The sequence below is a fragment of the Ursus americanus genome, chromosome 13 (genome assembly GCF_024610735.1).
Source record: "Ursus americanus isolate L20-20 chromosome 13, mUrsAme1.1.p, whole genome shotgun sequence".
Lineage (NCBI taxonomy): Eukaryota > Metazoa > Chordata > Mammalia > Carnivora > Ursidae > Ursus > Ursus americanus.
Window position 1 is genome coordinate 62,040,932 of NC_142139.1, and position 144,179 is coordinate 62,185,110.

General features: G+C 39.5%; 1 protein-coding gene across 2 annotated transcripts; it reads left to right on the forward strand.

Moving 5' to 3' along the window:
• Positions 1-30,638: 30,638 nt before the first annotated feature.
• On the forward strand, positions 30,639-121,669 carry XKR6 (XK related 6). Of its 2 annotated transcripts, XR_015726538.1 has the most exons (3): positions 30,639-31,920; positions 114,763-114,875; positions 116,888-121,669. XR_015726538.1 is itself a non-coding variant. In XM_087866596.1 (2 exons), exons 1-2 carry the CDS (start codon positions 31,157-31,159, stop codon positions 116,934-116,936), a joined length of 813 nt encoding a protein of 270 aa, XP_087722722.1. In that variant the 5' UTR covers positions 30,639-31,156; the 3' UTR covers positions 116,937-121,669. The 2 variants fall into 2 exon arrangements, 1 of the variants encoding a protein (XP_087722722.1); XM_087866596.1 differs by lacking the exon at positions 114,763-114,875.
• The last annotated feature ends 22,510 nt before the right edge of the window (positions 121,670-144,179 follow it).

A 144,179-nucleotide genomic window follows, 5' to 3' on the forward strand; every position in this document is an offset into this window, starting at 1 on the left:
TCACCTTTGTTGTATTTCAGGTGACTATATATATATATATATATATATATGAGCTTATTTCTGGATTCACTATTTTTTTCTAGTGGTCTGCTTGTCTATCCTTGCACCAGTACCACATTGTCTTAACTATTACAGATTTCAACAGGTGTTAATACTGGTAGTGTATGTCCTCCAGCTTTTTTTAAAACTTTCCCCCCACCAAATGAGGAACAAGTTGAGATTATCCACTATCATTGCTTCCACTCAACATTGTCCTGGCAGTCTTAAGCTATTTAATATGACGAAGGGGGGAAAGGGCATAAGAATTAGAAAAGAAGAAAGAAAACTGTCAGGGTGCCTAGCTGATTCAGTTGATAGAGATGAGACTCTTGATCTTGGGGTTGTGAGTTTGAGTCCCATGTTGGGTGTAGAGATTATTTTAAAAAATCTTCCTCTGTCCTTCTCCCCTGCTCATGCACACACACTCTCTCTCTCAAATAAATAAATAAATAAAATCTTAAAACAAAATCTTTTTTTAAAACTTAAATTCAATTAGCTCACATATAGTACATCATTAGTTTAAAACAAAATCTTTTCAAAAAAAGAAAGAAAACTGTCATTATTTGCAGACAACATGATTTCAGTATAAGTAAATTTAACAAGGCTACTGAATAGGGGATCAATATATAAAAATCAACTGTATTCTATATGTTAGCAACAAACAAGAAAATAAAAATTTCTTGTTTTACAAAGATTTTATTTATTTATTTGAAACAGAGAGAGTGCACACATGCACAAGCAAGGAAGAAGGTCTGAGGGAGGAGAAGCAGACTCCTCAGTGAGCAGGGAGCCCGATGCGGGGTTCAATCCTAGGACCCTGGGATCACAACCTGAGCCCAAGGCAGATGCTTAACTGACTGAGCCACCCAGGGGTCCCTCAAAATTTCTAAATATTACCACCAGTGGTATCAGAAACTATCAACAAATGAGCAGACCTCTACACAAAAACTACAGAAATTTATTGAGAAATTATAAAAATACCTAAGTAAATGCAAGGATGTGCTATGTTGTTGGAAAGATTTAACATTTAATGTAGTCCCAATTAAAAGTCCAGCAAGATGTGTGTGTAAAACTTAATAAACAGATTTTTAAATTTATGTGAAAATGCAACAGGCCAAAAATAGAAACATCTTGAAGCAGAAGGATGTGTGTATATGTTTGAGTCATTCAGAGAGCTCTCTAAACAGTAGACAGAAACATAGGAGAACATTGCCCCCCTCCCCACAAAAAAAAAAAAGAAAAGGAAAGAGCTGGCATTGGAGAACATTGTATAGAAACGAAAGAGTTGACATAACATCATGGAGGTTAGAAGGTACATAGCATATTCTAGGAACTTAAATAACTTGAGGTGGTTGAAGCTTAGGTTGAAGAGAGTAGAATGAGAGATGAGGTAGGAAATGTAGATTGACAACATAAATGCTAAGGTTCTGAATGTCATGAAGAATTCTAATTAAAGTGTGAACTTTATCTAATTCCATAAATTGCTTACGTGGTCTTTTTAAGTAATGGAATAAGATACTTTGCACGTGGTAATTCATAGTCCTCAGGACAATCCCAAAAGGTAGGCACTATTATTATTCACATTTAAAAGATGGAGAATCTAAGGCAAGAGAGGTTAAATACTTACCCAACCCAAAGACACAGCTCATAGAAAGGGAGACTTAGAATTTGCACCCAGAACTCTCTTGCACTGCTAGTGGGAAGGCAAACTAGTACAGCCACTGTGGAAAACAGTATGGAGATTCCTCAAAGAGGTAAAAATAGAACTATCCTACCATCCAGCAATTGCACTACTAGGTATTTACCCAAAGAATAGGAAAATACTAATTTGAAGAATATGTGCACTCCGTTATTTATAGCAGTATTATCTATGATAGCTACATCATGGAAAGAGCTCAAGTGTCCATCAATTGATAAATGGATAAAGAAGATGTGGTGTATATATACAATGCAATATTACTCAGTCATCAAAAAGAATGAAATCTTGTCATTTGCAACAATGTGGATGGGGCTAGAGTGTATTATGCTAAGTGAAATAAGTCAGTCAGAGAAAGACAAATACCATACGATCTCACTCATGTGGAATTTAAGAAACAAAACAAACCAGCAAGGGGAAGAGAGAGAGAGAGAGAGAGAGGCAAATCAAGAAACAGATTCTTAACTACAGAAAACAAACTAATGGTTAGCAGAAAGGAGGTGGGTGAGGGGATGGGTGAAATAAGAGATGGCGGGATTAAGGAGTGCACTTGTGATGAGCACTGGGTGATGTACGGAAGTGTTGAATCACTATATTGTACACCTGAAACTACTATTACACTCTATGTTAATTAACTGGAATTTAAATTAAAACTTTAGAAATAAAAAATAATAATATAAAATAGAAGAATTTGCTCCCAGGAAGTCTGGCTTTAGAGTATATATACTTTCAGTTTCCCTGTTATGCCGTTTCTCACCATTAATGTTTCATTAGAAAGTTAACTTCAGCAGCAGTAGGAGGGCTGGCTTGATCCTGTGATGGGAGAAATTTCAGAAAAAAGATAAGCTCAGAAGTGATCAGTGGGAAAAGTTTTGAAATAGAGTGATAGCAATGGGAATGGAGAAGAAGGGACGGGTTTGACCAACATCACCAAACTAAGAAGACAAGTGGATTTGGCAATTCACTCAACTGAGAGTTGGATGAGAGGAGGAGGAAGAAAAGGAAGTCAATGAACAAACCCTGCATAAAGGTCATACCACTTTCCTATACAGTTCTTTGTTGGGGAAAGGATGCAAATATACTTGCACTTAATACTGCAGACATAGAACCCCTTGCTGTGGGCTTGGGAAGACTGGGCGTTAAAGATAGAGGAATGCAAATAAGTTGAAATCCAAGTTTATGTAGTCCAGTTCCCCAAAAGTCCCTAAGTTATTTCCAAACCATGGGTTGCAGCCTCCCTCTCTATTTCTCTGTAGCTCAGCCCACTCTTCTTACTTTCTTTTTCTCTTAATCATTTTAAATTCAGAAACGTTCAGGAATTTCTTTTTCTGGCCTTAGCAAGGCTGACCCATGCCACAGTGTCTAGTGCCAACAGACTTATCAACAGACTTATCAATGAGAGTTCCCTCTCCAAGAGGAATTCAGACGCCAGGCATTAAGATAACACATTTGTTACTCTATTATAGAATGTATGGTCTTTCATTATATCATAAATTTGGCTCTAGAAAGGTTCACCCTGAAGTCTGATGTCCTCAACTATGAACTGTTCATGTATTGACTCTGAATTTTTAATTTGTAAACTGAAACCTTAATATAGAGCTCTTAAACATTAGCATGGGTTGACAATCACTTCGGGAACTTATAGAAATTCAGGGTTCTAGGCTTCACGCCTAAAGATTCCTTTTTGGTAGGTTTGAAGTAGGGCCAAGAAATCTCCCTTTCTGATGCCTTTAAATACTCAGCCCTGTCCCAGATGGTTTGGAGGAAGGTGGTTTTGACCTCACACTGAGAAGCAATGCTGTAGTGGGTGATGGAAATACTATTCTATTCCACCCCCAGCGCAGCAAGTCCTTTCTACCACCTGTGAGTAACTGGCCCCCAATACATACTTGATACACTTGATACGTGATTCTCCCAACAACTTTATGTAATAGGTACTCTTATTATCCCCATTTCACAGGTGAGGAAACTAAGGCTCAGAATGAATCATTTGCTCCAGTTTTCAAAACTAGTACTTAGCCACGAACTGACTTAATCATTAACACACCACTATATGCTAGGCACTATTATAGGTGCCAATAGGCAGCAGAGCAAGGGTATGAACTCACGACTTTGAGGCTATGTTCTTCATCACAATGATATAATGTCTTCCCAAAACATTGTTGAGACAGCATCATAGATCATGGTAGCTGTATAATAGGCAGAGAGGACCCAGGAAGGAGGAGGCTCCATCACGCTGGGCCGGTACCTGGCTCCTAGAGCATGCACATGGGGCCTGTTGACCTGCAGCGGCATTCTGCAGGTTTGGAGGCATGCAGCAAGGGCCACCCCTGGAGTGGCAGGAACGACTCTGGCCAGACTTGGAAGTGCTGAGACTGGAAGAGGGAGGGGAGCTAATGTTCAGATCCATCTACCTTCCCCAAACTCCTCTTTCTTTTCCTTCTCTTCCTCCTTCCTGACGCCTCCCTCCATTTCATCTCTCTTCTTCCTTCTTCAGCGACCTTGGTTTTCTCTTTTCTGCCTCTTTTGCTAACTGCCCTGGGAGGTCTGGGTTGCTGTGAACATAGCTGCCTTCCAGAGGGTTCCCCGCCCCTGTGAGGGCTCTGTAGACCCTTCATGGAGTCAGTCTATCCCTGGGTCCCAGGACCAGTTGTGACAGAAGGCAATACAGTATTGCTTGGCTAACCCTCACCTGAGTTCCACCCGAGTGTTCAAGGGACCATGCAGGGGGCTACAAGAGTCTGGGGGGAAATAGGGTCTCTGCTCCCAAGACGCTTAGGTACACAAAGCAGGGGATAAGACATAGTGGAAAGTGGGAAAATGTAATGAGAGAGGTACAAAGGGATTCCACCCACATATCTTCTGAACGCCTTTTCTGCATTCTTACCACCATTGCCTTGGTCCATTGTTCACCTGGATCTTTATTCACCTTGTTTACTGCAGTGGCCTCTTTTACATCTTGAGCGTGCATCAGTCTTACCTAGAGGGCTCGCTAAAACTTGCACGGCTGCCCCCCTGCCGCCCCTGAGTTTCTGATTCACCAGTTCAGGGAAGTGGCATTTCTAGCAAGCTCTAGGAGACCCTGCTGGTCCAAGCACCACACTTAGAGAATTACTATTTTCATTGATCTTTGCTCATACCCTCCAAGTCCTTCAATTGCAACCAGTATGCGTTGTTTTTTTTAATAGAATCTGTTCATATTTCTCTCCCGCTTAAAATCAGTTAGCATTTTTATCTTTGCTTTTGGGGCCACATAAGTCCTCACATTTAGCAGCACTACTCGCCGATCTGCTCTCTGCTGCCTCTTAGGCTCTGATCATGCTGTTGTTTCTCCCTAGGATGCCCTTTCCCCTCTGTCTGGCTAGCTCCCAGTAGTCTTCAAGACCCCTGTAGGCTCCACATCCTGGGTGACCCTTCCTACTCTCCCCCTCACCCATGCACCCTGGGCACCCACTGCCTGTTGCTGTTCATTGCTTACTGCACTGCACATCTTCCTTGCCTTTCTGTTCTGCCTCCCCCACACTAGACTTTCAGTCCAGTAGGGTCAGGGAGGAGCCCAGAACCGTGTCTTGGAGTGAGCACCTCATGCATGTGCTTGGATTACCCCTTCTCAGTCCCATTTTTCTCTCTAGGCTTCCACATGGTGTGTGTTCTTGGGTTTATCTGTTTATTCATGGCACTTGGTGTTGAAAACTTACACAGCTGGGGACTCTCCTCCTGAAGTATCAGCTTCGAGCTATTTTTGGTCCAGTTTCACCATGACACAGGCCTAGTGTCTAAGCCCCAGCCTTCATGTGAGTTCCCCTTCCAGCTTCCTGTTTATCCTCACCTGCCTGGCACTGAAGACCCCTTCTAGAACGTACCACACAGATGTCTTAGAATGTGCTACCGTGCTGATGTGGCAACATTCTAAAGCAGAGTGTTTGAGCCTAGTGAGCCCTCTCCATCAGTCCAGGTGAACTCAGTCCTGTGGTCCCTTTTGAGAATGAGAATTTCAGAGAAAAAGGGGAGAGAGGTGAGCTGCATATCTTTAAAAAAAAAAGGCAAATATTTTTTTCTGAGCATTTTCAGCAGCACAATAGCAGCAGGCACTATTTTAAACTCTCAGATAATTTGATCTTAATTATATGGTATGTAGAGCACTAATAAGTTTACAAAGCTGCCAGCAACACTAAACACAAATGTCTTAGAAAATGGTACCCTTTTCCTTGCTTATTGTAAGACCGGGAACTTCAGTAATTGTCAGCAATTAAGAGGGAGTGACCAAATGGTGATTCAGAGAAATCCTCCAGAGACAATAACGTCAGTGAAAGCAGTGAGTCTGGGCTGGTGGGCGAGGGGCATCTGGAGGTAGGGGAGTTATCCTGGAACCCCAAACTGTGGGATTGATCCATCACAGCTGAATGTGATCCAGAAAAGTATGTCAGGAGAGCCAAAAAATTACTCATTCTTACCACAAATGGGTACCAAGAGGCCCAGCCATGTCTGCAAAGAACACCATGTGGCAAACACAAGATTCTGCTCCCAGTGCCTTGTGCCATGTGGAGTAGAACTGGCTTGGGCTTTGGGGTCCAACAGTCTGCACCCTTCTACCTTGAGTCCGTCACTCACCAGCTGAATGCCACTGTGCAAGTGATTGTGGTGTTCCTGGGCTTGCTCACTGTGGAACAGGGAACACCTGCCTTGTGGGAGTCATGTCAGAATTGACACAGCACAGGTGCAACCTCAAGCAGATGTGCTGGCACACAGTAGGTGTGCAATTTATATTCATTCATTTCCTTCCTTGCCTCCTTTCTTTGGAAGAGGACAAAACACTTTTACTAAGGTCACCTATGATTGATACATTTCCTAGCCTGTATGAGGTATTTCATCAAAGAAGGAACAAATAGTCAACACACACTGTTTCTTACTAAATCAAGAAATGAAAGCACCAGAAAGGCTGAGTAACTTGGCAAAAGCACACAGCAAGTAGATGGTAAACTGGCCTTTAGTCATAACATGGGGTCCAAATTCAGCACAATGAAATTCAATATGATAGAACCATCTTGTATGGGGTTCTATTCCTTCATCTTTATTCTGAAGTTGCAATATTTGACTCTGGAAAACAGTGTGGAGGTCCTTTAAAAAGTTAAAAATTGAGCTACCCTATGACCCAGCCATTGCACTACTGGGTATTTACCCCAAAGATACAGACGTAGTGAAGAGAAGGGCCATATGCACACCAATGTTCATAGCAGCAATGTCCACAATAGCTAATTCGTGGAAGGAACCAAGATGCCCTTCAACAGATGACTGGATTAAGAAGTTGTGGTCCATATATACAATGGAATATTACTCAGCTATCAGAAAGAACGAGTTCTCAACATTTGCTACAACATGGACGGCACTGGAGGAGATAATGCTAAGTGAAATAAGTCAAGCAGAGAAAGACCATTATCATATGATTTCTCTCATCTATGGTGCATAAGAACTAGGAAGATCGGTAGGAGAAGAAAGGGATAAAGAAAGGGGAGGTAATCAGAAGGGGGAATGAAGCATGAGAGACTATGGACTCTGAGAAACAAACTGAGGGCTTCAGAGGGGAAGGGGTAGGGGAACGGGATAGGCTGATGATGGGTAGTAAGGAGGGCACGTATTGCATGGTGCACTGGGTGTTATATGCAACTAATGAATCATGGAACTTTACATCAAAAACTAGGGATGTACTGTATGGTGACTAACATAATATAATAAAAAAAAGTAAAAAATATGTAAATTAAAGCAATTGCAAAAATTTGAAAGAAAAAAAAATACAAGAATGTTTATTTCAAAGAGGATAACAAGAAACACCCAAAAAAGACGAACGAGTGTGAATGTCTGATTACAGACTTCTTTGGATAAAATAGAAAGTTTGCTTCTGTGGTATGTGTGTTTAGGCAGATTAAATTCTTATTTGATTACAAACCCCAGGATAGCAGCAAAATAAATATGTTCATGAACAGTAGGAATTCCCAAAGGGAGGAAAAGAAACAAAAAAGATTAGTTAATACTCTATTGGGGGCTGTCTCTAGGAGAGTCTAGATTGATCTCCCATAGCATCCCTGTGCTCAGAGATCCTCTATGGGCGGCTCCCCATCTCCCCAGAATACCACACTTCCAAGTATGCTGCTCATGACCCTCCTGTTCTGTGTGAATCCAACACATTTTCTGGTGTCATCTCTTCAGCCTTCCTCTCCTGCACCTTTGCCTAAACCACACAGCAGAGGGCTTATGGTGCCCTGAACGCCCTCTGAGCTTTATTGGCTGAGGGTCTTTACCCCTGACACACACACCTTCCCTCCCCGTTCTTTACCTCCTAGGAAATACTTATCAATCTTTGAAGTCTTTAATTGAAGTCGTTAAAATATTTTTTTAAAAGATTTTATTTATTTGAGAGAGAGAGAGCACAAGGGGGAGGGGCAGAGGGAGAGAGAGAATCTGAAGCAGTCTCTATGCCCAGCACGAAGCCCAATGTGGGGCTCAATCGCACAACCCTGAGATCATGTAAAGTCTTTAGTCTTTAAACGAAACGGATAAATCCCCTCCGAGTCCTTCCACAGTGCCTTGATAGGAAATAATTGCTTTCTCTGTAGTTCCAAAGTGCTTGGTATTTTTCTTGTTCCATCCATCTGAATCTGCCTTTTTTTCGCAATGACATTTATTTCCGAATGTGTCTGACTTCCCCTCTGAATCTGTAAATACCCTCTTGGTCCCCCACCTACAGTGCTCTGCATGTGATAAGTGTTCAAAGGATATTAATTGATGAAAAATGATTTAGATGTCCCCAAACAGAGGCCTCAATGGATAAAGTATGGTAGTCATGCAGTGGGGTTTTATGCGACCATTAATAATGTAATATGTGTATTTATAGGACACAGAAGTATAACTATTGACATTTACATTTCTACTACCCTGGCATGACCACAGCTACTCACGATACATTCCATCTATTTTCACGCATCTCCCTGTCCCATTGCAGGGAATTAGATGTGGCCATATGAGTATATAGCTGGTGAATATGGTAAGTGATTCTACTAAAGCAATGAAGACCCTGTGCATAACTCCAGGCTTTCTTCTGCTGTGGTGGCTGAGAGGACCCTAGGATCCAGATAGTGCAGTCACAAAATGGCAGTGCCTCCATCAACTGGATGCCTGAATGACCATGTGGAGAAGAGGTGTGATTGATATGCTTTGAAAGTGAGAAGTAAACCCTTGTTGTGTTAACCCACTGAGATTTTGGTGAGTGAAATGCAATGCAAACCAGGGATATGAACATCTCCTTTCTGGGCTATTGTGACAATGAAATGATATTATATTACTTGACACAGTGCTTGGCATGTAGTAGCTACTTGGAAATGCTAGTTTCTATCCCCCCTTCATTCTGCCATGTGGTGAACTTTAAACTGTCTATTAGTAAATCCATTTATTTAGCAGAGTAAACATTGTGATGGAGGATTCAGAAAAAGCCCAGAACATGTGCATTGCACTTACTCTAAGTGTGGCCCAGAATCAGTTGTCATGGAGGAAATTCTGGGAAGAGCAGTGTGAAGGCTCTGGGCCTCCAGCATGGATGCAGAAATGGGTACTTGGACTTCCTGTTTGCCGTCTCTTATGTTATGGAAGCAATTTATCCTTGCCCGGGTGGGACAGGAGGCTGAAGGAGACAGGAGTTTCTAGCTGTCCGCCATCACGGTGAAGGCAGAGATGAAGAGGGCTGTGGTGAGGATAAAAGGTTGTGTAAAAGGGCGAGGCTTAGGAGGCTGCCAGAGAAAGAGAAGCGTCACGTTTAATCCTATTTGTCCTATGGGAGTTTTCCAAAGCCAGACAAAGGACATCGTATCTAATGCCTGGTCTCACACACAGATGTCTGGGACAGTCTTTATGTTCTTTTTAAACTCTGCACACACTTGGCTGCACAGATTTTAAGAAGGACAAAGGTTGTTTTAATAGTGTTAATGGGGGGTGATGGGCGAATCATAATCTTATAACCAAAATGGTTCACTCATTTGTGTCAGCTATTGAAAGCAAAGACTCTTTGGTAGGTATAGAAGAAAAGGATTTGAAATTGCTTGCCACCCACCTCCTCCACAGGAGTGCTGTGTGCATTAATGAGGGAATGTATTAGTGCTGTGAACGCCCTGGAAAGAAGTTGCTTTGCCAAATCCAAATATTATTGTGACTTGCTTAAGGCAGAGCTGAAGGAATGATGGGGGTGGGAGGCTGGCTACTGCATGTGGTGTTTTTCTTTTGGGGCTCCTAAGTTGCTTCAGAAACAGAACTGCTGCTGGGAAAGAGCCCAAAGAGAATGGAGCACATATTCTGGATTCTTATTCCCACAATGCACTTGTCTTTCTGAGAGACCCTGCCCTACGTCTGGTGCCTTGCTGTGGCTTCATGTGGTTTCCACTAACTTTTAAACTTAGTTTCAGAAGGACATATAAAGAGCCTGCAAATAACTTAAAGCTTGTTGGAAACGTGGAACTAAATAAACATCATTAGAATAATAATGAAAAGAAGGTAGAGCATAAACATTTTGTATCCTCTTTCCTGCAAAATAGCTTAACATGCTTCCAAGGAAGGATTTCATTGGTATAGAGCTGTGTGCAGAACTATTGCAGTGAAGTTAGTTGACAGAAAATAATAATGGCATTGACTGTCTTGCATTTAGAAGCCAGTTTAGAACCCACAGAGCATATTCCATGGGCTTTATCTTCTGTGGTCCTTCAGCACTGAGCTCAGGTAAGCTGGAGAAAGTTACAGTGATTGTCTCCGTTCCATGGGTAGGATCAATGAGGCTCTCCCCACCCCCCCACCCCCGGTGAAAGTTCTGAGAAAAATAGCGAGGAAAGCCTCCGGTTTCACATCTTTATTTGTTCCACTGAACAAAAACAGAAACAAACCAAAATAAAATGTAAAATACACCAAGAAAAATAACAAGATGCATACTCAGTGATTACCAAAAAACAGACAGACCCATAGCAATGTTAGAAGTAGTAAGGAGAAGCTTTACAGAAGCTTAAGCAGTGATTTTTAAACAAATTTTGTTTTGTTGTTTTTTTGCTTAAAAAACCTGTGCTGTGGTTTGGTGGATAGGAAAGGAAAGCAGTCTTTTTTCTTTTTTTGTGGAAAAATGAAATATGGAGAGCTGTAGGGGCAGGAGGGAGAATGGTATTTTGCTAATTTGAGGGTACAATAAGCCCCGGGGTGGTGGAAGGAGAGAGGACTCTTGGGTAAGTTAGTGGAAAACATCAAAGCCCATGATTAGTTTAAATTTGACTCAAGAAGCAATTAGAAGCCCCTGCAAGTTTCTGACAAGGGGTGTGGCAAGAGCAAACACTTGAGAGAGATGATTCTTATGGCATATCAAGCCCTGAAAACAGGGGAATGGTGTGCTGTTGGGAGCCATTCTGGAAAAAGGATAGGACTTCATGGCAGAAAGAACTCCAAGGAAGACAGAAAGGAGTCACACTTGTTTTTAGAGTAGTAGCTGGGATGGGGGGGAATGTGTTGGAGGCTGAAAATCAGAGTCACTGAAGAATTCATTGAAATGACAAAAACCCCATCCTCACATCCACCCTGCTCTCATACCTACCTCTCAAGATTTCAGGCAGATGTTCCAGGGGTTGGGTGTGTATTGGGAAAACCTCTCCCTCTGATTCTTACACGGCATACCAAGGATGAAAAATGATCCCAGTTCCAGTAAAGCTCAGGTCTAACGTGAGTAAAATAGCAAACCAGAACTGCAACATGTTGTGCTATGTGGTACGGTGGAGATATGTAGAGAAAGCTCTGGAAACTCATGTGAAGGAATGGTTCAGTCTACATAGAGAAGAGGGTCACAAAAAGGAAGAAATGAGTTGTTCTCATCCCTGGTTACACATTTCAAGCAGCCAATTAAATCAGGGTCTCTGGGGGGTAGGGCCCAGGCATTATTTTTTAAATTTTCTCAGATGGTTCTAGGGTTGAGAATAGCTGTTCAAGATTGAAGATACACCAGCTTTTGAAGAAAGTGTAGACATTTTCTAGACAAAAAGAAGAATGGAACTGACAAAGGCACAGAGACATGTAAGTAATATGTTTGGAGACTGGGGAAGAGTCTAAGGTGGCTAGGACTTCGGTACTGAGAAGAAGACCCTGGAAAGGTAAGCTGGGGTTGCACTGTGAAGGTGATGGTAATGGTGAAGAGGAAAAGAAGAATAAGGAGGAAGGTAAGGGGGTGGAAGAAAAGAAGAGGAAGAAGAAGGAGAAGAGGAGAGGGGCGGGAGAAGGAGCAGGAGAAAGAGGAGATGGGGAGGAGGAAGGGGAAGGGAGAGGAAAGGGGAGCAGAATGACAGGTTCCAGCAGGAGGGGGAAGGGAAGAAGGAGGGGATCACCCTGAAAACATCTGGACAGGTTTTTTTTAGAGGCATGAAAACAGATACCTATGTTTTACAATAATTCTGGAGGATGAGGATGGATAAAAAGAGATGTGAGGATATCCAAGCTTTGGCTCAATTTCTTTGGGCTGTGGGGCCCATTTTTGCCTGTAATTGCCATAATGCAATGGTCAAAGTGAGTCTTTGAGAGTAACATGCTTGATAGCCACAAAGATGATTGTCTTAATTCTCCATGAAATATATATTTCCCTTCCGACACATAAAGTTGTTTCCCTCCCCCACCCCCATTGAAAATTAGCGGAAGTGATTTTGAGTTTTGCTTCCGAGTTAGAAACTTAAAACCTCCGCCCCAACTCTAACAATTTCACGCGATGCATACATATCTTATACATTTAAAGGCAGACACTATAAAGGCAATTTTAGCAATTGAGGTCCATCTTTGCTTCTTGGGAGATGGGAGCACTACCTCGGGGCTTTGTATCCTTCCTTTTCTTTGTCCTGTCCTTTTCTTTCCCTGTCTTCTTTAAGTGGTTGTAATATTAAACTGAAGTTTATTTTAATTGTTCATTGCTTTTACTGAATAATTTTATTTCTGTTTTGAAATTAAAAGATGGACGAAGAAAAGTTCGTATTAACCGCTTTTAAAACCTTCAAATTAAGTTGATTTTTACAGATGTGTTCTTGGATTGTACTTTTTTTCTTCTCCTCTGTGAATCCATAGCCATAATACAAAGTTCACCAACACAAACACTGTTTCCAGATAGTAGTAAAAGCTTAATGGTGGGTAGGAATGCTGAGGACCTGAGGTTTACAGTTGCTTGATTTTATTTTTAGATTCCTCAGATGGATTTCCTTCAACACACCCTTCAACCATTCACTGCACACACATGGAATACCCACTGCAGGCCAGGCCCCTTATGGGGGAGGGTGCAGAGATGAATAAGGTGGTCCTTGATCTCACCTCATCTTCCTAAAAACTTTAAGATATATGTAGGGGGCAAGATTATTTTTATCTAATGAAACTGGGTCCCAGAGGGTTAAGGGCATGGATCAAGGCTAAACAAAATTGGATCCATAATGATTCTATCCTTGGAGTGATTTGGAGAAACCAAATCAAATCCTGACATTATATGACACATTTTAATAGTACCTGCATTGCTGAGGAAACAGTGACAACTGGTAACTTACGTCACCATAATGGAAAATTTGACATTTCCATTATGTACCATTGTTCTGAGAATTTAATCATGAACCGAAGAAATGATAGAACCTGGTAAAGCAGTTATTTAACATATAGAATGAAATACGTCATCTCTTGAAAATCTAAATGTGAGACAGGAAACCATCAAAATCCTAGAGGAGAACAAAGGCAGAAACCTCTTTGACCTTGACTATAACACCTTCTTACCAGACACGTTGCCAGAAGGAAGGGAAACAAAAGCAAAAACGAACTATTGGGACTTTATCAAGACAAAAAGCCTCTGCACAGTAAAGAAAACAATCAACAAAACTAAAAGGCAGCCTATGGAATGGAAGAAGATATTTGCAAATGACATATCTGATAAAAGGTTAGTAGCCAAAAGTCTATAAAGAACTTACCAAACTCAGCACCCCAAAAACAAATCATCCAGTTAAAAAATGGGCAGAAGACACAAATAGACACTTTTCCAAATAAGACAACCAGATTGCTAACAGACATGTGAAAAGATGCTCAACATCACTCATCACCAGGGAAATACCAATCAAAACCATGATGAGATAACACCTCACACCTGTCAGAATGGCTAAAATTAACAACACAAGAAACAACAGATGTTGGTGAGGATGTGAGGAAGGACTGTTGGGGGGAATGCAAACAGGTGCAGCCAATCCAGAAAATAGAATGGAGGTTCTTCAAAAAGTTAAAAGTAGAACTACCCTATGATCCAGCAATTGCACTACTAAGTATTTCCCTAAAGGATACAAAAATACAGATTCAAAAGGGTACATGCACCCCGATGTTTATAACAGTATTACCAATAATAGCCAAACTGTAGAGACAATCCAAATGTCCATTGACTGATGACTGGATAAAGAAGATGTGAGATAGATAGATAGATAGATAGATAGATAGATAGATATACATCTTATATATCACTTGTATACAAGTACTGCATCTTAAAAATATATATATATATATATAATACACACACACATATGTATGTGATACACACACACAATGGAATATTACTCAGCCATCAAAAAACAATGAAATCTTGCCATTTTCAGCAATGTGAATGGAGCTAGAATGTGTTATGAAAAGTGAAATAAGTCAGTCAGAGAAAGACAAATACCATATGATCTCACTCACATGTGGAATATAAGAAAGAAAACAGATGAACATATGGTAAAGGGGAAAAGAAAAAAAGGAGAGAGGGAAATAAGCCATAAGTGACTCTCAACTACAGAGAACAAACTGAGGGGTGATGGAGGGAGGTGGGCGGGGAATGGGCTAGATGGGTGATGGGCATTTGTTGTGATGAGCACTGGGTGTTGAATGAAAGTGATGAGCCCCTGAATTCTACTCCAGAAACCAATATTGAACTGTATGTTAACTAAGTAATTTTTTTAAAAAAAGAAATATTTCATCCTTAACTATTTCCTGTTAAAGAACAGAATGTTTAATAATGTTAAACATTATTAGATGTTTTACTAAAATGTTTAAATGGTTAACATTAAAAATGTTTTAATAAATATTTTTCCTCAAAATCCTTTTATAATTACAAATGCTTAAAAAGTTTTAATTAAGCCTGGGACTATTAAGTTCCATATGATTTGTACTTCTATTTTAAAATTTTAAGTAAGAGCACCGATCACAGTGATAATGATTATATATTTTCACATAACTGTCCTAAAACTTTGAAGTACCTTGAAAATATTAAACCATAAGCACTAAAATCCTAAACTACAAGGAATTCTTCTGGCTTAACCAAAACTGGCATTTTATATGTTAAACAACTCTTACCATATCCTTAAGTGATCTCATAATTGTTTGTATCTCCGTTCACTCCTGAGCTTCATTTAAAAAAAAAAGCAACAGCAAAATTTCTGAGCTATTGAATAGATGCATAAATATATCTTTCTCTTTTACTCACTCTTACGTTCTTTTCTTCCTCCATGAAATAAGTCTTCCCTTTTCCATTGGATAGTAACTTCCTTAAATTAATCTAAGTAGCTAAAGTATAATCCACTAACTTCCTATTTTAGGTTTTCTTTCTTTTTTTTAAGATTTTATTTATTTATTTGACAGAGAGAGAGACAGCCAGTGAGAGAGGGAACACAAGCAGGGGGAGTGGGAGAGGAAGAAGCAGGCTCCCAGCGGAGCAGGGAGCCTGATGTGGGGCTCGATCCCTGAAAGCTGGGATCATGCCCTGAGCCAAGGGCAGACGCTTAACCACTGAGCCACTCAGGAGCCCCTATTTTAGGTTTTCTAAGATAAAAGTTTATGCAGGATGGTACTAAGGACTCCACCCCATTTCCTACCCAACTCTGACTCTTGTTATCTTACTTTGCCTACTGAGTATACAATAAAGAGCATGAACCCCTGCAGCCAACTTTCAGATGAACCTGAATTAAAATCCCAGCACAGCACTCACTGGCTGTTAACTTGGGGAAATCACTTCAACTTTTCACCATCTCGGTTTTCTCCTGGGCAAAACGGGGATAATTTCTGGTCTTCCGGAGGGTGGTAAAAATTAAATAATAATGCATGTTAAGCTCCTGGCCCAATGCCTGGTACAGTCAGTTCCTAATTGAGGTGAGTTTTCCTGTCTTTGCTTCAAGTAAGCAAATAAATAAAGAGGCAGAATTTACCCTGGCACTTCCCTTCCTAGCTCCTATTTGTTTTAGGCCACTTAGACTCTTCATCCGGAATCAGACATTTTCAAATGTACGTGCCACGAGAGCTGATTCTTATTTCTGTTCTCTAGAAAAAGAGCACCTATATTACCCCTCCTCTTCTTTGAGAAATCTAGTTTTCACTTCAGAAATCAGAATCTTAGGAGTTTGAAATGAACATTTTAAAAGTCATCTGCATTGCAATTTTAAGCAGATTTAAGTAAGAGTGTATTTTATTATTTCTTTTTATAATAGTGAATAATAAAAATGGAGGTTCTTATCAGTTGGGCAATGAGCCATGGGTATAAATGTTAAATCTCTTTGTTCTGGACTTTTAAGGGAGTTTCTGCCCAGCCTCCTCCTTCTCTTGGGAACCCAATCTCCCCAGAACCTATCCTGTGATGTTCTTACCTGACTCACTCTGCCCTCCACCCAACCGTGACCCATCTATTGGCCTGGGAGATGGCACCCGGAAGCAGAGCCCAAGTTCTTTCTCTAGGGTTTTTGGCCTCAAGGTGAGAGAGGTCAATAGCGTTTCTCTGGTGGCACAAACTATGAAGTGTGAAACTTGCAAACAACAGTGGACACAATTCCTGCTACCTGGAGAAATCTGGTGCAACAAGTAGAGAGGAGAGACAGAGAGTGAGTGCTGCTGGCTGTGCACCCATTCCTGTGTGAGTTTGGAATTCTCCAGCAGTTAGCACACCTTGGGGGACTGCTAAGGTCCCAAGAGAAAGCATTTGAGTGTGGAGGTGGGAGAGGGAAAAAAGAGGAAGGGAAACGAAGTCCTCTCTCCTTTTGGAAAGTCTTCTCTGGAGGTAATTGGTTTTAAATCAATCTATTCATGTTAGAATGAAGCAATCAACACAGGTTAACATTCAAGCCTTTGCAGACTACGGCCTGCAGTCAACTATTTATGGGGTTGTCTGCCTCCTTTTTGTCAAATAAATGGCCCATTCCATTAATAATATAATCATTTGGGGTGAGGATCAGAAGACAAAAAGCGTGTGTTTGTGCATGTGTGTGTGTTTTAGAACACGTGGGGCACAATTTTTCAGAATTAAAATAAAATAATAGCTAATAGTTACTGTGTGCCTACTGTGTGCCATGCACTGTTCTAAGAGTTTATGTGTACTAACTCATTTAATTCTTATAGCAATCTATGTTGAGGTAGTTGTCATCCCCAGAAGATACTGTGGCACAGAGAGGCTTGGTAAAACACAGGTAAAACGCAGGGGTAGAATCGGGATTCAAACCCTGGCAGCCTGGTTCTGAAGTCCATGCTCTTACTGTCCATGGCACCTGTTTTTATTGTTTTTGTTTTTTTAATGACTGAATGCAAGGTATGATGCTTCATAGCTGTGTTTCTCCAGCCCCATGGGATAACTGGACTCCTCTCGGGGAGGGAAGGTTGTTTCAGATCCGCTGCCATTATCTGCCCATGGTGGGTCATGGATTCAAGTATTGTTCAATCACCAATATCTGGCTCTTGTTGAAACAGCCTAAGTTCGGCTCCAAAGGGCATTAGCTTACTCTGTTGATAAGAAATGCTGCATTTAGGGAGTTATCAAAAGCACAAGGATTTCCTTACATATAGCAAACATCAATACATAATTGATGAATAAACAAGTGAGCAACAGCTATTTATAAAAATTGTTTAAATGTACACTAGGGATCTAAAATGTAATGGGTCTTTCTGGTGGTAAGATTACAGATGACTTTCACTTTATTTTTTTCAAGTTTTTAGCCAAGAACATGTATCTCATTTTTTTAAATCAGAAAAAAAAGATTTGCTTAAAAAGAGAGATATTTGGATGTGATTATTATCATGTGTTGGTTTTTGTTTCATTTTTGTGTTTTATACCCCAAAGTCAAGAAATATTTCATGGGTCCGCAGTGTAAAGTTTAATGTAGGTACTCAGCAAATACTTGTCATGATATTTGATAGTAATACATTCCATTTCTATAAGACCCTGTCATTCTTAAATGAAACCATAAAAATTATACAATTATAAAATACAAAATGGAACTCAAAACACTGGGATTAGAAAAAGTATAAACACTCATGGATACATATAAATCACATTGTAACTAAATAGTACTTTGAGGTCCTAAACTTTTCTACATTTTTTTGTTTCTTTCAATTCAAGCAGATGCTTCATCACCTTAGGGAAGTCAGTGGCAGGCAGGAAGTAGAAAGAGTCCACCAGATCTCTAGGCTTCTGTTTCAAAAAGTCAAATTCATCAAGGTTGATAAGGCCTGAGGTAGAGAATGTCTTCCTGAAACCAAAAAGAAAAATTTCTCATTTGGATGGCAGAAGCAAAAACTGGGGGTGTTGGAATAGCAGAGACCTCTCTGTCGTTACCCTGAGGTGCAGGGTGATAGCGGCAGGGCTCTCTCATGGTACAAAATGTGCTCCAGGATCCTACCCCTTGCACCCATTCTTATACCCCAACCCTGCTTGAAAGCTGCAGAAAGTAATTGGCCTGAATAGACCTGGAACCTCAGGGCCAGAGATTAGACTCTTATCTCTGTGTGAAAGACTGGCTAATGGCCAGGAGTTACCCCATTCTAGGCTATTATGGGCTGAGCTGTGCTCTCCCCCACTCCTCACCCCCACCCCCAAATTCATATATTGAAACCCAACCCGAAAAACCTCGGTCTATAACTGTATTTGGAGACAAGGTCTTTGAAAAGGTAATTAAGATAAAATGAGGTCATATGAGTGGGCCTTAATCCAATCCTACTGATGTCCCTATGAGAAGAGATTAGGACACAGACACAAAAAGAGGGAAATCCTGGGTAGTCGAAGGGGGAAGATGGCCATCTAAAAGTCAAGGAGAGAGGTCCTCAGAAGAAACTAACCTTCTTGGCACCTGAACCTCAGAGTTCTAGCCTCCAGAACTGGGAAAAACAATTATTTTGTTGTTGAAGCCACAGTCTGTCGCATTTGGTTGTGGCAGCCCAAGCAAACTCGTATACAGGCATTACCCCTAGGTGAGACTTCAGAACCTAATCATGTCCTAGACAGGACCACTCCTGTCTAGATGACCGAGGCTGCAAGTTTGTCAATTTAGAAGTTTAGAGCTTGGAATAGAAATTCAATTGTTTAATGGAGAACAAAACAATGTCTTATTTCTTCCACACCTAAATTTAAGCTCTATGATTCAAAGTTACTACCTATGCTGTTTTGTTTCATGTTGATTTTGTTGCATTATATTCTGAGGGTTCTGTTTTTATTTCTGCTGTTTGTTATTCATTCTTTTTTTTATTCTTTTTTTTTTTTAAAGATTTTATTTATTTATTTGACAGAGATAGAGACAGCCAGCGACAGCGGGAACACAAGCAGGGGGAGTGGGAGAGGAAGAAGCAGGGTCCCAGCGGAGGAGCCTGATGTGGGGCTCGATCGCATAATGCCGGGATCACGCCCTGAGCCGAAGGCAGACGCTTAACCGCTGTGCCACCCAGGCGCCCCTCATTCTTTTTTTTTTTAATGTATCTCTCTTAGAACTCATTATTTTATGACCCATTGTGAAGTTGTTCGAAATCGCCTAGTACTTTTCTCACTTTATTCTTTCCAGGAAGCTTGGTTGTCCTGATTTTTGTGTTAAGTGTTCAAAATTCCACTATAGAGAAGAAACTCGGGAGGAGGAAATGGAAACCCAATCTCCCAGTTTGCAGCTGATTCAACCAACAATAAACAATGATGAGAGCAATGGAAAAAACTTTTGTGATTTTATTAGCCGATGGCTAGTGTAATTTAATGTAGACAAACTAATAATTAATCAGGGAGCAAGGAGGCCAGCCCAGTGATGTGTCTAGGCAGAAAATAATCTTCTAACATAGAGATCAAGAAAAGGATTTAGGGATTATTCTTGAAAAATTATTAGTTTTTAATGTTAGCAAAGAGTAAGCACAGAAACTGGAGGTGCACCTGTTAGCTTGAAAAGGACTTGTTTGATCTTGTCAGGAATATCATCGTGTTAACCATTGTGATGCAAGAAGATGATAGAAAAATGATAAAAACCCAAGCATCAAATGTATCCACTTATCCAAGAAGAATGCAAGATCAAATGCCTTCAAGGACCAAGCAGGTAGGTAAATGTGTGAGCTGTTATAGTAAGACTTTTGGGAATGGTGGGAAATGGATCAGACAGGATGGAGGGTGCTTAAAGCCTTCTAGATTCACACACACACACACACACACACACACACACACACGTTGTAGCGATCCCACAAAACACATCTGCCTGCCTAATTCAGCTCTTTGGTCACCAGTGTGGAACCCTGACTTAGAAAGTTTTGTTTTGTGCCTGTCTTCCAATTCCTCTCTAATCTGAGGGTCCCTCGAGGGTAGAGCGGCACTCTTACTCCATCTTGCATCCTGCCTGGCGTCCCGCAGAATACTTTACTCCATGAGGACTGCCTGAAAATGTCGCAACAAAGAAGGAGCTCTGTGCTGTATGGAGCAGAAAATGATGCTGACAATTGCTGGGCCTCTTACTTGGTGGCTGCTGTGTCTCAAGTTGCATGTCTAAAAGAGCTCTCGAGTGGGCCCAAAAGCCCACTCCGTGCTTGACTCAGCCTCACAGTACCTAATTTGCATGTGGTGCGTAAATTATTTCTGTCTCTGTTCTGCATAATGTTGCGTGTTCTCTCTTCTGCCTGTTCCTCTCACCAAGCATGGCCTTTCTTCATCCCAGATCTTTGTCTTCCCTTCTTTAGTGATATAAAAAGGACTTTCTCCATTGGTTTTTCCTTTTCTGTCCTCTCATCCTGGTTTGTTTTGCATCTCACCTTTTCCTTTTTCTCATTATACCTGTGCTACAAAAGATCGAGACAAAAACAATCTCAATGAATTATATCCTCCAGAAGCGTGATATTCTGGTTAGCAGAGTTTATGTTTAAGGGACATTCCACTTCTTCAAATAGCACAATCCTTTTCTGGTAGGTAATAGAAATAGATTAGTAATTAAGGAATACATTGCAGTGAGCATAGCATCACGTATAGAGAAGTTGAATCACTGTGTTGTATACCTGAGACTCGTGTAATATTGTGTGTCAATTATACTCAAATTAAAAAAAATTGGGGGACATCTGGGTGGCTCAGTCAGTTTGAGCATCTGATTCTTGATTTTGGCTGATGGTCATGATCTCAGGGTCTTGGGATTAAGCCCTGTGTTGGGCTCTGGGCTCGGCAGGGAGTCTGCTTGGGATTCTCTCTCTCCCTCTGCCCCTCCTCCCCAATCTCTCTCAAATAAATAAATAAATCTTTAAAAAATAAACCATTTAAAATGAGAGGTTAGATGAAATAATGGTTTCTTTTGGCTCTAAATTTTTTAAAAAAGTCATCACAAGAACTAAGAGAATGGAAGACTGCTTATAAATAAATGTGTAGTACAAATTCTAAATACTATGAGATTTCAGAGAGCAATAAAGTATGGTTCTGTGTAGGCATAGTCAAGGACATTTTTGCTGAAGAAAGTGGGATTTGAAACAGGTATTAAAAAATGTGGGGCCGGGATCACGCCCTGAGCTGAAGGCAGATGCTTAACGACTTAACGACTGCGCTACCCAGGCGCCCCGGCCTTACGTGTTCTTACAATAGTATTTGAGGTTTATTAGTCTGATGGTGGTAAGTAGGCTGGGTAAGGAAAAAGAAGAGAATAAAGAAAGTCAGGGAGATGAGGCAGGAGGCCTCAACTTGGATAAAAATAGTTCCATATATTTTTGCATGTCCTTATGTTTTAGAAAGCATCCAATAAAACCACAAACGAGGTACTCACAGCAAGCCTTGGAGGAAGGTAGGGCAGATATTCATATTTTTATTCTACATGAGAACCGAGATTCAGTCTACATTTGTCCAAAGTCATAAAGTTGGTAAATGGTGTTGTTGGAACTCAGACCTACTTTTTGCCTTTTTAATCTCTAAGCCCAGCATTCCTGTCATTAAGAAATAGAGATGAAAGAGATTTCAAATACTGAAAATGAATAATCCATGCAATTTTATGAGGTGTATGAATCAGCATAATTCACATTATGTAGTAGTAAAAGTGCTGGCCTGAATATCAAGAAATGTAAATCCTAATCCTTGAGTTAATGCGATCCAGTGTGACCTTAAGTAAATGCCTTCTATTGTCAGCTTCTTCCCAATCTGTAACATGGGGGTTGTACACAAAATTCTCTTTAAATTCATTCTGGCTCACTGGTCTTAGAGTTGGTGAGTGAATCATCAGTTAGCCATCGGGATGACCTAGTGAAGTTGGTATCATAGCGATTAAGAAAATTGGCAAACAGGGCACCTGGGTGGCTCAGTTGGTTAGGTGACTGCCTTCGGCTCAGGTCGTGATCCCGGGATCCTGGGATGGAGTCCCACATTGGACTCCCCCTGTTCTGCAGGAAGGCTGCTTCTCCCTCTCCCTCTGCCTGCCGCTCCCCCTGCTTGTGCTCTCTCTTTCTCTCTGTCAAATAAATAAATGAAATCTTACAAAAAAAAAAAACCTAGACCAAACAAAAGAAAAAAGAAAAGAAAAGAAAAGAAAAGAAAAGAAAAGAAAAGAAAAGTTGGCAAACAGAGTCAGCTTGAGGACCAGGAACGATGAGCTCAGGTTTACTTATCAGAGAAAAGTTAAAGGGAGTGGTAGGCAGAGTAACAGCTCCCTCAATGTGGCCACATTCTAATCCCCGGAAACCATGAATGTCCTTTCACATGGCAAAAGAAACTCCAGATAAAATGAAAGTAAGTATGTTGACATAGAGATTATCCTGGATTATGTGGGTGGGTCCTTATAAGTGAAAGAAGGAGGAAGAAGAGTCAGAAAAGATGTGGTCACAAAAGCTGAGGTGAGACAATTGTTGGCATTGAAGATGGAAGAGGGACATGAGCCAAGATCTTCCCAGATCTAGAAAAGGCAGGGAAATGACTCTCTCCTCGAGCCTCCCTAAGGAGCACAGCCTTGCAGACAACCTGACAGCTGCTGAGACCCATTTTGGACTTCTGACCTCCAGAATTGCAGCATAATAAGTTTGTGTTGCCTTAAGCCACTTAATTTGTGGTAATCTGTTACAGCAACAATAAGAAACAAGTACGGAAAGTTAGTAGGGAGGGATGACTAATATTTATTTAGTACTTTTTGTATATTGGGCATTGATACCACAGTAAGTGTGTTGGGGAAACAGCATGCTATTTTACACACCAGGAAAATAAATCTGAGAACTGAAGTAACTTGCCCAGGGAAGGGGCTGAGCTGGGGATTCAGACTCAGGGCTGTGTGACCACTTGTTCCATCATACAATTTCCAGTATGAAAGGCAAAGTGTGCACAAAGCCTACACAGTTACTTAATCACGTAGTGCTGGAAAATCAGGAAAAAATGTGATATAAATCAATGAACCAAGGTCCTGGGAACAGGGAAGACCTTCATAAGGATCTGGCAACATGAGTCAGGGAAGGGCCAGCACTGACCACCTATTCAGAAGCAGGTACTTTTTATACACATTATTTCATTAAACCACCACAAATAATACCCTGAAACAAATTTTATTCTCCCTATTCTTGTGGTTGAGGAACTGAGGCATAAATAAGAAAGAACATAGCCCCCAAATGCTGTAACTAGTTAATGACAAAGCTGAGATTTAACTACAGAGCTTACTTCCTGTGAATACAAAAGTAAAAACTTTATACTTTTTTTTTTTTAAAGAGGAAGATCCAGAGAAGGGCATGACATCATCATCACTTGAAAATATATGATCCCCATGCTCCCAAACATGCACAGAAGATTGTAATTGGCTTGAGGTCACAGACATTTATAGGATTGTTTGTCCTCTGGGGTGCTTAGAACAGTCTTGAGTATATATAAGCACTCAATGTATACTCATTGGAAATCAGTCAGTGGGATAGAGGGACTTCTGTATAAGGTTAAGTAAGAAGTCCGGAATGCCTCTGTCTGGAAGGATGAAGGTAGAGATCTGATGGGACCCAAATGTAACATGGTATCCCCTTCCCACTTAAAGATTTCCCCCTTGACTCCAGCCATCACTAACTTCCTCTTTCTCCTTCCTAGCTGCCCCTAGTGTATGCATAAGCCCCAAGCACTCGGGTACTTGATCACTCAGTTTCAAATTTTACTTCATCCTCCTGCATTGATGGCAAAGGCTGCACTGCCTTCAGCATCAAGCCTAACTTTTGGTTTCCACCTCTCCCTCCCTCATCTTTCCTCTCCAGCCTTACTACTGTGCATGCAAAACCGTATCTCTGGTTGGCCTGATCCCCTGCCTGGAGCCATGGAATCCCTGCCTCCCACCAACCACTCCCTCATATATAGATCCTTCTTGCTCATTCTGCCAATGTTTTTGATTAATTCTCTCCTCCCCACGAATGCCTTCTTTAATTCTTCTTTCCCACCTTCTCTAATTCTTTTGTTATTATTGCCTGTACCCATGTAATTTATACTTCAAATAAAATAAGAATTCCTTAGCATGGTGCACATGCTTTTTTCTTCACTCTCACAGTTAATTTTTTCCTCCAATTTTTTTATTGTGGTAAAATACACGTAACATAAAATGTACCATCTTAGCCATTTTAAAGTTCAATGGTATGAAGTACACTCACATTTTTGCGTAACCATTGCCATCATCCAGCTCTAGGATTCATCTTGCAAAACTGAATCTCTATATCATAGTCTTCCTTTAGTCCACTCTCCCCGTTGTCCAGTAGATGCTTACACACTGGCCTCTTGTCAGGTTCTCGAACAGGCTGAGCAGTTCATAGCTCAGGCCCTGACATAGGTAATTTTCTCCATCTGGAAAGCATTTCTGATATTATTCCCACTTCCACCCCATGGTCAGCCAAGACTGGTCCCTCCTCATCTTTTGGTCTCAACTTAAATGTCACTTTCTCATTGGCTTCCTGATTTCTCATACTTCAGCAGATTCCCTACTTAAAAACCAATCAACCAACTAACCAACAAAACATCTCTTGGGTATTTTAAAAAGATTTTATAAATACTTTCTTGTTTTCATTTTTACAATTGTTTACTTGTTCACTATCTGTCACTGCGACTCAACTGTAAGCTTCATGGGGACCACAGCCATGTCTCTTTTATTCTCTAGTAGGGTGCCTGACATGTAGTAGGCACTTAGATATTTATTGATGAATGAACATCCTATGTTATACTCTCTACTCTCTAATTGTTCTTTGAATTTTAGCATCACTTCAGGACTTATTTATAACGCTGTTTTGTTAACTGCTATTTGTAGGTGTCTCTTTTCTGCCTTCAATGGGGCTGTGGTTTGTAGAAACTATATTTCATATTTCTTTGCAACAAAGGTAGTTGGATAGATTTTCAATAAACACTTGCTGAATTAAATTAGACTTAATTTAATTTGGTGTCTGTCACAGTCTGGAATACTATACCAGGAAACATGTCTAAAATGTGAAGGAGACAACACTAGAGATTTCATATGATTTGGGGTACCAGTGGTAATGGTTAGGGTCTGAAGTCAGCACTGAACATAAGAGCTGTGTATGCTCAAAATTTTCCTCGTTTTGAAGACATCATATCAGTTTGCCAAAAGACCAACTCAGCAAGCTTTTCCTCTAGCATTAGACCAAATCTTGTATCTTTGGCTGAAGATCAGAGAAAGGACTTGGCTTGAATTTGGTGGCCATATTGTAGGACAAATACAAATCTTTAAATTCTAAAATCACACTTGACCTGACAAGACAATCATGTGAGAAACTAAGGAACCAAGATCTACTGTGGAAATAGCGTATTTCCTTTACCCATCTCACACTCTATGTGGAGGCATGTACCCTTTCTCTGAAGTGGCCTATATGATTTGATTTATTATTGCGTGCTCCTCATTTTCTTTTGGTTGAGCATGAATAGTTGATTTCGCATAAGTGTATGTATGATGAACTTGTGCTGTACTCCGCTCATTGGCAAGTTAACTCATGGATCTCATTATCCTTCCTTAGATAACATAGTGGATCAAAGTATAAGAACAAGGAGGGTTTAAGTCAATTCACACATATCAGAATTCTTAAGAGACAGACACCTTTACAAAATACTTCTCAGTGGTGTTACTGCCCAGAAGAAATACAGATGTGCCTACTCCTTCACTCCCACATATTTCCGCAACCCCACCTATGTACCTATGTGTGCACATTCCTCACCCCGCCAAAGACTCCTGTGAACATTTATTGTTTTTTTCTCATTCCTGTCCCTGTTCACACCATTCTCCCCACAGCTGTCATCTCCGTGTAGGTAATCGCTTGAACTAGTTTCTTTGCTATCTTTCTTGAACTGATTTATGCAAATACAGGAAAATAGGAATAGATAACCTTCTGTTTCCCCTTTTTCACAGAAAATGTAGCATATTTTATAGTTTTGCACCTTACTCTTTTTGTATAACACGGTGTCCTGTAACTCTTTCTATATCATTAAAAAGAAAACCATAAATTTTCAATATCACTGCGTAGTATTTTGTCATATGTGGATGTGCCACAATTTATTTAACTAGTATTCCTTTGGACTGATACTTGGTCTTTTTCCTCCTCATTTTTCTTCCTATTATGAACAATAAACAATGCTACATGTATAACCTTGTCCACATGTCATTTCTGACATGTGCATATTTATCTGTAGGATAAATTCCCATAAGAGGGTCTGCTGTCTCCGAGGATGATTGCATTTGTAACTTCGATAGATTGTGCCATATTCCCTTCCATAGATATGTACCATTTTGTAACACCAGCATGAATGTATGAAAATGCTTGCTCGAATTGCAATTCTTAAAATCAAATATAGAAATGGAGCTTTTAGGGATAATGGGTTCCACGAGCTCACTCCACTGTGCTCAGAAAAGTCCTATTTCTATAAAGACGATAGACACAAGGAATAAAATTGATAAAGATGACATCTACCTACTGGCTTTGAGGCTTTATCCAGGCTCAAATTAGGAAAACCTGGTGACGAATGTATGAGGAAGCCCCTTCATTATGCTTTCATAGGGGGCAAACCCCCATGCTGTAATTCAAGTATCCTGTCTCCTTAACATGTATCAGCATCATAAACAGGGCCCCTCTAGTGACTAGAACAATAAGACTGACTTCATTTCAAGAGGCCAATAGCTGCCTGGCCCAGGACAATGGAAGGGTAAGTGGTTTAGGCTTTGGAATTAGACCCGCTTAGATTCTAATTCATAGCTACCTTACCTCCTGTGGGTAAGTCATTTCGGAGACTGGAGGCTGTTTTCCAGGCATTAAAATGGGGATACTAATTCCCATGCCTTTTTGGACTGTTGTAAGATTAACTGGAATGATATTTGGGATAGTGTCTAATATATAATAACATTTAACACTGAATTTCCCTTTTGCCTTTCTGAAAGTAGCAGAGAATTGGGAAGAAAAACCCCCAAAGGTCTCTCTCAACCTGAAACTGTGTGCCCCAATTTCCATATATTAAATCTCTCTTACCTTACTCATAGAAGAGGCTCTAAAAATCTATTTACTATTATAGTGCATGTAATTCCAACATGCTTTGTGGTTTGACTTCCCAGCCTATGTCAAAGTTGTTACCTGACTGAACTACAAAAAGCAGAGATTTTTAAAAAAATGTTATTTAGAAACAACAAGAACAAAAGTATCCAGTAGGCCTGGGGTGGCTCCTTAGTAGGCTCATGGATAGACAGAGCCTCTTAGCATAAGGCTACCTTAAGGTCAGGTCATTAAGAAAAGGTTAACTGGTGTGCTCTTCAGAAAGCAGACCTGTGGTCAATGAATTTCTTTTTATTTATTTCTTCCCTATTTACTAAAGAATAAAGAATCAATACATTTTACAACATCAAATGTAAAATACAATTTTGGGGGGGCATTTGAAAGGGTAAATTTCAGTTATCTCAAAAATCAATTCACTTACTTAATCAAAATTTATTGAGTGCTCACTATGTGTTCAGCATATTGCTAAGCTCTGGACTTACTTGACATGCCTAATTTCTCCAAAATTCTGGGTAAAAAAAAAGTATTATTCATAGCACAGTCCAAATTTATGTTAACCTTTCAATGAGTCTTCATGATAGTTTTATTATCATTGTAACTGATCTTAATTTTAGAACCTTCTGGGTTCTACAATGCAACCCTTCCACAGAAGTGAGAATGATAAAATTGAAATAGCAAATGTAAAGTGGAAATCACTAGTTAGTCTGCAAATCTTATATATCTACTTGAAATTTCAATTGTGATAAACCCTTTTGATTCAGTCTCATTTGTCAGCTTTATACAGTGAATGTAATTTACTTAGCTAATTTCACTATTAGATTATGTTCTTTCAGGGCACAGAGAAATAGGAATCATAAATATGCCATTGCTGCCTGCTTTTGTATCTCATTTCATAGCCTCACAGGCTTAAACAGAGAAAATATACTTGAAACCACAAATTAATTGTACCTGTTTCCTAGAAGTTTTTTTCAAAATGCCTTCATTGGAGTTACCAAATCTACTGAATGACAGAATTTAAGTAACTGTATGTTGGTACTATACAAACATAATCATGATAGCAATAATAATAAAAATAGCAGTTATCATTTATTTAGTACTTACTACTTATCAGGTATCATGTTGAGAGTTTCAGATGGATTACCACTTTGAATCTACCCAACAACTTTTTGGAGAAGGCTCTGTTATTATTTCCATCATACAACAGAGGAAACTGAGGTTTAAGGAGGTTATCTTGCTCACCTTATTCATGTTAAAGAACAAAAATTCGACCATGTAAATGCAAAGATCTAATTGGTTTTATTAAATGATTCATGAATTCAGCAGCATCCCATCTAGCAAGTAGAGGGGAGCTCCAAGGAGTTCCACAGAATGGAAGGTTTTTATAGGAAGGAGGGTGGGCAAGAAAGTTACTAGCAAAAGAAAAGAGTTTTACCAGGCAAGGTCACTTTGCCCTAGCTGCAAGGGCAGGGGTTCTTATTAGGTAGATTACCTCATTTTCCTTTGGGGAAAGAGAGGGTCCATGTGACAAATTACTTCATTGGTGCTGCTCAGAAAATTTCTGACTGGTTAAGACTACATTTCTGGGGGCGGTTGAAACTGCAGTGAGATATTAAGCTCTGGTTTGGTGACTTGGCTTGAGTGACACCATTTTGGGCCTGTGGTTTCCCTTTTACCATTCACATTATTATTTTAGTGGAACTGGGATCCAGACCCAGGCAGTCATAATCTATACTTAATCTGTCTTTCTAAGATGTTATTAATACAAATTTGGTAAAGAAATAGAATGCCATCTATATGAGGAAGTATCCTTACCTGTTGGCTATAAGTTTGACTACCATAGGAACAAAGAGGCTTAAATCATAAAATGAAATAAAAGGACAGTTATGTGAATTGTTTTCAAAAGTAGATTTTGGAATTACTTCTTCCCCCTTTCCCCTTACCTCCCTCCCCAATGGCCAGGGTAAAAATTCTCTATGAGTACTTCCTGTAAAGTCTTTATAGGATTTACCTTAACATAAATACTCATGAAAAGTTGTGTCCTAAAATACAGAATCCTTGTTTTCCCTGCCATCCCCAAATAACTAGGTGCTATAGTGTTAAATACCATACACCTCAAAATAATCCTGAAAATATCAAAGGCAGGGCAGAACTTCAGTGCAAATATTACCTAATTTGTCCTCAGCACTCCAAAGAAAGTGATGGTATTCTTAGGTTTCACTGAAGAGAAGTAGACAGAATCAGAAAAATAAGTACAAAAATCTGGTGCGGTCAAAGAGAGAATTCAGGGTTTAAAACATTTTTTTAAAACTTTCAAATGTTTCTTTCACTTGATCAGTAACAACTGTAACCATGTAGTTTGCTTTGTCTGACTTCAAACATACTTTCACTAGAAGATCATTGTAATTCAAATCCACTCAGTGGTGCTTCACTTTTGTAATTTGTTAAGATTAAGTAGTGTACCTTGCACCTGTTTTAATGATATCTCACATTGATAACATTTTCACTCATTTAAAGCCATGTTTACTGATAGAGCTTTAGCACCAAAAAAAATTCTAAAAGGCAGTCTTTACACATCCAAATAGCTTGAACAAGTAATTGATACAGCTTAAACCCTGGCTAGTTCTGAATTTTATAAATTAAGGTCACATAATTTTAAAATCACATACTTAAAAAAAAGTTGATAGAAATGCATTTCAATGATGAAGAAAATATTCAAGGTCACTAACGCCAATTCAATCTTTGCTCTGACGTTCAAGAGGCAATAGGCTGACTTTTAACTGGACTTTGTTGTTTTCTTAAGGAAATGATGGAAACTTTATTACTAGAGATGGTAAAGTTGTTAGTGACAAGAAAATCGGGGTCAACAGAGGAAAGAGGTGTCCAAATACAAGTGAGAATCAGTAAGTTGTATGTGGGAAACTAAACTGACTTATGTAATTTCTCAAGACCCCCAAATAAGAAAAAAGTAAGACAGAATTTTGAGAGGAAAAAAAAACCCAAAACAACCAAAGAGGTGAGACACAGCCATTTTGATGGGGGGGAGCCTAACAACTCAATGAGGTCATCCTATCTCCCGGAAGTGACACGTAATCACCTGCTTTGCACTAGCTCCGCCCCTTCCCTCAGAGGTCCCGCCCCTCCACCAGCAGCCGGGAGGGTGTTAGGGGGCGTTTCTCCAGGAGGAAAGCTGTGAGCTGCGACGCTGAGGAAGGGGACCCCAAAACGTCTGGCACTGCCCCCTCCAGGGATCACTTTGGACCGCATCACTCGGCCCAGCGGGATTCAGAAACGCCGAGGGGTCAACCTGATGGGTTTCGGGGTCAACGGAAGAGGGGAAGGGGAGCCCTGGCGGGGAGAACCCCCCGGTCCCCCGCCCAGCAGCTGAGGCACAGGAGGGCGGCCATCTTGGCCGGGAGGGTAGGGCTGGGGAGCTGCGGGCGCCGTGCGATTGGGGGGCTCGCCCGGAAGTGACGCCAACTACCCGGAAGCGGAGGGGGTTCCCTGGCCCACTCCCCCCTCGTTCGTTTGCTCCCCCGCTTCCTCCCCGCCCCCCTTCCTCTCCATTCGTTTCCCCCCTCCCCGTTCCCTGCCTTCTTCCCCCCCCCCACCCGTCCCTCCCCCCCAACCTCCGGAGCTGGGAAGAGAGTCAAGATGGCGGCGAAATCCGATGGCGGTGGCGTGGGGGTGGGCTTCGCCCAGCTGCACAACCTGGACGAGGCGGTGGGCAGCGGCGGCGAGGAGGACGGGGAGCCCGGGGGAGGCGGCTGCGGCGGCGGCGGCGACGGCAGCGAGCCCGGCGAAAGCAGCTCGCTGCACATCTGCCACTGCTGCAACACCTCCTCGTGCTACTGGGGCTGCCGCTCTGCCTGCCTGCGCTCCCTCCTGGGCAGGAAGCCGCGCCGCAGCGCCGCCGCCGCCGACGGGGGGGACCAGCCGCTGCAGCCGCCCGCTGCCGCCGGCGCAGACCACCCCCCCCCGACGCCTGCCACTCGGCCGCAACCACCGCCGCCGCAGGTGGAGCGGCCGTGGCTCGACTGCCTGTGGATCGTGCTGGCGCTGCTGGTCTTCTTCGGGGACGTGGGCACCGACCTGTGGCTGGCCCTCGACTACTACCGCAAGGGGGACTACGGCTTCTTCGGGCTGACTCTCTTCTTCGTGCTGGTGCCGTCGCTGCTGGTGCAGAGCCTGAGCTTCCGCTGGTTCGTGCAGGACTACACGGGCGGCGGGCTGGGCGCCGTGGAGGGGCTCAGCAGCCGGGGCCCCCCCATGATGGGGGCCGGCTACGGCCACGGCGCGGCCCGCGGCGGCCCGGGCGTGGGGGTCTCGGCCACTCCGGGGGCGCAGCGCCTGTGCCGCCTCTCCGTGTGGATCTGGCAGTCGGTCATCCACCTGCTGCAGATGGGGCAGGTGTGGAGGTAAGAGCACTGCGGGGGTGGGGGTGGGGGCCTGGGCAGTCGGCCCTGCGGAGGGCCCCGCGGGCGAGGCCAGAGCCCTCCGAGCGCGTTCCACCCTCGAGGTGCCTCGCAGTTGGGCCCCTCGGACGGGTCCGGCCGGAGGTCTTGAAGGAGGGGTTTGCCGCGCACTTCCCCTGTCGTCTCAAAAAGACCATCGTTTGATCTGGATTCCTGGCCACGCCTTTTGGCCCTGGGAGGCCCCAGTCCCGCTGTTTGTCTGTCTGCTTCCCGGGTTCGCACTTCCCGATACCCTGCCTCATCCTTTCCTTCCCTCACATCTCTGTAGACCTTTGTATTCCCGATGTCCCTTTCCCCTGTATCCCAAGGTAACCAGCCGTTAGCGCTTTTTATCTGCACCCCAGCTCGTCTCCTGGGGGGAACCTTCCTTCTTCCAGCCGGTTTTGCACTCGGTTTCGTCCCCCGGTGAGACATCTTCCCTCTTCCCCCGTCTTCTCTCCGCAGTGGCCTGTGTGGGGCCCTGCCTCTCCTTTTAGCACTCCTTTATTCCACGCTCCCTCCCCCCTTCCTGCAATCCCATCCCCTGCAAATGATTCCAAACCTCTCCCCTCCTTGAAGGAAAAACGACTTTTTCCCCCCTGTATTAGACGTGCCCTTTTCTTGGTGACAGGTAAAATTGTGTAGTATATGGTAGGTGTAAGCGTTTGTTTTTAACTCTCACCTCCAGAAAGTCAATTAGCCACCTGGATACCTATTTGGAGGAACATTGTTTTCTATAGCCAGGCCACAGTGCGTAGGTGATTTATGTTTACACAAGCCCCAAGCGTGGCCCTGCGGCCCTTTTCTCTTTTGTAAATTTCCCCTGTGCCTGGTAAGTCCTCAAAAACCACTTGCAGATGTTCTTTTGGCTACTAACCTTAACTGGCTCAACTAAGGAAATGATCCCGTTAAAATCTTGATAAATCAGTGCCCTCCAACTTAAATCAGCTTGAGTGTATTCTGGAAACTGAGTTTGTAGGTAAACATTTGCAAGAGAAACAATCTTAACTGAAGATAAATTACACAGAGCTCTTCGGGTACATTGCTTCTGTGAGAAGACATTTTGCCTAGACTGCCCAACTTCGTAGGGGATGTTAGGTACTCTGTATTTCAGTTAGCCGGAATGTACTTAGGTTAACTGAGGTGAAAATTGTCTTTTGAATTGTTTGTCCAGATCTCTCTTCAGAGTTTTAAATATAAACGTTTCAGAAAGCATGGGATTGAATTACATCAAATCATGAGAATGAATGCAAGAACTTTGTCCTATAGAATTTATATGCAAATTCAGGATGGGGTTCTTGATTTTCCTGGTGCTCCCAGGCTTGTTTATTGGTCTTCCTAGATTGAACCAAGCAGCCTTTTTTCTTTTTCCCTAGCTGTATTTGTCTGCAAATAATTGGTTTTCTGCTGGTAACTTTATAAGAAGGGGGAAGGGGGAAGGGGGATAAAATAGGGGAAAAATGATTAACTTTTGGCAATTTTGAGTGTAGCTTGGGGTCAAGTAAAATTTTGAAACATGTTTTGAACTTGAAATCTAAATCTAAAAACATCTCTGAACACCCAAATCCATATTGAATCAAATGTAGTGTGTTTGATACTGGGGATACTTTTTTTGATTTCTTGTAGGTTGGTAAGATGCAAAAGAATGAAGGGGCAGAGGGAAAAGAAGAATGGGGAGGAGAAGGGTTTTGAAATGCTAGTAAAATTTAACAGCATGTATTTAGTAACTAGGTTTCTTCTAAAGAAGCCAAAGTCCCCTGTCTCTCCCTGTCTTTGACTCCTAAGTGTAGGCAGTCAGAATCTTGGTGTCAGTTAAAGTTCCTGAGAGATTTAATGTAATCCATCCTAGATATTTATTAGCAGTTAAGCTTTTTGGACATAATGAAATAGAGTTCAGTTTAACGAATTTTTTAGGCAGAACAATTTCCCTCCACTGACTTCAATCTTAATTGTATTTGGGCAAAGTAAGAAGTCCAGATTTTGGAACAAACTGAAAAGTACATTTTAAGTGTAAATTTAGGTTTTATAGTTGTTTGAAATAGGGTAGTGTATTTCTTTCCTGGATCTTTATTGAACTTTCAAGATTGGTAGTGGCATATGAATACATTTTAAAAAGATGCCTGTGATTTTACTATGTTTAATTTTTTTTTTCAAGATTAGCATCTATGTCTAAATATTTCATGAAGTTTTGAAAGTATAAAGTATTCAAAGGTATGTGAATTCAGTTGTTATTCCAACATAGCTATACTTCAGAAGAAATATTTGCTGAAGAAGGATTTTATTTATTTCCATTTTTTTCGGAAACCTGGTTTTGCTTGAAATACTTGAGGAGTAGGGTCTGTTCTTAACTACCTGCTAGGCATGTGGCCTGTATTGCAGATCATTCATACGAAATGCTTTAGAGAATGGTTTTTATCTTTGTTTTGGTTTTAATTTCTTGGTAAACAGTTATTTATCAGTGTGTATAACCGTACATCATCTGAGTTTCATCTGCAGATTTTTGGGGGTTACAGTTGTTCCCTTAATTATGTTTGCTACTAAAATTTTGCTATTTCATGTGGTCATATGACAGAAAGGTTAAGGCCTACGAATTATATCACTGATTTGGGCCACATTTCTAAGAAAAAAAGGTTGGGAAAGTTGTATTATGTTAAAACTGATTCCACTAAACCATAAATACTGTCTCTTCACATGCCTTTTTTTTTAAGCGTAAAGTTATCTGACTCTTGCCAGGACAAATCCCAGTGCTTATTTAAGAGAATTTAGTTTTCCTTGATAGTAAGGTGGTGAACTTCTGGGTGATGCCTTGCCTGTCGAGATGGAGCATATTTGATAGTTGTATCACCAAATGAGTTTAAAGAATATAAGAAAATATTTTTGGCTAGGCCAGAATTGGAGCATGGAAGAATAGTTGTCTGTAGGATGATTTGGTTTCGTGAACCTCCTTTTGCAGAGTGTTAGTGTGTGATTAAGGTCTATTTAATGCATGCTCTACCCTCACTGATTACTTAGCATGTAGCTTACAGTGTAGCTTTATGTGCTCTATTTTTCAGGTGCTTTTCCCAGGGATAGAAGGTATATGAGTCACTCATAACAGGAATATGAGTCACACCAGGCTTCAGTTTAGTGAAAGTGTTGTTATTAGAAAGTGTGATCATTTTCTTGGAGGGTTAGACCTTAGAAACAGTTTGATTTAGTTTGCATATTTGCACTGTTGTATGTAAGTTTTTTCCTTCGGTGTATTGGCCTTTGCTTTTGTGCTACCACCACCCTACTCTTGGTGGTGAGGGTGGTGAATGTGTTGGCAGTTCTCTGCAGTCGTGAAGCAACAGTTCTCTGACCGAAATTTCATCTCATGTCATGATACTGCAGCCAGATCATTAATCTCTCTGTTTATTTTCAGGATGTGTTTACACCCTTCTATTTCACAAAGTAAAAGAGGAATTTATGTAAAATCTTAATAGTATTAGCTCTTTTTAAAGTGAATATCAGCTGTCCTTTCTTTTGGGAGATGGTGTGGGGTGGAGGGTTTTCTCCCTTCAAGGGAGAAAAAAGAAAAAGGCGTTTCACATATAATGACTCAATCAAATCTGTGAACCGTCAAAAACTTTGTTTTCCCCAAATTTTTATTTTCTTCAAGATTTATTATTTGAGAGCGAGGGGGTGGGTAGTGAGGGAGCATGGGGAGGGGCACGGAGAGAGAAACTTTACTAAAGTCGTTACTGAGTGTGGCGCCCTACACAGGGCCCCATCTCACAATGCTGATATCATGACTTGAGCCAAAATCAAGAGTTGGATGGTTAAGTGACTGTGCCACCCATGCCCCCCCCCCAACTTTTTCTGTTTTAAGACTGGCATAATGTAGGCATAGAGCTCTCTGAATCAGCATCAAATGTTGCTAGGCTGGTGAAAATGCTTTTTCATTACTCCTTCACCCCCGACCCCGCAAGATACAGGGATACTAGACATATTAAGGGCCTTTGTTCTTGTTGAATCTTTTGGAATAGTGGTTCTTAACTCTGGTTGAGAATACAACCTACTATAGCTCTAAAAAAAGAAGAAGAACATACTGAAGGTCCCAGGGTGGGACCCACACAAGCTTATTTTTGGAAGCTCCACAGGTGATTACATGGGCAGCCAGGCCTGAGAAACACTTTTAGAATTGTTTCAGCTTATTCCATTTGAAGATTGTGGTTGGATTTGTGTTCTTAATAAATATGGTGGAACAATTGGGAATGGAATGATGTGGTACTATGAAGTTTGGTTTCTGGACACACTGTAACAAAAAAGATTTATCTTGGGAAGTGAGTGAAAAAGTACTTGGAGCTGTTGCAAGTGTATGTACTTAATGGTACTCTGTTTTTTTTTTTTTTTCTTTGAGCTGAGTATGGATCTTATTCTAAAGGATTCCTAAATTGAAAGTAAATGTAGCCCACTTCTTTGCCTTGTGTGTGATCCAGGTAGTACTTTTATGATTATGTTGCATGTAAAAGGTATATTAATTTTAATTTTGAAATGATTCGCAAGTAGGCTTGAGGTACACATAACTGGACTTAACAAGAGGTGTTGGACTAAGTGATCCATAATGTTTCTCTAGCTCTAAGATTTTGTGATGTAGGAAAGGAAATGTTACCTTACAAACTAGGAAATTTTATTTGTATGGAGCCAGAGTACCAGTCACAGTCAAATGAAGATTGTATACATGTATTTGTATGCGTGTGTGTGTGTTGGTAGCTTTATATATCTGCTTATTACTAGATGGCATCTCAGTATTTTTAAAATAATTTTTTTCATTTTATCTATACATTTAATGGATTTCTGGTTCAAAAGAAACCCAGTGGGGTTTTTTTTGACGGTAAACTTAAGAAAAATTGATCTGAGAAAAGTAAATGTATTTGTGTAATCAAAAAATCCTGTGGAAAAATGTTGAGACTTATCAGAAAAATCAGAAAATGGGTGTGCTATAAAGTGTCAATAATTAGAACAATGTGTGGCTGGCAGAGGAATTAGGCACATAGGTAGAGAAGCAGAATAAAGAGTGAAGTGAATAGGCAGGTTTGTGGGAATTAAGCAGATAGATAATGAAGCATTTCTAATCCATGAATGGAAAAGAGGTTATTTAACAAATTATATTGGGGCAAACAACTACCCAAATGGGGGAAGAATTGATCTCTACCTTATATAACAAAAATTCTAAAAGAATTAAAGATGTAAACAGAAGATATTAAACCTAAAGGAAAATGTAGGATAATAATTTTTTAATTTTGCAGTGGGCAAGACCCTTTGATACCATCCAAGAAAAAAAAAAGGACATATAACAGCATAAGGTTGTCTTATCTAGTTATCCTTTCCCCTTCCCACCACCTGAAAAATCATAGAAATACATGATGAGGGGGAGTTATGTATTTATAGATAAAGAACCACTTCCTGAAGGAGAGTTGGCTATGAAGAGAGCCATCTCTGAAGAGTATTTCTCATTTTTGAGAGATTAGAAACAGTAAAACTTGACATTTATTGTGAATTTCCAAGGGAAGGTGGTGAAAAAAATGGCATACTTTGAGTAACATTGCAACTAGTGATGAAGGATAGGATTTCCAGAATGATCCAGAAACAAAAAGCATCAGACTCTGTAGGACAGAAGTCTAGCATTCTGGAAATCTAATAGGCAGAAGTCTTGTGTCAGAAGTCACAAGTAGTTCACTTCTGTCTTTTAACATTATTTACTTTGATTTTGCAAACTTTATCCAAAGTTAGGCTTATATAACTGATAAATTCTGGACTATTGCAAAGATTCTGTGGAATGCACAATAAACTGTGCCTTACATGTTGCCATTTTCACCCTGAGCTGGTTGCTTTTACAGTGTTCTCTCTGCAAACAAGTTTATGGCTAACAATTTATTCCCCATGATGTTGTATTTACTCATTCTCTTCTAGTTAGAATTCTGGATTTCTTATTTGTCTCGGAAAGTTAAAATCTAAAAAAATGTCCTGAGCATATAGCCTCATTTTAAAAGTTCAGTGACTTTTGGTATTTGATTAAAGACAATCCACTATTTATTGCTGTTGGAGATTTTTTTTTTTTTAAGGTCAAGACATACGTAGCATGGTATAAAGGGAACACTGGAGTTAAGAAATCATGGTTCATCATTCTGCAAGTTAAAAAAGTCTCTGACCTTCATTTTCTCATATTTATCAAATGAGGAGTTGAAGGTAGTGATCTTTAAGGTCTCTTCTATTTTAAAAAGTTTATTATACCAGAGATATTAGCACTCTGAAGTTTTAAAGGAAAAATTTCATGCTGTAGTTGGAATAAATAAAAATTTAAAAATGTATAGGTTTCCCAGGAACTGCTTTGAAATTTTACTATGTGTTACTTTGGTGTACGAAACACATTCTCATTATTTTCAATAACTTTGCTACCTGTAGAGGCATTTTATATCTTCAGTTAATGTTAAAATTTATCGAAGTTTAGACTTTCTGAGGAATATGTTAATGCTGGTTTATTAGCTAATTTTGTGAATTTACAATTTCAGCTAAAATTAGTCTTTTAAAGTGCTCATTTTTGGTAATCTTCTGTTTTAAATTTTTTACTGTTAGATTAAGCTAAAGCAATGCATATATCTAAGTTACATATTTTGGAGGTTTTCTGAATTGTTTACTAAGATTAATTTTTTTATTGGGGAAGAACCTCTTATTTGATATGTATTCTCTAACTTTGAAAAGTTAGTGTTTGTAAATTTTTTTTTTTTTTTTAATGATAGCTTCCATGTCAGTTGGGAGCTGTTTTAGGAAATAATTCCAAGTGAATTTTGGTTTTGTTTTTCTTAGATTAAGGTATAGGTACTTATTGGTTCCAGATGTATTTCTGGGTTTTGCTTGGAGGACTCACTGAATATTGTTACGATGACACTGATACATTTCTACATAAGATTTAACTTTAGATTTTTCTGTATGTCTAATGTGGGTAGATCTTGGTATATTACATTATTTTAACACATCTTAAAACAAACCACTATATCCTAAGGTATTTTGCATATTGCTAACAAAGTTTCCTGTATATCACTTTTATTTTGAAATACCAGTTTTTAAAATAACTTTTATCAAAGAATAATTGACATACAGTGTTTCACTAGTTTCAGGTATACAACAGAGTAATTTGATATTTCTGCTGTACATTACATTTCTCTGTCACATGTTTTTATAACCGGAAGATTGCACTTAATCCTCTTCACCTACATTGTCCATCTCTGTTCTCTGTATCTGAGCCTTTTTCTCTTTTGTTTTTTAGATTCCACATATATAAGTGAAATAATTGACTGACTTCTTAGCATAATGCCTTATAGGTCCATCCATGTTGTCGCAAATGGCAAGATTTCATTTTTTATGGTTGCGTAATACACTACATCTTGTCTATCCATTCATCTATTGATGGATACTTAGGTTGCTTCCATATCTTGGCTATTGTAAATAATCCTTTAATGAACATAGGGATGCGTATGTCTTTTGAAGGTGTTTTTGTTTCATAGTGTTTTTGTTTTCTTTGGATGCATACCTAGAACTGGAATTGCTGGATTGTATGGTAATTCTGTTTTTAATTTTTTAAGGAACCTGCATACTGTTTTCCACAGTAGTTGCACCAATTTACATTCCTACCAACAGTGCTTGAGGGTTCCCTTGTCTCCACATCCTCACCAACACTTGTTTTTTTCTTCTCTATTTGATAATAACCATTCTAACAGGAGTGAGGTGATATCTCATTGTGGTTAATTTGCATTTCCCTGATGATTAGTGAAATTGATCATCTTTTTGTGTGTCTGTTGACTATGTGTGTGTATTTGGAAAAAATGTCTATTCGGGTCCTCTGTCCATTTTTTAATTGGAGTTTATATCTTTTTTGCTGTCGAGTTGTAAGAGTTCTTTATATATTTTAGATGTTAACACCTTATTGGATATATCATTTGTGACTGTCTTCTCCCACTGTTTTTTCATTTTGTTTGTGGTTTCCATTGCTATGTAAAAGCCTTTTTTAGTTTGATGTAGTCCTATTTGTACAAAAGCTTTTTAGTTTGTTGTGATCAAAGCTTTTGAGATATTTTGGTCTTTTTTTTTTTTAATTGTGAGGACGCTATTTCTGTTTTATTTTGGTTTTCAATTTATAGAGCATGGACTATATGCTCATTACCCATTTCTAGGAAGAAATTTGAATATTCAGTTCACAGAAAGGTAAGCAAGTTTTCTTTATAGCACTCTTGGAAGGAAAGTAGAGTTGATTATTATTGTTTACCTTGGGGAGATGCTCTCAAGGAATCATATGTACATGAAATAGAAACTTTCTCTTTTAACCATTATGCCCCTTTTCAGTCCATCTGAAATACACTGGACACATGAAGAAAGATGGCAAAGGTGAGGAAGATACCAAATCCATGGCTTGGGAAGCCTGCCAATAAAATAGAGCTGGCGGGGAATTAAGAACCCAAGCCCTTCCAGACAGCAGACACACTCTACTTTCTTCTTTAACTGTGTTTCTTAGAGTGGTCAGAGAACATCTTGTATTGTAGGATAGGCCCAGGGCTAGTCGAAATGCAGATTTGTGGGCTTACTACACTACATGCTTAAGGAATTAAAGTCTTAGGGAGTTGGGCCAGGGAATGTGTATTTTTTCTTGTTTTCATTAGGGAAACTTTTTTTTTTTTTTAAAGATTTTATTTATTTATTCGACAGAGATAGAGACAGCCAGTGAGAGAGGGAACACAAGCAGGGGGAGTGGAGGAGGAAGAAGCAGGCTCATAGCAGAAGTGGGGCTCAATCCTATAACGCCGGGATCACGCCCTGAGCCAAAGGCAGACGCTTAACCACTGTGCCACCCAGGCGCCCCTCATTAGGGAAACTTTTAAGCATACAGAGAAGTAGAAAGGATAGTATATTGAACACCTGTTACCATCTACCTGGTTTCAGTAATTAACATAGATATCTGTCAGCGTGTGTTTGTGTTGTAACATATGAGGTTTCACCATTCTATACTTCAAATACTAAATAATAGAATATTTCTACATAGCTGTAATACCATTATCCCATCTAAGAAAATTAACAATAATTCAATAATTATTCCATAATTTTATAGAATCATGTAGTAGCTGCTTCATATTCACATTTGCCCATTTGTCCCCAACAATTTCTTTTATAGGTTTTCTCCCCTCCGAACAGGGATTTAGTAAAAATTCACACATTACTTTTGTTTCTGTAACTCTAGAACAATTCTTTTAATTTTGTTTTTTTCCCTCATGACATTGACTTTGCAAAGTCTAGGCCAGTTTTCTTATGTTCTGTATTTTGGATTGCTTAATTGTTTTTCCAAGTGTTGTCTGACTTACGTGTTTTCTGGGTAAACTTGAAGGTGTATCTAGGTGCTTGGTTTTATTCAGGCTACGTATTTGTGCCCAAAATACTGCTTCCTACTTCTTATTTGCATTGTATCAGTAGGCACATGGTACCTGGTTTGTTGCACTATAAGTGGTGCTAAATTTTATCTCCTAATTAAGATCCTGACTGCCAGATTTTTCTGTATAAAGGTACATTTTCCCCTTTGCAATCAGTAATCTGTGAGGTCATAGTTTGGCAACGCGTCAGTGTTTTGTTTCCTAGCAACCTTTTACCTACTGGCATTAGCCATTGAGAATCCTTGCCTGTTATCAATTATGAAATTGTTGGTGCGAGGTGGGATTTGTATTTTAAACAAGCTCCCTAGGAATTCTTAACTGTCTTTATTTGTTTATTTTTTAAAATATTTTATTTATTTATTTGAGAGAGAGCTGCATCCAAAAACACAAGCAGAGGGAGAAGCAGACTCTCCGCTGAGCAGGGAGCTTGATGTCATGGGGCTTCATCCCAGGACTCCGAGATCATGACCTGAGCTGAAGTTAGACACTTAATCCACCTAGGCACCCAGGCAACCCTCTTACCTTCTTTAAAGTTTGAGAGCCATTACTCTAGTGGAGTAAAAATTTTTTACCTGAGAGTAAAAAATACCAAAAGTCTGTCCTGAAGAAGTTAGTATGAATCTAGGCCCTGATGGGTTTTCGATGGGTTGTCAGTAGATGGAGTTTAAGCATCATGCTAGTTTTGGAGGAACAAAATTCAAGTATGTCTCATGTGTTTCTCATATGTAATAGCAATCAATTGAGGTAAGGACTAACAGATATGTATAAACTATTTGTATGACTAAAATTAAAGGAAGGTGGATGAGGGTTATAAAGATTACTAAGGAGGAAAGGAAACGATTGAAAATTCTGTTTTTACAAATACTGTCTCATTTAAATTTTAATGAGTTTTTGAGCCCTTTTTACAGATCAGTAAATGGGTTTAGAGAGGTTAAGTAATCTGATATTACTGGTAACTAACTGGAGAAAGGTTTTGAAGGCAGATCTCACTGATGGCAAAAATATGTGCAGTTGTCTTCATCAGACTTCTCTTGTAATGATCAGAAGTCTCTTCTCGCTAATTACTTTGCTTTACTTTGGGACTTTGCTGTTTGGCTTATTGAAAGTGGAGAAATCATATTCTTGAACCATTGGGGCCTCTTGATGTAAAGCTAAGGTCTTCTGAGACTTGTGATTTCTAGTCTAACGTATTAAGCTCTGCAGAGAGTGGGGTAGGCAGTTAGTTGATTGTAACTGCTAATGTGATTCGAGCAGCTGAGTAGTACTGTTAGGTCTATATCCTTAGGAAATTATTTTCTGTACTTTACCGTAATATCTTTCTCAGGGTAGATGCACTTTCCATCCCTGTGATTTCCACATCACAGAAAGGACTGTGCAGGGTTGGCCACACCCTTTTGGCCCCTCTTTATCCTTGCAGGTCCCAGTTTAATACTGCACCCATATGTTGGTTCTTTGGTGACCTGTTGGTCACTGAGAGCAGCAGCTCTTAAGATCCCTAAGGTTATAAAGCAGTTGTTTCCAAACTTTGGCTGTGCATGGAATCACCTGGGAGTTGGATATTTGAGTACCACCATTACAGATTATGATGCAGTAGGGTGGCAGGGCCTTGGAATCTCTATATTTTAAAAGCCTGTGTGTTCACAAAGTTCCTCCAGCAGTGCACAGAGATGAGAACCACAGTTGTATAGGCTGCCTTTTACCAGTATTTGCAGTGGTAGTTTGCAAGGGGAAGAAGTTTCTTTTAGAATCACTTGGGGAGTTTGTTATAAACTTAAGCACTGGGCATACTAGGTCTAGAGAGGTGGAAGCTGTGATGATGATTTTAATGGATCATACCAGTATTTAAACAATCTCTGATTGGACTTTACTCTTAGTTGGAATGGGTTGGTAAAAGTGTGTATTAATCAGATAGTAGCTAGATTTGCCACATATTATGGCATATGGATTGCCATATACTAAAGATTTAGAATATTGTAAATACATTTAACTTTAAAACTGTATGACATATAATTGAATATTCTGTTGATTCAGAAGCTTCTTTGAAGTTTGAAGTATTTCAGGATCGTTATTAGTGTGAATTACCATTGCTGATGTTCCAGAAGTGACAGGTTAGAGTGGTGGAGATTGATAGTCAATTCAGAGTGAATTTCATGTCTTGAATTTTCAGAAATGTTCTATTTGTTGAAATCCGTGCCAGAGATAGGATTCCTAAAAAGAAACTGGTGAATGAAAGGGGGGAAGTGACCTAAAAGGTATTAAAGGAGTGTCATTAGAGACAGGAATAAAGGAAGCAGAGAAGAAAAATGACTTAACTACATTTTGCTTGATAGATTTGTGGGCAGAGGGTGGATAACTAGAGGAAGGGATGGGAAGGGGTCATCCAGTGTTTTCCTCTGTTACTCCATGTTGGTAGGATATCAGTACAGTGGATCAGCAAGGATCCCTAAAATTTGCACATACCCAAATAACATCCCTTTGGGCTCCATCTGGGAATGCACCGTGGCAGTGGTGAGAAAACTCAGGCTCCTTGTAACTGGGAAGCTTGGGGTCAGAAGTCCTAGGGGAGGCAATGGCTGGCAGAAATGGGACACAGAGTATATGGGCAAGTACGGTGTAGACCGGATTCGATCCGGGATCAAAATGAGCAAAACTCCCAAGTCTGTCATTTTGTTTGGTTATAAAGAATGCAGCTTGGAGTATTCAACTAAATAGTAGTTCTAAAGAGCCTTGTCTATGTAGGATGCTGCCATTAGGCAGTTTTCATCAAAGCTGACTCTGAAGGGAATGATTATGCCTTCTAAAAAGGAAGTTATATTTTCAAAATTTAAGCAATTTTAATTGGTTTTGCTTAGACCTAGTAGGTGATGGTGTACCTTTGGATTGGAAGAAAAGAGAAGCTACCTGAAGGATTTATTACTCTGCAGATTAAACAAAATTATTAAAATGAAGCTGAAGTAAAAGCGATTACATTGTAAATTTGGAAGACTAGAGTTGGAATATGTTTGTAGCATTTGTGGACTATATTTATGGTTTTCACTGTTTGATAGGGCCCACAGGATTTTTAGGTAGTATTTTAGATGTAGCAGTCTAGGATTAAATGAGATGGTGTTTGTCAGACATGTTAAAGGATTTTGAATGGGGGCTCCGTGAAGTTGGATTGTGTCATTTTGCCTGTTTGCATGGCATGTGCAGTTCACTATCTTGGTTAGTGGGATACACTCATACCTAATGTGATATATACGTTTCTGAAAAACCTCTTATTCTGCAAAAATTCATGCACTAAAACTAACAGCTGTGGAAAAAAATAGGATTAAAGCTAGACTACTTAAAACTATGGAAGTCTGTAACCAGAGCACTAACAAAAACAATGACAATCCAGATAAAAACACCAGTACAGTAGTATGGGTGACATTTGTACTCCACACCAAGATGATTCTCAGCCTTGGGATATGTTTTTCTTTGATAGTAGATTCTTGTAGCTTCTGGCTTCTATTGGAGGCCAGTTTTACCATAATTAAAGCTCTGATGTAAGGTGTAACCTTCTCGTGTGTCCACCACATCACAAGGTAGTGGTAAGCATGGTGGGTACTGAAGCCGCTAAAGCAACCACCACTATTTGTACCAAAGGAACGTAAGACTTGGTAAGATTCTCACCAGTTTTCTTGGAGTCTTCATTCTGTTTTTCCTTCCACGTTTTTCCCATTATTTGTGAAATATCTTGCCCTTGATAGCTTCAAAACCTTCCCTCGCTGGGAGGAATCACTCATGAGCCAACACTACTTTCCCATTACGCTGTTGTCACTCCCATTTTGCCAGTCAGGTGTGACGGAATCCATGTTACAGAAGCATACATTTTGCCATAACTGACGTATTTCTGAGTCTGCGACGGTGTCAAGATGTAGCTCTTGAAAATACCAAGGTTCTACTGTTTTGGAAATTCCTAGTTTTGGAGATACCAGTGTTTCAAGGTTAAGTGAAATTTACTACTCTTCTCGTGCTTCGTTGGCCCTTACATACAATAGAGAAGTAAAGAGGGGCTATTTTAACGCATTTTAAAATTTCTGCTTCTGTAATGTAGTCATTGGATGGAATGTGGTAATGTCTCAATGCCGCATCATTTGAGCTACACATGTGGAGCAGGAATGATTTTAAATTTTGGTTCATTTGAGATGTGGTTATAGTGAGCTTTTAAATTAAAATTCATCTGAGCATACAGTAAACAGAAAAAGGAGCAACAGTAGCCAGTTGTCAAGGAAAAGACTGATGGCTAGAATAAACAGACTGCTTTCAGCAATATAAACATTCTGTTTTCATAGAGTTTTTTTTTTTTTTAAAGGATGATTGGGAGCATTTCCAAATTAAGTAGAAGTTAGTTAAATGTGGAAGACAGCAAATATACAACATTTATGTTAGTGACTGTTACAGCTTGTTTCCTCAGTTTAACTGTAGTAACAAAAATTTCTGTGGCTTAACACATTAGAGATGTATTGTTTCCTTTGGGTGGTCCTGACTGATAGTGGCTTTGACAGCCTTTAGGGACTCAACCGTCTCAGCATTCAGCCAGTGAAAGGAAAGAGAATATGGAGAAAGCATAATTCCTTCCTAAAAGTCCTGCCTTGAAGTGACACACATCACTTGTACTGACAGTCCGTTGTGAAGAACTAGCCCTGAGACTGTAACCAGATCAGGGGAGGCTGGGAAATGTAGTCCTGCCCAGGCAACAGCTTTGTACCCCAGAAAAGGAAGCTTACATTTGGATGGACAGATGCAGAAAGAAAGAACTTTATGGTTAGACCAGGTATCCTTCTGATTAATTGTGTGTGTGTGTGTGTGTGTGAGAGAGAGAGAGATGTAAATTGCTATTGATTAAACTATAGAAGAGACAGTTTCTTTTTAGAACTTTGATTTATGTTTTAATTCAATATTTTAGGATTTGTGAGCCAAGTCAGGCCTCTGACTCATTGCACCCTTTAAAAATGTAAAAACTATCCTTAGCCTGAGGGTCATATAAAAACAGGCCAACCCCTACTTTAATTGGTCAGGTAAAATAAGTAACTATTTAAATTAACCTTTAAAAATAACTAAGTTCAGACATTTTAAGTGTGATCCATAATAGATAAACTAAATTGAGATATAATGAAATAATATAACTAGAGTTTTAAATAATGTTTTTTCAGGTGAGGCAAAAGTGGCCCTCATAAACTAAATAAAAAATGTTGTGGCCCTGTATCTAACCCTTGTCAGTATTTCAAATTTTAAAAAGTAGTTCATCTGATTTAGGACAGTTTGGGATCTTGGTACGTGAGCACAGCTGATAAAACTTGAACAAAGCCATGTCCTGCCAGTTTGGGGACCTTGTTGGGTGCTGTTCCCCTATAAGTACCCCTGAAAGTCACTTGTTTTTCATCTGTTAATTGTAGAGACCTCTAAATATATGTGTAAAATTCATACTTAAATTTGCAGTTTTATGCTAAGCGTTTATATTGCTAAAATTCCAGATTCTGTTTGTTAATAACCACTGGGATGGATTAAAATTATCTAAAAATTCCTTACAAAGTTGTTGAAGCATCTGAATATGATGTTGAAGCATCTAAATATGTTTTCATTGAAGCATGTCAGTATGTTTCATAAGTTCTTATTGAAATCCACAAAGTATTTTAAAGATAGAACCTATTACTCTAGTATTGAAGGTTTAATAGTCAACCGTTTTAAGATACTTATTGTATTAATTCCAAATATTATTTAGGTTACATTTTCTGGTATTCTTTCTTTCTTTTTTTTTTTTTAAGATTTTATTTATTTATTTGACAGAGATAGAGACAGCCAACGAGAGAGGGAACACAAGCAGGGGGAGTGGGAGAGGAAGAAGCAGGTTCATAGCGGAGGAGCCTGATGTGGGGCTCGATCCCAGAACGCCGGGATCAGCCCTGAGCCGAAGGCAGATGCTTAACCGCTGTGCCACCCAGGCGCCCCTTCTTTCTTTTTTAAAAAGATTTATTTATTTATTTTAGAGAGTGTGAAAAGGGGGAGGTGCAGAAGGAGAGGGAGACACAATCCCAAACTCCACGCTAAGTGCAGAGCCTGACGCAGGGATCCCAGGACCCTGAGATCATGACCTGAGGCAAAATCTAGAGTCGGCCTCTTAAACGGCTGAGGCACCTAGAAGCCCCTCTGGTATTCTGCTTTTAAAAATTAGGTTACTAAAACATTAAAATAATAAATGTGTGTGTTATTTAGAGTCTATTTAATAAAATTCCTCTACATAATATCACCACCTGTTGAGACTGTATGAGGAGTCTAGATGAAGTACCTTGTTTCTTCTGCAAAGCCAGAATCTGCTCTGACCTGTATGGCTAATAAGTAATTAATATCTTCTCAGACTATTATACTTGAGTGACAAAACTGCAAATTAGAATAAAAACTATACACTAAAACATTTAACAGAAGCTATATGGTGTTATAGGTCAACAGCACATTATGTGAGATAAAACTTTTGTCTCATTGATCTTATTAATATAATTTTAATACTTTCAGTATATATATTTGTATTATCTGGAGTTGGCTTAGTCTTTTCCTCCCACTTTTCCATCTATTGTGGTTAGGTGATATTACCCAGACTACAAACAGACCTGACTCCCCAGTATTGTATAAAAGCCCCTGGGTGACCCTGTCTGAGCTTGATCAAAATAAAGTACTGTTACGTCCATACATTCCAGAATGTAATACTGTTGCAGATGTTACAATGCTTACATTGGGTTTAAAAGCTTATTCATAAGCCTTTTCAGTTTTTAATTCATAAGTTTACTTTTGGGTGGACTCTGTAAAATTATACTTAGTGGCATTATAGTAATGTTAACACAGATCTTAGGGATCTCTTGTCAAGGCTGAATAAACAATGAATTGTAATACTCTCGATTGACACAGATATAATCTTGAATAATAATTTTTAAAAAATTGCAAAGAATGCCTCACACCCATTAGAATAGCTACAGTAAAAAAACCAAAAACCAATAAAACCAATAAAAACCAATAAAAACAACAACCACCCAAATGACAGAACTTGGACCTTTGTGTGCTGTTGGGAATGTAAAATAGTGCAGCCATGTGGAAAACAGTATGGTGGTTCCTCAGAAAATTAAATGTAGATTTATATGTGATCGAACAATTCCATTTCTGATTATATACCCAAAAGAACTGAAAACAGGGACTTGAAGAGATATTTGTACACCTGTGTTCATAGCAGCATTATTTGTAATAGCCAAAATGTGGAAGCAGTCCCAGTGTCCATGAATAGATGAATGGATAAACAAAATGTAGCATGTACGTAGAATATTACTCAGCCTGACAAAGGAAATTCTGACACGGGCTACAACATGGATGAACCTTGAGGACATTATCCTAAGTGATGTTAGCCAGTAACAAAAGGACAGATACTGTCTGATTCCACTTCTTTGAGGTACCTAGAATAGTACAGTTCATAGAGACAAGGTAAAGTGGTGGTTGCCAGAGGCTGGGGGGAGGGAGGAGTAGGAAATTAGGTACAGTTACAGTTTGGGAAGATGAAGGGAGTTCTGTGGCTGGATGCTGGTGGTGGTTGCACAGCACCATGAATATATTTCACACCACTGTACACTTAAAAATGGTTAAGATGGTCAATTTTACGTTAAGTGTATTTTACCATAGTTAAGAAAAATCAACAAACCCTTCAGATATTTTCACTTCTTTCTAGGCTTACAACTTAAAACATGCAAACAAATGAACAAACGAACAAAATCTGTTTCTCTTCCTTGCCCAGGACTGTTGCCAGTTTAAAAAGAAAAGCAGTACTAATACTGTCCTCCTAGCCAAGCCATTCAGCTGATGGCATACCTCTTCCTAGTGTTTTAGCCAGACTGTTCAGCTGGTGACTAGGTTCACTTGTGTTACCTAAAAATACTTAAAAATTGGTCACTTCCGTAACACAGTGTGATCGTTGTTAGGTAAAAAGTTAGTCCATCCATAACTGTGTGGATGTTATCATCCACAATGACACCTGTAGTGTCAGATTTGAAAAAGAGTACCCCAGCATTATTAAATCTGATATTATTCCGGTAAAAAATGGATACTGTGCTCTCCCAAATTCTCCTCCTATGGCATGACCTGTGGTCATGAGGCTCAGCACTGCCTAATGAGGGCTGAGGGAGCCGGTAAGACTGGGCCTTTAGAGCATGCCTTCTGGAGCCCGAGTGATTGGTCCCAGTCTTGCCTCAGACCGGTTGTTAACTTGGGCAAATTATTTAATCTCTCTGTTTTTGAGTTCCCTCCTAGGTAAAGTGCTGCTTATTTTGGGTACAAAGATCAGGAACAGCTTTATGGAGGAGGATGTTACTACCTTACGTGGTTGTTTGAGAATTAGTAGTTAATACATGTGAAATCTGAGAATAGCACTTGATATATGGTAAGTGTTCAGTAAATAAGTGTTTGATATTAACAGCTTTTTCCATCTGGCCCAGAGTATTGAGGAATGTACTTGGCATTCATAAGGTTCTACCTGGCCAAATTTTCCTCCTCTATCGGTTATCCAACCCTCTTTCTATACATATCAAAGTACCTTGCTTAGGTGTTCAAAGTAGATTCTCCAAATAAAGATGTAATAATGCTAAAGAAGTTATAAATATGTATGTGTTAAATGCCTGTTTTTATTGTAAGTGAAACCAAGGAGAAAACTATAGTTACTTCATAATTTATTTACCTTTGATAAATGCTGGTATAAAAATTGGGTTATGTATATTCAGGAATAAAATTAGGCAGGCATGTTTTCTGATATAAAAGTCGAAAACATCTAGCACCAAAAAATCTAAATTGTGAGCTTTTTTTTAAAGAAAAAATGTTGTAGCGCCTGGCTGGCTCAGTCACTGGAGCATGTGACTCTTGATTTGGGGTTGTAGGTTCGAGCCCCACGCTGGGTGTAGAGATTACTTAAAAATAAAGTCTTAAAAAAAAAAAAAAGAAAAAAGTTACTGTAAAATATTATCATGCATGTATAAACTTTTGATGGAAAAAGAGCTCACCACCCTTTAGTTGATAAGGAGAGTATTGTGCATAAATGGTTTAACTGTGCCACAACCCTTTAAAATCCTCTCAGCAAGGAAGGGTGTTAATCAGCCATTTTACAACCTTTCCAAACAACATTATTGACCCATGTTACTTCTCTGAACCTGCTACCGCTGGATCAGAGACCTTCAGTGGCCCCTCTTCAGTCACAGAACATACCCCAAACTTTCAAATAGTATATTGGAGACGTTTTGGTCGTCACAGCTGGCGAGTGCTGCTGGCATCTAGTGGGTTGAAGCAAGGGATGCTGCTAAACATTCTGCAGTGCGCGGGACCGTTCTCTGCAACAAAGAATTCTGTATGCACGTCTGAAACATAACCCCCACCTGGTCAGCCCTTTGTGTCTTTCTGTTCAAATTCTAACAACTTTGTATGACCTCTTTTTAATTGTTATCTCTTCCGTGAAAGTGGGTTCAGGTCTGTCCATTCAAATAATCACTCTTGACCATGAACTTTGTTAGGGAAAGTACTTTTGGTACTTAGAATTTTAATTTTTTAATCTTATTTATAATTTGTTCTTCTCTCCCTTCCTCCTGTTAAGAGTAGGTTCTATGTCTGATTCATATTAATTTTTTACAAAGAAATTTGTATGTAGTAGGATGTGCTACTTGTTTGAAAGAATGAACAAACGTGGCATTAAAGCATTGCATGGTGTTGACACAGGGCAACTAAGCCACATGCAACTGAATGGTAGACATTGAGTACATCGGAAGATGGGTGTAAAGGGGAGTCTCTGAACGTGCAGCCTGAGTTTGGGCTTCAGTGAGGGGTAGGACTTCAACACCAGATAATGCAAATATAAGTCTAAATGCACACACGTACACACACACACACACACTAAATATTTTCATTCTAATGCTGCCACCTTCGGGTTGCTTGTGACAGTTCCCCAAGGTCTGGTTGGCTCAGGTGGTGGTTTGAATCGCCTACCTTTGAAATCTTAAATGAACTGGAAGTATGTAGTGGCTTATTTTAATCTGTTTTCTGTGTTTGGTGGCTAAAGTCTAGGTGTCCAGTAGAGATTGTAAGCTAATAATCAGTTATTTGCTTTTTACAAAGGAGGCATCTGTCAACTAGTAGCCCTGTCAACCTTGGTTGGGTTTTCTCCAGCTAGATACCTGTTCTTTGGGCTACTAGACTCCTGTGGGCTCAGACAGAACCAAAGCCAGTCAGAAAATGGAGACTTAAAGAAGGAAGCATTCATCTGTACTTTAGCAGTTGTCTTTTAAGGGCTTTGTCTCAATTTTATTTATAGCCCAAGTTACGGTAAAACTAAAAGTTTTCTATTTGATCCAAGCTCTTCTCTCATTTCTTACTTTTTTTAATCTTTCAGGTGTTTGTACTTAAAAATTCATTTTTGGGGCGCCTAGGTGGCTCAGTTGGTTACGTGTCTGCCTTCGGCTCAGGTCATGATCCCAGGGTCCTGGGTCTGAGTCCCGTGTCCAGCTCCCTGCTCAGCGGGGAGCCTGCTTCTCCCTCTCCCTCTGTAGCTCCCTCTGCTGTTTCCCTGCTTGTGTGCGTGCTCTCTCTGTGTCAAATAAATAAATAAAATCTTTAAAAAATATTCTTTTTTTTTTTTTTTAGTGATTTCTTTGTGGTTGGGAAATTTTTGTATCCTTTTTTCCTCCCCCAAGTTTAATGTGTATGTAGTAAAAGTTTCTTTTCGGTTGTACTCTTTCATAACTGCCTGATGACCACCTGAAGTCATGGAAGTAAGACTATTTAATGAAGTAATCTATTTTTAATACATTAATTTTTTTGGCCCATTTGTAATTTTCCAAGGTTCGTAATATTATTATTGATGTTGCTGCAGGTCAGTCCCAGAGCTGATAAACTTTCAAAAGATTATACTAGAGTAGACAGATTCATTATTGAACATGTGAAATTATTGATTTGACCAGAATACATGTTGTGGCCTGTTTTCAGTCATTTTGCCAGTAATAGTGTCAATTAGGTTAACCTCTTTCTTCATAGGATGGTTTCCTGCTGCTTCTTGTTGGTTGGAACACCTGGCTCCCACCCAGCCTCTGTGGCCTGGTACCCTGCTGTCTGTGCTGTACCCTAATCTCTTGCCTCTGTTATAAAATGAAGATTGATGGGATCAGTTCTTTATAGTTCACAGTGCGGAAGGACCGTAGACTTCAGGTTTTCTATGTCAGAGAGGCCTCCTTCGGGGCAGTATCTTGAAATGTATGTTAGACCGTTATATGAGTTTCTTCCTAAGGCTGCTGTGACAAAGTATCACACACAGACTGGGTGGCTTAAAACAATAGAAATTTATTCTCTCACCTTTGTGGAGACAAGTTTGAAACCAAGGTGTCAAAAGGGCCACGATCCTTCTGAGACTGGCGAGAATGGGTCCTTGTCCATTCCTAGCTCCTGGTGGTGCCTGCCAGTCCTTGGCCTGCAGCTGCATAACTTTGTTATCTGCGTCCATTGTCACATGGCATTCTTCCTTCTGTATCTGGGTCCAGATTTTCCTTTCCTGATAAGGACCTCAGTGATATTGGGTTAGGGCCCAGCCTGTTCTAGTATGACTGCATCTTCGCGTTATTACATTTGCAACTTCCCTATTTCCAAATAAGGTCATATTCTGAGATACTGGTGGTTAGGACTCTTATATATCTTTTTTAGTACACAGTTCAACCTGTGACACCCAGGACTTCTGCATAGTGGGGTTTAAAATTCTTTCACCATCAGTCTGACTAAAAATGAAGGCCATGTGGGTATAGGTCTTCCGATAAGGGAGTTAGGTGTTATGACAATATGCTGTAATGAAGGCTATGAAGTAGGTAAATCTGTAGCTTTGCTGTGTGATAACCAGGCGTCTTCGTGGCTGGACTATCATGTGTGATGTTCTATAACTTTCTTCGCCTTACTTAATACTGTAACCAGAGGAAGTCTGGTAGGGCTTCGTTACGCATTACTTTAATCCTGCAGCTACCTTTCTCTCAGTTTCTGTCGTGCCATAGGCTTAGGGTTTGGAACAGAGTACGGGGTTCTCAGAGCCTTAGTTTGCCCACTGGTGGAATGAGAACTCTACCTCCCTGGTAGGGTTATTCAGGGTTTGGATGAGATGATATTGGCATCGTATCTGGCACACGTGGCATGTTTGCTCTGTGGGAGTTGCCCTCTCCTCCTCTCCATCTTCTCTTATCCTTGGCCATGCTGAAAGTGGCTGTCAGCGGAGCAGCTGGAGTCCGTCGCGCTGCCAGCAGTAACATCTTGCTGCCAGTGGTGCCAGACTTTGCCCAGTGTTGAACTGCCTAAAAATAGTAACCAGGAAGATGGCCAGAGGAGGTCTCTCACTCCGATTTAGAGGCTTTATGGGGGTTTTTCTTTGAGAGAGAGGCTCACACCTTACCAAGATGCACTGATTGCTTGTGGATCTTGGTCCCAGTGAGTGCAGTGCTGTGGGGCACCATGACACCCTGTGTACCCCAGGGGTAGACCTTGTCTGCCTTCTCAGCCAGGTTTTTAAATAGTCTTGGATTTTGGGATGGCAGGGAGTTTTGTGGGACAGTACCTGAATGTTTCAGAAAAGACTTTGATAAGAAATTTGGCATGATATAACTTTTTAAAAAGTATATGCATTTACTTAATCACTACAGGGGTAATATAGTAAAACCGCCAGTTCACCAGCATATTTGAAACCATTTCTTACCCTTCAAAGTATCAGTATCATGCTTAAGTTTTCTTTTGGGGGAATTTAGTCTTGACGTAGTAAATATACCATATGCTTGCTTATGATCTGTTGTGTTATGCCAATTTACTCAGCTCACCCTCAGTTTCTGATTCTGTAAATTGGAAATGATAGTACCTATTTTATTAGTCTTTTTTTTTTTAAGATTTTATTTATTTATTTGAAAGAGAGAGGGCACAAATGGGAAGGAGGGTCAGAGGGAGAGGGAGAAGCAGAATCCTCACTGAGCGGGGAGTCCGATGTGGGGCTCAATCCCAGGGCCCTGGGATTATGACCCGAGCCGAAGACAGATGCCTAATTGACTGAGCCATCCAGGCGCCTCAGTTAGAAGCATCAGAACAGGATTTAGACACGTTGGTCAGTTGGATTTAGATCATTTCTCATGTTTATTTCAGTTATGAGATTCTTCAATTTTTTGAAATCAGATAGCTTGTAAAAGTGCTTTAAAGAAGCTAAGTATGTAGAGCAGTGATAAGGTCAGTTTGGAAACACTGGGCACACAAGTTGGAAACCTTGTAAAATGAGTTTTACGAGGTTGGTGGTTTTACACCCAGGGAATAGTGCATGATGCAGCCCATCTCTGGGGGGTCAGAAATTAGTGTCAGGCTTTAAATGCAAACAGCTCTTTTCTAATTTTTTGAGAAGGACAGAGTTGCAAACCTGTATTTTTGTAGTGACGTGATGTAGTTTCAGCAGTCAAAAAAGATCATGAAAAATGCTGACGAGCACCACTGATACTGTTGACAGACTGCTGAAGGTACAGTGATTATGTTGAGGTGTCGTTGGTCTGGTAGGCAAGGAAAACATACTGGACAAGGTTTTAAACATCTTGTATTGCTTTCAAAATGAAATAACGATCTTCAGGTAGATAGTCCAAAGTTCAAAAAAAATGTTTTGAGACTCTACTACAAAGGGATCTGAGGACTAGGTCTTGCAAGCAAATTCTATTTCCTTTTTTCCCTTCTGTATTTTTGTAAAATCAATTGCCACTCAGTTTAGAAAGGAGGAAGGGGATCCTAATTCTTTAAATTACTTTAACCAGTAGAACTTTGGTTAAATATTCTCCTCTCTAGAATGTGGCTTCGGGGTGTTTGAGAGGTGAAAAGAGCCTTTGGTAGTTCTTTCTCTTTTGCCTCACTGGAGAGTGGGAAACGAGCTGATGGAGAGAGCTGCAGGATTTGCTCAGGTGAGAGCGGGAATTGGATGAAGGCTAAGGGCAGGGTCTCTTCTCTGTAAGTCAGTGTAACCTCTGAATGGATTAATAAGCAACCAAACGAAGGCACTTGGTGTTCTCAGCCATAGTCACAGTCACTTTGTTCCTTGAATCAAAGGAAGGAACAGAATGTCTAATTATAATAATCTTCTAATAATTACAATATTTTGCATTCATTTTCTTTTAAAAATCTATTTGAGTAACTACTAGCCTTCAGAAGATGTTGGAAAATAGTATTTAGGCAGCAGCTGGCAGCTACCAGTGTTGGAGTCTGTGCAGTGCGCAGCTCGTAAAAGATTTCATTAGTTGGACATACACTTTGATTTCCTTATTGCAGCACGAGTACATTCTCTTGAGCAGCTGCTTTGGGGAGAAATGTACAATAAACATTTCTACACTTGTTTTAAATATGTGGGTTTTGTTGGGAGTGTCACTTGCCATCTGGTAGAGAGAGGAATGACTTACTGCTAGAGAGGAAGTGATTGGAATCCCTGCACGCGTTCCTAATGCGAGCTCAGGTTCCCTCTTCATTTCTCATCCACCGAGAGGAAAATTGGCAGCTGTAATTATTTTGTTCCATCAGATCCTTAGGAAGAACTACATGTAGGATAGGATTTATAGAAATATGTTTTGAACTGTACCTGGTTAGTAGTTGCTTTAATTTGAAAGCAAATGTTTTTCGTACATATTTATTGAAACTTAACATTTTTAAACAAAAAAAATATAAACAGGTCAGGCAAAAATATTGATACATATTTTAAAAAAGTGGAAGTCCTCTTCTTATCTCAAATCACCATCAGCAGGAAGGTACTGCATTCATTCCCTCCCCCCACTTCTTTTTTTTCCTATGTGCTATCAACTTACTAGATAGGTTGTAATTTTTTTCCCCATGTGCTATCAACTTACTAGATAGGAGTAATTCTTCTAGTAGGGACTATGATTGCATCATAACCAGGTTGAGTGCTCTTCATAATGGCGATCGCGCATTAGTTCTCTGGAGGCCGCGGGGGCATTAAAGGACTAATGGGGGTTGGCTGAGTAAAGGAAGAACCTGCTTCATCAAAAAGTGGCCAGGAAGGGTCATTGTCCTCAATTGGTACTTACTCATAATTGGAAAAACCGCCATCATGATGACCGACTTACATGGAGGGCCTCTCAAGTGCAGGGCATTAAGTGCTTTACGTGTGTATTACTTAAGCCTCACAGCAACCCTGTGAGGTAAGTCCTGTTATCCCCGTTTTAGAGATGTGGAAACTGAAGCCCCAAGAAGTGAGTAGCTTGCCCAGGGTCATAGAGCTTAGTAAGAGATTCAGATTTAGCCGGTCTGGCTCCAGAATCACAGTCTCACAAATGTGCCATCTTTTGGAAACACACCTGTGTTCTCTGGAAGCTGTTATATTTTTAAAGCCTACCTTTGGCCCAGGAATTAGGTGAATGGAAATTACAGATATGTTAATAACTTAAATACCAGAGAAGAAATTCTCTATAATTAATTAAATATATGACTTGAAATAATTCTGTTGCCAGACTGCTTGCAGGAATCCTCCTTCTGGTTTTGCTTTGTTAAAGTAAACGCTTCCCCCCATGAGTCTTCTGTAGTGTTTTATTCTGGATATTTTTCTTTGGAGCCTGCCTGCATTCTGGCTTTTGCTCCTGCTGAGTAAGCAAACATATCTGGAGACAGCCATGGAGTAAAGGAAAAGAAAAGCTTTGCAATTTAAAATTGATTTATGTGGAAGCTTTTTCTGTGGTTCAAAAAAAAGATAAAGAAAACCCCTTCTGTCCTTTCTATCTTGTCATCCCCAGCTACAGTCAGCTGAACCCATTTCATTTGGGAGGTAGGCACGAGTGTGTAGAAAGCACTCAGAACAGGAGGTGAATGCCCCGGTGATAATCAGGTGACTTCCATGAGAAGCTCTGTTGTTGAGAAAGTGTACTTGGGTGAAAGTAAAATGTGGAGGAGAAAGCTCATAAAGGTGGCCAGACCGACCTAAAGTATGTGCCTTAACTTCTGGTAAGTTGTAGTGAAACAGGTAGAATGTCCTAGACCGATCCTCCCACCCCCAAACCATCTTTTGAATTAGCTCTCTGTATGTGCCTGTGCATACTGTGTGTGTGTGTGTGTGCGTGCGCGCGTGCGTGTGTGCGCACGTGCGTGCGAGCGTAGCCTTAATTCTAGCACTAGCCAAATTCTTAATGGCAGCTTTTGTTCTGAGGTGCCCTTTGTGCAGTTAACCTCCACAATGGCCCACACTCCAGCAAATCCTTTCTTCCTCATGCTCTTCTGTGTGCACAAGGCGTGTGACATTTATAATATAGACTTCAGGAACTCAAGAATAACGTATATAAAGAGTTCACAGTATTTTCTCAGTTTTTCCTTAGAATATCTAAACTACTAAGAGTCAAGAATTCAAGGTTGCTAACCTAACCCTTAAGTTGGAAAAGCCACTGTGAAGGGTGATGGAACAGAATATTACTATTCTCTTGTCACAGTAGAAGTTAGTATGTGATGTTGCTCTGTAAATTATTCAAATGTAAGAGTATTTTCCAACATTGCAGAGACTTAAAATACAAACAAGTGTTCTGAGAATGCGTTGTGTATACAGACGCTATTGTTTTTCCCCACTGAGACTTTGCTTCAGCACCTGAGATACGAGGATCAGAACGTCAAAGAGCAGCATTTATTTTTAGCAGTTTAAGATGTAATTGGCAATCATAAAATTTCCCCACTTAAAGTGTATAATTCCATGTTTTTAGTATATTCACAGAGTGGTGCAACCATCACCACTATCTAATTTTAGAACGTTTTCATCCCTCCAAAAAGAAACCCTGTGCCCATTGTCAGTTACTTCCCACTCCCTTTTCCCCAGCCCCTGGGAACCGTGAAGCTATTACCTGTCTCTGTGGAGTTCTGGACATTTCATATGGATAGAATCCTACAATACTTAGAATATATTGTCTTATCTGACTGGCTTCTTTCACTTCTGCATAGTGTTTCAAGGATCATCTGTGGTGTAGCCGGTATCAGTAGTCCCTTCTGTTTATGGCTGAATAATAGTCCATTGTGTGGATTGTCTACATTTTGTTTATCCATTTATCAGTTGATGGACATTTGGGTTGTTTCCACTCTTTGTTACGAATAGTATTAGTTTTTGTATGGACTGTATTTTTATTTCTGTTGGTCTGTCACCTAGGAGTGTACTTGCTGGGCCTGTGCTAATTCTGTGTGTGACATTTGGAAGGACTGCGTACAGTAGTAGTGTGCTAGCACTATAATTCATTCTTTGTTCAGTACAAGCATTATCTAAGGACCAGGAGCTTGGTTAAGTCACCCTTGTTTCAGACTACCCTGGGATACAAGTCACTAACCCAGATCTAACATCATATCCAACTAGAAATTGCAGACTGTTTTCATGCCTCTACAGGAGAAATTTTATTTTATACATCTGTGAGATCATATTCTGTTCTCTTGCTCTGCTTTTACCTTAAAAAAGTTATTGTGGTAAAATATATTAACTTAAAATCTATATTAACCATTTAAGATTTTTATCATTGTGGTAAATATGCATAATATAAATTACCATTGTAACCCTATATATTTTTTTATTGTGGTAAAATATGTGTAACAAATTTTACCATTTACCATTTTTAAAGTGTACAGTTCATTGGCATTAAGTACATCCAGAATGTTGTGTAATCATCACCACCGTCCATCTCCAGAACTTTTTTATCATGCCAAACAGAACCTCTGTATCTATTCAACAGTAAATCCCCAGTGCTCCCTTTCCCTAGCCCCTGGTTACCTCTCTTCTACTTCTTGTCTTTATGTGTTGGTCTGTTCTAGGTACCTCATATAAGTCAAATCATACGTTTGTCCTTTTGTGTCTGGCTTATTTCACTTAGCATATTTTTTAAGGTTCTTCTGTCTTACAGCATGTGTCAGAATTGCATTCCTTCTCAAAACGGAAGAATAATCCACTGTACAGACGTATATTACCGTTGTATTTATCTGTTCATCAGTTGATGGACATTTGGGTGGTTTCTACCTTTTGGCTTTTGTGGATAATGCTGTTGTGACGCTGGTGTACAAATACCTGTTTGGGTTCTTGCTGTCACTGCTTTTGGATACATACCTTGGTGTAGAATTGCTGGATCGTACGGTTGATTCTGTTTAACTTTTTGAGTAAGTGCCAAACTGTGTTCCTCAGTAGTTACACTATTTTACATTGGAATTAAGTACATTCTCACCAACAATGTACGAGTCTTCTGATTTCTCCACATCCTCACCAAAACTTATTTTCCATTTTTTTCGTTATAGTCAACCTAGTAGATATGAAGGTATCCCATTGTGGTTTTTACTTGCACTTCCCTAATGAGTAATTTCCCTAATGCACTTGTTAGCCATTTAAATACCTTCTTCGTGGGAAATATCTATTCAGATCCTTTACCCATTTCACTGGCTTGTCTTTTTGTTGTTTAATTGTAGGAGTTCTTTATATATTTTGATATCAGTCCCATAATGATATATGATTTGGAAATAATTTCTCCCATTCTATAGGTAGTTCTTTCACTTTCTTCATATAGTGAATGATCTTTACATTCCAGAAAAAATCCCAATAAGTCCTGGTGGATAAAATTTTTAAAATATATTGTTGGATTTGGTTTGTTAGTATTTTGTTGAGGGTTTTGTGTATATGTTCGTTAGGCATGTGTTGGTTTTTAATTTTCTTGTGATGCCTTTTTCTGGCTTTGGTATTAGTGTATTGCAGCCTCATAGAATGAGTTGAGAAGTGTTCCCTTGTCTTCTGCTCTTTGGAAGAGTTTGAAGAGGATTAGTGTTCATTCTTTAAAATGTGGTAGAATTCACCAGTGAAGTCATCTGGTCCTGGACTTCTTTGGGAGATTTTTGATTGCTAATCCAATCTTTTTACTTGTTATAGGTTTGTTGCAATTTTTCTGTTTCTTCTCGAGTCAGTTTATATAATTTGTGTGTTTCCAGAAATTTGTCCATTTCATTTAGGTTAACTAATTCGATGTGTAGTTCATAGAGTTCTTTTATAATTCTTTTTATTTCTGCAGGGTCAGTAGCATGTCTCCATTTTCATTTCTGATTTAGGTTAATGTGTCTTACCTCTTTATTCTCTGTAAGCTAGCTACAGGTTTGTCAATTTTGCTCATCTTTTCAAAGAAGCCACTTTGGTTTTCATTGATTTTCTTTATTGTTTTTCTCTATGTCATTGATCTCCTTCTGATATTCATTATTATTTTCCTTCTGCTAGCTTTTGTTTTAGTTTTCTTTTTTGTTATGGTATGAAGTTAGGTCATTGATTTGAGATCATTCATCCTTTTTAATGCAGGCATCACAGCTATAAATTTCCTTCTGAGCACTGCTTTTGCTGTTTCCCATAAGTTCTGGTATGTTTTATTTTTGTTTTTGCTTTGATTTGTCTCAGGGTATTTCCAATATCAGGCTTTCTCAGGGACTTTTTCTGTCATCTTATTTTGTTTCTTTGAATGGACCGTATCTTCTGTTTTCTTTTCATGCCTTGTGATCTTTCTAATTGAAAAGTGGACATTTGAATTTGATGTTTATAATATTGTATTTCTGGAAATCAGATTCTCCGCCTTCCCTGGTTTTTTGATTGTTGAAGGCAGTAGTATTTCTTGTATCTAGTGACTTTTAACAAATATTTTTACAGGGGCCGTATTCCCTGTCCTGTATGGTCATTGAAGTCTCTTTTTCTTAACGTGTTCAGCTAGTGTTTTCATAGAGATTTCCTTGAATGCCAGAAGCTAAAAAACAAGCAAACCTCTCCAGTTCTTTGCAGTTTGGCTCTGTGCTGGTGCCTATTTTCATAAGTTAGCCAGACTTGGAACTAGCCTAGTATTCAGCGTGAGGTGAAAGCTTAAGGTTTTCTCTGAGCATGCATCCTACCCGGGGCATACCTGCAGCTTTCTCAATTTCCTCAGATACAGGGGTACTTTTGACTGCCCTAATTTCCCAAAGAAGCTCTCTTCTTGAATTTTCCTTCTGGACCTTGGGTAGTCTATTTTATGTTTCAACTATAATCTTTTACTTCAGGTGTCTGCGGATTGTTCTTCCATCTTACCACGTTTTGAGCAGTGCCAGCCACTTCTCCAGCCTGGGTGACTTTGAGTTAGTGAAACCAAGACTATACCTTGTGTCAGTCCTTCAAGTGGCCCCCAGATAGGTTATAACAGAACTGTTGACTTTTCTTTCATTCAGTGTTCAGCTGATTGCTGTAAGTCTTTGTTTTCCAGAGTTCTGGTAAAGTTGGTTCTGATAATTGGTGTGTGTTTTTCGATGTCATGGTACTGTAGGGAGTTGTAGATGGGAGCATGGAGCTGTTTACTCTGCCATTTTGCTGTCGTCACCCTCACCTTGTCAGACTTGGACACCTTCCGGTAGTCATCTCAGCTTTCATGGAAAGCATTTTATTCTCTACCCTCTACAGATTCTGCAGATAAGAGGTGTTTCATTGCTTGTTAGAGCCTCTTTTTATATATCCCTGGCAATTACTACAGTTTCTGTTAACACTGTTTTTCCAGATTATTTTTGACTGAGCAGTGGTGTTAATATTTTCTTCTGACTAATCTTTAGATTAAATAAATATTAAATACTAAATATAAAAATTTTTAAAAAGTTTTATGCCTTATGATCTTTATATCTTAAGGCCATGTCTTTGGGTATTTTTTCCCCCTGTGCAAATGCACGTTGGAAAGAACCTGAGACAATGGTATGATTTATATAGTTTTGATTTATATACAGTTTTATAGTTATGCATTTACTGGCAAAACTGAAATATAGCTAAAATGGTCTTCTATCTATTTGGTGGATAGTATACATTTATAATCATTTTGCAAATATGGAAAGTTGGCATTGTTTGGCAGAACATCAGACAATGACCACTGCATGTGGCTTTTGATGACCTTACTGCCCTCTTCTGTAACATGAGAATAGTGTAAGAGTGTATTCAGGAGGTGAATTCTAGCACTGTACACAGACTAGAAATGACCACTTGCATAAGAATTTGAGAATTTTGGATGTAAGAATGTATGATGTCTTTCTGATGTTCTTTGGCTACTTTTGTTGTTGATCAATCATTTTGATATTGGATGGGGATCACTGTTAATTTTTCAAGAGTTCGACCTAGGAGCTAACATATCACATTTACTCTGAAGACTGAGTTGGGGAAAAAATAGACAAACAATTGGTAATAAGTTGTTTATATGAAGTCAACCCAAGGCTGCTGTAACCCTACGCTGAATGCCATTTTCCCAGTTGTCCCTTATTGCCCCTCACCTTGATTGCCCAGTTACAATTCTCCATAAAGGCATAGGAGTTAGTAGATCTGCACTTCTCTGCTTAAAATAGTTATTTTTATAGGGAAAGGTTGGATTACTTAGTACTGACATGTTGCTTCAGGGGATGTTTTGGATTGTTGGTACCTCTAATTCTTTGTGGTGTCCTAAACATTATCACCTTTGAACCCTCAATTGTGGAGGTAAGAGGAGGTGGGATTGCCTTTATTTTACAGATTAATAAACAAAACTTCAGTGACATTATTTCTTAAGTAAGTGATGGTGGTATTCTAGAAGCCGGGTCTCAGATGTCTAAGGCTAATGTTCTTTCTAATATTTCACATCTGACAAGTGGATTTTGAGAAATAGTTCATTACATGGTGAGAGAAGAACAGCATAGTTAGAAATTAGTGTATGGAAAAGCAAAGGGGGATGCTAGGAATCAAAGACCCTTACTATTAGTGGCATATGTGTGTTGTGTGTTTATTATATTGTGGCCATATTCATTGTAGTTTAATGATTAGTTCTTTTGAAATGAACAAAACCATAAATCTGTTAAAATAATGACTTAAGGGGCACCTGGGTAGCTCAGTTGGTTAAGCATCTATCTTCAGCTCAGTTCATGATCTCGGGATCCTGGGATTGAGCCTGCTCAGTGGGAAGTCTGCTTCTTCCTCTCCCTCTCCCTCCCCCCCCAGTCAATGCTTGCTCGCTCACTCTCTCTCTCTCAAATAAATTAAAAAATCTTGAAAAAAAGTAACTTAATACAAGAACCTCTTGAATTTTCATTTAATTTAATATATATTTTACTTTTCTCCTTTTAGACCTTTCATTTTCCCCATAAGAATCCACAGGGAAGAGGACTTAGAATAACATAAACGTAGGGGCAGTAAAACCAAGGGGAAAAGGCTAACAACAGTTCTGAGCAAGTGCTGGGAAGAGCCTGAACACCAGGGGTGGAGAAAAGGGAAAAGTCTAGTGAGTGCCTGCAGTAATTGACCTCATTCTAGCATGGCTGCTAGGACACACAATTGCAGAGTTTGATACTGTAAAGGATCAGAGAACTGTTGGCTCTGCTTGAGGCACTTTCAAACCTCACTACTCTACCTGAATTGAAGCAGAAGCCTGCAGGAGGATTGGCTTTCTGGCCATGAATAGGCTGATCAGTAGGAAGCAGTGCTGGCTTGGTCATGTTCATTCTTCCTCATTATAGACAGGGGTCCTCATTATGTAGATGGGGGAGAAAGTAAGGGTGGAGCTAAGAATGACTCTTCCAGAAACTTACTTTCACATTACCGCTCAGAAGCACATGTCTATAACTTACCAGGACGGCTGGGTTGAGGAATGGTTATCCTTTTGATGCCTGTTTATCTTTTTATTTTGCCTGAATTTTACAGCAGAGAAGATTTAGAAAGAAGTGAAATGTAAACCATTCAACTCTGTGATCTTGGCTACCTTGGATACGTTCCTGAGCTCTCTCTGCCTCACTTCCTCAACTGTGAAATGAGGTACCAAGAGGTAGAAGGGAGTTTATGTATCTAAAGTGCCGAGGCAGTGCCTAGCACAAAATAAGTGCTATCTAAGTGTTATTGTCAGAAACTGAAAAAATGAGGAACAGACAATGCAGACAGCAAAATGGATATGTAATCTGTCCCACCTGAACAAGTGCTTCTACCAAATTCAGTATGTATTTTTGCCATTAGGCTTTATTAATGAGACTGAATTTTATCACGGATGCCTATCTCCAGTAGATACAGGACATAGTCAGTTACGTGACCATGAAAAGACACGGTACGTGCAGATTTAGGTGGATTTTGTGAGCTTCTTACAGTGTGTTAGAACCTGGAAAATGATATTGGCAACAAAAGACACAAAGACTCTGGTGCGCTGGTCACATTTTTCCTGCAATAGAGTTAAGTGCTTATGGAAATAGAGTTGGTAATACATTATCCTGGGTAATAAATGCTGGGCAGTGCTTATACTTTACACAAAACTGTATTTTTAAAACCTCCTTGTATTTGAAAAAAATGGTAATTATTAGGACTGACCCTCACAGAGTGTGGTTTGATATTTTCGAACGATTTTGTATTATTAAATTTGTTGATTTTTGATCATCTTTAAGTGGCCCTGATTTTATTAAAAAGTAATTTTCAGTTATGATCACTTGTTTTTGGTATGTTATTATATTAGTGAAGGGTTCTGTTATCTCTGTTTTCATGTAGAGGGAAAACAAATTGGAGAAAATAAATTCTTTCTCTTTAAGGATGAGCTGTTTTCTTTTTCCTGAAACGGTATTTTTGGAGGCTCGTGGTTTAAACAGATTAGCCGGGCTGAGAATGAGATTAAGTGATGAATGCATAAAAATGCAGGGTCCGAAACGCTTATACTGGGTAGTTCAGCTAGGACTCAGCCCTTGGATATGTCTTTGCTGTTTATGTGTAAGGGCTTAAAGAGCTGAACTCACTGTGGTTCATTACAAAGTTCTTTTCCTGGCTCCCCAGTGTCAGTCAGACAGACCGTCTTAAAACTTTGAGGTTCAGTGCCTGACTGCGTTAACCACTAGGCCTTTCGTAATAATGTTCTCAAAATTTTTAGAAAGTGAGAAGTCATACTTTTATATAAGCCAAAACAACAACAAAAAGGTAAAGTTCCTCTTTCATAATTAGGAGAGTAGAGTATGTTCTATAACTTTTTACTGTCAGTGTCAGTATAAAACCATTTTAAATTCCAGCTTAGCTGCCTTTAAATGAAATTTGAAATAAAACCACTTAATACCTATTATAGTAAAAAGTTAGGATTTTTTTTCCCCTTTCTGCATTGGATCAGGACCACTCTAAAGTTGTGACCTTGTGAATCTTAGGTCACCATTTGGAAAACTAAGGTCATTAAGCTTCAGAGTTGGGGATGTCTGAGGATAGCTCCTGTGGAATAAGAGAAGGTGACGGAAAAGGAGACTTTTCTGGGTTTACTATGTAGTAGGCATATTTATTCCTGTTTAATTTAATACAGCCATGTGTACCGTCTGCTTCTCCCTCCTTTCCCTTTAGCTTCTTGTACCCCTAATTTTAGATTCATTTCTCTGTTCATTCTTTTAAAAATTTCTGGAAGCTTTCTTTTTTAGCTTCTTTTTATAATTAGGTAGTTTCCTGTCTCAGAAATAAAAAGGGAACTTCTTTATCTTGGGGATATTACTCACAGTTTTTCTGGATCACTGTTTTTATATATAAAATGGAGTCAGATTACTATTCCAGATATGACTTTCTGTGAAGTAGTATAAGATGAGATTGATCCTTCCATAAACGTTCTTGTTTTCATTTTCTGTCGTTTTACTCAGCACCATGTATTGGCTAGGACCCAGACAACTAAGTACAGTTCCTTTTTGCAAAGGCAGACTAATCCTTTATTCTTTTGTTTCTTCTTTGTTAGTTAAGCCAACCAAAATTTTGAATTGCAAACTTGGTGATATAGTTTAATAAATATTTTACCATTATAAGGGTGCCTGACTGGCTCAATCAGAAGAGCATGGGACTCTTGATATTGGGATTTTAAGTTCAAGCCCCACTTTGGGTGTAGAGATGACTTAAAAATAAAATCTTTGGGGCACCTGGGGGGCTCAGTCAGTTAAGCATATGACTTTGGCTTAGGTCATGATCCCAGGGTGCTGGGATCAAGTCCCGCATCAGGCTCCCTACTTAACCAGGATTCTGCTTGTACCTCTCCCTCTGCTCCTCCCCTGGCTCGTGCTCTCTTTGTGTCTCTCTCTCTCAAATAAATAAATAAAATCTTTGAAAAAAATAAATTCTTTAAAAAATTTTTACCATTATATAAACATATTAAATACTAACTTCTGACTTAGAAAGACTTGTGATAGCTTCTGAAGTGATCAGTTAATCAAAAAGGAATGCTCCTAACATTGTAAAGAATTGTAGGAACATGTTTATATTATTATTAGATAAATAAAAATATCTGAAAGAAAGAACAGTCGGGTGCTTAATCTTGCTCTGTTGTGTCAGTATAATCCCAGTATAGAGAATGATGTGTTCATTATGGTCGTTATTGGCAGTTGCTGGGAAAAGAATCATGAATCCATCCTAATCATGGGGCTGGGTGTTTGGTTGCACTTTTCAATGTTTGCAAATTCCAGGTGGGCAGAAAGTGTTAGTGACATGCCAGTTGTGTAGGAAACATCGTGAGCAAAGGTAATTGACAGAAATTAGGCTGGGGTGGGGAGAGAGGAGGGTTATGGATAGCCTTGGTATATAGACACCGAGTAGATTCCTTAAGAAGTGGAAGGTGTATCAAGGTAGGTAGTGGTGGTGGAGAGAGAACTTTAAATCCCAGGCAGGGGAATTTAGATTAGAGGTAAGTAGATACTCGGAAGTCCTTGTTTATTTTTAGATATGACCAGGAAGAAAGGACTTTCTCTCTTCTAGCTTTCAGATATTATTGGTTGTTGACTTGATGCTTAGAGCTGCTGTGGCCATCTTATAACCCTGTGAGTATTGTTAATTCCATCCCATATCCTTGATTTCTTGAATTTAATTTCTCCTAGGTACCGTACCTAGATCAGGTCCCATTGACAGTGTGATTTGATTGTATGTTTTAATAACTCTTTGTTGTACTCTTAATCTGCTCATAATATTTTAGAGTTTTAAAATTAAAAGGGTCCTTGGAGGTAATCTGATCCACCTATCAACTAGTACAGGAATTATACCCTTAGTTTTTGTATTTCTGCTAGAATGCATGAACTATTTTTTAAGAAAACTCTTGCCATTGGTATATTTCATTCCTTAAGTTAAAATATGCCTTTCCTAGTCCTTTCTGGAGCTGTACAAAGTCTAATCTTTTTTCAGTATTCCAGCCCTTCCAGATATTTGAGGACATTTATGATGCCCTCTTCTAAATATTCTTTTCTCAGTGTAAATATTTTACTTTCTCTTACTTTATATTTCAAGATTCCCCACCATTATTCTTACCCATCTTTTGTGTATTCTGGTCCTATTGAAGACCCAGAATTAAACATATCCTTTTAAAAAATCAGGATATTTTTAGCAGCAGGCAACAGAAAACCCCTTCACATTTGGCTCAAAGAATAAGGAGTCTACTCTTTTCAATTCAGAAGTTTACATTTTCTTCATAAATGAATGTTCCTGAAATCGAGACATTTTGAACATTTATGTGACTAGCATGTCAATTTTAGTTGACAGCATTCCCCCCTTGATGATTTGTAAAATAATGATGCAACCTACCATTGAAATGTCTTATATTTGATGAAATGTGATGATATCTCAATTATCAGGAGAGCTCATGAATACAGTGGATCCATGCTTTTTTTTTTTTCTTTTGGCCTTAATTATATCAGTGACCCAATGTGGCAGATAAATTTTGGCTTGCCCTCTTATGGCTGCAAGATGGCTGCTGCAGCTCTAAGCATCAGACTTCCCATCAACAACATCTGAAGGCCAGAAGAGGGAAGGTCCCTTTTTTGTGTTCATTTTTAAAAAGCAAAATTTCCAGAAGTAGACTCTCTTTGGTCAGAATTGTTGTATGCTTGTTCCTCAACCAGTTACTGATAGGAGATAGGGATTTCCATTTTGAACTCATTGGTTCTCAATCAGTGGTTCTCAGACTTGTGTGCACCAGAATGACCTGGAGAACTTGTTAAAACACAGATTTCTGGACCCCACTCCCAGAGTTTCTGATTTAGAAAGTTTAGATTGGGGACTGAGATTTTGGATTTCTCGCAAGTTCCTGGGTGATACTGATGCTGTTGATCCAGGGAATGGATATGGGTCAGTCTCCCTTAAAATGTGTGGCCAACTGATATCCAAACAAAACCAGGATTTTATTATCAAGTGAGATGGGCAATGAGAGAGGTAGGCAACTGTCCATTTCTGTAATAGTCTAGATCATATTTCTTCTAGGTGTTGTAACACACTGAAAAGTGTGATTGCTATTGTGGGTTGTAGAGAATATATTATTAGGAATAAAGTAAGCTTTGAAAATGATTTACTTATACAGAGTAGATCAAGTAGATTTGAGATAATGTTTGTTACTTTCTGGTATGCTTTCTTGAGGGGGAGAAAAGAGGGTAGCTGTTCAGTGAGGGTACAGGAAATGTGTGGAAGTATAGAGTAGATATTAATGATAGCTGGTATATGTTAGGTCATTTAAACATCAAACTATATCTGTGAAATAGGTACTGATAATATTCATATTTCCCAAAGGAGGAAACTGAGGCCCAAAGAGGTGAAATAATTTGCCCAGTGTAGTACAGCTGGCAGGTGGTAGAGTTGGGTTTCAGAGCCATGCAGTTTGGCCTCACCACCTCTACTTTTAAGCATGTGTTCTCCTGTCAAGTGGGTCCTCTGTTGCATGAATGGTAAGGCTGAGCAGTTCATTTTAGACGTGTGGTGGGATTAGCATTCTGCTAATTATTCCCCCCTTCCCTCCCTCCCTCCCTTTCCTCCCTGGTTCATCACTACTTATATTTAGTGTTATTGATACATTTGAACATAAGTGTAGAACTTAAAACATTATGTTAGCAATATGTGCCAGCTTTTTGCCATTTTACGCATTTTATAAACCTGCCTTCCGTGTTTTTTTACACATACTAGGGGCAAAGAAAATTGTGTAGATAGGATTGAGAATAGAGACTGCGGATAAAACATTTGTTTTTGTTGTTGTTGAATGTTATGGTGTGGAGGCTAATTATCTTTTTAAGAGGCATTGTGTGGGTCTGTCTTTATGGCAAGTAAACTAACACAAAGGTTTTTAGTTGTTCCAGAATTATTGGGAAAGGTAAAGAAACTCTAGGCCAGACTTCTAAGGCATGACTCCCAAAAGCAGACTGTAAAACTGGGCTGCTGCATTTCTTGCCATGCCCTGCTTAGCACTTAATCTGTAGCCGCACTGAACCACTGGCTGTGGTCTCTCACTTTGTGCAGGCTCTCGCCTTTGCCTGATGTACTCAATCCTCTTTTCTTGACTAATGCTTCTTACCCTTCAGGTCTCATTCTAAATTTTCCTTAAAAAATTTTACTGATCCTTCCATCTTAATCTCCGACAGTCCCGAGAGTCCAGAGAGCTCCTGCTCTGTGCTCCCGTTGCACTCTATCCCACTGCCCTAGTACCTAACCATTTATTATTGCTTATTGGTCTTTTTTCCCCCATTCCACATTGCGTCCTAGTGCCTAGTGCAGTAGGGTGCTTGGATGTAGAGAGTTGAGTGGTTCAGATTTAAAAGTCACTAATTACACATTTGAAACTTCATTATCAAGAAATAGATGCCAATCACTAACCTCTAAGTTGTAATTTATAATTCTCATAATTATAATTGACTTGATAGATTTTTGCATTGGTTTGACTATAGCACCCTTTCTAAAGCATGTCTAATGTAACTTACTGGAGATTGGACATCTGATCTGTTTGCTACGAATTCTTTGCAAGTTTGGAAACTGGGAATCTGAGAAGTTTGTGACTACATGAAAATAGACTCAAAAAAGAAACCTTTTATTTTTTGAATAATTGTAGGTTTCCAGAAAAGTGAAGCACAGAGAGTTCCTGCATACTCTCCACCGGGTTTCCCCCATTGTTACCATCTTAAATTACCATGGTACCTTTGTCCAAATGAAGAAACCACCATTGGGACACTACCATTAACTAAACTCCAGAGTTTTTGGATTTCACCAGTTTCTCCATTTGTGTCTTCTTTCTGTATCAGAATCCAGTCCAAGACACCAGATTGCATTATGTCGTCCTGTCTCCTTAGTTTCTTCTGGGCTGTGAGAGTTTCTGTGTTTCCTTGTTTTTTGTGTCCCTCACAGTTAGGAAGTACTGGTCAGACATTTTGTAGAATGTCCCTCAATTTGGGTTGGTCTGAAGTTTTTTGTTTTTGTTTTTGTTTCCCCATGATTACACAGAAGTTACAAATTTTTGGAAAGAATATTACAGGGGTGGAGTAGTTTCTTGATACATCAAATCAAGGAATGCATGTTACCTGTATGACATCATGGGTGAGGTCAGCCTTCAGTTAAGTTGTTAGTCCCTTGCTTAAGGTGGTGTTTTCAGGTTTCTCCACTGTAAAGTTCCTATTTTTCTCATTTCCCACTCAGTTCTTTTGAAGCACGTTACTAAGTAGCACACCCTCAAGGGATTGTGGGGGTGGGCAGGAAGTTAAGCTCCACCTCCTGGAGAGGGCAGTGTGTGCATATGTTATTTAGAATTCCGTAAAGGAGATTTGCTTTTTCTTTCCCCCCAAATAAATAGATTTATCCCTGTGCAGTCACTTTGGATGTATTGATGACAATTTAGAGACCCACTTAATGGGTCTCTACTATGTGACACATACTGTGCTAATTTAGGGACAGTAATTTTTAACTTTTTTGGGGTCATATGCCTCTTTGAGAAACTGATAGCTGCTATAGCCTTTCTGTCCAAAACCATAAGATGTATAAAATGTTGCTTCTAATTTAAGGGGTTTCATGGATCTTTGAAACTCTTAGAACTTCAATTAAGACAGTCTACTCTGGGGCGCCTGGGTGGCATAGCGGTTAAACGTCTGCCTTCGGCTCAGGGCGTGATCCCGGCGTTATGGGATCGAGTCCCACATCAGGCTCCTCCGCTATGAGCCTGCTTCTTCCTCTCCCACTCCCCCTGCTTGTGTTCCCTCTCTCACTGGCTGTCTCTATCTCTGTTGAATAAATAAATAAAATCTTTAAAAAAAAAAAAAAAAAAAAAGACAGTCTACTCTGTCTTCTAGTAATTTAGGACAGCGGAAGAGACAGGTTAAAAAAATTGAATAGGATGTGTTGCACGCTATGAGGGAAATTTGAGTAAAGTACTATGGGAATACAGTTAAGGGAGTAGTTTTACTTTGGGTGTGGGGAAAGCTACAGAGAAGAGGTACCATTTGAATTTGGCACTGAAGAATGAGAAAAAGTTTAATCATCAAAAGATTGGAAAAGCATTCTAAGCAGAAGGAACAGAGCCAGTGAAGACCTGAGCAAAAATGCATGCTTGAGGAGCTACATCTTGCCATGGTATAGATGAGGTGGGCGGTGGGTTGGATATGAAAGAGACTTGGATAAGTTTCTCTGTTCCTGAATTTTGAAATGCTTAAATGACTAGATTATGATTTTGTATGCAGATTATTTTCATCTTTAGTTTTATGGCTCAGTAATGTACTTCACCTGCATCATGCATTGTATGAGTTAAGAAGTGACTAGGTGATGGAGAAATGCAGACCTCTTTCTCAAGAAGCTTGGATATGAAAGAGCTTGGTGAGACAGACAGCTAGAAGAGATTGTGGGGTCCATAGGAGTTTTAAGTTGGGAGAGACTTGAGTATGTTTAAATGAAAGGAGGGAGCCAGTAGAGAAGGAATGTGGGTAATTGAAATAAGGTCCTGAAAAGGAGGAATGGTTGATCTAACACAGAATAGATAGTTGCATTAGGAAATAATCCAGTTTGTACTTAATTGGTTTTGTATATTGTATTTAGAATGATCAGATTTACATATAAGAGTTAACATTTGGCTTATAGGTAAATTCAGGCTGTGGCCTGACCTTCCACCTTGCTGTTACTGTATTCAATGTGCTTATTTAATTTTTTGTGTTAATATACTTAAGTCTTTGCTAAGTTCTGGTGAAGGAGAAAGTATCAGGCAGTCCATAGCCTTCGCGAACTTGGTAGAGGTAATTAGGATATAGACAGATATAGAAAAGGATCAAAAATAAATCTATTATGTGAAATTCTACAATTCTTTCTCATGCTTTGGGCTTCAGCCCAAAGTGATTGGGCCAGAGTAGTCACTCTATCTTCTTGTTTGTTTTTCGGGGTGCTGGAGAAAACGAGGTTAGGATTTGTGGTAGTTTTGTCTTGTTCTAAATAGTTTCTCAATTAGAAGTGAATTCAGCTGGTTCTGCACTTAGAGAACCTTTGCTTGATATTTTTCTTTTCCTTTTAGATAATTTTAACTCTGAGCTATGAAGAAGACTAATTTTTAGGGTGACCTCTTTTCTTCCCTTTCTTTTAACTTAGGCCACAATGTTAATCGCTAGTTTCTAATCTGATAGATACTATTTATAAAGGAATTGAACCTCTCATGAAGGAAATTATTCCTAAATAAAGCATTAAAATATAGCACATGTTTGAACATAGATTTGACCCTATGCTTCACAAAAGGAGGTTTTTGGTTGTGGTTATAATGCCCTTTGGGCATGGTATTAATTGACTTTGGAAATTAATTTAAAATGAAACTTCATTAGGCAGCCAGTAATCTTGCATTTATATTCTTTCTGCTTTAAATCCTTAGTGAAAACATATGCTCTTTACTCTAAATACTCAAAAAGTGTACCAGTTTTATTGTTGAAAACTCTGTAGTATTGTAATGGTAAATAAACAACTTCCACTTTTAAAGGAGCGTTTTCCTTTTGTGATGGATTTTTGAAAAGAAATTTTAACAAAATTGCATAATTTGTACCAACAATTGACTTTGAAACCTTTAAAGTCAGTATATTTTATGCTTCTGGACTCATGCATTTAGCAAATATGTGCACAAGCATGGTTTGATACAGCAGTAAGAAAGACTTGGATCCTGTTCTTAAGCTTCCAGTCTAGTGGAGACAAATGGAACGGGAGTTGTTAGGTCTGCGAAAGATAGGGTGTCTGATGTGAGCCTATGAGGGGGAGCTTCTCTCTTTTTCGGGAAGGCATCAGCAAAGATGTCTTTGGTAATGTGACATCTGCAACCTTAGGTATGAGTAGAATCTGAGGCAGAGTATGGGGCAGAGTGAACAGTTACAAGGGAGGGAGGGAGTGTGCTTGGGGAGGGTGGGGGTCCTTTGCAAGATGACCTAGGAGGCTGAAGTGTCCACATGCAGGGAGAGCAGGACATAGTGAGGGTCTTGTAAGGATTTTGGCTTTATCCCCAAGGCTTCAGAAAGCCATTGATGGGAGATCAGATTTGTGTTTTGAGTAAGATCACTGCAGCAGAGTGTAGTGGCCTGAGGTTGGAATGGAAAATGTACGGGAGGTCTGAACAAATGTAGGGAGGCCAGTTATCCTTCAGTAGTCGTCTCTGCTAGGGCTGACGTTGGGAGTTTTCTGAGAGACCGCTGAAGTAGTCAGGTGAAAACTGTGTATGTATATTGAACAAACAGCATATGCCTCTTTTAAGAAGTGTAAAGCTTTGTGTAGTGCATATAGTTCTCAAATTTCAATTAAGGATCCATATCCTCTAGATAATGTATAACTATTGTGAAATCTTTGATAATTTTTTCTTTGGGGGGGTGTCCTGTGTTTATTTTATAAAATGAAAGTTTAATATTCAGATGATAAAGTCTTTGGTCATACCGATATAAAAACAGATTTTTCTTTTCAGTTTTAAACGTATTCGATTACTGCTCTGGAACACTTGACCCTTAATTAACTAAGAAGGCAGGGAATTTGTTCTGCCCAAATGTTAAATAATGTTGTTTAACGTTTGGAAGCCTGAAGCAAGACAAGGCAGTGGTGACCATAGCCAAGCCGAGAGGATTCTTTTTGAGTAATAAAGTAAGCTTGTAAAATGTGTACTGTTCTGGAGAGTATGTCATAGCAAGACTGGACAAATAGGCGCCATGAAACCATGGGCCTGGTCAGAAGATTCTCACAGTTCTCATCTCGAATGCAGCTCAAATAAATATGAGGTGGCTGTGCTGGTAGAAAATCTTTGTATTTTCTATTTGTCTTTCTCTTCCAGGAGGAGTAGAAACTTTACATAGCAGATTTATGAGAATATGATGAGAAAATGTTAGAATTCACTTTTGAGTCCGTAAAGTAGGGTGGACTAGTGAGAAGATTTGAAGAGAAGGTCTGAAGCAGTCAGTGGAGAGAAAAGAGAAGGGAGAGCAGGATACTTTTCTCTTGAAGAATGGGAGGGTAGACCATATTTATAGGCAGATAAGGAAGCAACAGAAAAAAGAAGAAAAGAATTCTAGAACCTCTATTAATTTGCAAGAAAACTACAAAAACACACTGATACCTTCCTGGAGTTAACTATACTACGAGGTTTGTGGGTGCAGGCCCCAAGACTGTCTTGACTCCTGACACCAACTCCAAGTTCAGGGAGTTCCCCAAATCACCCTGAGGTTCCATAATTTGTTAGGACTTGCAGAACTCACTGAGAGCAATTATTCTTACAGTTGTGGTTTATTACAGGGAAAGGATACAGATCAAAATTAGCCATACGAAGAGACCCCTAGGGCAGGGTCTTAGAGAATTCTGTATGTGTAGCTTCTGTTCTCTTCTCCCATGGAGTCAGGACAGTTACCCTCTTGGTATCCATGTGTACATGATGTTTGACCCTATACACGGAGTATTGCTAACCAGGGAACTCAACTCAGGCTTTGGTTCCAGAGTTTTTAATGGGGCTTCATTATGTAAGCATGATTAGTTGATTGTCCATGGAGTTGAACTCAGTCTATAGGTTTGTTGATTCTGTGTGACCTGAAGCCTCCACACAATATGGCAATTACGGGTACCAGCCACTGTGTGGTTGAAAATCTGTGTGTAACTTTTGACACCTCAGAACTTAAGCACTAAGCTTATTATTGACCGGAAGCCTTATTGATAACATAATTAATTAACACATATTTTGTATGTTATATGTATTGTATACTGTATTCTTACAATAACGTAAACTAAAGAAAAAGAGAATGTTATTAAGAAAATCATGGGGGGGAGAAAATACATTTACAGTACTGTGGTGTATTTATAAAAAAAGTCCTGCATACAGGTGGATCCACGCATTTCAAACTTGTCTTGTTCAGGAGTCAACTGTATTCTGTTTAAAAGCAAGTTGAGGATCAAATTGTCATTTCTTGGTTTTCTGCTCTGTTAGTTCTCTGGGCCACTAACTTAATTCTGTTCATTTGTCTTAGAAAGCAAATAGATTCGTGAAATAGAACAGACTAGTGTTACTAATGTTAGAATAGAGAATGAGAACCTTTGGTCACATGTATACTTTATTAGGAAAAAAAATTCAATTAAAGTTCTTCAGGTGCAAGAAATGTCATCCTGGTGGTGGCCAATCATTCTTAAGTGGTGGAGTGCATTGACTTTTCCTCCCTCCTTTCTTCCTTCCATCTCTCCCATCCTCCCACCATTTGTCCTTCTGTCCTTCCCACAATTTATTATATATCTAGATTCAAAGCTTAAAAAATTAGTATATTAGCCTAGCTTTAAAACAAATGTGTCAAGCCTTGAATGATGTAGATAAGTAAGGCCAGCAGTATGCCTAGTATGTTACGGTATCAGAGCTAAGGACCTTCCCCAGAATGTTTCAGAGAGGACCACTGTAGTCAGAGCAAGGAAGCAGTGCTGTTATTTCATGTGTTCAGAAGACTCCCCCACAGCTACAACCACACCACTGATACCATTGATTTATTCCAATGTTTTTAACTGCCTTTTGCTGGGAAATTTTTCTTAAGATATCATTTGAATTCAGTTGACTTACAGTAAGTCTATCTGTATGCTCTAATTGTAAATTGGGAATTAAAAAAGGCCTCTTTCTTATGGTAATTTGTTAATAAGTTTGGTTACCATCATCTTCCTTTCTCTTCTGATCTTGTCTCTAAGTGGCGTTCAACCTTCAGTTTACTATCCTGTTGAACAGGACTGTTCTTTTCTTCCCAGCCAGTTATGAGAATGATGCCATTACTTCCTTTTATAGAGCCAAAATGATACATTAGTCCAGGCTTATTAATACTTATTTCCCTTGGTGATGGGAGCTGTTAGTCACTTCTAAAGACAGATTTATAATGGTATTTTTAAAGTGGGAGAAAACGTGAGGCAAAAAGGAATGTGAATTGATGTGTTGAAAAGATTGAGAGAAATAGAAATAAAATACTTGCTGAGAGATTATCAAATGGATCTTGGGTCTACGTTTTCTGAAACTAGGACTTAGTTTTGTCTGATCTGAATTCATGATGCTTTCCAGACTACTCTGTTGTTTCTGCTATTAATGCTGTAGTTTTTAACATGGGATTTTAGGAAATAGGACATCTTGTTTACATGGGTGGAATTAGATGACATTGTTCTGTTACAGGAGGTAGACAGAAGAAAAGGGAAGGGGAAAAATAAAGGATTTCAAGGTTGGAAGGAATTTTAAGTGATCATTTTGTTCAGCTCGCCTTTTTTTCAGATAGATAATATTGCAATTTAAGAAGTGAGATGGGAATCAGAAAATAACCCAAACTGGAGGGTAGGGGTGGAGGACGTCCTATCTATTCAAATTACTTTCACCTTGTGTTTTCTACAAATGGTTTTATATAAAGGGTAATACAGCAGTGGGTTTTTTAAAAGATTTAAAGCGTAGACGTGCTTGAAATATTATCATCTTATTAATTTTTTTTCAGATTACAAAAGCCTGATACATGCTTATTTCAAGCATAGAAACCATTCCAAATGTGAATGTAGAGAGCAAAGATTCCCCGTAACTTTACCCTCACAGAAATAACCACTATTAAAAGTTTGTTGCATAATCATTATTTTTATTCACTTTTATAAGAATGGGGGAGTATATTATATATATTATTTTACAAATTGGTATTTTTAGTTAACATCTTGCATGCCTTTCTATATCCGTTTGTATAGTTCTGCTAATGTTAAATGTATACATAGATTCCATTGTGTTGTACATTCCTTTTTGCCATAATTTGTTAAAACAGTTTTTTATTGAAAATATTTAGTTGGTTTCTAATTTTTTTATGACTACAGAGAGTATATGTAGAAATGCAAAAAGTTCTTCAGTCAACTTTGTGATATATAGTTATTATTTATCTTTTGTACTTGTATTAGTACTTAGTAGGATAAATATTTCTGGATCTAGAATGCAAACATAAAAAATACTCAAAATGGGTACGAATTTGTATTTCTCTTAAGGAACTATTGTCATTGTTTTATTTATTTATTTTTAAGATTTTATTTATTTATTTGAGAGAGAGAGCACAAGCAGGGGGAGCAACATAGGGAGAGGGAGAAGCAGACTCCCCGCTGAGCAAGGAGCCAGATGCAGGGCTCGATCCCAGGAGGATCATGATCCAAGCCAAAGGCGGACGCCTAACCGACCGAGCCACCCAGGCACCCCTGTTGTCAGTGTTTTAATCTGATAGCCAAAACGTGTTTATTAGTTTGTAGTCCTTAGTTTGTGTCTTTTTTAGTTTTAGCTCAGTGAATTTTGACAAAATGAATACTGCCATGTGACCAGCACCAAGATTAAGAAACCAGGTCCACAGAAATACTCTGAAGAGTCCACAGTGACTGTAAAACTATTCTTCCTACCTGCCCGCCACCCCCACCCCAAGGGTGAACATTGATCTTGACTTCTAACACCATTGAAGAGTTTTACCTGTGTGAATTTTATATCAGTGGTATCATTGAGAATCATACAAATCTCTGGTGTCTGACTTCTTTAATTCAGTATTGATTTTGAGATTCTACCATGTTGTGTGTACTAATTGTAAACTGTTCTTTCTCATTGCTGTATGGTGTTCCATTGTCTAAGGGTACAGGTTACTTATCTGTGCTAATATTGATGGACACTTGGGTTGTCCTAGGTTTTGGACATTCGGAATTATGCTGCTACAAAACATGTTTGCATTTGTCTTTTGATAAACAGGTGTATGCACTTCTGTTGGGAGTAGAATTGCTATGTTATAGTTTTGTTTGTTTTAACGTATCTTTGGTCCACTTTGATGTTTTTACGTTTGGTTTAGCTCTCATGTTATTCTCTTATATTTTTATTTGGTGTTTTCTTTCTTCTTGTTCTCTTTGCATATTGTCTTATGATCACTTGTAGGCACTGACAAAGTTTTGTATAAAGTGGCTGTTTCCGTTTGCACTCTCTCTAGCTGTTTGCTTCACATCCTTGCTAATATCTACTATTGTTTTATTTTCTCATTCAGTTGGGTATGTAAAACTCCATACCATGTTAATATAACCTGTATGTTTGAATTGATATCTGGTACTTTTTATTTCAGAATTTCCTTGTCATTCTTCTTTATTTGTTAAAGTGAACTTTAGGATGATTTTGAAGTTTACAAAATAAATATTTTGAAATTTTTATTTTAACTTTATAATTTATAATTTTTAAAGTTTATAATTTTATTGATTTGTAAATTACATTGATGTGAATTGTCAACTTGTTGTATTGAGTCTTCCAGTTCAGAGAAAGAAATGATTTTCCAGTTAATCTGACATTTCTTTTACTTCCCCCAGTTGAGTTATAGTTTCTTCTAGAAATCATCCACATTTCTTACTTCATTGTTTTATGCTTGTAAAAGTGTAAATATATATATTTTTTAATTTTCTAATTGATATAAAAATCCTGATAAAAGTATATTATTTCTTCAGTGTTTGCTGTGTTCTTTCTATTGGATATTATTTTCAGTATTCCTCAGTTTTCATACGTGAGATTAACATGTCTTTCTGTGTGTGGATTTTATGCATTTCATTATTCCTAGTCTCCTTTCTAAAAGGAGTTGGCACATTTTCTTTTATCAGATTGCAGGAACAATTTGAATAGCTTTAGAACAACTTACTCTTTGTATAAAAGATCACAGATGAAATATTTGGGCTTGATTTTTGGAATGTAGCTTTTTGCTTTCTCAATTCCATATGAGGAACTAAATATTACCTATTTAAGTTTACTGTTCCCTGATTTAGTTTTGCTGACTGTTTATTCTTGGACTTTATTCTCAGATTTATGAGCATTGAGTTAAGAAAATAGTCTCCTATAATTCTCTGTTTACTTTCCTGTTTTTTTTTTCTACTTTCAGTTTTGATAAAGTTTCTCCCTAAATTTTGAGTAGGCTGATTAGTGATTGATAGGTTATATTGAATTTAATTTTTTTAAAGATTTTATTTATTTATTTGAGAGAGAGAGACAGAGATAGCGACAGAGATAGAGAGCAGGGAAGAGAGGGAGAAGCGGGCTCCCTGGGAGCCCAACTCCCGTCCTGATCCCAGAACCCTGAGCCAGGTCCCAGGGACCTGAGCCAAAGGCAGTCGCTTAACCAAGTGAGCCACCCAGGCACCCATCATAGGTTATATTGAATTTTTTTTTTTAAGATTTTATTTATTTATTCGACAGAGATAGAGATAGCCAGTGAGAGAGGGAACACAAGCAGGGGGAGTGGGAGAGGAAGAGGCAGGCTCATAGCGGAGGAGCCTGATGTGGGGCTCGATCCCATAACGCTGGGATCACGCCCTGAGCTGAAGGCAGACGCTTAACCGCTGTGCCATTCAGGCGCCCCAGGTTATATTGAATTTTAATCAGAGATAATAGTGTTTGTTCTCTTATGTGGATTTCAGTTGATATTGTTATTTATTCCTCTTCTCTGATTTCCTAGATTCATGTTACTCTTTCTCTGACTTCTTTACGTTATATGCTTATTAATTTATTTTCATTCTTAATAACATAGATATTTAAACTATGAGCTTTCTTATGTTAACAGATTCAATAGTGGCCCACAGATTTTGACATGGTTTTCATTTTAATTATAATTTTCTAGATAATTTATAATTATATCTTTGATTTCCCCTTTGGCCTAATATTAATCTATGAGAGTATTTTAAATTCTAATAGATTAGTGAATTTTGGGTTGTTATTTTATTGTCATAAATCTCTAGTTTTGTTGCATTGTAATTAGAATGTTTTGTTAAGATATTCTCTACTAGTCTAATAATATGTGTTCACTTTTTGTGTAGCGTTGTGAATTCTTGAATGAGTGTAATTCTTTTCACGACGTAGAGTTAGATGTGTGAGTATGCACTTGCGTGTTCTAACTTAATATTCTCTGTATTTTTAGTTTTTTACCTACTCTGTTCAAGGCCTGAAAGAAGTTTATTAGAAACCTTTTTTGACAGATGATTTTCTGTCAGTTTCTCCTTTGTAGTTTCAAATGTGTGCTATTTAAATTTTTTAACAGTTTTGTTGAAATACAGTTGACTTACAGAAAACTACGAACATTTGAAGTATATAATTGGTAATGTTTTGAAATACATATCCCCACTCATGAGATCCACTATCAAGAAAACCAAAATATTCTGAAAGGGCCTATGTCCATCCACTCATGAATGGATAAAGAGGATGTGGTATATATGTATATACAGTGGAATATTACTCAGCCACCAAAAGGAATGAAATCTTGCCATTTGCAGCAACATGGATAGAGCTAGAGTGTATTATGCTAAGTCAGAAAAAGACAAATACCATAAGATTTCACTCATGTGCAATTCAGGAAACCAAACAGATGAATGTGTGGGAAGGGGGAAAAAAAGAGAAGAGAGGGGGGGAGGCAATCTATAAGAGACTTGATAGAGAACAAACTGAGAGTTGATGGAGGGAGTGGGTGGGGGTTGGCTGAAATGGGTGAGTGGGATTAAGGAGGGCACTTGTTAGGATGAACATTGGGTGTTCTATGTAAGTGACGAATCACTAAATTCTATTCCTGAAACCAATATTATACTATATGTTAACTAACTAGAATTTAAATAAAAATTTGGAAGAAAAAAAAATTTTTTAAACCCAAAATATTCATCACCCCCCAAAGTTTTCTTGTGCATCTTTATAACCCCTCATTGTTTTCCCTCCCTGTCCTCAGGGACCCCCTGATCTGCTATCTTTCACTGTAGTTTACCTTTTCTAGAATTTTATTTTAATGAAATTATGCACTATGGATTTTTTTTCTGTTTGGTATATTTTACTCAGTATAATTATTTTTAGATCCACCTATGTTGTTATGTGTAGTAATAGTTCATTCCTTTTTATTGCCCAGAAGTATTCCATTGTATGGAAACACTAGTTTGTCTATCCATTCATCTGTTAATAGATACTTGGGTTATTTCTAGTTTGGGACTATTACACCTAAATATGCTATAAACATTTGTGTATAAATCTTTGTGTGGACATATGTGTATTTTTTGCCTTTCTTTTGGGTAAACACCCAAGAGTGGAATGGTTAGATCATATGGTAGGTATATGTTTATGGTTTTAAGGTACGGTTACTGATTTCCAAAGCAGTTATACCATTTGACATTTCCATCAGTAGTATGAAAATTATAGTTGCTTCATTTCTTTGCTGTATCAGTTTGCTAGGGGTGCCATAACAAGATACCACCCACTGGGTGGCTTAAACAACAGGAATTTATTTTCTCATAGTTCTGGAGTGTAAGATCAAGGTGTGGGCAGAGTTGGGTTCACCTGAGTCTTTTCTCCTTCGCTTGTAGATGGCTGCTCTCTTGCTGCTTCTTCACATTCTTTTTTCTTAGGTCCAAATTTCCTCCTAAGGACACCAGTCAGATTGGATTAGGGCTCACCCTAACTGCATTTTAATTTAATTGTCTCTTTAAAGGCCCTATCTCCAAATATGGCTACCTTCCAAGGTATTGGGGGATTAGAGTTTCAATATATGAAATTTGGGGGTGGGGCAGTTAAGCCCATAACACTTGCCAACACTTGGTATGATAAGGTGTATAATTTTAGCCTTTCTAATAGGTGTACAATGGTATTTCATTGGGGTTTCAGTTTGCATTTTCCTATTGACTAATGATGTTGGATGTATTTTCATGGGCTTATTGCCATCCATATATCTTTGGCAAAGTGTGTGTTCACATTTCATGCCCATTTTAAAGTTGGGTTGTTTGGTTTCTTATTGAGAAATCTTTATTTTGGATATAAGGTCTTTATTGGGTGCATGCTTTGAAAATATTTTCTCCCAATCTTTGACTTGTCTTTTCATTCTTCTAACAGCATCTTCTGGTGAGGGAGTTTTTAATTTTGATGAAATGGCATTTTATTAACTTTTTCTTTAATGAATTGTGCTTTTGATGTCCTATTTTAGAAATCTTTGCCAAACCGAAGAACACAAAGATTCTCTCCTTTGTTTTCTTCTAGAAGTTTTATAGTTTTTGGTTTTACATTTAGGTCTATGATCTGTTTTAAGTTACTTTTTGTATGTGATATGAAGTATTTATCAGTTCTTTTTTTCCACATCTGAATATCCAGTTGTTCTAGTACCATTTGTTGAAAAGGTTATTCTTTTTTTACTGACTTTCCTTTGCACTTCTGTTGAAAATCAGTTGACCATAAAAGTATGAGTCTATTTCTGAGCTCTGTTCTGTTCCAAGGATTTTTCTGTGTGTATCTTGATGCCAATACCACAGTCTTGATTAGTGTAATTTTTTAAAAAATTTAATTCCAGTATAATCATGATTATTATAACTTTTAAAATTAATCCTGAAGTCAAGTTCTCAAATATTGTAAGGCCTGAAAGGAAAAATTTTCAAAGTTGTTTTTGGCTCTTCATGGTTCTTTACATTTTCATATGCATTTTAGAGTCCAGTTCCCAAATTTCTACAAAACAGCGTGTGAGGATTTTGATTGAGATTGTATTGAATTTCTAGATCAGTTTGGGAGGAATTGAAATCTTAACAATATTGAACCTTCTGATCCATGAACATGGCACATCTCCCCATTTATTTAGGAATCTTTAATTTCTCTCAGCATTTTTTGTAGCTTTCAGTGTAAAGTTCTTGTGTGTCTTTTGTCAGATTTATCCTGAAGTGGTTCATATTTTCTTACACTATTGTTAATGGTATTGTGTTCTTAATTTCAATTTCTGATTGTTCATTGTTGGTTTATAGAAATACAGTTGATTATTTTATATTGACCTATTAGTTTTAGTGGCCTTTTCGGTAGATTTGATGGGAGTTTCTTTGTAGATGATCATGTCCTCTACAAATTTCATACCAGTGTACCTTAATGTGGATCTTCTCATCCTTTGTTCTGGTTCATGGCCTTTTTAGCAAAGAAACTCATCTTTAGTTTGGGAAACTTTACTGGTACTATTTTTTGTTTTCTTTTTTCTTTCTCCCCATCTTTCTAGTATGAAACCTAGCTGTCAGTATTCTAGTGTATGAATAAGAAAGGGCTCTAGAGATACGGACTTTTATTTCTCTTGTAGAATCAAAATAGAACATAGTTGTTTTTTTGTTTTCTTATTTTTTATTTTTTTGCATATACTCTCCCCATTCTTCCAATTGTTTCTAATAGTTGTATTGTGTCAATATATTCTAAAGCCATTTAATATTATAATCCCTCTCTTTTAACTAATCTTTGTTTTTCAAGTAACTATATAGTTAGCTTATATCAGTCTTCATAAATGACTTTGTAATCATTTTAATATTCTGAACTTATTCTCTAGTAGATTCCTCAGAAGTTGAGAACAGCTTATCTAGGGTTATTGCATAGTGTCACATTGATACTTTTTTTTTAATGTTTTTTTATTATATTATGTTAGTCACCATACAACATTGATACTTTAAGGTTACTTTTGCTGGATCTTGCATTTTCTTTCTAAGTATCTTACATACATTTCTTTGTTTTCTTCTGGCACAAAATATTGCTGGCAATGTCCAATGATATTTAACTCTGTAAATCACATTTCTTTTGCCTAGAAGTCCAAAGGACTTTTTCTTTAGAGTCTAATAATTTTTTTTAGAATATGTCTAGGGTTGGTTATCAATATTGGAAGTCTCAAATATATGGTATGTTCTTTAAGTATGTAGCTTCACATTTTTTATTTCAAGAAAATGTTTTCACATTTATTTTCAGTATTCAGTTCAATTGCATTTTGTTTTTAGTCAGAGACTCCTCTATTTTCTGTTAGGTATCTTGCCCATCTTTAATATTTGTTATTTTCTATTGTATCCTTTTTATCCCTTCATTTCCTTTTATTTAAAAAATTTTCTCCTCTTATCTATTTCTCTTAAAGCATGTTTGTGTTTATTTGCTCTCCTCTTCTAAAATAATCTTCATTTCTTTTTTAAAAATTATTTATTTGATTTATTTTTAAGTAATCTCTGTACGCAGCATGGGGGCTTGAACTCAAGACTCCAAGATCGAGAGTCTCGTACTCTTCCAACTGAGCCAAGCGGCGCTTCACAATAATGTTCTTTCCTAAACTGGTGTTTTCTTTTGTTATTTTAACTTGAGTTTTACCAACTCTTTTCTGAATTAAAAAAAAATTCCGACTTACATTCTTTCATGTCTCGTCTCATCTTAATATCTTTTATCTGGATTTAATTAATTATGCGTGCTTTCATTGTGGAGTATTTGCTGTTTAACATCTTTTCCTTATAATTTTGTGTGGGATCTGATTTCAGTATTTTATGTTGCTCATTTTTCTGTGAAGTTAGTTTTTTCCAACCCTTAAGAGTGAAGATTAGTTTAGATTGTTTTTCCCCTCACAGTGCTCCTTTTTGTGTTTTTTGTGCAGATGATTCGCATTTTCAATTTAACCATATTTTTAGTTTACAGTGGGTTTATCAGGAGATAATACCATTGTAAGCCGAGGAAGGACCCATATATTCAAATAGCCTTCCTAGAAAATTGTACCAATTTGCATTCACACTCACAGTGAAAAGGACCATGGAATCCTCTTCTCAAAAAATATAAAAATATTCCAGGTGCGGGGCACCTGGGTGACTCAGTGGGTTAAGCGGTTAAGCATCTGCCTTCAGCTCAGGTCGTGATCCCAGAACCCTGGGATTGAGCCCCAGAGCAGGTTCCCTGATGAGCGGGGAATCTGCTTGTCCCTTTCCCTCTGCCCCTCCCACCCCAGTCTTGTTCTTGAAACCCCCCCCCTTAGTGCTCTCTCTCTCAAATAAATAAATAAAATCTTAAAAAAAAAAATATCTCCGGGGCGCCTGGGTGGCACAGCGGTTAAGCGTCTGCCTTCGGCTCAGGGCGTGATCCCGGCGTTCTGGGATCGAGCCCCACATCAGGCTCCTCTGCTATGGGCCTGCTTCTTCCTCTCCCACTCCCCCTGCTTGTGTTCCCTCTCTCGCTGGCTGTCTCTATCTCTGTCAAATAAATAAATAAAATCTTAAAAAAAAAAAATATCTCAGGTGCAAATTCTCTGTTTTAACTCCATAAAAATCTGACAAATGAAAACATTAGTAGCTAGGATATTATTCCACACAGACCCACAGTGCACATTGAATGCCTGCTATTGTGCCTGGGATACAGAAATGGGTTAAATGGGTGTATATTTTTTTCACTGACAATAGTTGTTGCCAAATTGTCTAACAGTATCTGAGGCTACCCATTTTTCTTTATCATTACTTGTATTTAATAGTTGCAGATGGCTTAATTTTTGCTTATGTTGGCCAAGATAAGACAAAAATCCTTTCTTCAGGACACTTAAGATATTGGCAGTGGGGAAGGTGCAGGACAGGGGTAAATCCGGGAAAACTATAACACACATTGTGGCAAGCTCTATGAAAGAAGTGTGGGGTACTTCGGAAAGTCAGCATCCCTAGCACCTAGTTCTCCAGGTTACTCCTGGTTGAAGAAGGACCAGCCCACCTTCACCCTCCGACAAGTTGGAGTAATATGTGGGTGTCTCTTAAAAGACTCTGAGATAAAATTTGGGAGGAGTATGAGCAGATCCTTAGTACCCAACTAGCTGAGCAATCTGAATCTTTTGTGAAATTCACGCATGATCAGAATATGTGACAATATGGGACAAGGCAAGCAAGGTACATGTCCTGAAACTTTCTTGCATATCTGGGTACTAGGTTTGACTTGGAGGTATGGCTCCTGTATGCTTTCTGCAGCTGGACTGATACCACATTTCAGCTCCAACTTTGTATCCTGAGAACACTTAAAATGTTTCTGCAGGTCCATTTTATATGATTTGAAAGACCTTATAACTTTCTGGTTGCCACAAGTGTATCTTTTCTGCTCATCTGTTTTGAGGAGGTAGAAGTTAAGTATACATTTGTTTTTCACATATTGTTTGTTCAGGACCACATTTTACAGAATGCCTTATTTCCTTTATTGTTTCTGGAAAGGAAAGTTCTATGAAAATTGTTTTTGTTTGAATATAGAATAGTTTTATTATTTAGAGCTTATTTTGAAATATTCTGAGTTTAATTCAGATGTATGCCAGTACCTTCTACAGTAAGGTAATAGAGACAGGTGTTCTGATCAGATGGCTTAGAGAAATTTCTAGAAGATTCATATTCAGAGATTCCTTATTAATTAATGTCTTTGACTTAAATCTAACCAAAAACCGCAGCATTATTCTTTGTACATATTCATTAGATAGTGTAAACAAACTTAGTTACAAACAATATACTTAGGCTATTTGAAAAAAAATAAAAGCATGGGGAAGGTGCTTGGGGACACTTGAGCCATCTCAGGGCTGGTGGATAAGGAAGGCATCATAAAGGAAGAACTGCTTGCCTGTTTTGAGTGTTGGGTGTAAGTTCTTACCCTTACACTCAGGAACTGGGGGAGTGGTGATGAAGGACGTTTATATAGAACAGTAGATTGTGCAGAGGTACAGAGGTATGAGCCTAAAGGATGCTTTTGGGGAAGTACAGGTGATTTGAGAATGAGGATTTTTGATAGATGATCAGGGCAAAAAGGTGGGAGGCCAGATCATTAATGGCCACATAGGGAAAGTCCAAGTAATTAGATTTTGTTCTGTCAGTGAGGGGAAGTCATTGCTAGATTTTAAAATGGAAGATGACGTGATCTGACAAGGTATATGATGTGAGGTAAGGCATAGAGTTAACTGTGTTTTGGGTGCAGGACAATTGTGAGACCTGACATTTCTGTGGGAAATAACTTTGATTTTAAAAGGAATCAGACTACTGAGGACTGGAAGGGCTTGGGCAAAGGGTATCTCAGCTCCCTCCCTATTTACACAAAGGAGAGCCATAGCCCTATCGGTAATGCTTTTCCCATTGAAGGTTGGGCCATTCTTAGGCACACAGTTCTTCCAGGACTCGAGCCTACACTGAATCTTAGCCTGTAATGTATTAGCATTTGTTCCTCTTTACTCCCTGGAGAGTTCTAAGGGAAGCTCCATTCCCTCCTGCTCAGGGTCAGTTCTCAGCCTTGTACTTTCCCAAAACATCCTCAGTTTTTGCCCTTTCTCCAGGAAGGGAATCTTAGGGATAATGGTCACGTTGGTCCAAGGGTCTGAGTTTAGGTCCAGAGTTCAGAATCATGATTGATTACTCCAGTCCACCACCAGCTTGCCTCACAGAGAGGTGCTCTGTATGAAGCTGGCACCATATTTTTATAATCTGTCAGAATGTGGTCCTACCGGGTTACAAACATAGCAATGATAATACTTTATTCTGATGCCTAAAAGCAATAAAGCTTTTAATAAATACGCATTTAAATTTCAATTCCTGGTACTTGTTTGCACACTCTCCCTCGTGTGCTTATTTTTAAAGCCAATTATATGTTTCCAATATAACTTGCAGTTCAGTATTTCCCTTCATTATAACATTAGATGTCAAAGGAATTTCTTTTCCTCATTTTCCTTACAGAGGTTTTTTATCTCAAAAATGTGTAAATTTACTTCTAACCCTTCTTTTTAACTTGAATCTCTTTAATCTGACTCAAGCAGACTTTTTGTCCTCAGGGCATTTAATTCTGGCATTTCCATTGGAAGGCTCCCCCCCCCCCCCTTATACATCACATGACAGAGAAGTTTAAGTGGCAGAGACTAATAGAAGTCTACCAGGAAGTATATATAGGAAAGGAAAACAGCATAAAGGCAAAGTTGAAGACTGGGTGATTAGCAGGTATGACAGAGAGGTTTGAATAAGAGGTTTAGTTGAGAGGAAATTATTATAGACTGTAGAAAGCTTAGACAGTAGCTCCGGAACCACCACTTGGGCTATGATACATTGACTTTGACTTTGAAGATATCTAGTGTCCATAGTAGATTACTGGGTTATGTTAAGATCAGTGCTTTCCAAAGTGTGGTCCTGGCACTAGCAGTATCCCATCACCTGGATGCTTGTTAGATACGCAGATTCTGGGGCCTTACCTCAGACCTACTGACCCAGAATCTCTGGAGGTGGGGCCCAGCAGTTTTGAATTTCAAGAGTCACTGTATTAGTTAGAATGTAGAGAAGATAGGGCTTACTAGATCAACAGTGCTAGGAAATAATGCTCGTTCTCTAACAGAGTACCCTTTTGGAGATTCTTTCTCCCAGAGACTTCTTTTCTGCTGTCATAATCCTTGTTGGTAGCTATAATTTCAATTTTAAAAGAATTCCAAAGACTTGACATTGTATTGAATTGAGTATTTATGTGATCTTGTTTTACTCCGTGTCTTTCATTTTCTATAGCTTTCTTTGTGTTTGTTACACAGACAGTACAACTATTCCCTCTTTCTGTTTCTTTTAGGCTCTTAATCCAGATTATACCTCTTTAGATTTCTATGTGGAAATGGTGTGCATGGATTGAGGAATTGAAATTTACTTGAAAGATGTAAATAAGATATAAGGAAGAGAGTGGTCGTTGGAATAGAAGGCATGATGGAAAACATTGAGTTTTCTTTTAAATTTATGATATGGAAAGGCAAAATTGCTTAGAAACATAGTTAAATTTTATGATCTAACTAAAGCTAATATTTAAAAATTAGCTCCTTATTAAGACCTCTTTGACATGGGTCTTGGCTATAAGTTTTTGAATCTTGACACCAAAAGTAAAAGCAAAAATAAACAAGTGGGGCTACATCAAACTTAAAAGCTTCTGGACAGCAAAGGAAACCATCAATAGAGTGAAAAGGCAACCTATTGGATGGGAAGAAGTATTTGCAAATCATATATCTGATATATCCAAAACATATAAAGAACTACGTAGCAAAACAAACAATCCTATTTTAAAAATGGACAAAAGATCTGAATCGACATTTTTCCAAAGAAAACATACAGATGGCCAACAAATGCTTGAAAAGATGCTCAACATCACTAATCATCAGGGAAATGCAAATCAAAACCACAGTGAGATGCTACCTTAACACCTGTTAGAATGGCTATTATTAAAAAGTCAAGAGAATAACTGGTGCTGACACAGATGTATAGAAAAGGGAACTCTTGTGCACTGTTGGTAGGAATGTAAATCGACGCAGCCACTGTGGAAAACAGTATGGAGATTTTCCTCTAAAAATTAAATATGGAACTTGTCATTTGTAACAAGATGTATGAAGCTCGAGGGCATAATGCTAAGTGAAATAAGACCGACAAAGACAGATACCATATGATCTCTATTATATGTGGAATCTTAAAAAAAAAAAAGAAACACAAATTAAACATTACAGCCTACTCACAGATAACAGATTCATGGTTGCTAAAGGTGATGGGGTGGGGGTGTGAGGGAGAACTGGGTGCAGGGAGTCAAAAGGGAAAAAAAAAAACCCAAAAGAACTTAATAAAATGAAAATATGGAGTCTTTTAGGAAATGTTAACCTAAATGTTTTTGAACTAGTGTTAAGAAAATAAGAGAGACATTATAATGGACAACACTGAGTTTTTCTTTTAAATCTGTGTTATGTAAAGGGAAAATTCCTTAGAAACATAGTTACATTTCTTGAGCTAACTAAAGCTAATATTTGAAAGTTAGTTTTGAATGGTTTAATAACATAAAATTTAAAAGTAAACAAGGATATACAGTAAAAAGTTTTCCTGAGGTACCCAGTGTTGTTTACCTGTCCTTTTATACACACACACACACGTTTATGTTACAAATAGTCGCATACTACTATACCTTTTATAATAGCCAATTACATTTCTTTTTTTTAATAATATTTATTTTGTTATATTAGTCACCATACAGTACATCCCCAGTTCTTGATGCAATGTTCCATGATTCATTACTTGCGTATAACACCCAGTGCACCATGCAATATGTGCCCTCCTTAATACCCATCACTGGCCTATCCCAATCCCCCACCCCCCTCCCCTCTGAAGCCCTCAGTTTGTTTCCCAGAGTCCACAGTCTCTCATGGTTCATTCCCCCTTCTGTTTACCCCCCCTTCATTCTTCCCTTCCTTCTCCTACCGATCTTCCTATTTCTTATGTTCCATAAATGAGTGAAACCATATGATAATTGTCTTTCTCTGCTTATTTCACTTAGCATAATCTCCTCCATTACATTTCTTAAAATCTTTTGCCATCATTGCTGTGGTACTGTGTGTATGGATGCCACACACGCATACATCTACACAGACATATCTGCTCTTCCCAAACGTGTTAGTATAGCTATAGAATAAATTTCGAGATGTTTATTGGATGTATCAAAGAGTATGTGCATGTGCACTTTTGACAGATATTGGCAAATCGCCCTCCATATTGGCTGGAGCAGTTTGGACTCCCATCAGCAATGTTAGTAGGTACTTTTTTCTCCATAAGCTCACCAACAAAAAGTTATTGAATTTTTGCCAGTTTGGTTGATGAAAAATACTTTCTCAGTGTAGTTTCAGTTACGATAGTGCTGATATTTTTATTTGGTTGTATTCTTTTCCCATGAAGTACTGATAGTTTTTGAATATTTTTTGAGGAATTTCTCTCCTCCGGCTTTGGAGATACCTGTGGGCTTGAGAGATACCAAAATGAAAAAGTCGCTGTGAGGTTAGTTTTTGTTTTTGTTTGTAATTAAGATGGAAGACACTTTGAAATGAAATATGTTGAAGAAGATAAGCTAGGAGAAGAGGGTGTGCTTCTGAAAATAAATGAACCAAAGTGACTGTAGAGGATTTAGGGAACCAGGAAATAACCTGTTTAATCAGAGATACTTATATAGTGTGTGGTATCATGACATCATTTCTTGGTTTTCTGCTCAGAATTCAGGTAGCTTGACTACCGAATTTACTTTTTGGGAATATATTTGTTTTTCCACAAGATTTGTGTTAACATTGCCACAGTAAAGTGAAATATAAAAAAGGACTGAAATTTTGGTGTTATTTTGGTTTTAGTAGGTATGCCTGTATGTGGATCCAGTGTTCTTTATGAAAGCCCCCTAACTTTACTTCTCATTTCCACATTACTTCCAAGTTACTCCTCACTTTGTCTGGATGACCCATGGCTTCAGATGCAAGGTCCGCAATCTGTGCCTTAGTCTGAAGAAGGAGATAGGTGTAGTTTGTTAATACAAGATTCTCAGTGACCCAGCCTATAGGTAGAGCAGAGTTCGGTTGGAAGCAGATGTCAAGTGGGTAGGAATGAAAACCAATTGCAGAGTAGTCAATGTAAGTTATTTTGTTGTTGTTATTTATTTATTTTAGAGAGAGAGCGCGCGCATGCGCAAAACCAGGGCTACATCCCAGGTCCCTAGGATCACAACCTGAGCTGAAGGCAGACGTTTAACCGACTGAGCCACCCAGGCGCCCCAAAAGATTTTGTTTTAAAAGCCGAGTGTTAGCCATAATTGGGAACCCCCTACCCCTTATCGTAAAGAAGTCCAAAGAGACCACACCACTTGTGCATCACCACTCTCAGTGAACCCTTCCTTTTTTATATCTGTGCCCTGGCACTGTCCCTATGTAACATACGTGCCCTGGTTCTTGCCCAAGATCTTGATGAGTCCAAGAAGAGTGGGTGAGTGCGAGGAGGAGAGAAGAGGGGAACTCGGAATTTCCCTGTAAAGACCTACCATACTACTACGTTGCTGTGGTGTAAATACCATTATAAGATACTTGTTCTTTGGAATTTGAAAACTTCAAACTTGGATCTTGATAAGAAAGTGAAGAGGAAATGAGTTTTAATTACTTGTTGAGAAATATATCATTTTGGAAGCATTTAAAAAAGTTAAACTGTAAACTGAGAGTGAACAGTTTAACAGCAATCCAAAAATAAATAAATAAATGAAACCAGCCACTCAGTAGTTTTACTTTATCTTAAATGTTAAATGCTGGTTTGGTTCTAGAACTGAAAGAGCTTTCTAAAAGCGTATGTGTTGAATATATAATGACATTGCTTCTTCTGTGGCTCTGAAGAACTGATTTCGCTATGTAAGAAATATGAACAGGGATTTCCCATGCAATCGAGAACCGGAATTTTCAGATTGACACTTGAGCTTTCTACCTCAAATTTCCCTTCCCCTTCTCTGCTGTTGTCTATTAAATAGGTGAGATTTTTTAAAGTGAAAATTGAATTGTTTTCTCATGTTTATTGTTAACTGGCAGAAAAATGGAAAGGATCATTTAAGACAGTTGACTTGGCTAGATAGAAAATATTCCTGTCTTGTTTCCCTGTCTTCCTTTTCACCTCGATTTAAAAAATTAGACCCAAGTATGAAATCCGAAACTCCTAGATTTAGGATAAATTAAAATTTAGGTAGAATTAAAGTATTGTGACTTACTTATATAGCCTTGGACACCAAATATGTGTAATCTTTGAAAAATGTTATTTTATGTTTGGCCTTGGGCCATGAGTATTCTCATTAAATTCTAGAGTCAGGTATTCACTCTTGAAGAAGAGATGGTTTGAACAGCTAGTGTTTTTCCTTTGGAAGTGGAAGGGCAGAGCTCTGTACATTTGATACCATTTAAAGACAAGGAGGAACCACTCCAGAAATGTTTGGTAAGAGTTTTGTAAAAGTTCCATCAGTGGAACAATGAAAAATCACTGTTTTTACTTGATTTTGAAAACATGACTGCAGTGATAAACCTTTTAACTTTGAACACTAGGAGTATTTTCCACAGAAAGAAGAGTGTGCTGCCCCCCTCCCACACCCCCAGTCCATCCTACTAAATTGAGAAGTCACTTGGCAAATGAAAAGCAATTACCCTTTGAAGGCGGAAATTTATCTTATTCTTGCTTTTGAATTGTGGTTTCCGTTTTAAAGCGCACAGTACAATAGGAAGTATTCATTAGGGTGATTGTCATTAAGAAAAGGTTAATGCGTGCACTCTGTCCTAGAGCAGTGAAGGTGCGCCACACAAAAGCTGGCCTTCAAAATAGGTTAGCAGAAGTTTCTGCAGGTAGAATGATTTAATTCTGAAAGGGAGAAGAGACCTCAGAGATAATCTTATTTAGCCTGTCCTTCTCATTTTGTAGCCTCAGAAACTGAGACTCGAGCAGTTAGCTAGCTGCAAAGCCAGCGTTGGAGCCAGAGCTCCTTACTTACAGTAGCTCCTCACTGTACAGTGCTCATAAGCCACAGTCCCCCAGATGTCTACCTATGTGCAGTGCAGCTGGTCACTCTGCATTACAACCTCACAAATCAAAGAGCAGTGCTGGAAGGAATAGAAATTTTAGGTAATAGTAGTATTTTTGAATGACATGATGTGTTCACTGTAGTGTGAACTCCTGAGAGGTACCTGCACTTGGCTTTGACTACATTCCACAGTCTTTGGTCTGTCATCATCTTTGCGCTGTTTATTTCTAATTAAAAGTACTAGTTCATTTCTAATTTCTAATTAAAAATTCTAGGTCCTTTCTAGTTTAAAATACTCCATTTTATATCCTCTTGAATTCAGAAGGGGTGTTTTACATTTCCAAGTAAATAGCTGTCTTTGACTAGCCTTTTGTTGTGAATTTCCAGTTCCCCGCCTTGTGCTGGTTTTTCTTTTAGAATATGTTGGGATTTTCTTCACAGTGGTCAAGTCTGATGACAGGGCCTTCAGAGAGGCTGGGATGTATGACGGTAGAAAGAAAAGAAGTGGCATTGAGAGCAGCAAGATACAGATTCCCCCAAAGGGCTCAGGTATCTGGCATGTGGGAGGAACACAGCCTTCACTCCTGAGGACTGCAGGAGAAGCTGTGTTGTCAGGTGCAGGTGGCAGGAAGGTGTTCACAAGAGAAAGACTTATGGGTGTTGGACTCCCTGTGATCCTTCGTGTTTCAGACCGTGTGTGGCCCTTAGCTTCGAATGAGCTCTTGAAAAAGAGGTTCTAACATTCTTGGGTCATACTTTTCTTTTCCTCAAAACTAGATAGAGATTTGCTCCTTTGATGTGTCACATGGAACGTTGCTATGGAAAATTCTGAGGCCAGCTTGATTTCTTTTCCTCTCTTGAGGGGCTTGCTTTTTCTGCGTACATGTTTGAAGAAGTCTTTATACCCCATCTTTTCCTTTCTTTTGAATTGACAGTAATGGATGGGGGGGGGGAGACAAAATGGCAGCTACATAGATTACTGACTTGTGAGCCCTATTAACTAAACCTTGAAGTGATGAGAACTTTGGTGTTTCTGTATATTTATTCCTTTACTTGTGTGAGGCCCATGGGTGTCTGCAGAGATGCAAAGAATTGTTCTAGGTGTGGGCTCTGTCATTGCAATCTTCTGAGGTGATTTAGCCCTTCCAGGCTTCCCTTTGGACAGGCTCTAATTGTGACCTGAGGGTCCAGACTAGTCCAGAACCAACAACTATACCTCCAACAGTTACAAACAGCATGAGTCCGTTTTAGAATTAATCCCTTCTGTCTAATTAGTGCTCCCCAATGTTCAGAATCTGATTTATCTTGAATAGTAAGACCTTTAGTTCATCGTACACCTCCTGAAGTTGTATCCAATAGAGATTAGAACCCTAGGAATTAGGACTTTAGACTTTTTTCTGGGGGCTGTGAGAGGCAGCAGGGTATAGTGGATGGATCATGGGCTTCAAAGTCAGCCTCACCCCATGTCAAGTCCCAGAGTTGCCTCTAATTGCCTGTGGCCCTCTCAGTGTGAGCATATCCCCTACCTGGTACTAATTAAAGATAGTTATTTTTTTATACACAGCACTTTACAATGTGTTTTCATCGTCATTATCTCACAGTCATTGAAGTTTCTTCATTTTGCATATGAAAAACCCTCAAAGTCTCTAGAGTTGGAAAGACTTACTCCAGACCGCATGCTTTATTGAAATAACCCAACCCACATGTATGGTGGTGTTGACACTGGATTTTGTGTTATTCTAAATTGTCTGAATGCTGTTCTATTTCAAAAAATAAATTCTGGGGGCGCCTGGGTGGCACAGAGGTTGGCGTCTGCCTTCGGCTCAGGGCGTGATCCTGGCGTTGCAGGATCGAGCCCCACATCAGGCTCCTCTGCTGTGAGCCTGCTTCTTCCTCTCCCACTCCCCCTGCTTGTGTTCCCTCTCTCGCTGGCTGTCTTTCTCTCTGTCAAATGAATAAAATCTTTTAAAATAAATAAATAAATAAATTCTGTGTGGGTTTTATTTATTTATTTGAGGTGAAATGTACATAACCATTTCAAAGTGTACAGTTCAGCAAGATCTGCATTTACCGTATTGAGCAAAAACCATCACCTCTGTCGAGTTCCAAAACATTTTTGTCACCCTGAAAGACAATTCTAGCTGTTGTATTGTCTTTGTCCATTCATGCTGCTGTAACAAAATACCACAGACTGGGTAGCTTATAAACAACAGAAATTTATTTCTCAGAGTTTTGGAGGTTGGAAGTCTGAGATCAGGGTGCTGGCATGGTTATGTTTTGGTGAGGGCCCTCTCCCTGGTTTAAAGCAGGCACCTGGGGCGTCTGGCTGGCTGTCAGTGGAGCATGCAACTATTGATCTGGGTGTTGTGGGTTTGAGCCCTGCGTTGGGTGTACAGATTACTTAAAAAAAAGTCTGGTGCACCTGGGTGGCTCATTGGCTAAGTGTCCAACTCTTGACTTTAGCTCAGGTCATGATCTCAGGGTTGTGAGGTCGAGCCCCGTGTCGGGCTCTTCACTGGGCATGGAGGCTGCTGAAGGTTCTTTCTCTCCCTCTCCCTCTCCTGCTTACCCCCCTCCCTCTCCAAAAAACATTTTTTTTAAATCTTAAAAAAAATAGAGTAGGCACTTTTTTGCTATGTGCTCACATGGCAGAAAGGGTGCAGGAATTCTGTGGAGTGTTTTTTGTAAGAGCACTAATCCCATTCATGAAGGTTCCAGCCTCATGACCTAATCACCCTCCAAATGTCTGACATAATACTGTTATCTTTGGGGGTTAGGATTTCAACATAATGAATTCTGGGGGGACACAAGCATTCAGAATAGCATGGGGGGCGCTTGGCTGGGTCAGTTGGTAGAGCATGTGACTCTTGATCTCAGGGTCATGAGTTCAAGACCCAGCAAGGGCATGGAACCTACTTAAAAAAAAAAAAAAGAAACAGCATGTATTAAATATTTTATTTTATTTTTTTAAAGATCTCTTTATTTTAGAGAGAGTGCTAGTGGGGGAGGGGGAGGGGCAGAGGGATAGGGAGACAAGCAGACTTCCTTCTAAGTGAGGAGCCCAACTTGGGGCTCGATCCCAGGATCCTGAGATCATAAAGACCTGAGCCGAAGTCAAGAGTTGGGTGCTTAACCAACTGAGCCACCCAGGCACCCCAGCATGTATTAAACAAGGGGAGCAAGAGTGGAAGCAGATTGTTGCAGTAACCTAAGAGATGATGATGGCTTGGCTCAAGATGTTAACAGTGGTAAGAAGTGATCAGATTCTGGATATATTTTGAAGGGAGAGCTAATTTGGTCTCCCGGTGTGATATGGTGGTGGATGTGAAGGAAAGAAAGTTTTCAAGGATGACAACTAAGGTTTTTGATGAGATGGAGTTCCCATATACTCAGCTGAGAAAGACTGTGAGGAGCAGGTCTGGAATTCTCAGGAAGTTGGTTTGGGATACACAGAGATGCCTGTTTGATATCTAAGAGAACCTGTTGAGGGACCTACTTGTCTTATAGGAGGCTGGAGACAGGGATCTGAGTTGTCCTGAGACTAAAAACTTCCCCAAGAGAGTGAATGTAGACAGTGAGGCCTGGGACACTAACTTTTAGGGGTTAGGGAGTTGAGAAGAATCTAACAGAGGGGAATGAGAAGGCCTGGCCAGTGGGTAGAAGGAAAACCGGAAGGGTGTGGTGTTTTGGAAGTGAAATGTGAAAAATGTTTCATAGGAGAGAGATTGATGGTCAAGTATTATGGAGACAGAGTATTATGGAGACATTAAATTTAGCCATGTAAAGATTCTTGATGACCTCGATAAGAAGTTTTTGCTGCATGTTGAGGGTGAGCACTTGGTGTGTGGGCTCAGGAGAAGGTGGGAGGGAGGTGGTTGGAGGCGGTGAGTATAATGGGAAGAATCACAGCCTGTTTGTATGCTTATAGAAATGATCTACAAGAGAGGAAAACTTTGATGAAGCAGGAGAGAGGTGAGGACTGCTGGGGCTGCAGCCTCGAGTTTGTAAGAGAAGGGGAGATCAGAGGTAGAGTGAAGCAATTGGCAATCAATCCAGACAAACAGGAGGGAAGGGAGAGTATAAGGGTATGCTGTAAGTCAGTGGGAAGATGATGAGATAGGATCTGATGGAAGTTCTCTGTGCTGAGTGAAATAGGAAGCAGCTGAGAGTAAGGGTGGGGAAGAAGGAAGTACAGGGTTTCAGAGAGAGGATGGATTAAGGAAACGTAGTTTGATTAGAGGACAGCTTTAGGTAAAGGGCCCATTTGAGATGAGTGATGGAGATTTTCTCCTACCATGTTAGATTGTCCTGGGGCTGGCATGAAGTGGACAGAAAGTTGTATAGAGGAGTGTTGGGTTTTTGCTAGCCAAGGACCATGAGATGAGAGAGGAGAGTGATTATTAACAATGGACTATGAGACCTAAGCTAGGGTGTGAGGATGAGAGTGGAATAGGGAGAATGAAAAGGTGGTAGGATCCCTGATTTGAAGGATCCCTTGAGGTTGAGGAATTGTTGGAGCTGGCATTTACATACTGACTTCATTCTGGCTTATTTCTTAGTAGTTTAATTTTCTCATATTAATTGATATAGCTTTGAGGGTTTTAATGATTGCCTGACTCTTATATTTTCTTTTCTTCTCCATCGATGAATCAAACAACTGCCATTTTGTGTTTGAAAACTGAAATAGAAAATGCAGCCTAATTTTAGTATGAACTGTGCATGGAAATAGCTGTGTCCTCCCTAGTTAACAGTATTGAAGTTTCAAGATAAAATGGAATATCTTCACCAATTTAAACCAGTTAACATAAAATCAGTGGTTAGAACTATAGTACAACAGCTTTGTGGTGGGCAGAATCATGATCCTCCAATGATGTCACATCCTAATCCCCAGAAACTATAAATATGTTACCTCACATTCCAGAAGAGACTTTGCAGATGTGATTAAGTTAAGGATTTGGAGATGCAGTCATTATCCTGGATTATCTAGGTGGGCCTAATGTAATCACACGGGGGCCTTGTAAGTAAAAGAGGGAGCCTGAAGAATCAGAGAGAGATCTGAAGATATTACACTGCCAGTGATGTTTGCTTTGAAGGTGGAAGAAGGGGCCTTGAGCCCATGAGTGCATGTGATCTCTGGAAGCTGGAAGAGGCAAGGGATTCTCCCTTAGAGTTACCAGAAGGAGGAGTTGGCTTTGAACTCAACCATTTGACTCCCAGGCCTTAAGACAGGCTAACCTCCAGGTCATCTGCATTTGATCATAGCTTGGTGGAGTTGTAGTGCATCTAATTAAGAAGTAGGACTGTGAGGAAAAAGTTTCTTTAAGTAACCAAGGCATATTTTAACATCCAAGTACCAGCCACAGTACCCTGTTTAATACTTTGTTATACTTAGAGTAATAACTCTAGGCCAAGAATGATATATGAGATTATTACCCTGGTATTGTTGAATAGATGTTAGAAACTGATTCTTTTGCTTTGATTTCTGTGCTCACTAAATAAACATTTGATTATAATTTGACTTCCTGTGTGGCATGTCTGCGTGGAAAGAATTCATTGAGCAAATGATTCAATTATCTGTATATTTTGATTGTATATTGATTTCCACCATGGTTTGTCTGTGGACGGGGTGGGTAGGTGGGAATGCATTGGCCAGAGGACTCTAATTTCTCTTGGTTCCTTGGCTGATCTAATTTCACTTAACATTTTTGAATTGACATTCTGGTTTTAGTTAGTCCACTGAAAGTCCATCCATCCCTGGGAAATGGCTCTTTTCAATACACCTAATAGATTATTTTGCTGACCTTGTGAGGATTAGTCTCTGGAATCTTGGAAATTCAACAAGTTAGTACAATCCCAGAAGCCTTCTTGTGAGAATAAAACGTTTTCCCCAAGTGACATAGCCCTGCTTCTGCAAAGCTGTGAAATAAACATCAGTGAGTTTTTCTTAAGTTTAAATTTCTGTAATTGAAAACTAGGAAAGTGGCAGACATTAGTTTTTAGAATTAAAATAATTTTAACACCTGCTTAGGTTGGAAAGATAGGCCAAAAATAAGGTGAAGTATAGCATAGTTAAGTGTAGAGTTTTGGACTATATCATTTTTCACAAATACACAGTGTAGGTTATAGAAAACAGAGGTTTATAGTTTCCATCAAGTTTATTGGAAGTCAGGAGGAGAGTCCCAGGGAAGCAGCAGAGTGTCAGACGGCATTGATAAAACATGGGAGTTAATTACTGGTACTAAACATTTTAAGAGGGTCCTGGGCATCTTGTGAGGGACGTTGGTAACTGAAGAGTGGTCAAGGTGGTAAAAATATGTAGATAAAGTCATTTATGTAGTGCAGTACACTGAAATGGGACTATTTAACCTGAAGAGGAGTTTAGGATTGAGGAGGGGAGCACAGTAGTTGTTTGCATGGATAGAATGTATAGTGCTGTTAAGACACACGGATTTCTCCAATTAGATTAGAACTACTGACAGTAGGTAGAAATTGATGAAAGACAAGATTTTGAGGCCATGTACCCATAGCAGATGTTGGATCACCTATACATCTCTCTGCCCTTTCCCCCTCCCTTCCTCCAAGGGAATTTTGACTTTAAGTAATGTGCCCTTTCTGCCTAGCTTTATTTGTCAAGAGAGGCAAAACCCAGCTCCAAGGGGACAAATGATCATTCTCAATCAATCATGATGGACTCATTTCCTTGCTAGTGATTGGCCAGGTACAATTCTGGCCAATAAGATGTGTGCCAGGGGTCTTAAGACACAGAAATTCTTCTCTGATAAAATGATTCAGAAGGGGAAGAAATGATCTTTTTTACATTGGACATTATTATATCTGCATGTGAAGCCTGGAATGATGGGAGCCATCTTGAAATCATAAGGAGAGCTAAACCAGCGTGCTAATGGCAGAGTGAAAACAAGTAAAGGATCCTAGGCCTTTGATGTTGAATGACCAGAATAACAAACCACTGGAGATTTGTGACCTTGGAATTTATTATTGAACGATGAAAAACAACAATGAGTTGGCCTTTACTTGAAGTAATTAATGTAATGTTTTTGATTTTTCCTAAATTGTATAGGACCAAAATGATTTCCAACAGAGCTGCTCTGAAATGGAAAAAAGATTTTCCAAAGAAGCAGCCTTTTTGTCCTCTGAAATGTTTAAGCAAATACTGAATAAACACTTAATAGACTTGGGTTTCCAGCATTGGTGAAAGTCTGGACTAGATGACCTTAGATTCTTTCTGACTAAAAGATTCAGGCTTTCCCATTCTAAAAACAATTGAGCAATCCACAATTGAAACAAGATGTCGGGATCCACTTAGCTTGTCCATTTTGTGCCTTCTTTGCTCTCCTAGGATCACTGTTTTGAGGGATGAATGTGGAGCATTGTTTCTCATCACCTTACAGAGCCTATTTTCCTTCTTCCAAATATGTCGCCTGCTGCTTTATAGTTTCCAGAGGGAAGGAGGTAGGACATAATTGTGCTTTAGCATAAAAGACATTTTTGTTGGTTAGGTGGACTGATTTACGGAGAGAAGAAAGTGTTTTAGAGTAGATGTCAGAAGTTTTGTTTTACTCTAGTAAAGAATCTTAATCTTAATTTTAAGTTTTTTTCTTAATGTTAAGAATCTTAATCTTTTTAGTTCAGTTTTTTGCCTTTTGGAAAATGAACCAAATATTCTAGTCTTATTAATAGAGGATGTTGTAGAGACACATTGGAATGACAGCTTTGGAAAGTAATAGTAGTGGTAGGTATTTATTAGAAATATTTTGTACTATTTGAGTTCCTAAGTTGGAAATGCATTATTTGAGATCAAAATAAGTAGTTCATTATTAAGTTGATGTCTCTCTACGCTTTGAATTTCAAGATGATAATAAGCTAAAATAATTTGAAAAACAAAAATGAGATAGAAGTGAATCTACCTTTATACATTGTGGACATTACCAGAAACATCAGATTTAACCATTTGCAGTGTTTAATTGGGTTGTCTTAGATCAGAAATAAAGGCAAAAAAAGGTTTAAATTCAGATTTGAATTCCTAACATGACGCAAAGTGGCAAAGAAAGAGGGACTGTCCACATGTTACTATGAAGCTTCTTTTTTTCTTTCTTTTTAGTTTTTCTTTTCTCATGAAGCATTTTGGCTTAATCTGTCAGGATATCAGGAAAATGAATTAACATACACGGTTTAAAAAAAAAATGACAGTCTGCTCCTGCACATTATCGTAACATTTCAGAAATTGGAAGATGAACTCCAAAGTAAACAGATTTGTTTTCTGGAATGGTAACGTAACTGGTAGTTTCATGAGGTTCTTTTTTTCCTCCTTGTTTTAGATTCTGTTTTTTTTTTTTTTTTTTTTTTTTTAACTCTCCCAAGACCCATTCTGGTATTAAAACTTTTCCTTGTCCAACTCCAGATTCCTCTGTTTTCTTGCCTAGCAGGATATATATTTTTTTAAACCATGGCTAACCCTGAGTATTAGTCGATAGGAGAAAATTTATCTTAGGTCTTCCCTATTTCTCTAACTTATGGGTCTTGTCTTCTTGCTCTCAGGCAGCCATATTGATCTCCAGATCTTTTCATGATGCCCCTTCCCCAGAATTTATCAATGGTATTTCCTGCCTAGTAACCTCTTGTTCTGTGATGATTAATCCCCTGTTCACCTAGGGAATTGTGTTAGTAGCCGTTGGTAAGTTACCACTTCCCCCACCCTCTTTTATTTAAAAAACAAACCTGAAAATGCCTGAAGACCTATTTTGGCCTTGCTCTGTCCTGTAAATTGTACCATGGGTGTCGGTGGCCTCTGTGAGTGCCTACTGTACTTAGAGGTGGGTGGTTTGCTTTTGCCTTCCCCTCCTTTTGCTGCTTCGAACAATAGTGGTTGTGTTGCCTCTGGTCTACAGCTCATATACCCAGGGCCAGTTTCACGGGCAGTGCAGAGGGTCCCACGCTGGCTTTAATGTTTTCCTGTTGTTAACTTGAAAGTCTTATTTATTATTATTATTTTTTTTTTACAAGGGCCTTGAGTTTCCCTTATAAAGTAGACCCTGGAAGTTATGTAGCCATCCTATGCGTAAGCTTTTGTTCATTGCCTGCTTTCTCTCTTCCATTTGCTTCCAGCTTTCCCTATGGGCTTACTGTGCTGCCTGATTGCTCACCAGTTTCTGCTCACCCCACTTTACCCACCCTGCCTTCCCCATCATGTTTTTAACTCTTTTTTCCCCTCCTAACTTCTCTTCATTTCAATGAACCCTGAAGTGCTCTCTTGGACTCACAGGGTTTGGCTTTTATAATTACTTGATCAGTTTACTGATCAGTTATAGTACTGTCTTGAGCTTTGACAAAAACTTATTGAAATTCTCTTGAGGAGCTCCTGTAATAATTGTTTCTCCAGCTTCTGCCTGTGACTTCTGTCAGAAAACATGAAATATGTGCTTGTTTCTAGTCAGTGGTGTTCTGTGTTTAATTGAGGTGTAACTGCATTCATACTGAGTCACCCCTGAACTGAGAGAGTCATTGATGATCTGGAGTCCATCAGAGGTTAAGGGTAGAAACTTAGCTGTAGCAGTATCCTGGTCTGCTATTTTGCAGCTGGAGTAAAATGAGTAAACTAAATGATCTACCCTCGAGATAATAGAATAGCATTAAAGTTTTTTTTTTTCTTCCTTGAAAGATTATACTATAGAATATAGTTTCAGATGTAAATGCCAGGAAATTAGAATCAATGCTGGTAGGGGAGATAGAAAATAAATAAGTTAAAATATGGTATAATGTTAGCAGTAAATTATGCTAGGAAGAAAAGTCATGCAGGACAAAGAAGGGGCTCTGGGTTGATTGGGATGTGATGGTAGGAAGGGCTGTTTGATTTTTAGATGGATTGGTCAGGGTGACCTCCCTGAGGAGTTAACATTTGGGCGGATACCTACTAGGATGAAGCAGGAAGCCCGTGACAACTTTGAAGGACGAGCAGCCCCTCAGAGCAGAGAACACAAGTTCAGATTTCTTCAGGAGATTGAGTTCTTTTGAAAATGTAAAATATAGAGGATATGTATCTTGTGATGGTCAGGGATCTCAAACTCTTGCGCACTTGAATGTTTGATCGATGTACGTATCAGCCAATATTTCTGTTCTTAGGTCCGATTTGAGGTTGGTGATAGTATTGAAGAAACTTCATCAGGCTTTGCCTTGTAGCAGGTGGTCTTAAAGGGGGGGCATATCTTCATGCAGTTTGTCCACATTAGTTCGTTGTCCAACATGAAGTAGAAAAGCAGATTAGAGTATTTGTTAAAATGGAATTCCCTCATTTAACAAAACTTCATTTTCCAATTTAACTTCACAACAAGAGCTAAGTTCTGTAATCAGAAGGTTGTTGGCAACTGAAAGCAAATTGTCAAGAAAAATACCGTAAATATTTTTGTGTGGAGGCATGTACTTTTAATCATTTAAATTTTAGAGTGTTAGTGAACTTGTTTATTTTATTACTAAATAATGCGTATAATTGGGTGTTTATTTTTCCTGCCTTACTTTTTCCCTGGGAAGCTGACACTGTCAGCGCTAAAACTTCTCAAGATTATGCCAAGAGGCAGTTTGTTTATTTGAGGAAACTTGGGAGTAGATTGCTTGCCGCCTTATGGGGTGTTTCCAGAAAATTTTCCAAAAAATGTTATTTTAATTTTGAGTTCCTTACTGGTAATTCTGTTATGCCATTTTTGTTACTTGGAAGTAGTCTGTGTTTTTCTGACTTTGATAAGAATGATTACAAACCTGTTATTTAATAACTATGTACCTGGTATCCGTCAAGGCTGTGTGTTAAGATATAGCTGTTTTAAGGTTAATTTTTCTTTGGGAGCCACAAGTATCATTTCATTATATTTATATTTTCATTTGGGTCTTTTAATTCTCGTACTGTTAATATTTTTAGCATTAAGTGAGCTACATATCTAATATTGTGTAATATAGTCTGCTTAAACAACAGTCTGATTAGAAGAAAACATTTATTCGGAAATATGGGAAGAACGGTGCTAGATTTTTAAGGATCTTGAATACTTGCCAACAGATAGGACTCCCAGCTAATCAATTGTATTTGAAAGGATTATGTAATAAAATGTATATGAAAGTGCTTTGTAAACTCAAAGTTTTTGTCAAGTGTCAGTTGTCTTAAAAATAATGGTTTATCATCCTTGTACACTGTTGGTGGGAATGTGGACTAGTACAAGCTGCTATGGAAAACAGTGTGGAGGTTCCTCAAAAACTGAAACAGAATTACCATGTGATCCAGTAGTTCTGCTTCTGGGTGTATACTCAAAATTGAAAACTCATTGTATACTCAGAATTGAAAACAATTGAAAAAGTGTTTGTACACTCATGTTCAGCAGTGTTATTCATAATAGTCAAAAGGTGGAGGCAAGCCAAGCGTTCACTGACGGATACACAGATAAAACGTGGCCCATATGTACGAATGAATATTCTTCAGCCTTAAAAAGGAAGGATGCATTAAAAAGCAAACACATGACCCTGGAGGACATTATGCAAAGTGAAAGACACTAGGCACAAAAGGACACATACTGTTTGATTCCACTGGTGTGAGAGTCCTAGAGTAGTCAACACTCTCAGAGACAGAAGGGCGAAGGTGGCTGCTGGGGGAAGTGGGGCGGGGCTGTGGGCTGTTGAATGGCTCCAGAGTTTCAGTTTTGCAAGATGCAACAGATTTTGGAGATGGGTGGCGGTGGCACAACAGCGGGGATATACTCAATATCACCAAGCTGTACACTTTAAAAATGGTTAAGATGGTATTTAAAAAAACAACTTAATTGTAAATTTTACCTCTGGAAAAAAAGGGAAACTATAATAATCCTCATTAGTTGGGAAGTGAGGAAAGTGGGTGGAGATACCAGTTAAACAGAAAAGGCAGGATGTTGATAGTTTAGCTGTTGAAACTGAGTTGAGGGTTCATTGCACTAGTCTATTTACTTTTGTATACGTTGGAATTTTTTCATAATAAACACATTTTTAAATGATTATATGTCATTCCGTTTAGAAGACTGAAGTTATTCCACGAGGGGCTTCTGCTGGCTGCTGTAACCCTCCTCCACTAAGGAGCATTTCCAGTGGAGAGAGGGGGATGTGGCTAGTGAGGAACGGAACAAACTGTGAAGCTTTCTGACTGGAAGGATATGCTGCTTTTCAAAGAAAGGATGCTGAAAGGGGTGGAACTTGAGAGGGCAAGAGGTAATACTGTAGGCAGTTCAGGTCTGTGAATTCCTCTCATTTCCTGCCTTTTGTAGCACAGTTACTGACTGAGACCCTGAAAATACTAACAGTTTTTACTGTGCATCAGTATTCTTAATTACTATGTCCTTGTATGGTTGGGAACTACCCAAACATGACACAATTACTCAACACTGTCAAGTTAATATTAAAAATATCGTGGTCTGTACTTCATAGAGCATGAATTTATCATAGACATTTTTACATTAAGAGAGCATAATTCTGTTTTGCAACACTGGCACAATTTTCTGTCTCTATTTCAGTTCCAAACACGGGCCCTTTTCCTGTCACGGTCAGGGTGTGCCACCCAGTTATTAGAGGTTTCAGTTGTTAGTATGATCATCTCTTCTAGACAACACAGTCCTATTAGCACGACGGAGTCGCCAGAGGCCTATAAACATCCTAATCTAGTGCTAGAAAACTAGACATCAGAAAGCAGAAACATTCTGACGTGTATACAGATTAAATTTCAAAATATGCAAAAACTGGTCTTTAAGCCATTTTAAAACAAAGGATGAAGTAGATGAGAATTTTTTCATTCAATAAACATTTAAACTTTCTAGAGTTCTTACTCTTGGTTTTAAAGACACATAATGGGGGCACCTGGGTGTCTCAGCCATTAAGCGTCTGCCTTTGGATCAGGTCATGATCCCAGGGTCCTGGGATCAAGCCCCACATCCGGCTGCCTGCTCCACTGGAGCCTGCTTCTCCCTCTCACACTCCCCCTGCTTGTGTTCCCTTTCTCGCTGTCTCTCTCCATCAAATAAATCAATCAATAAATAAATAACCTTAAAACAAATAAAGACACATAATGTAGGGGATTTAATACAGGAATAATGAAAGTACATTTTTATTTGCTTTGTAAAGAAAATATCTAATTAAGTTTAATTATATGATGGCCTGATTCTGGGCACAGTTCAGATCTTTCTGTAGACATAAAGAAAAGATCTGCAGAGAGCTGAAAAATCTACAGCTCATGTTTGAGGAAGTACATATTTTTTTAAAATAAACAAATCTTACATTTCTTTCTAAATCTGTACCAATAGTTCTAATGGAAGGTGCGTAGAGCCATTAAATGTTGAACCTAGCAAATTTGACATCTTGCCCTACCTACCAGAATAAGGTGAAAATAGTTGATACTTATCTTCATTTAATAGAACATAAGTATGGTAATTTCCTGCTAAAATCCGTAAGTGTGGTGGCCATTGACTTTTAGCATTTGCTAAAATTACCAAAAATGGAAGAAACAGTATATTCCACAGTTTCAAAAGGAATAGTCTGTATGTAAAGCATACATAGAATAACTTGCAAGATTTGATGGCTAGTTTAATGTGAGATGTCATTGGCTTGTATTCTCTGTAACAGAGTAGTCATACTTTTCAGTGGAATGTACATTTTACCTGGATGTCAGCTGACTAGTTTTTATAATTCTAGTATGGAAAAACTAGACCACTGCCGTGTACCCTGTGCTGAGCGCAGAGAATGGCAGTGCTATCCAAGCATTGTGTTCGTGGACTAATCAAATTGTAATTGGGCGTTTGCTTAAAGAAATTTCTGGAGTTCGTAAATATTTCATCACTACAAGAGAAAAAAAAGGCAAGTCCATAAGTTAAATTGAAGCTATTTCAGATATACTTTTTTTTTTTTTTAAGATTTTATTTATTTTTGTGACAGAGAGACAGTCAGCGAGAGAGGGAACACAGCAGGGGAGTGGGAGAGGAAGAAGCAGGCTCCCAGCGGAGGAGCCTGATGTGGGGCTCGATCCCGGAACGCCGGGATCACGCCCTGAGCCGAAGGCAGACGCTTAACGACTGCGCCACCCAGGCGCCCCTCAGATATACTTCTAATAGAGAATCTTATTAAATACCATTACATTCTTACAATGTTGTGATAAACTTCATCAGTCTGTTGTCTTTCAAGACTGATTTGTCTTTGTGCAGATTTTGAATACCTACTATGTATAAAACATTAAGCTGAATACTGAGAGAAGTAGAAGTTAGAAGAGTCCGTGACAGCTTATGTTTTCAAGCTCAGGCTAGAAGCCATTTCAGAAGCTGAAAACAAGCTTTCTTGTTTTATCATGCTTTTACTTTATTGTACCTCTCAGATAACTGCTTTTTTTTTTTTTTTAAACTAATTGAAAGTTTATGGCAGCCCGGCATCAAGCAAGTCTTTGGGTGCCATTTTTCCAACAGCATTTGCTCACTTCGTGTTTCTGTGTCACATTATGGTAATCCTCATAATATTTCAAACTTTTTCATTGTTATTTATTTATTATGATGATCGGTGATCAGTGATTATGACTCCCTGAAAGCTGAAATGATGGTTAGAATTTTTTAGCAATAGAGTGTTTTTAAATTAAGGTACAGTGTATATTGCCTTTTTAGACATAATGCTATCACACACTTGATAGACTACAGTATAGAGTAAACATAACTTTTATATGCACAGAAACCAAAAAAGTCGTTTGACTTGCTTTATTGCACTAGTCTGGACCAGACCCGCAGTGTGTCTGAGGTATACCTGTAGTCACTTGCTGAGATTAGAGAAGATTCTGTGTGTTAAAAGCTTATGGCTAGCTGTTTAGAGAATAGTATGAGTAGAAATCATGCTGCAAAGAGCTAGGTGATGAAGAGTGGTAAATGCAGTCCCCCTGCACTTGGATTAAAACCCCAATTCCTCAGTGTGCTGTTTGAGACTGGGTGATCTGGCTCATACCTGTTTGCTCTTCTTCTGTATTCTCTGCCCACATTGCCCTTCTTTCTGATCCTCAGGTCACCGTATTCTTTCCTAAGGACTTCGACATGGCTAGTTCCCCTCTACCTGAAATGCTGCTTCTCTTATTCTTTGCCTAGCCAATTCCTGTTCAGCTTTTAGCTATCAGCTTAAATGCCACTTCCTGTAGGAGACCCCACCAGGGCTGCCCTATAAGTCCACATAAGCTGCACATCCCGGAACACCTAGCCCAGGAAGAGAAGAACTGAAAAGAACCTGCTGAGTTTGTGCAGAGTGCAGCCCAGTCTAAATTCAGTCCCCTGCTGATGCTCTGTCATAGCCTCCAATGTTACTGCTTCATGACAACATCTCGCACCCATAGATATCTCATTATCTGTGTAATGAAACCATAAGCTCCCTGAGGGAGGAGCCATATCAGTTTGTATCCCTAGACCCTGGCACGCAGTCAGGAAATATTTTTCAGGAAATATTTTTAAATGAATGAACCAACTCTAGATCACTCTTCAAATTTGGCAATTAGCAGTAAAGAAAAAGAGGAAGGACATTAGCTGAAATGAGTCATGTATTCAAGGAAATGAATTAGGGATTGGTCCAGGATCAGGAAATCTGAATGTGTCTGTAGGCAAAAGGAAAGGAGCTATTCCAGGACAAACTGAAGAAGTAAATGGATTAAGGCTCCACAGGAGTTATGTGACTTAAAAACAAGTCAACCTTCAAAGATCCCTGTTTATCCTTAAATAGGAGAGAGAAACTATTCAGAAATAAGAATCTATTTGTGAGGGCTCAAGGAAAATTAGATATAAGAATTAATCTACTCATAAGTGCCACAACACTTTCAGTTATAGTGACTTGATAGCTAAAGAAAAGTATTAGTGGAAATGTTTGGGGCAGCTGGGTAGCTTAGTCAGTTTAGTGTCCAACTCTTGATTTTGGCTCGGGTTATGATCTCAGAGTCATGAAATCAAGCCCTTGCATCAAGCTCCGTGCTGGGTGTGGAGCCTGCTTAAGATTCTCTCTCTGAAAAAGAAAAGAAAAGAAAAAATGTTTAAAATTATGTACATAACAGTGAGTGTGGTTCACAGTCAGACAATGCCTTGTCAGAGTTATATCCGTAGATCCGTGTCCCTTTTAGAGGTAGAGGATTCCTTCAAGTGCCAAAATCTGGTCCTGTCTGGGTAATTATGACTTATCTTGCTGAATAATTGAGGAATTCTATCTCTGGTTAGTGCCAGTTGGGGCAAATGCGAGAGTAATTGTAGAGTTAAGACCATGTTTTAAGTGTATGAATACTATTTTGTAGCACTTTTTGCTTTGTTCTCTACCTGAGAGACTGGGTTTCTTAAGTGACGTTTTACTGGGAATCCTGACCAGTTTCACATACTCTGTAAAGTGGGCGTCACATAAAACGGCAAGATTGTCATTGCGAAGGAGTTGGGTTTGTGGAGTCTGAGATCACTGAAGAAGTCAGTAACAGTAGCACAGTTTTACTAGACTGGCAGTGTCTCTGTAGGGTGGAAGATTAGGATAAACAATTGATAACTAACTTTGTGGCACACGGGGGGCTATTGGTTAGCTCATTAAGTCTGTGAAGGTAAATTCAGAACCTTGTAACCTGCCCCTTATGTATACAAGTAGGAGTGAAAGTGTCCTGTGTAGACCACAGTGTGGTGTGTAGATTGCAGAACGTTTAGAAGAAGCAAGTGGTGGCCAAGTTTAAGAAGCACAGTGCCCCAGGGGCACTGACAGTTAATTTCACAGGTGAAAGCTGAGTGAATGCCTATGTGGTCCTGACCTCATACGAATCCTCACACTGACCGGGTGCCTGGTGACACATGACTCAAGACTGTAAATCTCTTTCCATTTTGAGAAATCAATGTATAGAGTTTAAAATTCTGAAATAGCAAAGCATCCCCGAAAAACATTTTAATTGTAGAATAATAACTTGTGTTACAAAAATTATATACTCTATAGTATATAATATAGAAAGTGGTAAGTAAAAAGTCCTTCCTCCCCCATTCTCATGTTTTAACAGTTTGTTGGGTAACTTTTCATAGATTTCATTTCTTCCTTCATCTTTTCTTTTCTTTTTTTTCTTTCTTTTTTTTTTAGATTTATTTGAGGGAGGGGGAGAGAGTGTGTGTGTGTGCCGGTTGCGGGGCAGAGGGAGAGAGAGAGGATCCTCAAGCAGACTCCCCAGTGAATGCGGAGCCCTGCGTGGAGCTCGATCCCAGGACCCTGAGATCATGACTTGAGCTGAAATCAGGAGTTGGCCAGTTGGCCGCTTCATGGACTGAGTCATCCAGGCGCCCCTCATTTCTTCCTTTCTTACCTGTCTTGGCATTCCTTTAAAAAAATACTATTTTTGAAAACAAAATACTATTTTTGAACAGAATGACATATATCTATTCAGTAATGTTATTTGTGCACTTAATAGTATATCTAAGACGCCTTTCCATAGCTCTATGAGATGCAATAACTTTTTTAACCAGCTTCTTTTTGGACGCTAGGACACTGGGCAGACACTGTGATTGTTTTCCAGATTTTTTCTTTCATTTTTTTGTATGTAAATAGTCTCTACAGATATCAGTCTGAAGGATCTAGCCCTAGAAGTCAAATTTCTGGGTCAAAAGCATGTGGGTTTTTAAATTTTAGTAGATACTACCATCGTTCTTCAAAAATTTAGGATCTGCTTATACCTCTCCCAGTGGTATATTTGAGTGCCCTATTTCCCACACTCTTGAATATAATCATTACCCATTGTTAAGCATCTCATTTTGATTTGCATTTCTTAAATTTTGAGTGAGTTTAGAGATACTTTCATACATTTGCAGGTTATTTTTATTTCCCAGTTTATCGTCTGTAATCATCACCTGTGTTTCAGTGGCTGTCTTTTTCTTAGCAATTTATAAAAACTCTGTGCATATTAAATTTTTGCTGCAAATATTTCCCTCGGCTTATTGTTTATTTTTTGCTTGCACTTGTTTTTTTGTTTGGTCTTTGCTTTTTTAAAAATCAGTTGTGGATTTGTTTTGTTTGATTGTTTGTTTTTTGGCTCCTAGGCTTTATGTTATGATTAAAGACCTTCCTGTACTGCAAAATTAATTTAAAAATTTATAACTTCATGTTTTAACTTTAAATGTGGTTTGTCTGGAATTTATTTTGGCTTAAAGAATGAAGGTAGAGAGCCAGCCAGTCGTAAGTTTTCCACATGGCTAACTGTGGCCTAAATACCATTTTTTGAGCACACTCTTCTTTCCATAGAATCCTTAAATTTGAGAGTTGAGGTTTTCTGTCTGATAAATATTTTGTGTTTACAGTACCATTTAGGTAAAAGAGTATGGAGTTGCACTGGGAAAGCTGTGCAAGTAATATTTATTATAGGATTCCCATGTAAATTAAGGCTGCTCCCATAACTAAACAGTACAAGGAATAAACAGCTTATGATTAGGGAAAAAAAAAGCATGTTTATGGTTTTTGCTTAGATTAGGAGATGAGAGATGTGTATGTGTCAGAAGGGAGGTCTTAGAATGTGTAAAGTACGAGGAGCCAAAAGTAAACTCTAAGAAGAGACCATAATAATCAGGTTGCAGGTTCACTCCTAGTGTATCATGTAACCATTTTTGTTAAAAAACAGAAAACAGTCTAAACTAAGGAAATTATTTTCATGAGAATGTATTTTACATTGGATGTTCTTAAAATAATAGACATTTTTATAGAAATTTGGGTCTGTGATTTGTTGACATTTATAACTAACGTACTGGAATTCATTGATCTTACTATAGGAGAGACCTCACTGTGACATTCCTGATGTGACAAGTAGAGTTTTATGATTAGTATAGCTTAAGACTGAGTATAAGGGTACTTGCCTTAGTAAGCTATAAAACATGCCTTCTGAGTCATAAAATCTTATTACTTTATCATTAAAGCCCTTGATCAGAGTGGGAGTAGTGAAAGGTGTGGAAAGGATAGTGGCATGGTGTTTGTCATTGCATTCCTCCGGGCTGCGTGCACTGGTTCAGGGAAATCATAGGACTGTAACTTGTAAAACAAAGCAGACTACCACTGAGGCAAAAAGGAATGAAGATAAAAGTTACTTAGGGGAGAGATCCAAGTTTTGGAAAGGCGGATGAAACCTCTTGCTACTTTTCGTTTTTTGCCAAAGAATGGGAGCAAACACGAGTTGAGAGGAGCTGTGGGCTAAAGGATAGGTTCTGTGTTGCTGGGGGACACTTCTGGATTTACAGATAAGTGAATGTCCGAGGAATCAAGTAGAAAAAGTGTATCTATCAATTAATTATGTTTTCTCTGAAATTTACTGAAACTGAAAGGAGCAGATACCTATGACACTTGTGGTAAAGGAAGGAGGAGTGACTGCTTATAAATAAGACCAGCGTTCAGTTTTCCTTGATTAAAATTTGAATATATCAGAATATGTAACTGTTAGAATCATTTTATGAATATCAGTGGGAAATGAACTTCCAAAGCTTATTGATTTTTAAAAAAAGTATTTTCACTTGATGCAAACCATAACCTAAAACCTAGGTAAAACTCAAAACAATTCTTTTCTTCTTTATTCTAATTATTTAAGTGTAAATTACAAGTTGTTACTTTAAAGAGTGGCTCTGAAACCTATAAACTTCAGAGTCAAACAATTTAATTTTGTCACATTTGTCTAGATGGTAAATGTAGTTGGACTTCACAAGAAAAATTACGGAAGATAAGCGAACTCAGGAAAGTGTTTACTACTCTTGATTTAAGATGAACATTGAGCTTAAATTGATTCCTTTTGATGTTTTTTTGGTAATGTGCTGTGTTCCCACAAATTAAAGGCTTTTATACATAGATCCAGCAGAGAAATGCAAAGCATTAAACAGTAATGTTGTTAGTGTAGACTCTAGTGATAATTTAGTAATTCTATATAATGGAAGTATGTGAATGGTGTAAAAAATCTCATAAGCTATTAGTCTTCGTTACACTACAGTTAGGGCTGATTCTTGAAGTGTAACTTGGGCGGCAGAACCTCTGAATTTTAAATTATGGCTTCAGTTGAATGAAGGACTCTTACATTAAGTGATTTTTGAAGGTGCTTGGCTGATTTAACCTTGCGAAATAGTGTGAGATGTTTGTATTTGGGATTGAAACTACCAGTGCTCTCCAAGTGGAGGAGAATTAATTTGCAGGATTCGTGAGGATTTTGGAAATACAAGCTTCACACTACAGAGACCAAATAATGGCTGGATGTCACTTGCAGCGCAAGATTTAGGCTTCTCAGTGGATTTTGTTTTAAATCCTGCAGTCTCATTCTCTTGTCATAGAATATCTACTGCCCTCCTCCCTCTCATGGAAACACCACAATCCTTATTTCTGTCTCCTTAGCATGATAGCCCGGAGTTGAAACAAAAACTCAGGAAATTGAAAGCGAGGATCCCACTTGCTGAGGCCCGGAACCCGGCTCTCCTGTTCCAGTGCTTAGAAACATTCGGTACTTGTGGAATGAGTGAATGCCTTATTTTGATTGTAGAAAACAAGTTACTTTTCATGCACTAGCAGCGTTGCTGTTGGAATTCGGAGTTTCTAAATAGGGAAACATGTATTTCTAGGGCCAGCCCGTTGTTCTGGTTAAGCATTACACTTTCTTTGCTTGCCTTGGTTTATTTGCATAAAGAGATCCAAGTGCTATCCAGTGTCATTAGCTTCATTAATGGTATATTTTTATATTTAACTTCGTAAAAAAAAAAGAGAGAAGGAACGTTTCAGAATCTCAGGAGCGTAGCTCTGTAGAACCGCTTTGGTATTAAATTATCATCGTTACTCATTGTTAGTATTACGCCTGGCAGCTGATGGAATAAGAAGAGCCTCCTTTCATCCTAAATAGGATTGTGATGCTCTGGATAGAAATATGTGCATTTTCATTTTTCTGTGATAAAAATGGCTTCTGATATTTTATATATTTTAGTGTCATGTTAGAGATTTCATTCCATGATCATTTGTTCATTCACATGTATTTTTATTTTTAGCTCTAAGCGAAAGACATGAGGCCTAAGACTGAGATGAGGTTGTTTTGAGGCCATCTGATTTCTGACTAGAAGGTGTGCGATCGCCTCGACCCGAAACCACTTCAAACAGAATGGTAATGGCAAAACCTAAGAGAAAGAGAGGCCTTCATGTTTTTCCATGTCTGTTCTCTTATCCCAATTCCTTCCCCTTTAAGGAAAAAAAACCCTTAAGTTGTGAACAAAAAGTATTAAACAACATGCTGATATAGTCTAACTAAACTGGTTCAAATGTAAAGAGTTGTATAAATTGACTTATTAATTAAGCCTTTTAGAGTTGTTTAAACTTTTTAGTGACCTCTAGTGATCTACTTAACTAGTGACAAAATATTCATGTGGTAACACCTAAGCCATTAGGAATTTGCAGATTGAAATAATTGTCTTCCTTTGATAACTAATAGGGTTTGCTCTTCAAAAGGACTGAAGACTTAGTTTTTCAGGCTAGAAAGTAAGGGTTCTTGTCACTGCTTTCTTTTGCTGTCATAAAAAATTTTGATGTCTTCTGTATGCTTTTTTGTTTTCTTTTTAAGATGTAAAATCCTATGAAGAATGTTAGTGGTATCAGTTCACTCTGCTTTAATTATTGCAGGTAACTTAGTTCAGAATCTGTTTTATAGTTGAGGAGAATAGCACTGTTTGTCTTCATTACAGTAAAACTTGTTTTTGAAGCATACTGCTGTTTATTAAGTTTATTCCAGTGGACCATGTCCTGTTAAAATAATGATGTCGCATAGCTTAGAAGGCAGTTACTAGGCTTAATTCCCCTGGGAATAGAAGTCCAATAGGTTCTTTGCTTGAGTTCAGATTCTATATTAAGCCATCTTTTCAGAGTAAGTGGTTATTTGATCTTGCACTACACGCAACAGCGTTCATAGCAAAAACAATGTCACAAATTTACTTCTGTTAAGCCTAAATTATACATTTAATTGATGGCCTGCCAAGAAAATGAGATCGTCATCCCATTCCAGAGGATGAGACAGGGCAGAGTCTACAGAACCGTGACAACATTAATGTACTTTTAAAAGTCACACTTATTTTCCTGTTTTCTTCCAGGGGCTCAGTTCTTGCTCTACTTCTGCATTTCCTCATTTCTCTACAAACAGTATTTTCTCCAATGTCGAGAGTGACTTACATTTTTAAAATGTATTTTTATCTGTATTCATGGCTTTCTGTGATGATAGACTTACTCACGTGCCATGTAAACCCAGGCACTATTTAGGTTGACTGGAGTGTAATGATTTTATATCTGTGATCTCAGTTTATACTTAAGTAAGTCAGTCTAGCTTTGTCCTAAAGAGAAACAGTACACAACAGGTCGTTTCTTTGTTTTCCGTATCTGCTGATGTGTTGTTTTATTCTTCTGAAATGTGAATTTTGAATTTTGCTTTTCTATGGAAAAATTAAAGAGGCTAATCTAAAAAGCATCGTGTTTAAGCCTATAGTAGGAGAATTGTTCATATAGTTCACTTTTGTGTGTTAATGCTTTAATGAGAAATAAGTACTGATTGTTCTTAATTTTTGAAATTCTTGTTTCTTATGTTTACCCAAATAATTTTTTTTTCAAATAAATCCTATCTACATTGACCCTTTTTGAGGTTAGAAGAACTTTGAAGGTCATCTTTTCTATTTCATGTGCTAAGAGTTAATGGGATAAAAGTACAAAGACTTTAACCACTATTAATTGGCTAAAAACATGGTTTCCAAAGGCATGTGTTATATAAGAACCCAGTCAGTAATTTCATTTATGCATCTGAATGTCTGTCACCATAATGATAGCTTTTAAAAGAAAATCTAGAACTAATGCCACTTTAATTTAAAGCCTGAAACTGTAAATGTGAAGATATTTGGATCCAGTAAATATTAAATAGGTGATATGTATGAGTATAGTTTAATATTTTTTTAATAAGTAAACTGCCTTGTTTCTAAGCAAAACTTTACTGTTAGACTTAAGAGCTTATAACTATAAGATGAGAAAGAAACATTAACTTAAAAATGTTGTTTTGAAAATTATAAAAGTAAATATTGACCTTTTCTAAAAAAGTTTTTTCCTTTTGACATTGTTTAATTTTTTTTCCTTTTTGTTTTTTAGGTTTGCAATTTTTTTTGGTGATGGCATGTTCAGAATCTTGGATCCCTAAGTTGAATATGTTGGAAATATTTAGGAACTCTGGAAATTATTGTTTTGTGTATATAATGACTTACTAGGTGAATTAGTAGATTTAATAAAAAAGTATATAAAAGAATAGGTATTATAATTTTGTGTTTCTAAGTTGACATGCATGTCTCAAATTCTCATCTATCAGTATTAGTGTCATTCCCTGGAGACAGTTATATTTTGAAGATTTGGGGGTTTTTACAGACCCCGTGTTTTCCCAGGCAGTTCATGTAATCCTCATTACCATGCCAATTTGGTCAGCTCCTTTTCCTTTTTATCTACCTTGCTGTGCACTGAGATCAGAGGTAATTATTGATCAGGGGGAGATCAAGTGGCAATCCCAGAGGTAGTAGTAATTACAGAATTTCAGCCTGGAAATGACCTCAGAATGGTCTGTCTTAGAATATGTAAATTATATCCAAATACACTGTGACCAGATGCTGCTGACTTTCGAATTGGATATTATTATGTAGGACAGAAGTGCTAATGAGGAGGAAAGAGAGCTGTTCTGTTTCACCTCTTCCCTCTCTCCCTATTGTTGGGTGCATTAATTAGTGGAAAGTAAGATGGCCAAGAGGTAGACAGTATAAATGGAAAGGAGAAAAACAAAACTTGAATCTCCAAGAAGGAATACTTCCCCTTAAAAATTCGGAAGTTAGCTCTATTCCAGGGACCTGAGCACACCAATTTAAAACCAGAGGCTCACTGTCCTGTAGGCCCAGAATGTGAACTAGGCTATGCTTGGCCAGAGGAGTAGCTGGAGAACTTGCTTTCTGACAGGGGAGTCAGACAGTCCTTGGGTGCGTCCGTGGTTGACTGCTCAGATGAAGAGATGCTCAGATGAAGAGATTGAGGAACGTCATGGGTAGTTATTTTGATAGTCAAATACAGCAGCCTCCCTATCTGTCGACCAATACTGTGGAAAGATTGCTTTTTAAGACTGTTTAGAATAGCTTGAAAAAGGATCCTAGGGAAAGGCTGAGGAGAATTCAAGGAGCTATAGAGACTGAGCAGTAGGGAGCTCAGTAGAATGTTAATGTATCTGTTTATTGCAAGTTTTATTATTTGTAGATTAACCAATAATGTGGAAGTTTGTGTATGACCAAAATTTTCATAATGTTTTCTATTAAAAGGCTTCTAGAAGCTAAATAAGATACACTGTAGCACCCCCACCCCTTTGCTTTGCTTTGTTTTAAGAGGATTTGACTGATAATATATTTAATAGATGTCACAAAGAAAAAATAAGATTTTTAAAAATCAAGTTACATTTTAATTTAAATGTATGTTGCCTATTTGCTGTACTTTTCGCGTTACAACTGGCTTTTAAAAAAACTCTCCTTCTGTGATACTTTTGTCAATAGAGGTGTTTCCTCTTAGCCAATTCTAGCCACAGTGTTGACTGGGCTTCAGCATTTGATATACCCAGAAGGAATTAGGCAGGAAAAAACTTGGTCTCTACTGGAATGAATATTTTAAAAGCCTCCTTAGATTCTGAACACTTTGAGTACAAAGGAAGGAGACCCAAGAGAGGGAATAATGTAAGAGCCCAAGAATAAAAAATGGTGGTGGGGGTGGGGGATAAACCCTTACACAGCTAACCTCGGTGTAATAAGGGAAGGAAATGAAGTTCCTGGAGATGATGAGGTGGTACATGAAATCCCAGGACAGCAGGCGTTCTGGTACTCAGTTGGGTAGTTCACGCTAGCAGGCGGTAGCATTTTAAGGCTAGTGGCAAGTGATCTGGGGAAATATTAAGGTATTTCCTAACAATGAGTTTGATTTTTATTTTAGTGTGTTATAAATGGGTATGCAACTCAAAGATGAACATAATTCAAGATAAGTATCTTCGATCTTAGAGAAAACATAATAAAAAATGGATCTTTTGTCCCTATTGTATAACTTTAGAAAGTAATGTAGGATACAGAGCATAATAGAGAATTGATGGCATGAATATAATCAGTATTTGATGGTTGCTTTCTAGAAACTCCTAAGTAAAACCTTACATTTGTTTAATGTTGTCCTTAGTTGTACTGTAACAGAATTTTAGTGGGAAAATGTGTACCTTCTTGGGTCACCGTGCTCCATAGTCTGGCATATCATTGTGAAAGTTTAGAAACCTGACTCAGTTTACCCAGGGAGGAACACAGGTCTTCGTAAATTGGGTACGTTTCGACCCCCTTTTGAAAATCCTAAGGTAACTATGGATCCTTTCTCCAACAAGACAGCAGTTTCTGAGGGTGGGGGGGCTGCCCTTGGTTGTCAGGTCAGGAAGCCCTGATCTAAAAGATCATCTTTGTTTTTCTTCTGACCGTGCTCTGACTTTATTGTCACTCTCTGTCAGGAGTTCTCTGTCGCCTTTGAAGGGACCTTCAAATCTTGAAGGACACTTACTGCCTTACACATTGAACTGAAGCCGCAGGCCCAGAGCTTTGTGATATAATGGAGCAAACACTGTCCGCAAAGAGCTGCCCCACAAGTACAGTGGTAACAGTAGGGCCTGAGGCCTGAAGGTGTGGCCCAGCCTCCCAGCCAGTACCTTCCTACTCCATAGGAAGTTGAATATTAATGTTCTGTTTTTTAAATGAGCATATTTCTTTTAAGATCTCTGTTATAAAGGTTTTCTGCCTGAGTGTGACTTTTTCCTCATGTGTTAGGATGTCACATTAATGGTGTAAAATGTGTACTTCAAATTAACATAGTACCTGGGAACTTGGGATTCTGTTACTTTGTGACTCTGAAATTTATAACACATTTTCAGGAAAATCGTTGAGATTCCCAGATAATTCATTCTTAACTCCTTTCAAGTTCCTGAATCTATAATTGTTTCTGAACCTTATTAAGCCATTTATAAGATTAGACAAAACTGTCTTCAGTTCATATTTTGACACAGAATGGATACATTTGATTTATCTTACTAGAAATGTGTTTTGACAGAAAATTGTATTTGAGTGGCTCTAACCTTCATTTTGGAATCCCATCCCCTGCTTGTTATGTTGTTCATTGGGACTTTCCTACAAAATACAGCTTCGCTGAGAAGATCATCCTTGAAAAATCAGGAAATGTGAAGAAACTAATTTGGGGACTGAGTAAAGAGATGGAAGAGCACCGGCAGATTGACTGCGCAGCACACTCTGGAAACACCTTACACTGCGTTGCTTTTGTACATGAACCGGTTTGACTGTGTTATGAACTGGACCTAGAGAGAGAAAACCACCTCATAAAATGTATCTTGAATATAAGAAATAATACACTCTGGCCTCTAAACGCATTTCTGTCAGAACAGTCTGCTCTTGAGGACGCACACTGATGGAGGGAGCCTGGGTCATTGCACTCGACTGAAAGCTAGACATCATGTATTCTGGGTTTGAAGGTGTTTTTAAATTTCCTCTTGGAATATAGTGTTTGGGGCTTTTACGACATCTGTCTCCCATGTGCCTTTCAAGTCCCCTGAGAAAGGAGCCTGAGCTCATCTGTGCCCCTAATGCTTGTTCTCTGTCGGCACCGTTGACTTAAATGTGAGGAAAACATGGAGCATATAGGATTCCAGCATCCTATTAAATCCGTCCTGCTTATCCCTTCCAGGTGATTGTGTTACATTTCCTTTCCAGCTCTTCTAAATGTGGCCCAATGTTAGCCCCTTGGTTAGGTCAAGATAGAATTAAAACCACACCATTTCAGGCCTCTTCCTTCCCATTGTCCTGTTTTGTTCTGGCCACGATGGGAGGTTGGCAGTTGCCTTACTGTAAGAGTCCACTTGTGTCCTTTCATTTCCATCTCCCTTCCTGCACATTCTGGTGTAGAAATAAAACAAATCTAGACTTGGGGCTCTCGGCTGCATAAGGTCTGCGTATATAAATTCACAGCACTGTATTTAAAATACAGCCTTTTAGCTGTGGTGTTGACAGTCTCCTTTGTACCTCTGCCCTGTGCTGGGCACTCTGCTGAGTGTGGCGGTCCCCTCTTCCTCTGCACCACCTGATTCTCGTGAGGCCAGGAATAGACCTCACGGTGCCTTAGGCACAGGGAGAACCCCAACTGACCTGTCTGTAAGCTTGCTGGTTCCTGGGGTCATGAGATAATGAGGTACTTGAAGAGATCCTTGTGTCCTCCCCCAGATCTAGTCAAAGCAGATCATGTGCAGAGAAAGTCATCATGTCCATAGGACCTTGAAAGCAAGATTTGTCAAAAAATAGGCCAAATTTCAGGTTAACCATGAACCCACATTAACTATCCTGGTGTGTCTTACTTTAAAAAAAAAAAAAAGTATCCCTTAAGAACATTATCATATTACCGTGACGTGCAAAGTGTGATATTACTTTAAAAAAAAAAAACTTTTACAAGTAGCTTTCAGAAACGTGCAAATATATTTTGTGTAAAAGAGTATATATTGTGTGTAATAATTTTCTGATTCTTGGTCTAATAAATATTAAGTGGTCTCAGTATTTAAAACCTAATAGTTTGAAATTATTTTTTGAGTAAAATTTTAAAGTATATATAATATTTTTACTTTTCATGTAATGTGCAGGTATTCTTAGAATACTTGTTTGTTTTCCACGTGTAAAACTCCTGTGAACAGGGTCTGTGTCTTCAGTAAGAGTTTCTAAAGCTTTGGCTGTAATTACCAAGTGCTTGGGATTGGGCTGGCTGGAAATGCATATTGAGCTTTTCTGTGTATGTAGCAAACTTTGTCCAAATAAAGTAGCTTTGTACCTTGAAGGAGCTTTTAGTAATTAAATTTTTATTAAATATGGGCAAGTTAAAGGAGAAGAAATGAACAAGAGAATCTGTAAATGAGGGTCTCAATTAGTGGTCTGCAACCTTTTGTTGTCAAAGGTAACAGTGGTAGTGAGTCGGTGGAAATGGGGTAGGGGCGGGCTGTGTCATTTGAAGAGAAGAGAAAGACACCCATCTGGCATCAGTAGTGGGGGGTGGGGGTCAGTGTGTGTGAGCTGTGCTCCGTGGACTTGAATCCAAGGTCAAGGAAGCTTGGTCCTAGAAGTCTATCCCCACAGTTCCTGAAAGACCAGCAGAGGGTGGGTGCCAGGCGGAGGCAAAACAGAAAAAAGAAAAGGACAGGCTAGGGACTTCAAAAGTTTTGGGTTTTTTTTTTTTTTTCAGTTTAAAAATTTGTTCTTTTAAACGTTTGTGTCATTCCCTTTACTGTATACCCTTGCTAAAATAAAAAGCTTACCATGTCAAATTCTCTAAAGATATATTTAACAATTCATCAGCCTGAGAAATCAAAAGGCTGTGTGCTGCTGGTTCTTGGAAGTGTGCAGGCTTAACACACTAAGGTCCCAGTTGTTTATCCTGCAGCGCATAGTTCACAGGACACTGATTAATGTGCCAAGAACAGTTTGGGCAGAGTTAGATAATTACTTAAGCACTGCTGTACAGTGGAAGTCACTGTCTTAAAAAGCCTAATTAAGGTAGCAGTTAAGGGGCACCTGGCTGGCTCAGTCGGTCGAGCATGTGACTCTTGATCTTAGGGCTGTGAGTTCAAGCCCCACGCTGGTGTAGAGATTAATTTAAAAAAAAAAAATAGCAGTTAAAAGGACATCTAGTATCATCCTGTTTCAACCAACTGTTGACCAAGAACTCAGATTTCCAATAGTTTATGTAAAGATAAACTGAAAGCTCAAATAATGGAGAAATCCACGACGACACAAACTCTGAGGAAATCATTTATACTACTTGGAGATAATTTTTCAACCTGCAAAATAGTCCCCAACCTGCAAAAAATTCTACACTAATAAATGACCAGAAACCACGCAATGGTTATAACGTGTTATTACTGCTTATCTTCAGTAACAAGTTTAAGATTGACTCTATATACCATCGTCCTGTGTGACTAGACTACTTTTGTATATCTCATCCACTTACGTGCTAGCTACTGCAGTGATATATATGTATTATATACGTATGGAATGTGTCAAAGAGTAAGTTTTCAATAAAGATACTGAGATTTCTTCCTTTAGCATCTAAAGATAAAGGTTGGTATCCTTCCTAAATGGGTGCTTGTAGGCGAGTTCAGAGGAAGTCCGTGGCTTCTAGTCATGGTTTCTAGTACTCCAGAATACCTCCCTTTATGTAGGGGATATTGCAAATTGCTTATATAAGAGCTCATTAGGGAAAGCTTGCCATATTCTACATTAAGTGTTTTCCTTAGAGACTTTTTCTTCGGAGACCCAACTTTGAATTATTAAACCCAGGGTTAAGATTAGTGGGGCAGACACCTGCTTTCTGTATTCACTGGGACTTGAAAGCAAGAATGAAATTACTAAATAAAATGAAATTGGTTTGAGGGATATTTTGGACTTCATTTGCCGTGTACTTCACATCCGTTCCCACCAGTGGGAAACTCAGCAAGGGCTTGTAAATTTCTCAGTACTGGAGGGCACCACTTTGCCATGAAAATTTGGGGTTAAATATTTTGCACATTCTTGGTAATGTAGCAGAGAAAAGATTATAAGTAGATACATACTGATTGAAATCATCTCACCTAAAGTACGACATGACCAAAAATTACGGATTTGCCATTTTGTATTTAGAAGAAAAAACAAATTACTTACCGTGGATCTTTGATGACAGTTACAAGCAGGAAATTTAGTTTCTATCTCTCGCCGATATTTCAGTCTTCCTCCAAGTTACATTTTTAGTCAAATCACACCTCAGAACTTTTCCGTTAGGAATTAGGATTTTTGTTAGCTCCTGAGTGGCTCTCCGTGACCTTTCCAGGACTGCTTTTGACCTAAGAAAACCACATCACAGAATGAGTTATGCAATTTTAAAAGCCCCGTTTGTGGGATCTTCTGGAAAATACTAAAATATTCACATCGCTGTAAGAACAGTTTCCCACTTTCAGAAATGAGGAATTATCGTTAAGTGCTAGGCCAAGCGAAGGCGAATGTGTGGTTCACGGATCGCTCTGTCTATGCCTCCGGCTCTCCTTGTTGGGTCTGATTCAGCATACTTCCCGTGTGGGGGCTGAGTGGCACAGTGTCTGAGCACTGGAGCTTCTTGATGATTTTAGGAAGTCAGACAGATGTTGTTGGAGGCCTTGCTTTTCACATCTACCAGCATAAGCAATTCCGGTTTGCTTGTTTTTTATGTAACATCTTTCTAAGAAGTCACTGTAGCAAACCGTAGTCTCTCCCTTCCTCTAGATTATAATTTATAGATTTATCTGTCTAAATGAAGAAGTAAGGTTAATTCCATAGCTGTCATTTTCTCGGGGGGAAAAATGCCAGCAGAGCTGACCTCGAATTTCATCTTGTACTCACTGTTATGTGAGACTTAAATTCTGATTTTAAAAAAATGATAAATTTGGTCTGCGTGAAGCAAAAGGGTGTAAAAGTCTTTTCTCTCACCTTTCCATCACTGGTCTCCTCCCCTTCAGATCCCGCGGCCCCCTCTGGTAGTGAAGCTGATGGCCACCTGAAAGGTTTGAAATTCAGAGCAAGAATCAGGAAAGGGGGATAGCAGGGAAGTGGCAAATCCTCAAAAGGGCAACTCACTGGTTGAGGTTACGGGTTCTGTTGGTTTATCCGCAGGTTTTTATGACTGAGCGGACCAGGGCCGAGCCCTGCACGTTAACTCCTGCCTCTTCCTGCCCTGCTTTCATCCTTCTCTTCTTAGTGGAAACCCGAGCTCTCGAGAATGAAAGGTTTCGCACACGTGTACACTTGTGCCTCCGCGGGCATCGAATTGTGAGTGGGCAGAGGCTCTCAATCCTTAGACTCTGCTGAGTTAAAAGACGACATATCTCAACACTTGGAGTTGTCACTTGCCATTCTTGCTTCCTGTTTCTCCCCACCTTTTCCAGCGCGAAAGTAAGTCGACAGCAAAGTAACTTTCGCAAGAAGCGGAACTTGAGAAGCCTGTTGGACAGGACATTGGAGTCAATCATTTATTCCTGCAGCATATCGATGGATGCTTGCCAAGTGACAGGCGCCATTCCAGGCTCTTTGGGGAAACACACAAAGCCCGGAGTTCACACTGTAGTGCAGCTACACACGCCCGGCCTGTGAATGACCATCCCGTAGCACCCATGGAAAGGAGCAGAGCGCATGCGCGTACAACGCCGGCGTGGGAGGGAGGGGCGGGCCTCCGTGTTTAGGGAGCTCCGAGTAGACCGAGTTGGAAAGGTGAGATTTCAGGAACGGTGATTGTATAGATTGGAGCTGACCGACAGGCTTCTCTTAAGGAAGAGAGAAAATCAAATGCTGGAGAGTTCCTGACAATTGTTTACCGTTTTTCCAATCACTTCGAGCTGGAAGCCCTTGCTGCGTCCACACGCAGCCGTGAACATTCCTCCTTGGTTTTGCCACTGTCACTTCTCCTGCCTCGATTGTTCTTTTCCGGGGCCCGGCCCACGTGGCCTCTCAGTGACATGATTTGGGGAGGCAGGCATGGTCATAACATGCAGCTAGACTGTCTGGCAAATACGATACTCCAGGAGCGCAGGGGTCCCACTGAGGAAGAAGGATGGGCTTTTAGAAGGGGCCCTCGGGGGCGCCTGGCTGGCTCAGTCCGTGGAGCATGTGGCCCTTCATCTTGGGGTCATGAGCTCAAGATCCATGTCTGAAGCAGAGAGTACTAGAAGTAATAAATAAACTTAAACCAGTAGGGCCCTCAAGGGCAGGCTGTGTTCATTCCATAAGGGGTCTTAGGAGGACAGGACAGGAAGAGGCAGCCCCAGGAGCTAAAGCTGGCCAGGGTGAGCAAGGTCACACTTCAGGGTGATTAAAATGCCACGGCTCATGGAGGCCCCCAAAGTTCATGCTGAAGAGTAGGCGTTCCATTCTGCAGCTGGGAGGGGATCAGGGCTGTCCTCTGTGGCTTCTCCTGTGTGGGACTTTCAACCGGGCATGGACCAGAACTGTTGTTCCCCCCTGGGTTCACAGTTTCTCATCTCTGGCAAGTGAAGGAAGACCCAGAAGGTGGTTGGTAATCATTCCTCTCTCTTCTGTCTCTTAATACCTGTTTTTCCAAAATGCAGATAACTTTTTCTCATAAAAATTCAAATGGTGCAGAAAGACAGAAAGGGCAAAGTTCACTATCTCACGACTGTTAATATTCTGATCATCAGCAGTTTTGACATCTCCATTATCCATGCTCACAGCATCCTTTGTAACAGCGGCTCTGTATGGATGCCACCAACTAACTCCCAATGCTGGAAATTCAGTGGTTTACAATGTTCATTATTCAGGTTCTTTCCCACTTTTCACTCTTATAAACTTGGTTTCCAGTGAATATCCTTCTGTACAATATCTGCACTTACCCAATTATCTCCTTGGTGTAAATGACAGACACTTCAAAAAATTGGGCTGCCTAGAATGGGGGGATACACAATACAAGAATTTAGTACAGACAATTACCATTGAGCACTTTGGGCATGCATGTGTGTGCCTGCATGTGCACTTTTCTTTCTTTTTTTTTTTTAAGATTTATTTATTTATTTGAGAGAGCGAGAGCGCACAAGCAGGGGGAGTGGAAGAGGGAGAGGGACAAGCAGGCTCCCTGCTGAGCAGGGAGCCTGATGTGGGGCTCGATCCCAGGACCTTGGGATCATGACCTGAGCTGAAGGCAAACGCTTAACCGACTGAGCCACCCAGGCACCCCTGCATGTGCACTTTTCAAAGCACTTTAGTAGCAGCTAATGTCTCCATCTTTGCATAAAACATGGAGAGGTGGAGTAGGGGAGATGGTGGTCTCTCCGTTGGGCAAGTGAGGTGGGGCTCCTGTCTCTCCTTGGCACTGCTGTCACATCAGGAGTGCCTGTGGCTCACAGAGCACATTTGCAGTCAGCTTTCAGAACACCGACTCCAAGGCCAATGCCAGCAGAAGCTTTTGGAATACAAGATGATGAGCGCATATGAGGCCAAACTAAAAATGGAACTTTCTTGCTTCCCCGTGTGAAACTGCTTTGATTCCAAGTTTTACTATTTTAATTAGGCGGATCAAAGAGACAGCACGTTTTTTCGGAGATGTTGAAAATCATATGGCAAACTGCTCTATTTTTCAATGTAGCAAGTCTTTACAAAGGTTAAGTGGAAGTGATGTTCATTTTGGTTCTTTCAGGGGAATGTACCTTCTGGAAGTGGTCTAATTGGATCCCTCGGTGGTGGTCTTCTGCCCATGCCCCCCTCCCCAGCCATTTTTCATCCCTAAGATCTCTGGATGGTTCCTGGGTGAAACCATTGTGCAACAAACACCACGAGAAGAACTCAGAGTTAAACACTCAATGTCCTGTTATTCAGAAGGCTTGGCATAGGTTGAAGTCAAAAGTTCTATTCTCTCTTCTTAGAAATGAACGCTGCTTAACACAGTGTAGCTCTATCACTCTTGTACTTCCCAGCCAGGCCCGTTAGTGTATTTGCTGTCCTTTTTTGAGGCCTCTGCCCTGGCTGGCCCCTGGGCCTCGGATGCTCCTCCCCGGGTACCCACATGGCTCACTCCCTTGCTTCCATTAGCATTCTGCTAAAAGGGCTCCTCACCAGAGAAGGCTTCCCTGCCTCACCTGTGTAAAATAACATCCCATGCATGCCTTCCTTATTCCCTCATAGCAGCCACCCCAAGCTGACCCTAAAGATTTGTCTCCTCCACTAAAACATAAGCTCCAAGAGGGCAGGGTTATTTTGTTCCCGGCTGTTCTCCAGAACCTACAACAAGAACTGACCTATGTTAGAAACTCAGAAAATATGTGCTGTCTGACAAGTGAATGAATCCCCCATTGTTCCTACCTAGGGACTTGTGAGGAAACTGGGAGCTTTTCAACACTGGAAGGAAGTCAAGGACTTGGGAAAAAGCGGCAGTTATCTCAGGGCCCCATCCCCATGTAGGGCTGTCTTTGCCCAGCAGCGCCATTTCTGCTTCCGGCTCCTTCTCTACCTGCATGTTCACTTGAAGTCATCGTTTCTAACATTCCCTCGGTTGGAGGGTGACTTGTGCTAATAGTTGGCACTGTCTTTAAAGAGCATTTTAGTGGATGAATACATTCAATAGATATTGACAGAGCAGCAGCCAGGGTGCCAGGTGCTGTGTGAGAGGCCAAGGTTGCAAAAGGCAGCAAGACACTCACTGAGCTTATAGTTTTTCAGACTGTGAGTTTGGTGGGACAAGAGCACCCTCCTGCCGCCCCTGGAGCTAAAAGAAGAGCTCCAAAGGAGGGGAGCTTTGCTCAGTGGGGAGGAGGACTGAGTAATGATGGGAAGGTGGTGGGCTGTGGGTGTATAGTGTGTGGTCTCTGGGCAGAAGGAGGGCAGAAATGGCAGAATGACAACATGCCCACCTCAGTGTTTGGCTTAGGCTCCCCCAGGGCTCAGGGAAGAGGAGGAAGCTCTCCATACTCTTGTTTTCTGCAAGACCACATCAGTAAACACAATTCTAGTGACTACCACTTTTTTTTGGGGGGGGGGGTTAGACTTCTGTGAACTGAATTCAGAATCTAGTAATAATTTTAAATTTTTCTATAGGCAACTATTCCAGAAAGTTCCAAAGCCAGAAAGTCTATTTAAAAGCAACTTTTGAAAAAAAAGTTTTGAAACAACGAATTTGTCGTTCTCCCCCCACTGAAGATTCAAAAGAAAGAAAAAGAAGAAAGAAAGCTCTTTCTCCAACAATGCAAATAGACTAAAATATAAAGAAACAGGAACTCTAGGTGATTTTTCTCACTTATGCAAGCAATAAATAAACAACGGGTCCTTCAAATACTCTACAAGAGGAGAGATACCTTGAATTTTTCTGTAAGGAACATTTAACTGGAAAGGAGAATAATAAAACATAAATGACCATGTAACCCTACCATGTAAGTAACTCAGGGATTTGCACTGAGACAGAAATTTTGTCCTCTAGTCATGAAATTATTGAAATACAGTTTTCTGGCACGCTTTCTGACACACAATGTTCTAAGGGTGAGACGTACACATAGCATGAAAGCATCAGGAGAAACCAAAGGCTGACCAGAATAGGACCTCATTTTCAGTTCACTTCATTTCATCCTGTCCAATGGGTCCTCTAGCTCAGTCTTTCTCAAAGTGTGTGTGTGTGTGTGTGAGAGAGAGAGAGAGAGAGAGAGAGAGAGAGAGAGAGAGAGAGAAGAAAGACAGAGAGAGACAGAATAACTTGGGGACCTAGTTCAGCTGCAGTTTCAGACTCACTCTTTCTGGAACAGGACCTGGGAAAGCTTCTGCTCTTCTAACAGGCTGGCTGGTGACGGCGGAACAGGTAGTTCACAAACTGCACAGAATAGCAAGGCTCTTAGCCTACCGAGAACTTCCACGTGCTCTGGGTGTGTGTGTAAACTTTATAACTATCCTGTGAGTTGAGCACTGCTTGTGTCACCTCCTTTTACACAACACAAGACAGGTCCCAAGAGGGAGATTGCTGAAACAGAGCTTGATGCTAGAACCCAAGCTTTCTAATGCCCCATGGAGTATTTTCATTGCAGTCGTTCTGGTTTGGTGGTTGCATCATGAATAGGGGCGTGGGGAGTGGAGAGGTAGGGCTACAGGGACATTTTTGGAAACCCAATAGAGACAATACACACTTTTATTATTCCTGTTGTTACGATGTCTCCTGAGGTCTTAGAACCAGAGCTAATGGACTAGGAAGATAGTCACAAGAGATGTCTTACACTTGCCATTTTTAGGCGACAGGAAGACAGCAGGTGGCGAGTGTCCTGCTGGTGACAAATTTAACTGACTGTCTTTGGGAAAATGGGATTTAACTTGATTGTAGGCTGTCTTCCATCTTCCGGATGGCGTTAGAACTTGAGAGCCGGGTGGCTTTGATTTATGGAGCGCCATTCCTGTCAGATGGTACAAAGGATGTGCAAATCATATGCAAATGGACTAAATCTCACTCAGAATTTGCCAACCGGAAACACGACGTCTTTATTCCAGCTAGATTTTAATGTGATCTTGAGGTAATTTCAGGGAAGCCTTGACTATGCTTACTCTTAGCTGAGAAATAGCTAAATACTCTCAAAAACTGAGAAAGGTACAGGTAGGGAAATCCAGGGTGGCGTTTGTGACTGTGGGTCCTGGACCCCATCTGAGGAGAGAGCCCCAGCTGGCCCGGGGGTGATGAGATTGGGGCAAAGTGAGTCTCCTATGGTCTTTCACTTTCACAAGTATTTTTTTTTTTTTTTTTTTAGGAAAAGGCTGCTTTCTTACAGGTGTTGGTCTGACTTACTTCCTTTTCCAAACTGTCTCTCTTGGGCATTTGCTGCTAAGCAACGCAATGGTACAGAACAATTGGATTCACTTGTTATCTTCATTCAGTTCAAAAACATGAATGCCTTGATTTTGGTGTTCTACGAGTGTCCTGTTATAAACACAATACATGTTCACTGCAAAAATTTTGGAAATGAATAGAAACTGTAAAGGAAAAAAATCACTCTATTCCTACCATTCAGTGATAACTGTTGTTATCGTTGTGGGAAGTATCATTCATGAACATATTTTACCAAGTTGAGATGATGACCCTATTAAAGTTTTATTTTGTTTTTTTTACTATTTAAGTTTTGTAACCTACTCTTTCACATGAATATTAGAATGAATGCTTTCCCAAAATCTGAAATATTATTGAAGAGGTTTTTGTTGGCTTACTAGCTTGTTTTGCTAGTTGGTATTCCTTCCGACGGATATATTGTAGTTTACCCAGTTCTCCCTTATTGATGAACATTTTGTTTATTGCCTATTGTGTAATACGTTGTGCTGCGAGAGAGAATCCTTGCACTGGATCTTGGTGTGCATCTCCAATTATTCTTTTAGGATAAATGTGGAGAAATGGAATTACCAACTCTAAAGACATATGTAAAATAGTTGTTGGATAAATGATGCCTTTTGATAGATACTAACGAGGCATGTTCCAGAGTGGCCGATTCAATTTATATCCTTAACCAACAGTGCACTCGGGCTGTTTTGGGGTGTTGTGCTTAAACTGCCTCTCTGACAGTTTAAAATGATATCCCTTTGTTTTAATTTTGCATGTATTTGGTCTCCTGGAGACTGAATCGCTCACATTTCTTTCTTTTGTGAAATGCCTCTTAGGTCCTTGGCTCCTTTTTCTTTTGGAGTTTGTTGTTGTTGTTTCTCAGTGATCCTTGAAAGCTCTGTCTTGTACACATCTTTTCCCTCATTTGTTTTTTTCACTTTGTTTGTAGTACTTGTTAACATTCAGAAAATGTTATGCTTTTGCCTAGTCAGATTTTTCAATCTTTTATTTTAGGCTTTCTTCTACTTAAAAATGTCTTCCTAGCCCTGAGCTAATATGACTCCAAGTTAGCTTTCACGGTAGACGTCACTGAAAGACAGAGGAATTAGGAACTGGCAGCAAGCATCTTGAGGAAAACACAACCACTAATTAAATGTGATCTAGTCTTAACCAGAGGTGTACCTCGGATTCACCTGTTAGAGCCTTTAAAAATTACCAATGGCTGGGTCACACACCAGTACCATTGAATCAGAAACTCAAAAAAAAAAAAAATCGAAACCTTACACAAACCCACAGACTTAGATAGGAACAGAGCCAAGTTGCATGTGATTTTTTTTTTCTTCCATTTTATTAGTGTAGTGGGTGTATTTTGTCTTACCTGTCATCGTCTGTTGTAACAAGGAAGATCAGAGTGCTTTCATGAGGAGGGGGATTCCAAACAGTGTGCTGGGAGGCCCCTGCAAAATTACAGTGGTTCTCTGAAAGCATCGGTTTCCCCAGGTGGCTGTTGTTTGATGTCACGTGATTAATTCTGAGTTCCATGGCTGGTTTGCTTGCCTTAGGTCACTATACTACAGCAAGTGGATTTTTTTTAATTTGAAGAGACAATATACTTACAAATGTAATGTATTTTGAAGGATATCCAGAATACATAAAACATATTAGAAGATACAATATATTTACAAATTACAAATGTTAACACCTTGTATATGTGTGTACACACACACACACACACACACACACACACATATTTAACTAGCATTCATTATTCTTTGATATGTAGCAGTATCTCATTTGAAATGGAGTGTAAGCCCACAAATTAGTATTTGCAACTTGGGAAAAGAAAGTCAAACCCAAAATGGCCAATTTGATATCTCTATACAAATGTGAACTATGCTCATTAGTTGACATTGAAAATATGCTCCTATTTCTCTAGCCTGGAGCTGCTTCATTAAAAGGTTTTCTAGGGGAATTTGCCTACGAATCAACCTGTGATTTTTTAGTGTCCCCCCCCCCATAGGCAGCATGCATTTTAAGGAGAAGCCAGTCAGCCTGCAGGAGGTGAGAGGAAGGCATGGAAGGGCTTTGGCTTTGCGAAAGGAATTTAGCAACTCAGAGCCTCAGAAATGATGATGGTGGTGGTGATGATGATGATGGTGATGACAACAGTGGTGGTGGTGGTGATGCCACTTTATAGGGCTGTGCAGGGAGCAGGCGTGGCAACGTAAGTTTAGTGTCTGGCAGCTGGCAACTACTTTATTACTGTTGGTCCCACCATCCCTCACTCTGTTCGCTGCACTGGCTTATTTAAAGGAGGATGTGTGTGGGGGGGGGAGTAAGGGTCAGGAGGCAGAGAGTTGTAAGGAGAGGTCCCTTTCTGTCTTTGAGGTCCCCTGATCAGTTTGAGAAATTATATATGCCCCAGACAAAAAGTAGATAATATAAAGACACTGAAGTATAAAGGGCTAAATTTAGTGTTATAGTTAATGCTTTTATTATTTATAAGAAATAAAAAAATGAGAGATACAGGTATGGCCTGAAGAGTTACTACACTCCTATGTGCATCATTTCCATGTAAAAAGTGCTTGAACCACATGTAAATGCATCTTCGGTAATTTCAAGGAGGAGGAGGAGGAGGAAGAAATGTCATGTTGCCAAAAATCTATTATAACTAAGAGTCTAAGAGTATGTGAGAGGGGCTTAAACTTGGCAGGGTAAAACCTAGTCCATGGTGGGCACAGGGGGCCAGGGATGCACCAAACTTTATGCCAGGTGAGGTTTTTCTCGCATAAGCATCTTTATGTCATGGTTGAAGTTGTGACTTGAGATAAACAGTGGATTCTCATGCCACTGGGGTGGCAGACGGCACAGCGTGGTTGGCCTTGATGGCCATTGCAGGACTATGGGGTGTGCAGGCAGCCAGCAAGCAGCCAGACCAGGTATCCTGTGCTGTGAGCCCCGGGCCAGCCACCCAAGGTCTCCTTGTAGCCTACGGCCTCCTGTAAGATAAGGGAACTGACTGGCAGGATTGTGTGGTCTTCAGGGCCATTTCAGCTCTGACCTTCCATGATGCAAAACCAATTTATTGATTATTGCGGGCCAGAAAAATTGAAAGAGGTTGAAAGGAATCGTGAGTTCTTTTTTGGCTGAGGTTTGTCCAGAAGCAGAGCAAAAAGAGCTTCTTGATTACCATCCAGGAAGAAGAGTTTATCTTTGGACCTCTTTTCAGTCTTCTTGCTGATCTTTGCAGAGCAGTACCATGACCAGCTCTTGGCAAACTCGAGAACTAAGCAATTTCTCTTCCTAATCTTTTATCACCTTTGATATCTCCTGCCGCCCAGCACAGCATGCCTGATATCCCAACTTCCAGAGGATACAAGTCTTTCCAACCAGGATCCCCACCTAACCACCCCAAATTTAGAGGAGGTCTCAAGTTGAAGGAGTTCGACGTTCGACGTCCATAGTTCTGGAGCACCTGGGTGGCTCAGTTGGTTAGGTCTTGATCTCAGGGTCATGGGATTGAACCCCGAGTCTGGCTCCCCTCAACGGGGAGTCTGCTTCTCTCCTTCCCCTTCTCCCTTTGCCCCTCCCCCTGCTTGCACACGCTTCCTTTCTGTCTCTCAAACAAACAAATCTTCAAAGTCCATAGTGCTGTTTGTACACTTAATGCTCTTCATTTTGCTCAGTAGATACAATGGCATCTATTGTTTGCAAAGCACTGTGCTGGATTCTTGGGAAGTATTTTTCAAATTGCATGTCACCACCTGTTAGCGGGCTTTAGTCTCAATTTAATTGGCTCCAACCAGAATTCCAAAAATAAAACAAATAGAAAAAAAAATTAAAATGTCTCACCCATAGTAAGGCTAAGTGCTATTTAATAAAACATTTGTTTCAGTTTTATATTTGTAGGTGTGTGAGCATGTAATGAGTGTCAGTGGAAAATGTATTTCTCACTGCAATATAGTTAGAAAAGTTTAAAAAGCAGTGCTATGGGCTCCTAATCCCTTATCTACAATTCCACATTCCAAAGCATGAAAGTTTTTTCTTAAGTTTAGCACAAGTTCATTTGGCAGCAAGATAGGGATTTAGGGGTATTTATGGTCTTCCTCTATCTCATTTACTGTGAATATTTGTATACTTACCTGCAGAAGGGAGTCATACCTTTGACCCCAGTGGGCATATTGCACTCAATTATGTTGTAAGGGCCAAAAAATTCTGAACCATAGGACTTTCCACAAGACACCGTGGACTTATCTAAGGGATATAACAGTTTTCATCCATTCAGCAAATATTTATTGACTGCTTACTATGAGCTGGGCATTGTGTTGGCTGTCAGATATGGAAGAAAGAGAATTAGTGTGAGATGAATTCCTGGGGAATTTCACAGTCCCGTGGACGCAATAGATTTGGGGCCACTAGAGCTGGACTTCAGCACTCTCCTTTCACATTCCTTCTGTTAGTTCACACAGACCCTTGGTTGCAAGGATTTCTCTGCTGATGGCTTCTAGGTCTCCTAACACATTTCCAACACGATTTCATACTGGCACTTCAGTTCAGGACATAAAACAACAACAACAACAACAACAACAACAACCAGACTCCAAACTCCTTCCTTCTGTATTTCTATATCCTTAGAAGTACCACTGTCACCACTGACACAGCCTCACTCTTGTTCTTGACTCTGTTACCTAGTTATTGGTCACTTCCTGTTGATTTTTTCCTACCTATAGCCCTTACCTCCTTTCCCTTCTTTCCATTCCCAGTGCCACCTGTTGGTACAGATGAGAATCACTACTTCTAACCTGAGAGGATGTCTGAAGAGTAGTTGGGAAGAGAAATCTGGGTCTTAGGATCATAAACGCCTGGGCTCAAGTTGTATCTCTTCCCCATTCTGACCAAGGGACCTTAGGCAAGTCACATAGGATCAGGTTTCTCATTTAAGAAACAGAGTTGATGATATATATTTTATGACTTGTACTTAAGAATAAAAATATACAGACCAAAAACAATATTAAAAGATAAGCCACAGACTGTGTACAGATATTTGCATGCAACTAACAAAGGATTAGTATTCAGAATTTATAAAGAACTCCCTTCAAACTAGTAAGGGAAAAAAGGCCAACTTTTAAAAAATGGGCAAAAGATGTGAACCAACAATTTCTAAGGAGAAAATAAAAAAACCAAAAGATGTTCAACCTCATTAGCAATCCAGAAAATGCAAAAGTTAAAATAATGAAATACTGTTTTGCATCTATAATACAGCATGAAAGTATGTCAAGCAATAATAATTCGTATTGCTGGTGTATGTGTAAATTGTTCACCCTCTTTAAAGAGTGAGTTAGCAATATCTAATAAAGTTGGTGATATCTACCAGTCAGCAATTCCTTTGCCAGAAATGCACCTTACAGCTTTGTTTTTAATGACAAGACATACCAAAAGCATCCATTAAAAGGAGTCTGGATATTCATTCAATGAGATATCATACAGCCGTTAAAGTGAATAAATTAGAACTACATTTGTGTCATCATGGACAAATCTTAAAGCAATGTTCAGTGAAAAAAGCAAACCACATAATGTCTACAGTATGAAAACATTCATGTAAAAATTAAAATATTGTCAAACGATGTTATTTATGTATATTAGACATATGTGGGTGCATGTACATGCATATGTATGGGTGAATATATACCTAGTTTATGAATAAGGGTATATCTAGCAAAAATATTAAACTGTGCATGAGAGCAATTAACAACAAATTCAGTGCAGTAAGTACCTCGGGAAGGGAAATGGAAAGGAGAAGGATGCAGAGAGGGTTTCAATTGTTTAAGTCCTTTATTTCTCAAAAAGAAAATGAAGCTATGAAAAATGTTAAATTTTGACAGAGCAAAAAGAAAATGAAGCTATGAAAAATGTTAAATTTTGACAGAGCTGAGTGGGTATATTATTGTTCCTTGTATTATGCTCTGTACTTATATGTTTGAAATATTTCATTTTTAAAAAGCACTCAACCCCAGTTTGGCACTCAGTGAGGGTGTAATAAATACTCCTCCTACCCCATTCATAAGGCTTTTAAGTCTTCCTTTCCCCTGACTAGTTGAGTACCATTCCCTCCATCTGGCCTTCTAGATCAGATGAGGTCTAAACTTCCCTGGTGAGGCAGTCTAGATCCTCCAGTCCCTGGCTACAGCCTCTATTTCTAGCTGTAAGCTTTAGCACTTTCCTCAATGGACCTGATATTTCAGCCATGGGGTCTCAGGTCATGTTTGATGCTTTCCTGCCTTTTGTCTTGGCTTTTGTGGTTTTCTTGGCTGAAATTCCATTACCCCTTTTCCCTGGTTAAACAAACCCAACCCTCTTTTCACCTATCTATCTGCCCATCCATTCATCCATTTCTCCATCCACCTATCCATCCATCCATCCATCCATCCATCCATTTCTCCATCCATCCATCCATCCATCCATCCACTCACCCATTCGTCCATTTATTGAGCATCTTCTATGTGCCTTGCATATAGAACATTTGTGTTCTCTCACAAATGGTCATAACTTTCAGAAAATCTCCAAAATGCCTTATAGCTCTAATATGGTATTTATCATATTAAAATTTATTTTATCTTGTTAGACTAGGCACTGAAGGGTAGATACCATTTTCTTCATTTTTAATGCCTTGCACTTGTAGGAACTCATTAAGCATTGGTTGAAGAAATAAATGAGTTCCAGATTATATGTCCAAAACATTGAAATTAGTGCTAAGATTATGGTTTCATCTTCATTACTTGAATTTAAATATTTAGTGTCTTTAGCTCATTGATTTTCATAAGAGTATCACGCATTCCCTTCCATCTTTGTCACCTGAAGGAAGGGAGGACGTTCTACCTCAGCCATTCTGCCTTCACATTTTCTGAAACCTCAGACTCCAGTGCACCAGGCATGATCTCACCTCTCTAGGGACTTTGCATTTAGTTAGAGAGGAAGACAGTGCCACAATAAATTAGTTAACATGACAAGACGGTATGAGGTGTGGGTCAAATAAATGGTGCTGGCATCATGATCTGAAATCGTCCTTAATGAACAGCTTGTTTCATGCTTGACTGGGTAAGACTGGTTTTGAGATTCATTCTTTTGCAAAGGGATCTGGGTCAGAATTATCATTTTGTGTCAGATTGGGTTTCTATAAATTCTGCCCCCCCCCACCTTGGCTCAAGTAGATACTTAACGACATCTCTATTATATGTAAACCGATACATAGGTGTGGATTTGAAGGTGTCTTCTGATATCACCATTTCAGAGGTATGAGCCTGAAATATCTTTCTGACCTGACGTTGAATGGAATTTTCTTTGCACTTTTTCAAGACAGGTATCTGTGAATTCTTAAAGCTACTAGCCTTCCTCACACCCCTTCCTTTCCAGTATACTCCTGAAAAACAATTTTCAATCTGACAGCAGTTATACTTCATGTTTCCAACAACCAGTCCCAGTCTGTTTGCTTGTTTTCATGGTTATTCCTTATCCAGGTGTTTGAAAACTTTGGTTGGAAGGCGTCTTTATATGGACTTCACTTTTTCCTGGGCAGAAGTCCCTTCTCTGCCTTCTGCTTCTACTTGAATATTTCTAGTGATGGGAAACTCACAATTTCTCAGTGTTAATGACCTTTACATGTGGAATTAGAGACTCACAAGTTGTCTAAACATAGTGGGGAGGTTGGACTCTAGCAGTGGGGCTCACATAGAGTTCCAGGAAGACCTGGTCCTCCTCCAAAGGTTCAGGATATGCTGGCAGATCCCAATCTTTTGGGACAGTGGATCCATCAAAGCTTCTTTTGAGTTACGACATTATTGGAGTCCTGGCTTTAAGAATGCTGGTGTATTCCTCTAAGATTATTGTGAATGACTGTCTGTCCTCTGGAGGGGCAAGGAATGGAATCCAATTCTGGCTGTCTGAGTGGGGTTGGGGCATGAAGAATGAACATAGAGGCGGGGGAGAATTTGGGCATCTATGTACGGATTGGACAGGAGACCAAATAATCAGGGAGAGGCTGCAGGGGTCCTGACAAAGTCTCCTCAGCAGGAACAGGCTGGTCAATATTGCAGGTGTGACCCTGGAGCCTCCAGACCTCCCCCCCTCCCCCGCTCCAGTTGTGTTCCCAGTAGAGGAGGGTCTGGATGGAGCTTTCCACCTCCAGGGTGGGCAGCAGCAGTACTGGGGGCTGGAGGCCCAGCAGACAGCTTGGTGGCTGCTGGACTGCCAGAACAACAGCAGGGATTCCTTTTCAGTAACAAACTATGAGGAAGTCCTGAATGCACCATATGGAATATGACACTGTCTGAAAAAGAAAAAGTATATGAAATGGTTTACTCTTCCTGGTTCTTTGCTTTAAGCTTTGGCATGTCTGTATTATTGGCTGGGGAGGTAAATGTGAGTTACTAACAGAACCAGTGCCAGCTTGGCCCTGCCTAATAGGGTCCAGCCACCGTCTGCCAAGAGGAGGCTAGAGCTGGCATTAGGAGGTATGTCGGAAAGGATAATCAAGTTCTTCCATGACTGTAGGCTTGCTTCTCACTCACAGAGCACAGTCCTTCTCTTCTTGAGTCATCCCAAAGCACGGTTAACCTTGTTGGGATTAAAGTGTTGATGTGCTCTTTGTAACACTAGGAAGTGTGTATTCTCTCTCTTTGGGTTATGTGTGGCATGATGGAGGCCCTGGAAGCCCAGGATACCAGCCCCTGACTGCCATGGAGCCCCCTCCATTTGGCTGGGCCCTTTCCTCTCCTGGGCTCCCTGCCTGCACATCTCCCTCTTGCATCATCTTGGCACACTTTCTACCTTGGTTTCCCCTCTCTGCACACCTTGCTCCTGTGCTTTCTGACCACATATCCCTTTCTGCTCTGGATCTCCCAGCTATCTAACTTGGATTCTAGAAGCCAGTTTCCGAGTCTTGACTCTCTAAGGAATGTGAACATAAACAGAAGGCATACTTTTCGTGATGTTTTTTTAAAGGCCACCACTGTCACCACAACTGGCACTTAAAAGCTGAAAGTAAGTAATGGATTCACAGCCAGCTTGTGTGAATGAGTGGAAGCTGCTTGCTGGATAATTCATAGCTGCAGTTGACTGAATGGAAGAATCTTACAGGCAGGAGTAACATGCAGACCACTGGGAGACTTGTCAGGCACATGCCCCTGAATCAGAGTGAATCCTCCCTGTGGCTACCGGGCCAGGAGAACTGCTTCATGGCTGCACAGTGATTAGTTGGAGGGGTCCTGAACTCGCGGCAGGGGGACAGGAGGACCACTTGGGGTGGTGGTTTACCAAGCAGAAGAAAATTGGTTCATACTCAATATCAGCCCAATGTGGAGTGTGAAAACGGACGGAGATGCAGTGTACATTCTCAATGCTTCTTTTTGGGGGAACAGGGATTGTTCTTTTAATTTGTGTTGCTTATTCTGTTTGGATAGGTGATAGTTGGATTGTATCACCAGCCTACACATCGGGAACCTTCTCTCTTATGCCACTCTGAGGCTTCTAATTCCAGTTGAGGTGAACACGGTCTCCAGAGTGAGAACAAGGGAACCCACCCCACCTCCTCCACACAGTGGCTGTGCGGCAACTCGTAAACCACTAGCCTCCTCTGTAAAGTGGGCCTGATAGTACTTCCCTTTTAGGGACATTGTGGGGACCCAATAGGGTGACATAGGTTAAGCATCAGGCACTGTGCCAACCACTTCAGTCATATCTGGAAAAGGCACGGCCTTTTAAGAAAGACAAGACTGGCTTTGAATCCTGGCTCTACCATTTACTATCCGTGTAATTTCAGGCAAGTTAACTCCTCTGAGTCTCAGTTCCCTCATCTTAAAAATGGAATTCATACCTCTTTCACAGAGTCAGGAAGATTAATGGAGATGATATATGCAATTGTCTAGCACAAAGCTAGGGCTGTGGAAGATCAATGAGCAGTAGTAGTTATTATCATGTCTTCCCTCAGCCATTACACGTGCTGTCATGGTGGTAGTGGGTGTTGTAGGGACGGTATTTTGAGGAGGCACTTGATCTCGCAGGGACTACAGGTTGGGGGATGGCTGATCATACTAGCTCCCAGCATGGAAGGCTGCAGCTCACACCTCCTCTCCCTCCACCTCCACTCCCAGGAATTCCATCTGAACTTGGAAGTGTGGTGGCGGCAGGGCTTGGAGAGCTACCAGACAACACTTTCAGATTTGTGGATGGACCCTATTTTTCTAATTAAGGTCTTGATAGAGAAGACCTCGTTTCAGGAAGACATCACTCTAATTTCAAAGGAAAAGTAAAAAACATATAAATCTGATTTTAAAAAATGAATGTGTCATATAAAATGCATACTCAAGTGTTAAAGATGGAAAGATTACCACCAACATCTGCCTCTGGCAACATTTTAATGATAAAATAATTACGTGGCTTTTGTGCCACTCTCATGCAAGGGGAGACCTTCATAACTGGTGTCTTTGTCTTTGAGTCTTGCATTCTGTCTAACTAAGTATGATGGTCCTTGTGACAGGATCCTGTGTACCACTGAAGAGGGGAAAGGACAGCGGCTTGGGAGGCATGAGGTGTCAGAAGTGGTCCGCATTCTTCTGCTCAGTAGCTGTGAGACCTCAGTGTCCTTGTCAGGTCAGTGCGGAGACTTAGTGAGCTGACCCCTGACAACTTGTGTGGGACCAGTGTTCAGATCTGAAGAACAATTTGCTCTGACTAATTATCAACCTCTTCCATGATAGAGGATAGAAGAGGCTACCCCGCTGGGTGCCCTCTGGCCCCTGATCTGTAGCCATAGAGAAACAGTAGGCTTTTCTTGGTTGGTCCTGTTCAGGCACGTGTGTGGCTCCTAGCTCTGCACTGTTAACATTGCCCTTGGAGCTTCTTATACAGTGGATGTGCCCCCGTTATCTTGGCACTTTCAGATAGGGTTGGACAGCCTGCCCGATTCTCAGTCCCCTTTAGCTGGGTGTGACTTCCTCTAGGAGGCCTTTCCTGGCCCCTCCAGCCTGGGCGTTTGCTCCTCCCATTGCCATGGTTACATGTATCTCCCACTGGACTATTAGCATCCCTGGTGCTCTCTGTATTGTCCTTGTTTGCCCCTCTCTCAGGGCTTTGATTTCTCTACCAGAAGCTGCTTGCCACACAGAAGGGACTCGATAATGTATTTGTGCAGTAAATGAGTGAACAAATGAAGCCTTACACAGAAATCCCTGAATAAGACAAGAAAAACAGTCAAAGGGCCCAAATAAAGATCTAGTCCCTTTCTGGGAGGTTTTGTTGCAATTAGAACAGGCTAGACTTCTAATCATGGGATCCCTGAAACCAGGCTAGCCTCTGGAGAAGGAAAACGGGAAGGCAGGCCCCTACTTTAATGAATTTACTTTTGCCCCGTGCCTAAGGGAGTCACAAGCTCCCTCACAGCCATCCCCTTTGAGCCTCGAGACAGCCGGGGGAAGTAGCATAGTTTATCTGTGTGAAGCACTTGGACATTGCCTGGCCCGTGGAAGGTGCAATGCAAGTGTTAGCTATCATTATACATCAATGTCCCCACTTTACAGATGAGACGAGAAAGGCCGATGGAAGCAGTAACAATGATTTGCAGAAGGTCATCCACTGGGAAGTGGCAGGTGAGATTTGAACCCTGGTCATCTGACTCCACAATCTATCCCTGTCCCCTCCTTGTGCCTAGCCCTTCTCTATCTACAGGTAATTTTCTATGTTGGGCTTTATCTTATCCCTCTAGCAGAATGGCCATCTCTTAGGTTTTTGAGATTTCATGTAAAACCCTCTTAGGAGACCATAGCAGACCTGACAGTCTTCTGGGCCTTTCTCCCACCAGGTAGAACCCAGACTTTAACCGTCTGGCTCATGGGTGCGGGTCTAACATCCATGCCCCAGTATGCCAGAGTCACTGACTATTTTATTTCTCTCCTCAAAGCACATATGACAAGGAGGAGACAGGGACAGATTGTGGAGTCAGACACATATGATCTCTCCTCCTACTGGTAGAGCATCAAATTGGCCTCACTCACCCAGATACTCCAATGACATCACTTGTTACTGATATTTGATTAGGCACCTGTGGTGAGCAGGACCCTGGTCGTATTCTACTCACTAGCAACATACATCCGTTTCTTCCACAGAGTTCATAAATACAGCATCAGTCAGTTATCATTTATTTACTATTCTGTCTGTTTATACAGACCTTCCCTGAGATAGGATGGAGGATACAAAGAATTATAAGCTATGGCTCATGCTCCCCAAACTCTCAGATTCTGGAAAGAAAAAGAAGGTATGAATGTTTTAAAAGTGCAGTGCAAACTGTTTTTGGTAAGTGTGTGAGGGGCGCTGGGTGGCTCAGCTGTTAAGCGTCTGCCTTCGGCTCAGGTCATGATCTCGGCATCCTGGGATCAAGCCCCGCATCGGGCTCCCTGCTCGGCGGGGAGCCTGCTTCTCTCTCTCCCACTCCCCCTGCTTGTGTCCTCTCTCTTGCTGCCTCTCTCTGTCAGATAAATAAATAAAATCTTAAAAAAAAAAAAAAGAAGTCTGTGTGAGATCCAGGTAGTAGATGCTGTGTGAGTTTAGAAACAATATGGAGTCCTCTGGGCTGGGGTTGTCAGAAACCACTTCCTCTCAGTAGCCTGGTGGCAGTCCCCAAGGGTGACTATGAGATGGACACCTCCTTTCCCCATCCTGCAAACCTGGGCTTCATTTTCTGGTTTGAGGGACTTTGTACTGGGTCACAGTTTCTTTGGATAGAAAGGCAAGTCAATTTTCATCTCCTCCATTACCAGGAACTCAGATATAAGGAGGTCAAAAGCAAGTTCCGGGTCTAAAAAAGGATAACAATTCCACATGAATCCATGTAGCTTTCTCCGAATCCCTGCTTACATTGGAGCCTACAGAGGCATTGATTACTTGTATTTATTTTGTTTTGAAGTCATGGTTTGACCTCCAAGCTCTCCAACATCAAGAAAAAATGATTTGTGTTCTCCTGAATTTAAACAATTGCACAGTAAGAGGAGCATAGCCTTTGATTAATATGCAGCTACTCCCTGTCCCGGGGAGCCTGCTGGTTTATGCTGATAAACACAGTGGTATTGCATGATTGTCCTTCCCTCAGAGCCATTAAACATCATGCATGTCCCATTTACCAGGGGCCCATTTATTGTGGTCTAAATGTAAAAGGCTCCACCAGGGATTTAGGTTTTTAGAAATTGAGGGAGTTTAATTTACGTTCCAGTCACATAAGAAGAATCTCTAGGCTGCTAAGCATTTACACTAATATGTACTATGTTGGCCCTATGTGTAGTTTGGAAATTGGTGTTGGTTATATTCTGTCTCATCAACTAAATGCTGAGAGGGGAGATTGGTAATCAGTTAGGGAGCATTTGGCTACAGGTGCAGAGAACACACTTCCAAGTAGCCTATATAATAAGGCAAATGCATCGTGTCATTTAACATGAAGAAATTAGGTAATGTGATGCTAGGATTGGTCCGTTCAGTAGCTCAAAAATGACATCGTAGACCCAGGTTCCTTCCGTCTTTTCGCTCTGCTGTCATCATAATGTCGGGCTGGCTCCCTTTGTGATTGCTTATGGTCCTCCTACTCCGCCGTCTTCCCCAGACATCCCTCCCTTTGCAAAATGGCTTTCACTGACCCCAGGGTAATTTTGAGATATGACAGTGTCTAGCAGAAGAACAGATGGTCTCTTTCCAAGTGTCTGTCTTTTAGAAGGAGGAACCCTTTCCATAAGATCCCCAGGCGGCTTCCACCGTGTCTCCTTGGCCAGAATCCCTCATGTTGCTGTGCCTAACGTTATCCCTGGCAGGAGGAATGTCATTGTTGGGATTGACAGAGGCAAATTAGAATTTACTCTGGACTTGAGATCCATCACTTTCCCTGAAGGGAACAAAATCATCAAGTTCAGAGTTTTGTTATCAAAGAAGAAGGGGAAGAACGGATGTGGGCGGTTAACCAGTAATAGCATCC

Excerpts from the sequence above, each read along its gene's own strand:
- XKR6 (XM_087866596.1), top strand. The coding sequence starts at position 31,157 with ATGGCGGCGAAATCCGATGGCGGTGGCGTGGGGGTGGGCTTCGCCCAG. Across the intron at positions 31,921-116,887 it reads CAGATGGGGCAGGTGTGGAG|GTTTGCAATTTTTTTTGGTG; the intron begins GTAAGAGCACTG and ends TTTGTTTTTTAG.